General features: G+C 41.9%; 39 non-coding genes and 3 pseudogenes across 39 annotated transcripts; 17 read left to right on the top strand and 25 right to left on the bottom strand.

Annotated features, from left to right (window-relative positions):
* Nucleotides 1-43,665: 43,665 nt before the first annotated feature.
* LOC135010872 (U1 spliceosomal RNA) lies at nt 43,666-43,844 on the bottom strand (annotated as a pseudogene).
* A 3,497-nt stretch (nt 43,845-47,341) lies between these two features.
* On the top strand, nt 47,342-47,505 carry LOC135010681 (U1 spliceosomal RNA). Its single transcript, XR_010209976.1, has one exon. It is a non-coding gene; the product is annotated as a U1 spliceosomal RNA (small nuclear RNA).
* Nucleotides 47,506-47,657: 152 nt separating this feature from the next.
* LOC135010739 (U1 spliceosomal RNA) lies at nt 47,658-47,820 on the top strand. Its single transcript, XR_010210032.1, has one exon. It is a non-coding gene; the product is annotated as a U1 spliceosomal RNA (small nuclear RNA).
* An 824-nt stretch (nt 47,821-48,644) lies between these two features.
* Nucleotides 48,645-48,807, bottom strand: LOC135010794 (U1 spliceosomal RNA). The gene has a single exon (XR_010210081.1). It is a non-coding gene; the product is annotated as a U1 spliceosomal RNA (small nuclear RNA).
* Nucleotides 48,808-48,959: 152 nt separating this feature from the next.
* On the bottom strand, nt 48,960-49,123 carry LOC135010676 (U1 spliceosomal RNA). The gene has a single exon (XR_010209971.1). It is a non-coding gene; the product is annotated as a U1 spliceosomal RNA (small nuclear RNA).
* Nucleotides 49,124-49,797: 674 nt separating this feature from the next.
* LOC135010853 (U1 spliceosomal RNA) lies at nt 49,798-49,958 on the bottom strand. The gene has a single exon (XR_010210134.1). It is a non-coding gene; the product is annotated as a U1 spliceosomal RNA (small nuclear RNA).
* Nucleotides 49,959-50,110: 152 nt separating this feature from the next.
* Nucleotides 50,111-50,274, bottom strand: LOC135010969 (U1 spliceosomal RNA). Its single transcript, XR_010210235.1, has one exon. It is a non-coding gene; the product is annotated as a U1 spliceosomal RNA (small nuclear RNA).
* A 674-nt stretch (nt 50,275-50,948) lies between these two features.
* On the bottom strand, nt 50,949-51,111 carry LOC135010773 (U1 spliceosomal RNA). Its single transcript, XR_010210065.1, has one exon. It is a non-coding gene; the product is annotated as a U1 spliceosomal RNA (small nuclear RNA).
* A 152-nt stretch (nt 51,112-51,263) lies between these two features.
* LOC135010652 (U1 spliceosomal RNA) lies at nt 51,264-51,427 on the bottom strand. Its single transcript, XR_010209947.1, has one exon. It is a non-coding gene; the product is annotated as a U1 spliceosomal RNA (small nuclear RNA).
* A 674-nt stretch (nt 51,428-52,101) lies between these two features.
* Nucleotides 52,102-52,264, bottom strand: LOC135010755 (U1 spliceosomal RNA). The gene has a single exon (XR_010210048.1). It is a non-coding gene; the product is annotated as a U1 spliceosomal RNA (small nuclear RNA).
* A 152-nt stretch (nt 52,265-52,416) lies between these two features.
* Nucleotides 52,417-52,580, bottom strand: LOC135010691 (U1 spliceosomal RNA). Its single transcript, XR_010209986.1, has one exon. It is a non-coding gene; the product is annotated as a U1 spliceosomal RNA (small nuclear RNA).
* A 667-nt stretch (nt 52,581-53,247) lies between these two features.
* LOC135010793 (U1 spliceosomal RNA) lies at nt 53,248-53,410 on the bottom strand. Its single transcript, XR_010210080.1, has one exon. It is a non-coding gene; the product is annotated as a U1 spliceosomal RNA (small nuclear RNA).
* Nucleotides 53,411-53,562: 152 nt separating this feature from the next.
* On the bottom strand, nt 53,563-53,726 carry LOC135010668 (U1 spliceosomal RNA). Its single transcript, XR_010209963.1, has one exon. It is a non-coding gene; the product is annotated as a U1 spliceosomal RNA (small nuclear RNA).
* A 674-nt stretch (nt 53,727-54,400) lies between these two features.
* LOC135010768 (U1 spliceosomal RNA) lies at nt 54,401-54,563 on the bottom strand. Its single transcript, XR_010210061.1, has one exon. It is a non-coding gene; the product is annotated as a U1 spliceosomal RNA (small nuclear RNA).
* A 152-nt stretch (nt 54,564-54,715) lies between these two features.
* On the bottom strand, nt 54,716-54,879 carry LOC135010667 (U1 spliceosomal RNA). Its single transcript, XR_010209962.1, has one exon. It is a non-coding gene; the product is annotated as a U1 spliceosomal RNA (small nuclear RNA).
* A 674-nt stretch (nt 54,880-55,553) lies between these two features.
* On the bottom strand, nt 55,554-55,716 carry LOC135010792 (U1 spliceosomal RNA). The gene has a single exon (XR_010210079.1). It is a non-coding gene; the product is annotated as a U1 spliceosomal RNA (small nuclear RNA).
* Nucleotides 55,717-55,868: 152 nt separating this feature from the next.
* Nucleotides 55,869-56,022, bottom strand: LOC135010884 (U1 spliceosomal RNA; annotated as a pseudogene).
* Nucleotides 56,023-79,709: 23,687 nt separating this feature from the next.
* On the top strand, nt 79,710-79,873 carry LOC135010961 (U1 spliceosomal RNA). Its single transcript, XR_010210228.1, has one exon. It is a non-coding gene; the product is annotated as a U1 spliceosomal RNA (small nuclear RNA).
* A 972-nt stretch (nt 79,874-80,845) lies between these two features.
* On the top strand, nt 80,846-81,010 carry LOC135010921 (U1 spliceosomal RNA). The gene has a single exon (XR_010210187.1). It is a non-coding gene; the product is annotated as a U1 spliceosomal RNA (small nuclear RNA).
* Nucleotides 81,011-81,162: 152 nt separating this feature from the next.
* On the top strand, nt 81,163-81,325 carry LOC135010833 (U1 spliceosomal RNA). Its single transcript, XR_010210119.1, has one exon. It is a non-coding gene; the product is annotated as a U1 spliceosomal RNA (small nuclear RNA).
* Nucleotides 81,326-81,996: 671 nt separating this feature from the next.
* Nucleotides 81,997-82,161, top strand: LOC135010802 (U1 spliceosomal RNA). Its single transcript, XR_010210089.1, has one exon. It is a non-coding gene; the product is annotated as a U1 spliceosomal RNA (small nuclear RNA).
* Nucleotides 82,162-82,313: 152 nt separating this feature from the next.
* Nucleotides 82,314-82,476, top strand: LOC135010747 (U1 spliceosomal RNA). The gene has a single exon (XR_010210040.1). It is a non-coding gene; the product is annotated as a U1 spliceosomal RNA (small nuclear RNA).
* Nucleotides 82,477-83,150: 674 nt separating this feature from the next.
* LOC135010640 (U1 spliceosomal RNA) lies at nt 83,151-83,314 on the top strand. Its single transcript, XR_010209935.1, has one exon. It is a non-coding gene; the product is annotated as a U1 spliceosomal RNA (small nuclear RNA).
* A 152-nt stretch (nt 83,315-83,466) lies between these two features.
* On the top strand, nt 83,467-83,629 carry LOC135010756 (U1 spliceosomal RNA). Its single transcript, XR_010210049.1, has one exon. It is a non-coding gene; the product is annotated as a U1 spliceosomal RNA (small nuclear RNA).
* Nucleotides 83,630-84,303: 674 nt separating this feature from the next.
* On the top strand, nt 84,304-84,467 carry LOC135010666 (U1 spliceosomal RNA). Its single transcript, XR_010209961.1, has one exon. It is a non-coding gene; the product is annotated as a U1 spliceosomal RNA (small nuclear RNA).
* A 152-nt stretch (nt 84,468-84,619) lies between these two features.
* LOC135010791 (U1 spliceosomal RNA) lies at nt 84,620-84,782 on the top strand. Its single transcript, XR_010210078.1, has one exon. It is a non-coding gene; the product is annotated as a U1 spliceosomal RNA (small nuclear RNA).
* A 674-nt stretch (nt 84,783-85,456) lies between these two features.
* On the top strand, nt 85,457-85,620 carry LOC135010665 (U1 spliceosomal RNA). The gene has a single exon (XR_010209960.1). It is a non-coding gene; the product is annotated as a U1 spliceosomal RNA (small nuclear RNA).
* A 152-nt stretch (nt 85,621-85,772) lies between these two features.
* LOC135010790 (U1 spliceosomal RNA) lies at nt 85,773-85,935 on the top strand. The gene has a single exon (XR_010210077.1). It is a non-coding gene; the product is annotated as a U1 spliceosomal RNA (small nuclear RNA).
* Nucleotides 85,936-86,609: 674 nt separating this feature from the next.
* Nucleotides 86,610-86,773, top strand: LOC135010689 (U1 spliceosomal RNA). The gene has a single exon (XR_010209984.1). It is a non-coding gene; the product is annotated as a U1 spliceosomal RNA (small nuclear RNA).
* Nucleotides 86,774-86,925: 152 nt separating this feature from the next.
* Nucleotides 86,926-87,088, top strand: LOC135010772 (U1 spliceosomal RNA). The gene has a single exon (XR_010210064.1). It is a non-coding gene; the product is annotated as a U1 spliceosomal RNA (small nuclear RNA).
* Nucleotides 87,089-87,762: 674 nt separating this feature from the next.
* Nucleotides 87,763-87,926, top strand: LOC135010675 (U1 spliceosomal RNA). Its single transcript, XR_010209970.1, has one exon. It is a non-coding gene; the product is annotated as a U1 spliceosomal RNA (small nuclear RNA).
* Nucleotides 87,927-88,078: 152 nt separating this feature from the next.
* LOC135010789 (U1 spliceosomal RNA) lies at nt 88,079-88,241 on the top strand. The gene has a single exon (XR_010210076.1). It is a non-coding gene; the product is annotated as a U1 spliceosomal RNA (small nuclear RNA).
* Nucleotides 88,242-89,066: 825 nt separating this feature from the next.
* LOC135010738 (U1 spliceosomal RNA) lies at nt 89,067-89,229 on the bottom strand. Its single transcript, XR_010210031.1, has one exon. It is a non-coding gene; the product is annotated as a U1 spliceosomal RNA (small nuclear RNA).
* A 152-nt stretch (nt 89,230-89,381) lies between these two features.
* On the bottom strand, nt 89,382-89,545 carry LOC135010680 (U1 spliceosomal RNA). The gene has a single exon (XR_010209975.1). It is a non-coding gene; the product is annotated as a U1 spliceosomal RNA (small nuclear RNA).
* A 674-nt stretch (nt 89,546-90,219) lies between these two features.
* Nucleotides 90,220-90,382, bottom strand: LOC135010750 (U1 spliceosomal RNA). The gene has a single exon (XR_010210043.1). It is a non-coding gene; the product is annotated as a U1 spliceosomal RNA (small nuclear RNA).
* A 152-nt stretch (nt 90,383-90,534) lies between these two features.
* On the bottom strand, nt 90,535-90,698 carry LOC135010626 (U1 spliceosomal RNA). Its single transcript, XR_010209921.1, has one exon. It is a non-coding gene; the product is annotated as a U1 spliceosomal RNA (small nuclear RNA).
* A 685-nt stretch (nt 90,699-91,383) lies between these two features.
* On the bottom strand, nt 91,384-91,535 carry LOC135010863 (U1 spliceosomal RNA; annotated as a pseudogene).
* A 152-nt stretch (nt 91,536-91,687) lies between these two features.
* LOC135010701 (U1 spliceosomal RNA) lies at nt 91,688-91,851 on the bottom strand. The gene has a single exon (XR_010209996.1). It is a non-coding gene; the product is annotated as a U1 spliceosomal RNA (small nuclear RNA).
* Nucleotides 91,852-92,525: 674 nt separating this feature from the next.
* Nucleotides 92,526-92,688, bottom strand: LOC135010737 (U1 spliceosomal RNA). Its single transcript, XR_010210030.1, has one exon. It is a non-coding gene; the product is annotated as a U1 spliceosomal RNA (small nuclear RNA).
* Nucleotides 92,689-92,840: 152 nt separating this feature from the next.
* Nucleotides 92,841-93,004, bottom strand: LOC135010830 (U1 spliceosomal RNA). Its single transcript, XR_010210115.1, has one exon. It is a non-coding gene; the product is annotated as a U1 spliceosomal RNA (small nuclear RNA).
* A 674-nt stretch (nt 93,005-93,678) lies between these two features.
* LOC135010762 (U1 spliceosomal RNA) lies at nt 93,679-93,841 on the bottom strand. Its single transcript, XR_010210055.1, has one exon. It is a non-coding gene; the product is annotated as a U1 spliceosomal RNA (small nuclear RNA).
* A 152-nt stretch (nt 93,842-93,993) lies between these two features.
* On the bottom strand, nt 93,994-94,157 carry LOC135010967 (U1 spliceosomal RNA). The gene has a single exon (XR_010210233.1). It is a non-coding gene; the product is annotated as a U1 spliceosomal RNA (small nuclear RNA).
* Between the last annotated feature and the right edge of the window lie 19,821 nt (nt 94,158-113,978).

The following is a 113,978-nucleotide window of genomic DNA, read 5'->3' as shown; positions in this document are numbered from 1 at the left end:
AGCCTCCTGTTAGGCCATCATCTACACGACATAGCCCTGAATTTTCCAATGCGCAGCTCTTTGCAAAAGAGAGATATTGGCAAGGAAAAGCTGTCTTGTACCATTGCATTTTTCTCCCAAACGAAGGACACTAGAAAGAACATTTTAAAGCCTCCTGTTAGGCCATCATCTACACGACATAGCCCTGAATTTTCCAATGCGCAGCTCTTTGCAAAAGAGAGATATCGGCAAGGAAAAACTGTATTGTACCTTTGCATTTTTCTCCCAAACGAAAGACACTAGAATGAAAATTTTAAAGCCTCCTGTTAGTGCTTCATCTATACGTTATAGCCCTGAATTTTCCAATGCCTAGCTCTTTGCAAAAGAGAGATATCGGCAAGGAAAAGCTGTATTGAACCTTTGCATTTTTCTCCCAAACGAAGGACACTAGAATGAAAATTTTAAAGCCTCCTATTAGTGCTTCATCTACACGTTATAGCCCTGAATTTTCCAATGCCTATCTCTTTGCAAAAGAGAGATATCGGCAAGGAAAAGCTGTATTGTACCTTTGCATTTTTCTCCCAAACGAAGGACACTAGAATGAAAATTTTAAAGCCTCCTGTTAGTGCTTCATCTACACATTATAGCCCTGAATTTTCCAATGCCTAGCTCTTTGCAAAAGAGAGATATTGGCAAGGAAAAGCTGTCTTGTACCTTTGCATTTTTCTCCCAAACGAAGGGCACTAGAAAGAAAATTTTAAAGCCTCCTGTTAGGCCATCATCTACACGACATAGCCCTGAATTTTCCAATGAGTAGCTCTTTGCAAAAGAGAGATATTGGCAAGGAAAAGCTGTCTTGTACCTTTGCATTTTTCTCCCAAACGAAGGACACTAGAAAGAAAATTTTAAAGCCTCCTGTTAGGCCATTATCTACACGACATAGCCCTGAATTTTCCAATGCGCAGCTCTTTGCAAAAGAGAGATATTGGCAAGGAAAAGCTGTCTTGTACCATTGCATTTTTCTCCCAAACGAAGGACACTAGAAAGAAAATTTTAAAGCCTCCTGTTAGGCCATCATCTACACGACATAGCCCTGAATTTTCCAATGCGCAGCTCTTTGCAAAAGAGAGATATTGGCAAGGAAAAGCTGTCTTGTACCATTGCATTTTTCTCCCAAACGAAGGACACTAGAAAGAACATTTTAAAGCCTCCTGTTAGGCCATCATCTACACGACATAGCCCTGAATTTTCCAATGCGCAGCTCTTTGCAAAAGAGAGATATTGGCAAGGAAAAGCTGTCTTGTACCTTTGCATTTTTCTCCCAAACGAAGGTCACTAGAAAGAAAATTTTAAAGCCTCCTGTTAGGCCATCATCTACACGACATAGCCCTGAATTTTCCAATGCGCAGCTCTTGGCAAGGAAAAGCTGTCTTGTACCATTGCATTTTTCTCCCAAACGAAGGACACTAGAAAGAAAATTTTAAAGCCTCCTGTTAGGCCATCATCTACACGACATAGCCCTGAATTTTCCAATGCGCAGCTCTTGGCAAGGAAAAGCTGTCTTGTACCATTGCATTTTTCTCCCAAACGAAGGACACTAGAAAGAAAATTTTAAAGCCTCCTGTTAGGCCATCATCTACACGACATAGCCCTGAATTTTCCAATGCGTAGCTCTTTGCAAAAGAGAGATATTGGCAAGGAAAAGCTGTCTTGTACCTTTGCATTTTTCTCCCAAACGAAGGACACTAGAAAGAAAATTTTAAAGCCTCCTGTTAGGCCATCATCTACACGACATAGCCCTGAATTTTCCAATGCGCAGCTATTTGCAAAAGAGAGATATTGGCAAGGAAAAGCTGTCTTGTACCATTGCATTTTTCTCCCAAACGAAGGACACTAGAAAGAACATTTTAAAGCCTCCTGTTAGGCCATCATCTACACGACATAGCCCTGAATTTTCCAATGCGCAGCTCTTTGCAAAAGAGAGATATTGGCAAGGAAAAGCTGTCTTGTACCTTTGCATTTTTCTCCCAAACGAAGGTCACTAGAAAGAAAAATTTAAAGCTTCCTGTTAGGCCATCATCTACACGACATAGCCCTGAATTTTCCAATGCGTAGCTCTTTGCATAAGAGAGATATTGGCAAGGAAAAGCTGTCTTGTACCTTTGCATTTTTCTCCCAAACGAAGGACACTAGAAAGAAAATTTTAAAGCCTCCTGTTAGGCCATCATCTACACGACATAGCCCTGAATTTTCCAATGCGCAGCTCTTTGCAAAAGAGAGATATTGGCAAGGAAAAGCTGTCTTGTACCTTTGCATTTTTCTCCCAAACGAAGGACACTAGAAAGAAAATTTTAAAGCCTCCTGTTAGGCCATCATCTACACGACATAGCCCTGAATTTTCCAATGCGCAGCTCTTTGCAAAAATAAGAATTTACTTACCGATAATTCTATTTCTCGGAGTCCGTAGTGGATGCTGGGGTTCCTGAAAGGACCATGGGGAATAGCGGCTCCGCAGGAGACAGGGCACAAAAAAGTAAAGCTTTACTAGGTCAGGTGGTGTGCACTGGCTCCTCCCCCTATGACCCTCCTCCAGACTCCAGTTAGGTACTGTGCCCGGACGAGCATACACAATAAGGGAGGCATTTTGAATCCCGGGTAAGACTCATACCAGCCACACCAATCACACCGTACAACTTGTGATCTAAACCCAGTTAACAGTATGACAACAGAAAGGGCCTCTTAAAGATGGCTCCTTAACAATAACCCTAATTAGTTAACAATAACTATGTACAAGTATTGCAGATAATCCGCACTTGGGATGGGCGCCCAGCATCCACTACGGACTCCGAGAAATAGAATTATCGGTAAGTAAATTCTTATTTTCTCTATCGTCCTAAGTGGATGCTGGGGTTCCTGAAAGGACCATGGGGATTATACCAAAGCTCCCAAACGGGCGGGAGAGTGCGGATGACTCTGCAGCACCGAATGAGAGAACTCCAGGTCCTCCTTTGCCAGGGTATCAAATTTGTAAAATTTTACAAACGTGTTCTCCCCCGACCACGTAGCTGCTCGGCAGAGTTGTAATGCCGAGACCCCTCGGGCAGCCGCCCAAGATGAGCCCACCTTCCTTGTGGAGTGGGCTTTTACAGTTTTAGGCTGTGGCAGGCCTGCCACAGAATGTGCAAGTTGAATTGTGTTACAAATCCAACGAGCAATCGACTGCTTAGAAGCAGGTGCGCCCAACTTGTTGGGTGCATACAATATAAACAGCGAGTCAGATTTTCTGACTCCAGCCGTCCTTGCAATGTATATTTTTAAGGCTCTGACAACGTCCAACAACTTGGAGTCCTCCAAGTCGCTAGTGGCCGCAGGCACCACAATAGGTTGGTTCAGATGAAATGCTGATACCACTTTAGGGAGAAAATGCGGACGAGTCCGCAGTTCTGCCCTATCCGAATGGAAGATTAGATAAGGACTTTTATAAGATAAAGCCGCCAATTCAGATACTCTCCTGGCAGAGGCCAGGGCTAGTAACATAGTCACTTTCAATGTGAGATATTTCAAATCCACCTTTTTCAATGGTTCAAACCAATGGGATTTGAGGAAATCTAAAACTACATTTAGATCCCACGGTGCCACCGGAGGCACCACAGGAGGCTGTATATGCAGTACTCCCTTGACAAAAGTCTGGACCTCAGGGACAGAGGCCAATTCTTTTTGGAAGAATATTGACAGGGCCGAAATTTGAACCTTAATGGATCCCAATTTGAGACCCATAGATAATCCTGATTGCAGGAAATGTAGGAAACGACCCAGTTGGAATTCCTCCGTCGGAACCCTCCGATCCTCGCACCACGCTACATATTTTCGCCAAATGCGGTGATAATGTTTCACGGTGACTTCCTTCCGTGCCTTAATCAAGGTAGGAATGACTTCTTCTGGAATGCCTTTCCCTTTTAGGATCTGGCGTTCAACCGCCATGCCGTCAAACGCAGCCGCGGTAAGTCTTGAAAAAGACAGGGACCCTGCTGTAGCAGGTCCCTTCTCAGAGGTAGAGGCCACGGTTCGTCCGTGAGCATCTCTTGAAGTTCCGGATACCAAGTCCTTCTCGGCCAATCCGGAACCACTAGTATTGTTCTTACTCTTCTTTGCCGTATGATCTTCAATACCTTTGGTATGAGCGGCAGAGGAGGAAACACATACACTGACTGGTACACCCAAGGAGTTACCAGTGCGTCCACAGCTATTGCCTGTGGATCTCTTGACCTGGCGCAATATTTGTCCAGTTTCTTGTTGAGGCGAGACGCCATCATGTCTACAATTGGTCTTTCCCAACGGTCTATTAACATGTTGAAGACTTCTGGATGTAGACCCCACTCTCCCGGATGAAGATCGTGTCTGCTGAGGAAGTCTGCTTCCCAGTTGTCCACGCCCGGGATGAACACTGCTGACAGTGCTATCACGTGATTCTCCGCCCAGCGAAGAATCTTGGCAGCTTCTGCCATTGCACTCCTGCTTCTTGTGCCGCCCTTCCTGTTTACATGGGCGACCGCCGTGATGTTGTCCGACTGAATCAACACCGGCTTTCCTTGCAGGAGAAGTTCCGCCTGGCTTAGAGCATTGTAGATTGCTCTTAGTTCCAGAATGTTTATGTGAAGAGACTTTTCCAGACTCGTCCATACTCCCTGGAAGTTTCTTCCTTGTGTGACTGCTCCCCAGCCTCTCAGGCTGGCGTCCGTGGTCACCAGGATCCAATCCTGAATGCCGAATCTGCGGCCTTCTAATAGGTGAGCCTTCTGCAACCACCACAGAAGTGACACCCTTGTCTTTGGTGACAGGGTTATTCGCAGGTGCATCTGCAGATGCGACCCTGACCATTTGTCCAACAGATCCCTTTGGAATATTCTTGCATGGAATCTGCCGAATGGAATTGCTTCGTAAGAAGCCACCATTTTTCCCAGGACTCTTGTGCATTGATGTACTGACACTTTTCCTGGTTTTAGGAGGTTCCTGACCAGATCGGATAACTCCTTGGCTTTTTCCTCTGGAAGGAAAACCTTTTTCTGAACCGTGTCCAGAATCATTCCTAGGAACAGCAGACGAGTTGTCGGGAGTAAATGGGATTTTGGAATATTCAGAATCCACCCGTGTTGTCTTAGCACCTCTTGAGATAGTGCTAAAGCTGTCTCCAGCTGTTCTCTGGACCTTGCCCTTATTAGGAGATCGTCCAAGTATGGGATAACTAATACGCCTTTTCTTCGAAGAAGAATCATCATCTCGGCCATTACCTTGGTAAAGACCCGAGGCGCCGTGGACAATCCGAACGGCAGCGTCTGAAACTGATAGTGACAGTTTTGAACAATGAACCTGAGGTACCCCTGGTGTGCGGGGTAAATCGGAACGTGTAGATACGCATCCTTGATGGCCAAGGATACCATAAAGTCCCCTTCTTCCAGGTTCGCTATCACTGCTCTGAGTGACTCCATCTTGAACTTGAACTTTTTTATGTAGAGGTTCAAGGACTTCAGATTTAGAATAGGCCTTACCGAGCCATCCGGCTTCGGTACCACAAATAGAGTGGAATAATACCCCTTTCCTTGTTGTAATAGGGGTACTTTGACTATCACCTGCTGAGCGTACAGCTTGTGAATGGCTTCCAACACCCTCTCCCTTTCGGAAGAGACGGTTGGTAAGGCAGACTTCAGGAAACGATGAGGAGGATCCGTCTCTAATTCCAACCTGTACCCCTGAGATATTATCTGCAGGATCCAGGGGTCTACCTGCGAGTGAGCCCACTGCGCGCTGTAATTTTTGAGACGGCCCCCCACTGTCCCCGAGTCCGCTTGAGAGGCCCCAGCGTCATGCTGAGGTTTTTGCAGGAGCCGGGGAGGGCTTCTGTTCCTGGGAAGGAGCTGCCTGTTGGTGTCTTTTCCCTCTTCCTCTGCCTCGTGGCAGGTACGACGAGCCCTTTGCTCTCTTATTTTTGTAGGAGCGAAAAGGCTGCGGTTGAAAGGTCGGTGCCTTTCTCTGTTGGGGAGTGACTTGAGGTAAAAAAGTGGATTTCCCGGCAGTAGCCGTGGCCACCAAGTCTGATAGACCAACTCCAAATAACTCCTCCCCTTTATACGGCAAAACCTCCATGTGACGTTTTGAATCCGCATCGCCTGTCCACTGTCGTGTCCATAAGGCTCTTCTGGCTGAAATGGACATAGCACTCACCCGAGATGCCAGTGTGCAAATATCTCTCTGTGCATCACGCATATAGATAAATGCATCCTTTATTTGTTCTAACGACAGTAAAACATTGTCCCTATCTAGGGTATCAATATTTTCAATCAGGGATTCTGACCAAACTACTCCAGCACTGCACATCCAGGCAGTTGCTATAGCTGGTCGTAGTATAACACCTGCATGTGTGTATATATTCTTTTGAATAACTTCCATCTTTCTATCTGATGGATCCTTAAGTGCGGCCGTCTCAGGAGAGGGTAACGCCACTTGTTTGGATAAGCGTGTGAGCGCCTTGTCCACCTTAGGGGGTGTTTCCCAGCGCGCCCTAACCTCTGGCGGGAAAGGGTATAATGCCAATAACTTTTTTGAAATTATCAACTTTTTATCAGGAGCAACCCACGCTTCATCACACACGTCATTTAATTCTTCTGATTCAGGAAAAACTGTTTGTAGTTTTTTCACACCATACATAATACCCTGTTTTACGGTATCTGTAGTATCAGCTAAATGTAACGTCTCCTTCATTGCCAAAATCATATAACGTGTGGCCCTACTGGAAAATACGTTTGAATTTCTACCGTCGTCACTGGAATCAGTGCCCGTGTCTGGGTCTGTGTCGACCGACTGAGGCAAAGGGCGTTTTACAGCCCCTGACGGTGTTTGAGGCGCCTGGACAGGCATTAATTGATTGTCCGGCCGCCTCATGTCCTCAACTGACTGTTTAAGGGAAGATAAACCATCACGTAATTCCACAAATAAAGGCATCCATTCTGGTGTCGACCCCCTGGGGGGTGACATCTGCATATTTGGCAATTGCTCCGCCTCCACACCAATATCGTCCTCATACATGTCGACACCACGTACCGACACACACCGCAAACTCACAGGGAATGCTCTAATGAAGACAGGACCCACTAGCCCTTTTGGGGAGACAGAGGGAGAGTCTGCCAGCACACACCACAAAGCGCTATATATACAAGGGATATCCTTATATTAAGTGCTCCCTTATAGCTGCTTTAATATATATATATATAGCCATTAATGTGCCCCCCCTCTCTGTTTTACCCTGTTTCTGTAGTGCAGTGCAGGGGAGAGACCTGGGAGCCGTTCTGACCAGCGGAGCTGTGACAGAAAATGGTGCCGTGTGCTGAGGAGATAGGCCCCGCCCCTTTTTCGGCGGGTTCTTCTCCCGCTATTTTTCCAGTCAGGCAGGAGTTAAATATCTCCATATAGCCCCTATGGGCTATATGTGAGGTATTTTTAGCCTTGTATAAGGTTTATATTTGCCTCTCAGAGCGCCCCCCCCCAGCGCTCTGCACCCTCAGTGACTGCCCAGTGAAGTGTGCTGAGAGGAAAATGGCGCACAGCTGCAGTGCTGTGCGCTACCTTATGAAGACTGAGGAGTCTTCAGCCGCCGGTTTCCGGACCTCTTCACGCTTCAGCATCTGCAAGGGGGTCGGCGGCGCGGCTCCGGGACCGGACTCCACGGCTGGGCCTGTGTTCGATCCCTCTGGAGCTAATGGTGTCCAGTAGCCAAGCAGCAAATCCACTCTGCATGCAGGTGAGTTTACTACTTTCCCCCTAAGTCCCACGTTGCAGTGATCCTGTTGCCAGCAGGACTCACTGTAAAGAAAAAAACCTAAACTAAACTTTCTCTAAGCAGCTCTTTAGGAGAGCCACCTAGATTGCACCCTTCTCGTTCGGGCACAAAATCTAACTGGAGTCTGGAGGAGGGTCATAGGGGGAGGAGCCAGTGCACACCACCTGACCTAGTAAAGCTTTACTTTTTTGTGCCCTGTCTCCTGCGGAGCCGCTATTCCCCATGGTCCTTTCAGGAACCCCAGCATCCACTTAGGACGATAGAGAAAGAGAGATATTGGCAAGGAAAAGCTGTCTTGTACCATTGCATTTTTCTCCCAAACGAAGGACACTAGAAAGAAAATTTTAAAGCCTCCTGTTAGGCCATCATCTACACGACATAGCCCTGAATTTTCCAATGCGTAGCTCTTTGCAAAAGAGAGATATTGGCAAGGAAAAGCTGTCTTGTACCTTTGCATTTTTCTCCCAAACGAAAGACACTAGAATGAAAATTTTAAAGCCTCCTGTTAGTGCTTCATCTACACGGTATAGCCCTGAATTTTCCAATGCCTAGCTCTTTGCAAAAGAGAGATATCGGCAAGGAAAAGCAGCATTGTACCTTTGCATTTTTCTCCCAAACGAAAGACACTAGAATGAAAATTGTAAAGCCTCCTGTTAGTGCTACATCTACACGTTATAGCCCTGCATTTTCCAATGCCTAGCTCTTTGCAAAAGAGAGATATTGGCAAGGAAAAGCTGTATTGTACCTTTGCATTTTTCTCCCAAACGAAAGACACTAGAATGAAAATTTTAAAGCCTCCTGTTAGTGCTTCATCTACACATTATAGCCCTGAATTTTCCAATGCCTAGCTCTTTGCAAAAGAGAGATATTGGCAAGGAAAAGCTGTATTGTACCTTTGCATTTTTCTCCCAAACGAAGGACACTAGAATGAAAATTTTAAAGCCTACTGTTAGTGCTTCATCTACACGTTATAGCCCTGAATTTTCCAATGCCTAGCTCTTTGCAAAAGAGAGATATCGGCAAGGAAAAGCTGTATTGTACCTTTGCATTTTTCTCCAAAACGAAAGACACTAGAATGAAAATTTTAAAGCCTCCTGTTAGTGCTTCATCTACACGTTATAGCCCTGAATTTTCCAATGCCTATCTCTTTGCAAAAGAGAGATATCGGCAAGGAAAAGCTGTATTGAACCTTTGCATTTTTCTCCCAAACGAAGGACACTAGAATGAAAATTTTAAAGCCTCCTATTAGTGCTTCATCTACACGTTATAGCCCTGAATTTTCCAATGCCTATCTCTTTGCAAAAGAGAGATATCGGCAAGGAAAAGCTGTATTGTACCTTTGCATTTTTCTCCCAAACGAAGGACACTAGAATGAAAATTTTAAAGCCTCCTGTTAGTGCTTCATCTACACGTTATAGCCCTGAATTTTCCAATGCCTATCTCTTTGCAAAAGAGAGATATCGGCAAGGAAAAGCTGTATTGTACCTTTGCATTTTTCTCCCAAACGAAAGACACTAGAATGAACATTTTAAAGCCTCCTGTTAGTGCTTCATCTACACGTTATAGCCCTGAATTTTCCAATGCCTATCTCTTTGCAAAAGAGAGATATCGGCAAGGAAATGCTGTATTGTACCTTTGCATTTTTCTCCCAAACGAAAGACACTAGAATGAAAATTTTAAAGCCTCCTGTTAGTGCTTCATCTACACGGTATAGCCCTGAATTTTCCAATGCCTAGCTCTTTGCAAAAGAGAGATATTGGCAAGGAAAAGCTGTATTGTACCTTTGCATTTTTCTCCCAAACGAAGGACACTAGATTGAAAATTTTAAAGCCTCCTATTAGTGCTTCATCTACACGTTATAGCCCTGAATTTTCCAATGCCTATCTCTTTGCAAAAGAGAGATATCGGCAAGGAAAAGCTGTATTGTACCTTTGCATTTTTCTCCCAAACGAAGGACACTAGAATTAAAATTTTAAAGCCTCCTGTTAGTGCTTCATCTACACGTTATAGCCCTGAATTTTCCAATGCCTATCTCTTTGCAAAAGAGAGATATCGGCAAGGAAAAGCTGTATTGTACCTTTGCATTTTTCTCCCAAACGAAGGACACTAGAATGAAAATTTAAAAGCCTCCTGTTAGTGCTTCATCTACACGTTATAGCCCTGAATTTTCCAATGCCTATCTCTTTGCAAAAGAGAGATATCGGCAAGGAAAAGCTGTATTGTACCTTTGCATTTTTCTCCCAAACGAAGGACACTAGAATGAAAATTTAAAAGCCTCCTGTTAGTGCTTCATCTACACGTTATAGCCCTGAATTTTCCAATGCCTATCTCTTTGCAAAAGAGAGATATCGGCAAGGAAAAACTGTATTGTACCTTTGCATTTTTCTCCCAAACGAAAGACACTAGAATGAAAATTTTAAAGCCTCCTGTTAGTGCTTCATCTACACGTTATAGCCCTGAATTTTCCAATGCCTAGCTCTTTGCAAAAGAGAGATATTGGCAAGGAAATGCTGTATTGTACCTTTGCATTTTTCTCTCAAACGAAGGACACTAGAATGAAAATTTTAAAGCCTACTGTTAGTGCTTCATCTACACGTTATAGCCCTGAATTTTCCAATGCCTAGCTCTTTGCAAAAGAGAGATATCGGCAAGGAAAAGCTGTATTGTACCTTTGCATTTTTCTCCAAAACGAAAGACACTAGAATGAAAATTTTAAAGCCTCCTGTTAGTGCTTCATCTACACGTTATAGCCCTGAATTTTCCAATGCCTATCTCTTTGCAAAAGAGAGATATCGGCAAGGAAAAGCTGTATTGAACCTTTGCATTTTTCTCCCAAACGAAGGACACTAGAATGAAAATTTTAAAGCCTCCTATTAGTGCTTCATCTACACGTTATAGCCCTGAATTTTCCAATGCCTATCTCTTTGCAAAAGAGAGATATCGGCAAGGAAAAGCTGTATTGTACCTTTGCATTTTTCTCCCAAACGAAGGACACTAGAATGAAAATTTTAAAGCCTCCTGTTAGTGCTTCATCTACACGTTATAGCCCTGAATTTTCCAATGCCTATCTCTTTGCAAAAGAGAGATATCGGCAAGGAAAAGCTGTATTGTACCTTTGCATTTTTCTCCCAAACGAAAGACACTAGAATGAACATTTTAAAGCCTCCTGTTAGTGCTTCATCTACACGTTATAGCCCTGAATTTTCCAATGCCTATCTCTTTGCAAAAGAGAGATATCGGCAAGGAAATGCTGTATTGTACCTTTGCATTTTTCTCCCAAACGAAAGACACTAGAATGAAAATTTTAAAGCCTACTGTTAGTGCTTCATCTACACGGTATAGCCCTGAATTTTCCAATGCCTAGCTCTTTGCAAAAGAGAGATATTGGCAAGGAAAAGCTGTATTGTACCTTTGCATTTTTCTCCCAAACGAAGGACACTAGATTGAAAATTTTAAAGCCTCCTATTAGTGCTTCATCTACACGTTATAGCCCTGAATTTTCCAATGCCTATCTCTTTGCAAAAGAGAGATATCGGCAAGGAAAAGCTGTATTGTACCTTTGCATTTTTCTCCCAAACGAAGGACACTAGAATTAAAATTTTAAAGCCTCCTGTTAGTGCTTCATCTACACGTTATAGCCCTGAATTTTCCAATGCCTATCTCTTTGCAAAAGAGAGATATCGGCAAGGAAAAGCTGTATTGTACCTTTGCATTTTTCTCCCAAACGAAGGACACTAGAATGAAAATTTAAAAGCCTCCTGTTAGTGCTTCATCTACACGTTATAGCCCTGAATTTTCCAATGCCTATCTCTTTGCAAAAGAGAGATATCGGCAAGGAAAAACTGTATTGTACCTTTGCATTTTTCTCCCAAACGAAAGACACTAGAATGAAAATTTTAAAGCCTCCTGTTAGTGCTTCATCTACACGTTATAGCCCTGAATTTTCCAATGCCTAGCTCTTTGCAAAAGAGAGATATTGGCAAGGAAATGCTGTATTGTACCTTTGCATTTTTCTCTCAAACGAAGGACACTAGAATGAAAATTTTAAAGCCTACTGTTAGTGCTTCATCTACACGTTATAGCCCTGAATTTTCCAATGCCTAGCTCTTTGCAAAAGAGAGATATCGGCAAGGAAAAGCTGTATTGTACCTTTGCATTTTTCTCCCAAACGAAAGACACTAGAATGAAAATTTTAAAGCCTCCTGTTAGTGCTTCATCTACACGGTATAGCCCTGAATTTTCCAATGCCTAGCTCTTTGCAAAAGAGAGATATCGGCAAGGAAAAGCAGCATTGTACCTTTGCATTTTTCTCCCAAACGAAAGACACTAGAATGAAAATTGTAAAGCCTCCTGTTAGTGCTTCATCTACACGTTATAGCCCTGCATTTTCCAATGCCTAGCTCTTTGCAAAAGAGAGATATTGGCAAGGAAAAGCTGTATTGTACCTTTGCATTTTTCTCCCAAACGAAAGACACTAGAATGAAAATTTTAAAGCCTCCTGTTAGTGCTTCATCTACACATTATAGCCCTGAATTTTCCAATGCCTAGCTCTTTGCAAAAGAGAGATATTGGCAAGGAAAAGCTGTATTGTACCTTTGCATTTTTCTCCCAAACGAAGGACACTAGAATGAAAATTTTAAAGCCTACTGTTAGTGCTTCATCTACACGTTATAGCCCTGAATTTTCCAATGCCTATCTCTTTGCAAAAGAGAGATATCGGCAAGGAAATGCTGTATTGTACCTTTGCATTTTTCTCCCAAACGAAAGACACTAGAATGAAAATTTTAAAGCCTCCTGTTAGTGCTTCATCTACACGGTATAGCCCTGAATTTTCCAATGCCTAGCTCTTTGCAAAAGAGAGATATCGGCAAGGAAAAGCAGCATTGTACCTTTGCATTTTTCTCCCAAACGAAAGACACTAGAATGAAAATTGTAAAGCCTCCTGTTAGTGCTTCATCTACACGTTATAGCCCTGCATTTTCCAATGCCTAGCTCTTTGCAAAAGAGAGATATTGGCAAGGAAAAGCTGTATTGTACCTTTGCATTTTTCTCCCAAACGAAAGACACTAGAATGAAAATTTTAAAGCCTCCTGTTAGTGCTTCATCTACACGTTATAGCCCTGAATTTTCCAATGCCTAGCTCTTTGCAAAAGAGAGATATTGGCAAGGAAAAGCTGTATTGTACCTTTGCATTTTTCTCCCAAACGAAGGACACTAGAATGAAAATTTTAAAGCCTACTGTTAGTGCTTCATCTACACGTTATAGCCCTGAATTTTCCAATGCCTAGCTCTTTGCAAAAGAGAGATATCGGCAAGGAAAAGCTGTATTGTACCTTTGCATTTTTCTCCCAAACGAAAGACACTAGAATGAAAATTTTAAAGCCTCCTGTTAGTGCTTCATCTACACGTTATAGCCCTGCATTTTCAAATGCCTATCTCTTTGCAAAAGAGAGATATCGGCAAGGAAAAGCAGCATTGTACTTTTGCATTTTTCTCCCAAACGAAGGACACTAGAATGAAAATTTAAAAGCCTCCTGTTAGTGCTTCATCTACACGGTATAGCCCTGAATTTTCCAATGCCTAGCTCTTTGCAAAAGAGAGATATTGGCAAGGAAAAGCTGTATTGTACCTTTGCATTTTTCTCCCAAACGAAGGACACTAGAATGAAAATTTTAAAGCCTCCTGTTAGTGCTTCATCTGCACGTTATAGCCCTGAATTTTCCAATGCCTATCTCTTTGCAAAAGAGATATATTGGCAAGGAAAAGCTGTATTGTACCTTTGCATTTTTTCTCTCAAGCGAAAGACACTAGAATGAAAATTTTAAAGCCTCCTGTTAGTGCTTCATCTACACGTTATAGCCCTGAATTTTCCAATGCCTATCTCTTTGCAAAAGAGAGATATCGGCAAGGAAAAGCTGTATTGTACCTTTGCATTTTTCTCCCAAACGAAGGACACTAGAATGAAAATTTAAAAGCCTCCTGTTAGTGCTTCATCTACACGGTATAGCCCTGAATTTTCCAATGCCTAGCTCTTTGCAAAAGAGAGATATTGGCAAGGAAAAGCTGTATTGTACCTTTGCATTTTTCTCCCAAACGAAGGACACTAGAATGAAAATTTTAAAGCCTCCTGTTAGTGCTTCATCTACACGTTATAGCCCTGAATTTTCCAATGCCTATCTCTTTGCAAAAGAGATATATTGGCAAGGAAAAACTGTATTGTACCTTTGCATTTTTCTCCTAAACGAAAGACACTAGAATGAAAATTTTAAAGCCTCCTGTTAGTGCTTCATCTACACGTTATAGCCCTGAATTTTCCAATGCCTAGCTCTTTGCAAAAGAGAGATATTGGCAAGGAAAAGCTGTATTGTACCTTTGCATTTTTCTCCCAAACGAAAGACACTAGAATGAAAATTTTAAAGCCTACTGTTAATGCTTCATCTACACGTTATAGCCCTGAATTTTCCAATGCCTAGCTCTTTGCAAAAGAGAGATATCGGCAAGGAAAAGCTGTATTGTACCTTTGCATTTTTCTCCCAAACGAAAGACACTAGAATGAAAATTTTAAAGCCTCCTGTTAGTGCTTCATCTACACGTTATAGCCCTGAATTTTCCAATGCCTATCTCTTTGCAAAAGAGAGATATCGGCAAGGAAAAGCTGTATTGTACCTTTGCATTTTTCTCCCAAACGAAGGACACTAGAATGAAAATTTTAAAGCCTCCTATTAGTGCTTCATCTACACGTTATAGCCCTGAATTTTCCAATTCCTATCTCTTTGCAAAAGAGAGATATCGGCAAGGAAAAGCTGTATTGTACCTTTGCATTTTTCTCCCAAACGAAGGACACTAGAATAAAAATTTTAAAGCCTCCTGTTAGTGCTTCATCTACACGTTATAGCCCTGAATTTTCCAATGCCTATCTCTTTGCAAAAGAGAGATATCGGCAAGGAAAAGCTGTATTGTACCTTTGCATTTTTCTCCCAAACGAAAGACACTAGAATGAAAATTTTAAAGCCTCCTGTTAGTGCTTCATCTACACGTTATAGCCCTGAATTTTCCAAAGCCTATCTCTTTGCAAAAGAGAGATATCGGCAAGGAAATGCTGTATTGTACCTTTGCATTTTTCTCCCAAACGAAAGACACTAGAATGAAAATTTTAAAGCCTCCTGTTAGTGCTTCATCTACACGTTATAGCCCTGCATTTTCCAATGCCTATCTCTTTGCAAAAGAGAGATATCGGCAAGGAAAAGCTGCATTGTACTTTTGCATTTTTCTCCCAAACGAAAGACACTAGAATGAAAATTTTAAAGCCTCCTGTTAGTGCTTCATCTACACGTTATAGCCCTGCATTTTCCAATGGCTAGCTCTTTGCAAAAGAGAGATATTGGCAAGGAAAAGCTGTATTGTACCTTTGCATTTTTCTCCCAAACGAAAGACACTAGAATGAAAATTTTAAAGCCTCCTGTTAGTGCTTCATCTACACGTTATAGCCCTGAATTTTCCAATGCCTATCTCTTTGCCAAAGAGAGATATCGGCAAGGAAAAACTGTATTGTACCTTTGCATTTTTCTCCCAAACGAAAGACACTAGAATGAAAATTTTAAAGCCTCCTGTTAGTGCTTCATCTACACGTAATAGCCCTGAATTTTCCAATGCCTATCTCTTTACAAAAGAGAGATATCGGCAAGGAAATGCTGTATTGTACCTTTGCATTTTTCTCCCAAACGAAAGACACTAGAATGAAAATTTTAAAGCCTCCTGTTAGTGCTTCATCTACACGTTATAGCCCTGCATTTTCCAATGCCTAGCTCTTTGCAAAAGAGAGATATTGGCAAGGAAAAGCTGTATTGTACCTTTGCATTTTTCTCCCAAACGAAAGACACTAGAATGAAAATTTTAAAGCCTCCTGTTAGTGCTTCATCTACACGTTATAGCCCTGAATTTTCCAATGCCTATCTCTTTGCCAAAGAGAGATATCGGCAAGGAAAAACTGTATTGTACCTTTGCATTTTTCTCCCAAACGAAAGACACTAGAATTAAAATTTTAAAGCCTCCTGTTAGTGCTTCATCTACACGTTATAGCCCTGAATTTTCCAATGCCTATCTCTTTGCAAAAGAAAGATATCGGCAAGGAAAAGCTGTATTGTACCTTTGCATTTTTCTCCCAAACGAAGGACACTAGAATGAAAATTTAAAAGCCTCCTGTTAGTGCTTCATCTACACGGTATAGCCCTGAATTTTCCAATGCCTAGCTCTTTGCAAAAGAGAGATATTGGCAAGGAAAAGCTGTATTGTACCTTTGCATTTTTCTCCCAAACGAAAGACACTAGAATTAAAATTTTAAAGCCCACTGTTAGTGCTTCATCTACACGTTATAGCCCTGAATTTTCCAATGCCTAGCTCTTTGCAAAAGAGAGATATCGGCAAGGAAAAGCTGTATTGTACCTTTGCATTTTTCTCCCAAACGAAAGACACTAGAATGAAAATTTTAAAGCCTCCTGTTAGTGCTTCATCTACACGTTATAGCCCTGAATTTTCCAATGCCTATCTCTTTGCAAAAGAGAGATATCGGCAAGGAAAAGCTGTATTGTACCTTTGCATGTTTCTCCCAAACGAAGGACACTAGAATGAAAATTTAAAAGCCTCCTGTTAGTGCTTCATCTACACGGTATAGCCCTGAATTTTCCAATGCCTAGCTCTTTGCAAAAGAGAGATATTGGCAAGGAAAAGCTGTATTGTACCTTTGCATTTTTCTCCCAAACGAAGGACACTAGAATGAAAATTTTAAAGCCTCCTGTTAGTGCTTCATCTACACGTTATAGCCCTGAATTTTCCAATGCCTAGCTCTTTGCAAAAGAGAGATATCGGCAAGGAAAATCTGTATTGTACCTTTGCATTTTTCTCCCAAACGAAAGACACTAGAATGAAAATTTTAAAGCCTCCTGTTAGTGCTTCATCTACACGTTATAGCCCTGCATTTTCCAATTGCTATCTCTTTGCAAAAGAGAGATATCGGCAAGGAAAAGCTGCATTGTACTTTTGCATTTTTCTCCCAAACGAAAGACACTAGAATGAAAATTTTAAAGCCTCCTGTTAGTGCTTCATCTACACGTAATAGCCCTGAATTTTCCAATGCCTATCTCTTTACAAAAGAGAGATATCGGCAAGGAAATGCTGTATTGTACCTTTGCATTTTTCTCCCAAACGAAAGACACTAGAATGAAAATTTTAAAGCCTCCTGTTAGTGCTTCATCTACACGTTATAGCCCTGCATTTTCCAATGCCTAGCTCTTTGCAAAAGAGAGATATTGGCAAGGAAAAGCTGTATTGTACCTTTGCATTTTTCTCCCAAACGAAAGACACTAGAATGAAAATTTTAAAGCCTCCTGTTAGTGCTTCATCTACGCGTTATAGCCCTGAATTTTCCAATGCCTATCTCTTTGCCAAAGAGAGATATCGGCAAGGAAAAACTGTATTGTACCTTTGCATTTTTCTCCCAAACGAAAGACACTAGAATGAAAATTTTAAAGCCTCCTGTTAGTGCTTCATCTACACGTTATAGCCCTGAATTTTCCAATGCCTATCTCTTTGCCAAAGAGAGATATCGGCAAGGAAAAACTGTATTGTACCTTTGCATTTTTCTCCCAAACGAAGGACACTAGAATGAAAATTTAAAAGCCTCCTGTTAGTGCTTCATCTACACGGTATAGCCCTGAATTTTCCAATGCCTAGCTCTTTGCAAAAGAGAGATATTGGCAAGGAAAAGCTGTATTGTACCTTTGCATTTTTTCTCTCAAACGAAAGACACTAGAATGAAAATTTTAAAGCCTCCTGTTAGTGCTTCATCTACACGTTATAGCCCTGCATTTTCAAATGCCTATCTCTTTGCAAAAGAGAGATATCGGCAAGGAAAAGCAGCATTGTACTTTTGCATTTTTCTCCCAAACGAAAGACACTAGAATTAAAATTTTAAAGCCTCCTGTTAGTGCTTCATCTACACGTTATAGCCCTGAATTTTCCAATGCCTAGCTCTTTGCAAAAGAGAGATATCGGCAAGGAAAAGCTGTATTGTACCTTTGCATTTTTCTCCCAAACGAAGGACACTAGATTGAAAATTTTAAAGCCTCCTATTAGTGATTCATCTACACGTTATAGCCCTGAATTTTCCAATGCCTATCTCTTTGCAAAAGAGAGATATCGGCAAGGAAAAGCTGTATTGTACCTTTGCATTTTTCTCCCAAACGAAGGACACTAGAATGAAAATTTTAAAGCCTCCTGTTAGTGCTTCATCTACACGTTATAGCCCTGAATTTTCCAATGCCTATCTCTTTGCAAAAGAGAGATATCGGCAAGGAAAAGCTGTATTGTACCTTTGCATTTTTCTCCCAAACGAAAGACACTAGAATGAAAATTTTAAAGCCTCCTGTTAGTGCTTCATCTACACGTTATAGCCCTGAATTTTCCAATGCCTATCTCTTTGCAAAAGAGAGATATCGGCAAGGAAAAGCTGTATTGTACCTTTGCATTTTTCTCCCAAACGAAAGACACTAGAATGAAAATTTTAAAGCCTCCTGTTAGGGCTTCATCTACACGTTATAGCCCTGAATTTTCCAATGCCTATCTCTTTGCAAAAGAGAGATATCGGCAAGGAAAAGCTGTATTGTACCTTTGCATTTTTCTCCCAAACGAAGGACACTAGAATGAAAATTTTAAAGCCTCCTGTTAGTGCTTCATCTGCACGTTATAGCCCTGAATTTTCCAATGCCTATCTCTTTGCAAAAGAGATATATTGGCAAGGAAAAACTGTATTGTACCTTTGCATTTTTCTCCTAAACGAAAGACACTAGAATGAAAATTTTAAAGCCTCCTGTTATTGCTTCATCTACACGTTATAGCCCTGAATTTTCCAATGCCTATCTCTTTGCAAAAGAGATATATTGGCAAGGAAAAACTGTATTGTACCTTTGCATTTTTCTCCTAAACGAAAGACACTAGAATGAAAATTTTAAAGCCTCCTGTTAGTGCTTCATCTACACGTTATAGCCCTGAATTTTCCAATGCCTAGCTCTTTGCAAAAGAGAGATATTGGCAAGGAAAAGCTGTATTGTACCTTTGCATTTTTCTCCCAAACGAAAGACACTAGAATGAAAATTTTAAAGCCTACTGTTAATGCTTCATCTACACGTTATAGCCCTGAATTTTCCAATGCCTAGCTCTTTGCAAAAGAGAGATATCGGCAAGGAAAAGCTGTATTGTACCTTTGCATTTTTCTCCCAAACGAAAGACACTAGAATGAAAATTTTAAAGCCTCCTGTTAGTGCTTCATCTACACGTTATAGCCCTGAATTTTCCAATGCCTATCTCTTTGCAAAAGAGAGATATCGGCAAGGAAAAGCTGTATTGTACCTTTGCATTTTTCTCCCAAACGAAGGACACTAGAATGAAAATTTTAAAGCCTCCTATTAGTGCTTCATCTACACGTTATAGCCCTGAATTTTCCAATTCCTATCTCTTTGCAAAAGAGAGATATCGGCAAGGAAAAGCTGTATTGTACCTTTGCATTTTTCTCCCAAACGAAGGACACTAGAATAAAAATTTTAAAGCCTCCTGTTAGTGCTTCATCTACACGTTATAGCCCTGAATTTTCCAATGCCTATCTCTTTGCAAAAGAGAGATATCGGCAAGGAAAAGCTGTATTGTACCTTTGCATTTTTCTCCCAAACGAAAGACACTAGAATGAAAATTTTAAAGCCTCCTGTTAGTGCTTCATCTACACGTTATAGCCCTGAATTTTCCAAAGCCTATCTCTTTGCAAAAGAGAGATATCGGCAAGGAAATGCTGTATTGTACCTTTGCATTTTTCTCCCAAACGAAAGACACTAGAATGAAAATTTTAAAGCCTCCTGTTAGTGCTTCATCTACACGTTATAGCCCTGCATTTTCCAATGCCTATCTCTTTGCAAAAGAGAGATATCGGCAAGGAAAAGCTGCATTGTACTTTTGCATTTTTCTCCCAAACGAAAGACACTAGAATGAAAATTTTAAAGCCTCCTGTTAGTGCTTCATCTACACGTTATAGCCCTGCATTTTCCAATGGCTAGCTCTTTGCAAAAGAGAGATATTGGCAAGGAAAAGCTGTATTGTACCTTTGCATTTTTCTCCCAAACGAAAGACACTAGAATGAAAATTTTAAAGCCTCCTGTTAGTGCTTCATCTACACGTTATAGCCCTGAATTTTCCAATGCCTATCTCTTTGCCAAAGACAGATATCGGCAAGGAAAAACTGTATTGTACCTTTGCATTTTTCTCCCAAACGAAAGACACTAGAATGAAAATTTTAAAGCCTCCTGTTAGTGCTTCATCTACACGTAATAGCCCTGAATTTTCCAATGCCTATCTCTTTACAAAAGAGAGATATCGGCAAGGAAATGCTGTATTGTACCTTTGCATTTTTCTCCCAAACGAAAGACACTAGAATGAAAATTTTAAAGCCTCCTGTTAGTGCTTCATCTACACGTTATAGCCCTGCATTTTCCAATGCCTAGCTCTTTGCAAAAGAGAGATATTGGCAAGGAAAAGCTGTATTGTACCTTTGCATTTTTCTCCCAAACGAAAGACACTAGAATGAAAATTTTAAAGCCTCCTGTTAGTGCTTCATCTACACGTTATAGCCCTGAATTTTCCAATGCCTATCTCTTTGCCAAAGAGAGATATCGGCAAGGAAAAACTGTATTGTACCTTTGCATTTTTCTCCCAAACGAAAGACACTAGAATTAAAATTTTAAAGCCTCCTGTTAGTGCTTCATCTACACGTTATAGCCCTGAATTTTCCAATGCCTATCTCTTTGCAAAAGAAAGATATCGGCAAGGAAAAGCTGTATTGTACCTTTGCATTTTTCTCCCAAACGAAGGACACTAGAATGAAAATTTAAAAGCCTCCTGTTAGTGCTTCATCTACACGGTATAGCCCTGAATTTTCCAATGCCTAGCTCTTTGCAAAAGAGAGATATTGGCAAGGAAAAGCTGTATTGTACCTTTGCATTTTTCTCCCAAACGAAAGACACTAGAATTAAAATTTTAAAGCCCACTGTTAGTGCTTCATCTACACGTTATAGCCCTGAATTTTCCAATGCCTATCTCTTTGCAAAAGAAAGATATCGGCAAGGAAAAGCTGTATTGTACCTTTGCATGTTTCTCCCAAACGAAGGACACTAGAATGAAAATTTAAAAGCCTCCTGTTAGTGCTTCATCTACACGGTATAGCCCTGAATTTTCCAATGCCTAGCTCTTTGCAAAAGAGAGATATTGGCAAGGAAAAGCTGTATTGTACCTTTGCATTTTTCTCCCAAACGAAGGACACTAGAATGAAAATTTTAAAGCCTCCTGTTAGTGCTTCATCTACACGTTATAGCCCTGAATTTTCCAATGCCTAGCTCTTTGCAAAAGAGAGATATCGGCAAGGAAAATCTGTATTGTACCTTTGCATTTTTCTCCCAAACGAAAGACACTAGAATGAAAATTTTAAAGCCTCCTGTTAGTGCTTCATCTACACGTTATAGCCCTGCATTTTCCAATTGCTATCTCTTTGCAAAAGAGAGATATCGGCAAGGAAAAGCTGCATTGTACTTTTGCATTTTTCTCCCAAACGAAAGACACTAGAATGAAAATTTTAAAGCCTCCTGTTAGTGCTTCATCTACACGTAATAGCCCTGAATTTTCCAATGCCTATCTCTTTACAAAAGAGAGATATCGGCAAGGAAATGCTGTATTGTACCTTTGCATTTTTCTCCCAAACGAAAGACACTAGAATGAAAATTTTAAAGCCTCCTGTTAGTGCTTCATCTACACGTTATAGCCCTGCATTTTCCAATGCCTAGCTCTTTGCAAAAGAGAGATATTGGCAAGGAAAAGCTGTATTGTACCTTTGCATTTTTCTCCCAAACGAAAGACACTAGAATGAAAATTTTAAAGCCTCCTGTTAGTGCTTCATCTACGCGTTATAGCCCTGAATTTTCCAATGCCTATCTCTTTGCCAAAGAGAGATATCGGCAAGGAAAAACTGTATTGTACCTTTGCATTTTTCTCCCAAACGAAAGACACTAGAATGAAAATTTTAAAGCCTCCTGTTAGTGCTTCATCTACACGTTATAGCCCTGAATTTTCCAATGCCTATCTCTTTGCCAAAGAGAGATATCGGCAAGGAAAAACTGTATTGTACCTTTGCATTTTTCTCCCAAACGAAGGACACTAGAATGAAAATTTAAAAGCCTCCTGTTAGTGCTTCATCTACACGGTATAGCCCTGAATTTTCCAATGCCTAGCTCTTTGCAAAAGAGAGATATTGGCAAGGAAAAGCTGTATTGTACCTTTGCATTTTTTCTCTCAAACGAAAGACACTAGAATGAAAATTTTAAAGCCTCCTGTTAGTGCTTCATCTACACGTTATAGCCCTGCATTTTCAAATGCCTATCTCTTTGCAAAAGAGAGATATCGGCAAGGAAAAGCAGCATTGTACTTTTGCATTTTTCTCCCAAACGAAAGACACTAGAATTAAAATTTTAAAGCCTCCTGTTAGTGCTTCATCTACACGTTATAGCCCTGAATTTTCCAATGCCTAGCTCTTTGCAAAAGAGAGATATCGGCAAGGAAAAGCTGTATTGTACCTTTGCATTTTTCTCCCAAACGAAGGACACTAGATTGAAAATTTTAAAGCCTCCTATTAGTGATTCATCTACACGTTATAGCCCTGAATTTTCCAATGCCTATCTCTTTGCAAAAGAGAGATATCGGCAAGGAAAAGCTGTATTGTACCTTTGCATTTTTCTCCCAAACGAAGGACACTAGAATGAAAATTTTAAAGCCTCCTGTTAGTGCTTCATCTACACGTTATAGCCCTGAATTTTCCAATGCCTATCTCTTTGCAAAAGAGAGATATCGGCAAGGAAAAGCTGTATTGTACCTTTGCATTTTTCTCCCAAACGAAAGACACTAGAATGAAAATTTTAAAGCCTCCTGTTAGTGCTTCATCTACACGTTATAGCCCTGAATTTTCCAATGCCTATCTCTTTGCAAAAGAGAGATATCGGCAAGGAAAAGCTGTATTGTACCTTTGCATTTTTCTCCCAAACGAAAGACACTAGAATGAAAATTTTAAAGCCTCCTGTTAGGGCTTCATCTACACGTTATAGCCCTGAATTTTCCAATGCCTATCTCTTTGCAAAAGAGAGATATCGGCAAGGAAAAGCTGTATTGTACCTTTGCATTTTTCTCCCAAACGAAGGACACTAGAATGAAAATTTAAAAGCCTCCTGTTAGTGCTTCATCTACACGGTATAGCCCTGAATTTTCCAATGCCTAGCTCTTTGCAAAAGAGAGATATTGGCAAGGAAAAGCTGTATTGTACCTTTGCATTTTTCTCCCAAACGAAAGACACTAGAATGAAAATTTTAAAGCCTACTGTTAATGCTTCATCTACACGTTATAGCCCTGAATTTTCCAATGCCTATCTCTTTGCAAAAGAGAGATATCGGCAAGGAAAAGCTGTATTGTACCTTTGCATTTTTCTCCCAAACGAAGGACACTAGAATGAAAATTTTAAAGCCTCCTATTAGTGCTTCATCTACACGTTATAGCCCTGAATTTTCCAATTCCTATCTCTTTGCAAAAGAGAGATATCGGCAAGGAAAAGCTGTATTGTACCTTTGCATTTTTCTCCCAAACGAAGGACACTAGAATAAAAATTTTAAAGCCTCCTGTTAGTGCTTCATCTACACGTTATAGCCCTGAATTTTCCAATGCCTATCTCTTTGCAAAAGAGAGATATCGGCAAGGAAAAGCTGTATTGTACCTTTGCATTTTTCTCCCAAACGAAAGACACTAGAATGAAAATTTTAAAGCCTCCTGTTAGTGCTTCATCTACACGTTATAGCCCTGAATTTTCCAATGCCTATCTCTTTGCAAAAGAGAGATATCGGCAAGGAAATGCTGTATTATACCTTTGCATTTTTCTCCCAAACGAAAGACACTAGAATGAAAATTTTAAAGCCTCCTGTTAGTGCTTCATCTACACGTTATAGCCCTGCATTTTCCAATGCCTATCTCTTTGCAAAAGAGAGATATCGGCAAGGAAAAGCTGCATTGTACTTTTGCATTTTTCTCCCAAACGAAAGACACTAGAATGAAAATTGTAAAGCCTCCTGTTAGTGCTTCATCTACACGTAATAGCCCTGAATTTTCCAATGCCTATCTCTTTACAAAAGAGAGATATCGGCAAGGAAATGCTGTATTGTACCTTTGCATTTTTCTCCCAAACGAAAGACACTAGAATGAAAATTTTAAAGCCTCCTGTTAGTGCTTCATCTACACGTTATAGCCCTGCATTTTCCAATGCCTATCTCTTTGCAAAAGAGAGATATCGGCAAGGAAAAGCTGCATTGTACTTTTGCATTTTTCTCCCAAACGAAAGACACTAGAATGAAAATTTTAAAGCCTCCTGTTAGTGCTTCATCTACACGTTATAGCCCTGAATTTCCCAATGCCTATCTCTTTGCCAAAGAGAGATATCGGCAAGGAAAAACTGTATTGTACCTTTGCATTTTTCTCCCAAACGAAAGACACTAGAATTAAAATTTTAAAGCCTCCTGTTAGTGCTTCATCTACACGTTATAGCCCTGAATTTTCCAATGCCTATCTCTTTGCAAAAGAGAGATATCGGCAAGGAAAAGCTGTATTGTACCTTTGCATTTTTCTCCCAAACGAAGGACACTAGAATGAAAATTTAAAAGCCTCCTGTTAGTGCTTCATCTACACGGTATAGCCCTGAATTTTCCAATGCCTAGCTCTTTGCAAAAGAGAGATATTGGCAAGGAAAAGCTGTATTGTACCTTTGCATTTTTCTCCCAAACGAAAGACACTAGAATGAAAATTTTAAAGCCTACTGTTAGTGCTTCATCTACACGTTATATCCCTGAATTTTCCAATGCCTAGCTCTTTGCAAAAGAGAGATATCGGCAAGGCAAAGCTCTATTGTACCTTTGCATTTTTCTCCCAAACGAAGGACACTAGAATGAAAATTTAAAAGCCTCCTGTTAGTGCTTCAACTACACGGTATAGCCCTGAATTTTCCAATGCCTAGCTCTTTGCAAAAGAGAGATATTGGCAAGGAAAAGCTGTATTGTACCTTTGCATTTTTCTCCCAAACGAAGGACACTAGAATGAAAATTTTAAAGCCTCCTGTTAGTGCTTCATCTACACGTTATAGCCCTGAATTTTCCAATGCCTAGCTCTTTGCAAAAGAGAGATATCGGCAAGGAAAATCTGTATTGTACCATTGCATTTTTCTCCCAAACGAAAGACACTAGAATGAAAATTTTAAAGCCTCCTGTTAGTGCTTCATCTACACGTTATAGCCCTGCATTTTCCAATGCCTATCTCTTTGCAAAAGAGAGATATTGGCAAGGAAAAGCTGTATTGTACCTTTGCATTTTTCTCCCAAACGAAAGACACTAGAATGAAAATTTTAAAGCCTACTGTTAGTGCTTCATCTACACGTTATAGCTCTGAATTTTAGAATGCCTAGCTCTTTGCAAAAGAGAGATATCGGCAAGGAAAAGCTGTATTGTACCTTTGCATTTTTCTCCCAAACGAAAGACACTAGAATGAAAATTTTAAAGCCTCCTGTTAGTGCTTCGTCTACACGTTATAGCCCTGAATTTTCCAATGCCTATCTCTTTGCAAAAGAGAGATATCGGCAAGGAAAAGCTGTATTGTACCTTTGCATTTTTCTCCCAAACGAAGGACACTAGAATGAAAATTTTAAAGCCTCCTATTAGTGCTTCATCTACACGTTATAGCCCTGAATTTTCCAATGCCTATCTCTTTGCAAAAGAGAGATATCGGCAAGGAAAAGCTGTATTGTACCTTTGCATTTTTCTCCCAAACGAAAGACACTAGAATGAAAATTTTAAAGCCTCCTGTTAGTGCTTCATCTACACGTTATAGCGCTGCATTTTCCAATGCCTATCTCTTTGCAAAAGAGAGATATCGGCAAGGAAAAGCTGCATTGTACTTTTGCATTTTTCTCCCAAACGAAATACACTAGAATGAAAAATTTAAAGCCTCCTGTTAGTGCTTCATCTACACGTAATAGCCCTGAATTTTCCAATGCCTATCTCTTTGCAAAAGAGAGATATCGGCAAGGAAATGCTGTATTGTACCTTTGCATTTTTCTCCCAAACGAAAGACACTAGAATGAAAATTTTAAAGCCTCCTGTTAGTGCTTCATCTACACGTTATAGCCCTGCATTTTCCAATGCCTATCTCTTTGCAAAAGAGAGATATCGGCAAGGAAAAGCTGCATTGTACTTTTGCATTTTTCTCCCAAACGAAAGACACTAGAATGAAAATTTTAAAGCCTCCTGTTAGTGCTTCATCTACACGTTATAGCCCTGAATTTTCCAATTCCTATCTCTTTGCAAAAGAGAGATATCGGCAAGGAAAAGCTGTATTGTACCTTTGCATTTTTCTCCCAAACGAAGGACACTAGAATGAAAATTTTAAAGCCTCCTATTAGTGCTTCATCTACACGTTATAGCCCTGAATTTTCCAATGCCTATCTCTTTGCAAAAGAGAGATATCGGCAAGGAAAAGCTGTATTGTACCTTTGCATTTTTCTCCCAAACGAAGGACACTAGAATGAAAATTTTAAAGCCTCCTATTAGTGCTTCATCTACACGTTATAGCCCTGAATTTTCCAATGCCTATCTCTTTGCAAAAGAGAGATATCGGCAAGGAAAAGCTGTATTGCACCTTTGCATTTTTCTCCCAAACGAAGGACACTAGAATGAAAATTTTAAAGCCTCCTGTTAGTGCTTAATCTACACGTTATAGCCCTGAATTTTCCAATGCCTATCTCTTTGCAAAAGAGAGATATCGGCAAGGAAATGCTGTATTGTACCTTTGCATTTTTCTCCCAAACGAAAGACACTAGAATGAAAATTTTAAAGCCTCCTGTTAGTGCTTCATCTACACGTTATAGCCCTGCATTTTCCAATGCCTATCTCTTTGCAAAAGAGAGATATCGGCAAGGAAAAGCTGCATTGTACTTTTGCATTTTTGTCCCAAACGAAAGACACTAGAATGAAAATTTTAAAGCCTCCTGTTAGTGCTTCATCTACACGTAATAGCCCTGAATTTTCCAATGCCTATCTCTTTGCAAAAGAGAGATATCGGCAAGGAAATGCTGTATTGTACCTTTGCATTTTTCTCCAAAACGAAAGACACTAGAATGAAAATTTTAAAGCCTCCTGTTAGTGCTTCATCTACACGTTATAGCCCTGCATTTTCCAATGCCTATCTCTTTGCAAAAGAGAGATATCGGCAAGGAAAAGCTGCATTGTACTTTTGCATTTTTCTCCCAAACGAAAGACACTAGAATGAAAATTTTAAAGCCTCCTGTTAGTGCTTCATCTACACGTTATAGCCCTGAATTTTCCAATGCCTATCTCTTTGCAAAAGAGAGATATCGGCAAGGAAAAGCTGTATTGTACCTTTGCATTTTTCTCCCAAACGAAGGACACTAGAATAAAAATTTTAAAGCCTCCTGTTAGTGCTTCATCTACACGTTATAGCCCTGAATTTTCCAATGCCTATCTCTTTGCAAAAGAGAGATATCGGCAAGGAAAAGCTGTATTGTACCTTTGCATTTTTCTCCCAAACGAAGGACACTAGAATGAAAATTTTAAAGCCTCCTATTAGTGCTTCATCTACACGTTATAGCCCTGAATTTTCCAATGCCTATCTCTTTGCAAAAGAGAGATATCGGCAAGGAAAAGCTGTATTGCACCTTTGCATTTTTCTTCCAAACGAAGGACACTAGAATGAAAATTTTAAAGCCTCCTGTTAGTGCTTAATCTACACGTTATAGCCCTGAATTTTCCAATGCCTATCTCTTTGCAAAAGAGAGATATCGGCAAGGAAATGCTGTATTGTACCTTTGCATTTTTCTCCCAAACGAAAGACACTAGAATGAAAATTTTAAAGCCTCCTGTTAGTGCTTCATCTACACGTTATAGCCCTGCATTTTCCAATGCCTATCTCTTTGCAAAAGAGAGATATCGGCAAGGAAAAGCTGCATTGTACTTTTGCATTTTTGTCCCAAACGAAAGACACTAGAATGAAAATTTTAAAGCCTCCTGTTAGTGCTTCATCTACACGTAATAGCCCTGAATTTTCCAATGCCTATCTCTTTGCAAAAGAGAGATATCGGCAAGGAAATGCTGTATTGTACCTTTGCATTTTTCTCCCAAACGAAAGACACTAGAATGAAAATTTTAAAGCCTCCTGTTAGTGCTTCATCTACACGTTATAGCCCTGCATTTTCCAATGCCTATCTCTTTGCAAAAGAGAGATATCGGCAAGGAAAAGCTGCATTGTACTTTTGCATTTTTCTCCCAAACGAAAGACACTAGAATGAAAATTTTAAAGCCTCCTGTTAGTGCTTCATCTACACGTTATAGCCCTGAATTTTCCAATGCCTATCTCTTTGCAAAAGAGAGATATCGGCAAGGAAATGCTGTATTGTACCTTTGCATTTTTCTCCCAAACGAAAGACACTAGAATGAAAATTTTAAAGCCTCCTGTTAGTGCTTCATCTACACGTTATAGCCCTGCATTTTCCAATGCCTATCTCTTTGCAAAAGAGAGATATCGGCAAGGAAAAGCTGTATTGCACCTTTGCATTTTTCTCCCAAACGAAGGACACTAGAATGAAAATTTTAAAGCCTCCTGTTAGTGCTTAATCTACACGTTATAGCCCTGAATTTTCCAATGCCTATCTCTTTGCAAAAGAGAGATATCGGCAAGGAAATGCTGTATTGTACCTTTGCATTTTTCTCCCAAACGAAAGACACTAGAATGAAAATTTTAAAGCCTCCTGTTAGTGCTTCATCTACACGTTATAGCCCTGCATTTTCCAATGCCTATCTCTTTGCAAAAGAGAGATATCGGCAAGGAAAAGCTGCATTGTACTTTTGCATTTTTGTCCCAAACGAAAGACACTAGAATGAAAATTTTAAAGCCTCCTGTTAGTGCTTCATCTACACGTAATAGCCCTGAATTTTCCAATGCCTATCTCTTTGCAAAAGAGAGATATCGGCAAGGAAATGCTGTATTGTACCTTTGCATTTTTCTCCCAAACGAAAGACACTAGAATGAAAATTTTAAAGCCTCCTGTTAGTGCTTCATCTACACGTTATAGCCCTGCATTTTCCAATGCCTATCTCTTTGCAAAAGAGAGATATCGGCAAGGAAAAGCTGCATTGTACTTTTGCATTTTTCTCCCAAACGAAAGACACTAGAATGAAAATTTTAAAGCCTCCTGTTAGTGCTTCATCTACACGTTATAGCCCTGAATTTTCCAATGCCTATCTCTTTGCAAAAGAGAGATATCGGCAAGGAAAAGCTGTATTGTACCTTTGCATTTTTCTCCCAAACGAAGGACACTAGAATAAAAATTTTAAAGCCTCCTGTTAGTGCTTCATCTACACGTTATAGCCCTGAATTTTCCAATGCCTATCTCTTTGCAAAAGAGAGATATCGGCAAGGAAAAGCTGTATTGTACCTTTGCATTTTTCTCCCAAACGAAGGACACTAGAATGAAAATTTTAAAGCCTCCTATTAGTGCTTCATCTACACGTTATAGCCCTGAATTTTCCAATGCCTATCTCTTTGCAAAAGAGAGATATCGGCAAGGAAAAGCTGTATTGCACCTTTGCATTTTTCTCCCAAACGAAGGACACTAGAATGAAAATTTTAAAGCCTCCTGTTAGTGCTTAATCTACACGTTATAGCCCTGAATTTTCCAATGCCTATCTCTTTGCAAAAGAGAGATATCGGCAAGGAAATGCTGTATTGTACCTTTGCATTTTTCTCCCAAACGAAAGACACTAGAATGAAAATTTTAAAGCCTCCTGTTAGTGCTTCATCTACACGTTATAGCCCTGCATTTTCCAATGCCTATCTCTTTGCAAAAGAGAGATATCGGCAAGGAAAAGCTGCATTGTACTTTTGCATTTTTGTCCCAAACGAAAGACACTAGAATGAAAATTTTAAAGCCTCCTGTTAGTGCTTCATCTACACGTAATAGCCCTGAATTTTCCAATGCCTATCTCTTTGCAAAAGAGAGATATCGGCAAGGAAATGCTGTATTGTACCTTTGCATTTTTCTCCCAAACGAAAGACACTAGAATGAAAATTTTAAAGCCTCCTGTTAGTGCTTCATCTACACGTTATAGCCCTGCATTTTCCAATGCCTATCTCTTTGCAAAAGAGAGATATCGGCAAGGAAAAGCTGCATTGTACTTTTGCATTTTTCTCCCAAACGAAAGACACTAGAATGAAAATTTTAAAGCCTCCTGTTAGTGCTTCATCTACACGTTATAGCCCTGAATTTTTCAATGCCTATCTCTTTGCAAAAGAGAGATATCGGCAAGGAAAAGCTGTATTGTACCTTTGCATTTTTCTCCCAAACGAAGGACACTAGAATAAAAATTTTAAAGCCTCCTGTTAGTGCTTCATCTACACGTTATAGCCCTGAATTTTCCAATGCCTATCTCTTTGCAAAAGAGAGATATCGGCAAGGAAAAGCTGTATTGTACCTTTGCATTTTTCTCCCAAACGAAGGACACTAGAATGAAAATTTTAAAGCCTCCTGTTAATGCTTCATCTACACGTTATAGCCCTGAATTTTCCAATGCCTATCTCTTTGCAAAAGAGAGATATCGGCAAGGAAAAGCTGTATTGTACCTTTGCATTTTTCTCCCAAACGAAAGACACTAGAATGAAAATTTTAAAGCCTCCTGTTAGTGCTTCATCTACTTGTTATAGCCCTGAATTTTCCAATGCCTATCTCTTTGTTATCATGCTGTTAACTGGGTTCAGATCACAAGTTGTACGGTGTGATTGGTGTGGCTGGTATGAGTCTTACCCGGGATTCAAAATCCTTCCTTATTGTGTACGCTCGTCCGGGCACAGTATCCTAACTGAGGCTTGGAGGAGGGTCATAGGGGGAGGAGCCAGTGCACACCAGCTAGTCCTAAAGCTTTTACTTTGTGCCCAGTCTCCTGCGGAGCCGCTATTCCCCATGGTCCTTTCGGAGTCCCCAGCATCCACTACGGACTATGAGAAATAGAATTATCGGTAAGTAAATTCTTATTTTCTGGACTGTGTCCAGGATCATCCTTAGGAATAGAAGACGTGTCGTCGGGATCAGCTGCGATTTTGGAATATTAAGAATCCAACCGTGCTGCCGCAACACTACCTGAGATAGTGCTACCCCGACTACCAACTGTTCCCTGGATCTTGCCCTTATCCGGAGATCGTCCAAGTAAGGGATAATTAAAACTCCCTTCCTTCGAAGGAGTATCATCATTTCGGCCATTACTTTGGTAAAGACCCGGGGTGCCGTGGACAAACCAAACGGCAGCGTCTGAAACTGATAGTGACAGTTCTGTACCACAAACCTGAGGTACCCTTGGTGAGAAGGGTAATTTGGGACATGGAGATAAGCATCCTTGATGTCCAGAGACACCATATAATCCCCTTCTTCCCGGTTTGCCATCACCGCTCTGAGTGACTCCATCTTGAATTTGAACCTTTGTATGTAAGTGTTCAAGGATTTCAGATTTAAATTAGGTCTCACCGAGCCGTCCGGCTTCGGTACCACAAACAGCGTGGAATAATACCCCTTTCCCTGTTGTAGGAGGGGTACCTTGATTATCACCTGCTGGGAATACAGCTTGTGAATGGCTTCCCATACCGCCTCCCTGTCGGAGGGAGACGTCGGTAAAGCAGACTTTAGGAAAACGGCGAAGGGGAGACGTCTCGAATTCCAATTTGTACCCCTGAGATACCACCTGAAGGATCCAGGGGTCCACCTGTGAGTGAGCCCACTGCACGCTGAAATTTATGAGACGGGCCCACACCGTTTCTGTTCCTGGGAACTGGCTGTTTGCTGCAGCCTTTTTCCTCTCCCTCTGCCACGGGGCAGAAATGAGGAGCCTTTTGCCCGCTTGCCCTTATGGGGCCCAAAGGACTGCGCCTGATAATACGGCGTCTTCTTATGTTGAGAGGCTACCTGGGGTAAAAATGTGGATTTCCCAGCCGTTGCCGTGGCCACCAGGTCTGTTAGACCTACCCCAAATAACTCCTCCCTTTTATAAGGCGATACTTCCATATGCCTTTTGGAATCAGCATCACCTGACCACTGTCTTGTCCATAACCCTCTTCTGGCAGAAATGGACAGCGCACTTACTCTTGATGCCAGTCGGCAAATATCCCTCTGTGCATCACGCATATATAGAAAGCATATTTTAAATGCTCTATAGTCAGTAATATACTGTCCCTATCTAGGGTATCAATATTGTCAGTCAGGGAATCCGACCAAGCCACCCCAGCACTGCACATCCAGGCTGAGGCGATTGCTGGTCGCAGTATCACACCCGTGTGAGTGTATATACATTTTAGGATATTTTACTGCTTTCTGTCAGCAGGTTCCTTAAGGGCGGCCGTATCCGGGGACGGTAGTGCCACCTGTTTAGACAAGCGTGTGAGCGCTTTATTCACCCTAGGGGGTGTTTCCCAATGTGCCCTATCCTCTGGCGGGAAGGGGTATGATGCTAATAACTTTTTAGGAATTAACAGTTTTTATCGGGGGAAACCCACGCATCATCACACACTTCATTTAATTCCTCAGATGCAGGAAAAACTACAGGCAGTTTTTTCTCACCCAACATAATACCCTTTTTAGTGGTACTGGTATTATCAGAAATGTGTAAAAACATTTTCCATAGCCTCAATCATGTAACGTGTGGCCCTACTGGAAGTCACATTCGTCTCTTAATCGTCGACACTGGAATCAGTATCCGTGTCGGCGTCTGTATCTGCCATCTGCGGTAACGGGCGTTTTAGAGCCCCTGATGGCTTTTGAGACACCTGGACAGGCACAGGCTGAGTAGCCGGCTGTCTCATGTCATCAATCTTTTGTAAAGAGCTGACACTGTCACGTAATTCCTTCCATAAGCTCAGCCACTCAGGTGTTGACTCCCTAGGGGGTGACAACTCCATTACAGGCAATTGCTCCGCCTCCACACCATTTTCCTCCTCATACATGTCGACACAATCGTACCGACACACAGCACACACACAGGGAATGCTCTGATAGAGGAAAGGACCCCACTAGCCCTTTGGGGAGACAGAGGGAGAGTATGCCAGCACACACCAGAGCGCTAATAATATATATACAGGGATAACCTTATATAAGTGTTTTTCCCCTTATAGCTGCTGTATTGTTATACTACGCCTAATTAGTGCCCCCCTCTCTTTTTTAACCCCTTTCTGTAGTGTAGTAACTGCAGGGGAGAGCCAGGGAGCTTCCCTCCAACGGAGCTGTGAGAGAAAATGGCGCCAGTGTGCTGAGGAGATAGGCTCCGCCCCCTTCTCGGCGGCCTTTTCTCCCGTTTTTCTGTGGAATCTGGCAGGGGTTAAAATTCATCCATATAGCCCTGGGGGCTATATGTGATGTATTTTCGCCAGCCAAGGTGTTTCTATTGCTGCTCAGGGCGCCCCCCCCTAGCGCCCTGCACCCTCAGTGACCGAAGTGTGAAGTGTGCTGAGGAGCAATGGCGCACAGCTGCAGTGCTGTGCGCTACCTTGGTGAAGACAGGATGTCTTCTGCCGCCGATTTTCCGGACCTCTTCTTGCTTCTGGCTCTGTAAGGGGGCCGGCGGCGCGGCTCTGGGACCGAGCTCCGAGGCTGGGCCTGTGTTCGGTCCCTCTGGAGCTAATGGTGTCCAGTAGCCTAAGAAGCCCAATCCACTCTGCACGCAGGTGAGTTCGCTTCTTCTCCCCTTAGTCCCTCGATGCAGTGAGCCTGTTGCCAGCAGGTCTCACTGAAAATAAAAAACCTAAAACTAAACTTTCACTAAGAAGCTCAGGAGAGCCCCTAGTGTGCACCCTTCTCGGCCGGGCACAAAAATCTAACTGAGGCTTGGAGGATTGTCATAGGGGGAGGAGCCAGTGCACACCAGGTAGTCCTAAAGCTTTACTTTTGTGCCCAGTCTCCAGCGGAGCCGCTAATCCCCATGGTCCTTATGGAGTTCCCAGCATCCACTAGGACGTCAGAGAAACACTGATAGAGTACATTATATTTATGAATTAATTGCTTCCAGATTCTGCAGCAGCATCATCAGCACCACCAGTGTTACTCACAGTCACTTCACACTGACTGCTGCACAACACATCACTTAATTTCCGGGCCGCCCGCCACCTGGTGAAGAGACATGGGAGATGAAGGACCAGCAGTGCCACGTTGAGCGGAAGTATTGTGAATTAGTTACCCACACACTCCTTGTGACACCTGCTCCCCGTCTGCCCTCCCACCCGCCGCCTGCCGTCCGGAACCCGCACTGACAAGTAAGTCTCAGCAGAATGTGTCTGCCAGCAGCTCCCAGTCCCTCCTAGAGGAACACTGCCAGTGGTGTGGCGGCCGCGGCACACTAGGACTGAGAGACCGCAGCAGGAGGAAAGCACAGGTGGGCGGGAGGAGAGCATGGGCGGACATCACCATGTCACATTGCAAGGTGACGCCAGTCCCCCCAGTGAGGCCGCCGACGAATGCACTCAGCATAGTATTAGCAGCAGGCAGAGGGGGGTCGGGTGCAGCGGTGGTGGGAGGTACGGAAATGAGCTGCAGGCTAGGCTCCACCGATCACACACTCAGCGATCACTGTGCTACAGCAAGCGTGGCGTGCAGCGGTGCTGGACATTAGGGAGTGCCTGTGCGCACCAGGCACCCCCTGTACGCACGCCTATGCGCTACCACCACCCATATGCCACACTACATCACTATGCTACAGCCCTCCCATATGCTGCACTTCATAATTACACTATACCCCCCATACAACATACTACATCACCACACTACACTACTCACAATAAAATTAAAACATCCCAGTTCCTCATTCTTAATGAGCTCACGTGAGTTCTCTCCCCAACGGAGCTCCAGACCAAGTAACAATGAAGACACCAGCAGCGTGTAGGGGGCAGGCCTGGTCCACTTGTCAGGAGAGAGCAGTCACAGGAGGGTAAGAAGGGGGCGGGGCCTAGTCCTACAGACGGGAGAGAGCACAGACAGGAGAGAGCAAGGTACAGGGGTAGAAGGGGACGGAGCCTATTCTTACACGCTTTCAAAATTCGACTTTAAAATTCGACATTTGACAAATTCGACTTTTCTGCAATGGTACAAATGCGGCAATTCGACAAAAGTATATTCAATTGAAGTTTGTAAATTCGACAACAGTGCTTAAAAACAGTAAATTCGTCATTTTCAATCCGCCACACTTTGCTGGCGGAATCTAATAAAAAAATTTAAAAACATGTTTTTTTTTTTGCAGTTTTTTTTTTTTGGTAATAGCATATCTATTTATATTAGAAGGGATTAGGTACTTGGTTTGTCTTTTTTGGAGGCACAAGTATTATTTATATATTTTTTAAAATATTATTTATTTTTTAAATGGAATGTGAAAAACCCGAAAAAAAATTGCGTGGGTCCCCCCTCCAAAGCATAACCAGCCTCGGGCTCTTCGAGCCGGTCCTGGTTCTAAAAATCTGGGGGAAAAACGGACAGGGGATCCCCCGTATTTTTAAAACCAGCACCGGGCTCTGCGCCTGGTGCTGGTGCAAAAAATACGGGGAACAAAAAGAGTAGGGGTCCCCCGTATTTTTTACACCAGCATCGGGCTCCACTAGCTGGACAGATAATGCCACAGCCGGGGGTCACTTTTATACAGTGCCCTGCGGCCGTGGCATTAAATATCCAACTAGTCACCCCTGGCCGGGGTACCCTTGGGGAGTGGGGACCCCTTCAATCAAGGGGTCCCCCCCAGCCACTCAAGGGCCAGGGGTGAAGCCCGAGGCTGTCCCCCCCATCCAAGGGCTGCGGATGGGAGGCTGATAGCCTTGAGAAAATTTAAATAATATTGTTTTTTCTAGTAGTACTACAAGTCCCAGCAAGCCTCCCCCGCAAGCTGGTACTTGGAGAACCACAAGTACCAGCATGCAGGAGAAAAACGGGCCCGCTGGTACCTGTAGTTCTACTGGGGAAAAAATACCCAAATAAAAACAGGACACAGACACCGTAAAAATTTAACTTTATTTCCCACCTGCCGACACACCCATACTTACCTATGTTGACATGAAGCAGTCGGTCCTCTTCTCCAAGTAGAATCCACGGGTACCTGAAAATAAAAGATAATTATACTCACCTGATCCAGGTTCCAGATTAAATCCACGTACTTGGCAAAACAACAAACCGAACACCCGGACCAGACGGACTGAAAGGGGTCCCATGTTTACACATGGGATCCCTTTCCACGAATGCAGACATCCGAATCTCGTGAGAATCCGACAGCGGGATGATGACGTTCGTGCGCGCTCGGGCTAGCCGAGCAAGGCGGGAAGGTTCGAACCTGCCTCGGACCCGTGTAAAATGGGTGAAGTTCGGGGGGTTCGGATTCCGACGAACCGAACCCACTCATCACTAGTATGTACGTGAGTGTCAGGTGCCGTGCGCGTACATACGTGTCAGTGCCATGCGTGTACGTACGTGTGTGTCAAGTGTCGTGCGTGTACGTGTGTGTGTGTGTGTCAGGTGGCGCGTACCTACATGTGTGTATGTCAGGTGCTGTGCATGTGTGTACGTACAGGCGTGTGTCAGGTGCCGCGCGTGTACGTACGTGTGTGTGTGTGCCAGGAGCCGCGCGTGTACATGCGTGTGGGTGTCAGGAGCCGTGCGTATACGTACATACGTGTAGGTGTCAGGTGCCGTGCGTATACGTATATACGTGTGTGTGTCAGGAGCCGCGCGTGTTCGTACATGTGTGTGTGTGTCAGGAGCCACGCGTGTGTGTGTGTGTGTCAGGAGCCGCGCGTGTTCGTACATGTGTGTCAGGTGCCGCACGTGTATGTGTGTGTGTGTGTTAAATTCCGCGTGTGTACGTACGTATGTGTGTGCCTGGAGCCGCGCGTGTACATACATGTGTGTGTGTGAGGTGCTGCGAGTGTATGTGTGTGTTAGGTGCTCTGAGTGTATATGATTGTGTGTCAGGTGCTGTGCGTGTGTGCGTTAAATGCCACATGTATGTATGTATGTGTGTCAGGTGCTGCGTGTGTGTGTGGGTGTGTCAGGTGCTGCATGTGTGTGTGTGTGTGTCTGTCAGGTGCTGCATGTGTGTGTCAGGTGCTGCATGTCTGCGTGTGTGTCAGGCGCTGCATGTCTGTGTCAGGTGCTGCGTGTGTGTGTGTGTGTGTCAGGTGCTGTGTGTGTGTGTGTGTGTGTGTCAGGTGCTGCGTGTCTGCGTGTGTGTGTCAGGTGCTGCGTGTCTGCGTGTGTGTGTCAGGTGCTGCGTGTGTGTGTGTGTGTGTGTGTGTCAGGTGCTGTGTGTCTGCGTGTGTGTGTCAGGTGCTGCATGTCTGCGTGTGTGTGTCAGGCGCTGCATGTCTGTGTGTCAGGTGCTGCGTGTGTGTGTGTCAGGTGCTGTGTGTGTGTGTCAGGTGCTGCGTGCCGTGTGCGTGTGTCAGGTGCGTGAGTGTGCGTGTGTCAGGTGCGTGAGTGTGTGTGTGTCAGGTGCGTGAGTGTGTGTGTGTGTGTCAGGTGCGTGAGTGTGTGTGTCAGGTGCGTGAGTGTGTGTGTGTCAGGCGCTGCGTGTCTGTGTGTGTCAGGCGCTGCGTGTCTGTGTGTGTAAGGCGCTGCGTGTGAGTGTGTGCGTGTGTGTCAGGTCCGTGTGAGTGTCAGGTGCTGCGTCTGTGTGTGTGTGTCAGGTGCTGCGTGTGTGCGTGTGTGTCAGGCGCTGCGTGTGCGTGTGTCAGGCGCTGCAGAGAGGGCGGGGGGGACGGACAGCAGGGAGGGCGGGGGGGGGACGGACACACAGCAGGGAGGGCGGGGGAAGAACGGACACACAGCAGAGAGGAGGAGGGGGGGTGGCCGGACACAGCGGGAGGAGGGGGGGTGGCCGGACACAGCGGGAGGAGGGGGGTGGCCGGACACAGCGGGAGGAGGGGGGGTGGCCGGACACAGCGGGAGGAGAGGGGGTGGCCGGACACAGCGGGAGGGGGGGGTGGCCGGACACAGCGGGAGGGGGGGGTGGCCGGACACAGCGGGAGGGGGGGGTGGACGGACACAGCGGGAGGGGGGGGTGGCCGGACACAGCGGGAGGGGGGGGTGGCCGGACACAGCGGGAGGGGGGGGTGGCCGGACACAGCGGGAGGGGGGGGGTGGCCGGACACAGCGGGAGGAGGGGAGGGTGGCCGGACACAGCGGGAGGGGGGGGTGGCCAGACACAGCGGGAGGGGGGGGTGGCCGGACACAGCGGGAGGGGGGGGTGGCCGGACACAGCGGGAGGGGGGGTGGACGGACACAGCGAGAGGGGGGGGTGGCCGGACACAGCGGGAGGGGGGGTGGCCGGACACAGCGGGAGGAGGGGAGGGTGGCCGGACACAGCAGGAGGAGGGGAGGGTGGCCGGACACACAGCAGGGAGGGCGCGGGGGGGAACACACTGCAGGGAGGAGGGGGGGGGACACACAGCAGGGAGGGCAAGGGGGGGCGACGGACACACAGCAGGGGGGGGGGAGGGAGACGGACACACAGCAGGGAGGGCGAGAGGGGGAGGGGGGGGGGTGACTGGTGACCATAGAGACCTTGATAAATACCGCATACTGCACGGAGGGAGGGCCGGACACAGCGGGAGGAGGAGGAGGGAGGAGTGGCCGGACACAGCTGCCCGAGGCGCCTCCTACTGCCAGCCGCACTACAGACGCGGGGAGGAGACGCAGGCAGCCACCAGGGAAGGTCCGGCGGGCGGCCGGGCACACAGCGGGCGAGCGGGCGGGCGAGCGGGCGGGCGGGCGGGCGGGAGGGGAGGGTGGCCGGGCGGGCGGGAGGGGAGGGTGGCCGGACACGCGGGGGAGAAGTGGAAGCTGGGTACACAGCGGTGGGCTGCCTGACAGAACTCACCCAGTGCTACGCAGCTCCGGCGATCTCCTCCCGCTTCATGGACCTCAATGAACTCACACGCCGGGAACCGCTGGCTGTCCTCCTGCAGCTCCACGTGACTCCTTCCCGCTCTGTCTCCTCGTGCCCAACTGCCAGAGCTACTCTCTGTACACCCCCTGTTGGCGGTCACTGCGCAGGCGCAACAAATTGAAATGCCCTATCTCTATAATGGGGCATATTTCTCTTAATTAAAAAAACCCTATAACTTTCTGAAAAACCACAACCCCAAAAGGCACTACACTGGGGCATACTCTATCTAGTAAAACAAACCCCAAGTCTTAATTCGTCCTCTATCCTGACTTATGCCTTCCCAAAAAAATCTTCATTCACTCTATGGGAAAACGTTGTCAAAAAGCCACAGAGGGAGTGGCAGAAAAAAACTGACAGTTGGAAATTTAGCTTACTCCCAATTCCTCATTTTTTATTATTTTGCCCTGAAATTTGTCCTGCAGCAGCGGGTGACGATTCTACGCGTCCATACCAAATTTCAGCTCAGTACGTCCAATCAGTTTTGAGGTGTAGCCCCTCAAACACCATGCCCCCATCTCAGAAGTTCCCTATGGGAGAATTCCGTTTGTTCGATTCAGCCTTAATATAAGGGCACGACCGTGCCCTTATAATTGACTGTATTGTTTTCTTTCAAAAATCCACTTAATTTTCTTTACCCGATTATTAAAATGGTAATTGACAAAAACAAACTACATTGTCACCAGAAGAGCAATACAAAATGTACAAGTGATATATTAAAATCATCTTTCCAGCTTGAATTTCAATGATGCATTGGGGCAACGATTTTGTGAGAAACATCTTCACCCTTAAATAAAGATTTTCTTAATTCCTTACCTGTGTGCTAATTAGATATCACCTTGTTTTCACATTAAACAGACTTCCACATGAGAAAACAGCAAAGATGCAGTGGCGTTAATGTTTCCTGGTGTCAACCTGTATTATTTCCGTAGATATTGAAATGAGGATGCATCTTGCTGCCTTTCCAATGAAGCAAGTTTAATTTAGTAATAGGTGAAAAACCATCCCTACAAAGATGTTAATCAGATACTTGGCTTTGTGGACACTTTTCAGAGAACAAATTTGTTATCATAAAAATAAAGCCAGAAAATGAAGAGCTGTTTAATCACTCAATTGGATTTTTCTGCCAGCATTTTTCTTTTTCTCTGCAACCCACTGCTAAATTGTGCTTCCTAGCTGTTTTTTTATAAAATCACTTAATCAAATCTAACTCTGATTACATCAGAGAAGGCCAGGTACCCTACACCATAAGAGGGGGTTTGCAATTTTGACTTGTCTACTTAAATATCACCAAAATCTGATCACAAGGTCAATTACGTCCCTGGGTGGGATTGAACCACCAACCTTTTGATTAATAGCTGAACACACTAACCGATTGCGCCACAGAGACACTTTGCAAAAACTATATACTGACAAAGACTAATAAGCATTCATCTAGAACGTTTCCTAGAAAAACTTTAAAAAGTCAATAATCTGGAGAGTTTTTGTAAGATGTTTCTTCCAGCAACCAATGAAGAAACACATTGGTACTTTCGCATGATGAGTGAGTGCTTCAGGATCTCTTGCACTTACATGTGCAGCAGAGTACTGCAATGGAAGCATGCTGGGCCCATAACCCAGAGGTAGGCAGATTGAAACTATCCTTTGCTATATGCATTTTTTTTTGTTCATTAAAGTAATCCAAAACTGGGATTGATATTTTAGCTTTTATTTTTACTTAAAGTACAATAACTTTTACCATTTTAATTTGTTTTAATAGTATATTGACAGTATTGTTTTCTTTCAAAAATCCACTTAATTTTCTTTACCCTATTATTAAAATGGTAATTGACAAAAACAAACTACATTGTCACCAGAAGAGCAATACAAAATGTACAAGTGATATATTAAAATCATCTTTCCAGCTTGAATTTCAATGATGCATTGGGGCAACGATTTTGTGAGAAACATCTTCACCCTTAAATAAAGATTTTCTTAATTCCTTACCTGTGTGCTAATTAGATATCACCTTGTTTTCACATTAAACAGACTTCCACATGAGAAAGCAGCAAGGATGCAGTGGCGTTAATGTTTCCTGGTGTCAACCTGTATTATTTCAGTAGATATTGAAATGAGGATGCATCTTGCTGCCTTTCCAATGAAGCAAGTTTAATTTAGTAATAGGTGAAAAACCATCCCTACAAATATGTTAATCAGATACTTGGCTTTGTGGACACTTTTCAGAGAACAAATTAGTTAGCATAAAAATAAAGCCAGAAAATGAAGAGCTGTTTAATCACTCAATTGGATTTTTCTGCCAGCATATTTCTTTTTCTCTGCAACCCACTGCTAAATTGTGCTTCCTAGCTGTTTTTATAAAATCACTGAATCAAATCTAACTCTGATTACATCAGAGAAGGCCAGGTACCCTACACCATAACAGGGGGTTTGAAATTTTGACTTGTCTACTTAAAGATCACCAAAATCTGATAACAAGGTCAATTAAGTCCCTGGGTGGAATTGAACCACCAACCTTTTGGTTAATAGCCTTACACACTAACTGATTGCGCCACAGCAACACTTTGCAAAAGTAGATACTGACAAAGGCTAATAAGCATTCATCTAGAACGATTCCTAGAAACATTTTAAAAAGTCAATAATGTGGAGAGTTTTTGTAAGATGTTTCTTCCATCAACCAATGAAGAAACACATTGGTACTTTCCCATGATGAGTGAGTGCTTCAGGATCTCTTGCACTTACATGTGCAGCAGAGTACTGTAATGGAAGCATGCTGGGTCCATAACCCAGAGGTAGGCAGATTGAAACTATCCTCTGCTATATGCATTTTTTTTTGTTAATTAAAGTAATCCAAAACTGGGATTGATATTTTTGCTCTTTTATTTTTACTTAAAGTACAATAACTTTTACCATTTTAATTTGTTTTAATAGTATATTGACAGTATTGTTTTCTTTCAAAAATCCAATTAATTTTCTTTACCCGATTATTAAAATGGTAATTGACAAAAGCAAACTACATTGTCACCAGAAGAGCAATACAAAATGTACAAGTGATATATTAAAATCATCTTTCCAGCTTGAATTTCAATGATGCATTGGGGCAACGATTTTGTGAGAAACATCTTCACCCTTAAATAAAGATTTTCTTAATTCCTTACCTGTGTGCTAATTAGATATCTCCTTGTTTTCACATTAAACAGACTTCCACATGAGAAAGCAGCAAGGATGCAGTGGCGTTGATGTTTCCTGGTGTCAACCTGTATTATTTCAGTAGATATTGAAATGAGGATGCATCTTGCTGCCTTTCCAATGAAGCAAGTTTAATTTAGTAATAGGTGAAAAACCATCCCTACAAAGATGTTAATCAGATACTTGGCTTTGTGGACACTTTTCAGAGAACAAATTTGTTAGCATAAAAATAAAGCCAGAAAATGAAGAGCTGTTTAATCACTCATTTCAATATCTATCTGTTTAATCACTCATTTTAATCACTGCATCCTCATTTCAATATCTACGGAAATAATACAGGTTGACACCAGGAAACATTAACGCCACTGCATCTTTGCTGTTTTCTCATGTGGAAGTCTGTTTAATATGAAAACAAGGTGATATCTAATTAGCACACAGGTAAGGAATTAAGAAAATCTTTATTTAAGGGTGAAGATGTTTCTCACAAAATCGTTGCCCCAATGCATCATTGAAATTCAAGCTGGAAAGATGATTTTAATATATCACTTGTACATTTTGTATTGCTCTTCTGGTGACAATGTAGTTTGTTTTTGTCAATTACCATTTTAATAATCGGGTAAAGAAAATTAATTGGATTTTTGAAAGAAAACAATACTGTCAATATACTATTAAAACAAATTAAAATGGTAAAAGTTATTGTACTTTAAGTAAAAATAAAAGAGCAAAAATATCAATCCCAGTTTTGGATTACTTTAATTAACAAAAAAAAATGCATATAGCAGAGGATAGTTTCAATCTGCCTACCTCTGGGTTATGGACCCAGCACTTCCATTACAGTAATCTGCTGCACATGTAAGTGCAAAAGATCCTGAAGCACTCACTCATCATGGGAAAGTACCAATGTGTTTCTTCATTGGTTGATGGAAGAAACATCTTACAAAAACTCTCCACATTATTGACTTTTTAAAATGTTTCTAGGAATCGTTCTAGATGAATGCTTATTAGCCTTTGTCAGTATGGACTTTTGCAAAGTGTTGCTGTGGCGCAATCAGTTAGTGTGTAAGGCTATTAACCAAAAGGTTGGTGGTTCAATCCCACCCAGAGACTTAATTGACCTTGTTATCAGATTTTGGTGATCTTTAAGTAGACAAGTCAAAATTTCAAACCCCCTGTTATGGTGTAGGGTACCTGGCCTTCTCTGATGTAATCAGAGTTAGATTTGATTCAGTGATTTTATAAAAACAGCTAGGAAGCACAATTTAGCAGTGGGTTGCAGAGAAAAAGAAATATGCTGGCAGAAAAATCCAATTGAGTGATTAAACAGCTCTTCATTTTCTGGCTTTATTTTATGCTAACAAATTTGTGCTCTGAAAAGTGTCCACAAAGCCAAGTATCTGATTAACACCTTTGTAGGGATGGTTTTTCACCTATTATTAAATTAAACTTGCTTCATTGGAAAGGCAGCAAGTGATGTCATCCAAGCAGTGGGTCAAAGTTGGCTTCAAACCTCGTCTGCTTATGAAAAGAGAAAAGGGGTATGCAGGGCATGGCGGCCTTTTGCGGTGCTTGGATGACCCCTAGTTCGCATTAAATAATGCAGTCGAGTTTCCCACATTTGGGGAAATCACAGGGGTCAGCATACCCAGAATGCAATGAATGAACCGCTCCCTGGGAGAACAGTCTTCATGACCATGGTATCTCCTATGCAAAATAAGTATGATTTGGGATAGGGCTGGGGAGGGCCGCTGCTCAGGCACATCTCTGTCAAGTAAAGGAGATTCAACTGAGGCAGCACAAGGGAACTCTCATCTGGGGACAACAACTGCAGGGAGAACACATATTTTCAGATGAACATGGGAGGGCAGAAGGCTGCCTAATACTGAAGCACCCCCAAACAACAAACCAAATGCAACAACTAGTGCAAGCATTCCTGGGGGAAGGCCTGCAGCAGAATGATTTGCATATGGCGATGTCATCCAAGCAGTGGGTCAAAGTTGGCTTCAACCCTCGTCTGCATATGAAAAGAGAAAAGGGGCGTGCAGGGCATGGCGGCCTTTTGCGGCACTTGGATGACCCCTAGTTCACATTTCTTGCAGCAGCTGGGCACTGTAACAGCTCCAGAGCTGCTCTGTAAGGCAAGTAAAAGGGTGTGGGCCCTGCAGCACTACCTGTAGTTCGCATTGTGCGAGACCCCTAGTTCGCATTAAACACCCCCACCCTCCTTCGGTGTGGGGCTCATGTTGGCCATGCCCCAGCCCCTGAAGCATTCACGCTGATTTCTTGCAGCAGCTGGGCACTGTAACAGCTCAAGAGCTGCTCTGTAAGGCAAGTAAAAGGGTGTGGGCCCTGCAGCACTACCTGTAGTTTGCATTGTGCTTTGGAAGGCACAAAGTAAGCAGACGGGAAGAGAAGTCAGGATAGTGCACAAGGGTATAGACGGGAGGGGCTCAAGAAAAAAGAAGTGGAAACAGACAGCAAACTAGGCTTCCAATGCACAATGCAAACTACAGGTAGTGCTGCAGGGCCCACACCCTTTTACTTGCCTTACAGAGCAGCTCTGGAGCTGTTTAATCACTCAATTGGATTTTTCTGCCAGCATAATTTTTCTCTTACGTCCTAGAGGATGCTGGGGACTCCGTAAGGACCATGGGGGATAGACGGGCTCCGCAGGAGACATGGGCACTTTAAGAAAGACTTTAGATCTGGGTGTGCACTGGCTCCTCCCTCTATGCCCCTCCTCCAGACCTCAGTTTACTACTGTGCCCAGAGGAGACTGGGTGCTTTTCAGGGAGCTCTCCTGAGTTTCCTGACAGAAAGTATATTTGTTAGATTTTTTTATTTTCAGGGAGCCTGCTGGCAACAGACTCCCTGCATCGAGGGGCGGAGGGGAGAGATGCACACCTACTTCTGTGAGTTGATAGGCTCTGCTTCTTAGGCTACTGTACAGCATTAGCTCCAGAGGGATCGGTACGCAGGTCTCACCCTCGCCGTCCGTCCCAGCGCCGCGCCGCCGTCCCCCTCGCAGAGCCGGAAGATAGAAGCCGGGTGAGTATGAGAAGAAAAGAAGACTTCAGAGGCGGCGGAAGACTTCATGATCTTCACTGAGGTAACGCACAGCAGTAAAGCTGTGCTCCATTGCTCCCATACACCTCTCACACGGCAGTCAGTGTAAGGGTGAAGGGCGCAGGGGGGACGCCCTGGGCAGCAATATAGACCTCTCTTTGGCAAAATAAATATATATGCAGCTAGGCACTGTATATATATATAAGAGCCCCCGCCTTTTTTTTACTATATTTGAGCGGGACAGAAGCCCGTCGCTGAGGGGGTGGGGCTTCTCCCTCAGCACTCACCAGCGCCATTTTCTCCACAGCACCGCTGAGGGGAAGCTCCACGGACTCTCCCCTGCTTATACCACGGTAGAAAGAGGGTCTTAAAGAAGAGGGGGGCACATAATTAGGCGCATATATATATGGAAATACAGCGCTACTGGGTAAACATAAAATTATTGTGTTTTTTTCCTGGGTCATATAGCGCTGGGGTGTGTGCTGGCATACTCTCTCTCTCTGTCTCTCCAAAGGGCCTTGTTGGGGAACTGTCCTCAGATAAGAGGATTCCCTGAGTGTATGGTGTGTCGGTACACGTGTGTCGACATGTCTGAGGTAGAAGGCTCTCCTAGAGAGGAGCAGGAGCAAATTAATGTGGTGTCTCCATCGACAACGCCGACACCTGACTGGATGGATATGTGGAATGTTTTAAGTGCTAATGTAAACTTATTACACAAGAGATTAGACAAAGCTGAAGCTAGGGAACAGTCAGGGAGTCAACCCATGCCTGTCCCTATGTCGCAGGGACCTTCGGGGTCTCAAAAGCGCCCACTATCCCAAATAGTTGACACAGATACCGACACGGATTCTGACTCCAGTGTCGACTACGATGATGCAAAGTTACAGCCAAAATTGGCTAAATGTATTCGATATATGATTATTGCACTAAAAGATGTTTTGCACATCACAGAGTCCCCTGTCCCTGACACGAGGGTACACATGTATAAGGGAAAGAAACCTGAGATAACCTTTCCCCCCTCACATGAGTTGAACGAATTATGTGAAAAAGCTTGGGAATCTCCAGACAAAAAGCTGCAGATTCCCAAAAGGATTCTTATGGCGTATCCTTTCCCGCCAATGGACAGGATACGGTGGGAATCCTCCCCTAGGGTGGATAAAGCATTGACACGCTTATCCAAAAAGGTAGCGCTGCCATCCCAGGATACGGCTACCATCAGGGACCCTGCTGACCGCAAGCAGGAGGTTACCCTAAAGTCCATTTACACACATTCTGGTACCTTACTCAGACCGGCAATTGCGTCGGCCGGGGTTGTAGCGCGGTGGCAGCGGAATTGCAGACCCGTCCTCAATTCCTGCTAAAAGTGGAATCATCCTTTCATATGAACCAACCTATTGTGATGCCTGTGGCTACGCGTGACTTGGAGGATTCCGAGTCCCTTGATGTGGTCAGGGCTTTGAAAATTTACGTGGCCAGAACGGCTAGAGTCAGAAAAACAGAAGCACTGTTTGTCCTGTATGCAGCCAACAAGATTGGCACCCCTGCTTCAAAGCAGACTATTGCTCTCTGGATCTGTAACACGATTCAGCAGGCGCATTCTATGGCGGCAAATCCATCTGCGAACTACAGGTAGTGCTGCAGGGCCCACACCCTTTTACTTGCCTTACAGAGCAGCTCTGGAGCTGTTACAGTGCCCAGCTGCTGCAAGAATTCAGCTTGAATGCTTCAGGGGCTGGGGCATAGCCAACATGAGCCCCACACCAAAGGAGGGTGGAGGTGTTTAATGCAAACTAGGGGTCAGCCAAGCGCCGCAAAAGGCCACCATGCCCTGCACGCACCTTTTCTCTTTTCATATGCAGACGAGGGTTGAAGCCAACTTTGACCAACTGCTTGGATGACATCACCATATGCAAATCCATCTGCGGCAGGCCTTCCCCCAGGAATGCTTGCACTAGTTGTTGCATTTGGTTTGTTGTTTGGGGGTGCTTCAGTATTAGGCAGCCTTCTGCCCTCCCATGTTCATCTGAAAATATATGTTCTCCCTGCAGTTGTTGTCCCAAGATGAGAGTTCCCTTGTGCTGCCTCAGTTGAATCTCCTTTACTTGACAGAGATGTGCATGAGCAGCGGCCCTCCCCAGCCCTATTCCAAATCATACTTATTTTGCATAGGAGATACCATGGTCATGAAGATTTTTCTCCCAGGGTGAGGTTCATTCATTGCATTTTGGGTATGCTGACCCCTGTGATTTCCCCAAATGTGGGAAACTCGACTGCATTATTTGTGGTAGTGGGAGGCTGTGTTTGTGATTTCTTCTGGTCAGCTCTGGTAAAAGTCAGATTTCTTTGTTTCAGATTTTCCTTTAGCCTTGTTCTTCTTTCGAGAGTTCCCTTGTGCTGCCTCAGTTGGATCTCCTTCACTTAACAGGGGGGTGCCCGAGCAGCGACCCTCCCCAGCTCTAGCCCAACTCCTACTTACCTGCCAGGTGAGATACTATGATCATGAAGGTGCTTCTCCCAGGGCAAGGCTCACCCATTGCACTCTGGGTGTGCTGCCCCTGCGATTTCCCCAAATGTGGGAAACTTGACTGCATAATTTGTGTTTCCCCTGGTCGGCTCTCGTATAATTCAGATCTCTTTGTCTCAGATCTCTCTCCAGCCTAGTTTGCTGTCTGTTTCCACTTCTCTTTTCTTCAGCCGCTCCCTTCTATACCCTTGTGCACTATCCTGACTTCTCCTCCCGTCTGCTTACTTTGTGCCTTCCAATGCACAATGCAAACTACAGGTAGTGCTGCAGGGCCCACACCCTTTTACTTGCCTTACAGAGCGTCTCTGGAGCTGTTACAGTGCCCAGCTGCTGCAAGAAATCTGCTTGAATGCTTCAGGGGATGGGACATGGCCAACATGAGCCCCACACCAAAGGAGGGTGGAGCAGAAGGCTGCCTAATACTGAAGCACCCCCAAACAACAAACCAAATGCAACAACTAGTGCAAGCATTCCTGGGGGAAGGCCTGCCGCAGATGGATTTGTGGTGATGTCATCCAAGCAGTTGGTCAAAGGTGGCTTCAACCCTCGTCTGCATATGAAAACAGAAAAGGGGCGTGCAGGGCATGGTGGCCTTTTGCGGCGCTTGACTGACCCCTAGTTTGCATTAAACACCTCCACCCTCCTTCGGTGTGGGGCTCATGTTGGCTATGCCCCAGCCCCTGAAGCATTCAAGCTGATTTCTTGCAGCAGCTGGCCACTGTAACAGCTCCAGAGCTGCTCTGTAAGGCAAGTAAAAGGGTGTGGGCCCTGCAGCACTACCTGTAGTTTGCATTGTGCATTGGAAGGCACAAAGTAAGCAGACGGGAGGAGAAGTCAGGATAGTGCACAAGGGTATAGAAGGGAGCGGCTGAAGAAAAGAGAAGTGGAAACAGACAGCAAACTAGGCTGGAGAGAGACCTGAGACAAAGAGATCTGAATTATACGAGAGCCGACCAGGGGAAACACAAATTATGCAGTCAAGTTTCCCACATTTGGGGAAATCGCAGGAGCAGCACACCCAGAGTACAATGGGTGAGCCTTGCCCTGGGAGAAGCACCTTCATGATCATAGTATCTCACCTGGCAGGTAAGTAGGAGTTGGGCTAGAGCTGGGGAGGGTCGCTGCTCGGGTACCCCCCTGTAAAGTGAAGGAGATCCAACTGAGGCAGCACAAGGGAACTCTCGAAAGAAGAACAAGGCTAAAGGAAAATCTGAGACAAAGAAATCTGACTTTTACCAGAGCTGACCAGAAGAAATCACAAACACAGCCTCCCACTACCACAAATAATGCAGTCAAGTTTCCCACATTTGGGGAAATCACAGGGGTCAGCATACCCAAAATGCAATGAATAAACCTCACCCTGGGAGAAAAATCTTCATGACCATGGTATCTCCTATGCAAAATAAGTATGATTTGGAATAGGGCTGGGGAGGGCCGCTGCTCATGCACATCTCTGTCAAGTAAAGGAGATTTAACTGAGGCAACACAAGGGAACTCTCATCTGGGGACAACAACTGCAGGGAGAACATATATTTTCAGATGAACATGGGAGGGCAGAAGGCTGCCTAATACTGAAGCACCCCCAAACAACAAACCAAATGCAACAACTAGTGCAAGCATTCCTGGGGGAAGGCCTGCCGCAGATGGATTTGCATATGGTGATGTCATCCAAGCAGTGGGTCAAAGTTGGCTTCAACCCTCGTCTGCATATGAAAAGAGAAAAGGGGCGTGCAGGGCATGGTGGCCTTTTGCGGCGCTTGGCTGACCCCTAGTTTGCATTAAACACCTCCACCCTCCTTTGGTGTGGGGCTCATGTTGGCTATGCCCCAGCCCCTGAAGCATTCAAGCTGATTTCTTGCAGCAGCTGGGCACTGTAACAGCTCCAGAGCTGCTCTGTAAGGCAAGTAAAAGGGTGTGGGCCCTGCAGCACTACCTGTAGTTCGCATTGTGCGTTGGAAGGCACAAAGTAAGCAGACAGGAGGAGAAGTCAGGATAGTGCGCAAGGGCATAGAAGGGAGCGGCTCAAGAAAAGAGAAGTGGAAACAGACAGCAAACTAGGCTGGAGAGAGACCTGAGACAAAGAGATCTGAATTATACGAGAGCCGACCAGGGGAAACACAAATTATGCAGTCAAGTTTCCCACATTTGGGGAAATCGCAGGAGCAGCACACCCAGAGCAATGGGTGAGCCTTGCCCTGGGAGAAGCACCTTCATGATCATAGTATCTCACCTGGCAGGTAAGTAGGAGTTGGGCTAGAGCTGGGGAGGGTCGCTGCTCGGGTACCCCCCTGTAAAGTGAAGGAGATCCAACTGAGGCAGCACAAGGGAACTCTCGAAAGAAGAACAAGGCTAGAGGAAAATCTGAGACAAAGAAATCTGACTTTTACCAGAGCTGACCAGAGGAAAGCACAAACACAGTCCCCCACTACCACAAATAATGCAGTCAAGTTTCCCACATTTGGGGAAATCACAGGGGTCAGCATACCCAAAATGCAATGAATGAACCTCACCCTGGGAGAACAATCTTCATGACCATGGTATCTCCTATGCAAAATAAGTATGATTTGGAATAGGGCTGGGGAGGGCCGCTGCTCATGCACATCTCTGTCAAGTAAAGGAGATTCAACTGAGGCAGCACAAGGGAACTCTCATCTGGGGACAACAACTGCAGGGAGAACACATATTTTCAGATGAACATGGGAGGGCAGAAGGCTGCCTAATACTGAAGCACCCCCAAACAACAAACCAAATGCAACAACTAGTGCAAGCATTCCTGGGGGAAGTTCTGCAGAAGACGGATTTGCATACGGTGATGTCATCCAAGCAGTGGGTCAAAGTTGGCTTCAACCCTCATCTGCATATGAAAAGAGAAAAGGGGCGTGCAGGGCATGGCGGCCTTTTGCGGTGCTTGGATGACCCCTAGTTCGCATTAAACACCTCCACCCTCCTTTGGTGTGGGGCTCATGTTGGCCATGCCCCATCCCCTGAAGCATTCAAGCAGATTTCTTGCAGCAGCTGGGCACTGTAACAGCTCCAGAGCTGCTCTGTAAGGCAAGTAAAAGGGTGTGGGCCCTGCAGCACTACCTGTAGTTTGCATTGTGCATTGGAAGGCACAAAGTAAGCAGACGGGAGGAGAAGTCAGGATAGTGCACAAGGGTATAGAAGGGAGCGGCTGAAGAAAAGAGAAGTGGAAACAGACAGCAAACTAGGCTGGAGAGAGACCTGAGACAAAGAGATCTGAATTATACGAGAGCCGACCAGGGGAAACACAAATTATGCAGTCAAGTTTCCCACATTTGGGGAAATCGCAGGGGCAGCACACCCAGAGTGCAATGGGTGAGCCTTGCCCTGGGAGAAGCACCATCATGATCATAGTATCTCACCTGGCAGGTAAGTAGGAGTTGGGCTAGAGCTGGGGAGGGTCTCTGCTCGGGCACCCCCCTGTCAAGTGAAGGAGATCCAACTGAGGCAGCACAAGGGAACTCTCAAAAGAAGAACAAGGCTAGAGGAAGATCTGAAACAAAGAAATCTGACTTTTACCAGAGCTGACCAGAGGATAACACAAACACAGTCCCCCACTACCACAAATAAAGCAGTCGAGTTTCCCACATTTGGGGAAATCACAGGGGTCAGCATACCCAGAATGCAATGAATGAACCTCACCCTGGGAGAATAATCTTCATGACCATGGTATCTCCTATGCAAAATAAGTATGATTTGGGATAGAGCTGGGGTGGGCCGCTGCTCAGGCACATCTCTGTCAAGTTAAGGAGATTCAACTGAGGCAGCACAAGGGAACTCTCATCTGGGGACAACAACTGCAGGGAGAACACATATTTTCAGATGAACATGGGAGGGCAGAAGGCTGCCTAATACTGAAGCACCCCCAAACAACAAACCAAATGCAACAACTAGTGCAAGCATTCCTGGGGGAAGGCCTGCCGCAGATGGATTTGCATATGGTGATGTCATCCAAGCAGTGGGTCAAAGTTGGCTTCAACCCTCGTCTGCATATGAAAACAGAAAAGGGGCGTGCAGGGCATGGTGGCCTTTTGCGGCGCTTGTCTGACCCCTAGTTTGCATTAAACACCTCCACCCTCCTTCGGTGTGGGGCTCATGTTGGCTATGCCCCAGCCCCTGAAGCATTCAAGCTGATTTCTTGCAGCAGCTGGGCACTGTAACAGCTCCAGAGCTGCTCTGTAAGGCAAGTAAAAGGGTGTGGGCCCTGCAGCACTACCTGTAGTTTGCATTGTGCATTGGAAGGCACAAAGTAAGCAGACGGGAGGAGAAGTCAGGATAGTGCACAAGGGTATAGAAGGGAGCGGCTGAAGAAAAGAGAAGTGGAAACAGACAGCAAACTAGGCTGGAGAGAGACCTGAGACAGAGAGATCTGAATTATACGAGAGCCGACCAGGGGAAACACAAATTATGCAGTCAAGTTTCCCACATTTGGGGAAATTGCAGGAGCAGCACACCCAGAGTACAATGGGTGAGCCTTGCCCAGGGAGAAGCACCTTCATGATCATAGTATCTCACCTGGCAGGTAAGTAGGAGTTGGGCTAGAGCTGGGGAGGGTCGCTGCTCGGGTACCCCCCTGTAAAGTGAAGGAGATCCAACTGAGGCAGCACAAGGGAACTCTCGAAAGAAGAACAAGGCTAAAGGAAAATGTGAGACAAAGAAATCTGACTTTTACCAGAGCTGACCAGAGGAAAGCACAAACACAGTCTCCCACTACCACAAATAATGCAGTCAAGTTTCCCACATTTGGGGAAATCACAGGGGTCAGCATACCCAAAATGCAATGAATGAACCTCACCCTGGGAGAAAAATCTTCATGACCATGGTATCTCCTATGCAAAATAAGCATGATTTGGAATAGGGCTGGGGAGGGCCGCTGCTCATGCACATCTCTGTCAAGTAAAGGAGATTCAACTGAGGCAGCACAAGGGAACTCTCATCTTGGGTCAACAACTGCAGGGAGAACACATATTTTCAGATGAACATGGGAGGGCAGAAGGCTGCCTAATACTGAAGCACCCCCAAACAACAAACCAAATGCAACAACTAGTGCAAGCATTCCTGGGGGAAGTTCTGCAGAAGACGGATTTGCATACGGTGATGTCATCCAAGCAGTGGGTCAAAGTTGGCTTCAACCCTCATCTGCATATGAAAAGGGGCGTGCAGGGCATGGCGGCCTTTTGCGGTGCTTGGATGACCCGTAGTTCGCATTAAACACCTCCACCAACCTTTGGTGTGGGGCTCATGTTGGCCATGCCCCATCCCCTGAAGCATTCAAGCTGATTTCTTGCAGCAGCTGGGCACTGTAACAGCTCCAGAGCTGCTCTGTAAGGCAAGTAAAAGGGTGTGGGCCCTGCAGCACTACCTGTAGTTTGCATTGTGCATTGGAAGGCACAAAGTAAGCAGACGGGAGGAGAAGTCAGGATAGTGCACAAGGGTATAGAAGGGAGCGGCTGAAGAAAAGAGAAGTGGAAACAGACAGCAAACTAGGCTGGAAAGAGACCTGAGACAAAGAGATCTGAATTATACGAGAGCCGACCAGGGGAAACACAAATTATGCAGTCAAGTTTCCCACATTTGGGGAAATCGCAGGAGCAGCACACCCAGAGTACAATGGGTGAGCCTTGCCCTGGGAGAAGCACCTTCATGATCATAGTATCTCACCTGGCAGGTAAGTAGGAGTTGGGCTAGAGCTGGGGAGGGTCGCTGCTCGGGTACCCCCCTGTAAAGTGAAGGAGATCCAACTGAGGCAGCACAAGGGAACTCTCGAAAGAAGAACAAGGCTAAAGGAAAATCTGAGACAAAGAAATCTGACTTTTACCAGAGCTGACCAGAGGAAAGCACAAACACAGTCTCCCACTACCACAAATAATGCAGTCAAGTTTCCCACATTTGGGGAAATCACAGGGGTCAGCATACCCAAAATGCAATGAATGAACCTCACCCTGGGAGAAAAATCTTCATGACCATGGTATCTCCTATGCAAAATAAGTATGATTTGGAATAGGGCTGGGGAGGGCTGCTGCTCATGCACATCTCTGTCAAGTAAAGGAGATTCAACTGAGGCAGCAAAAGGGAACTCTCATCTTGGGACAACAACTGCAGGGAGAACACATATTTTCAGATGAACATGGGAGGGCAGAAGGCTGCCTAATACTGAAGCACCCCCAAACAACAAACCAAATGCAACAACTAGTGCAAGCATTCCTGGGGGAAGGCCTGCCGCAGATGGATTTGCATATGGTGATGTCATCCAAGCAGTGGGTCAAAGTTGGCTTCAACCCTCGTCTGCATATGAAAACAGAAAAGGGGCGTGCAGGGCATGGTGGCCTTTTGCGGCGCTTGTCTGACCCCTAGTTTGCATTAAACACCTCCACCCTCCTTCGGTGTGGGGCTCATGTTGGCTATGCCCCAGCCCCTGAAGCATTCAAGCTGATTTCTTGCAGCAGCTGGGCACTGTAACAGCTCCAGAGCTGCTCTGTAAGGCAAGTAAAAGGGTGTGGGCCCTGCAGCACTACCTGTAGTTTGCATTGTGCATTGGAAGGCACAAAGTAAGCAGACGGGAGGAGAAGTCAGGATAGTGCACAAGGGTATAGAAGGGAGCGGCTGAAGAAAAGAGAAGTGGAAACAGACAGCAAACTAGGCTGGAGAGAGACCTGAGACAAAGAGATCTGAATTATACGAGAGCCGACCAGGGGAAACACAAATTATGCAGTCAAGTTTCCCACATTTGGGGAAATTGCAGGAGCAGCACACCCAGAGTACAATGGGTGAGCCTTGCCCTGGGAGAAGCACCTTCATGATCATAGTATCTCACCTGGCAGGTAAGTAGGAGTTGGGCTAGAGCTGGGGAGGGTCGCAGCTCGGGTACCCCCCTGTAAAGTGAAGGAGATCCAACTGAGGCAGCACAAGGGAACTCTCGAAAGAAGAACAAGGCTAAAGGAAAATCTGAGACAAAGAAATCTGACTTTTACCAGAGCTGACCAGAGGAAAGCACAAACACAGTCTCCCACTACCACAAATAATGCAGTCAAGTTTCCCACATTTGGGGAAATCACAGGGGTCAGCATACCCAAAATGCAATGAATGAACCTCACCCTGGGAGAAAAATCTTCATGACCATGGTATCTCCTATGCAAAATAAGTATGATTTGGAATAGGGCTGGGGAGGGCCGCTGCTCATGCACATCTCTGTCAAGTAAAGGAGATTTAACTGAGGCAGCACAAGGGAACTCTCATCTTGGGACAACAACTGCAGGGAGAACACATATTTTCAGATGAACATGGGAGGGCAGAAGGCTGCCTAATACTGAAGCACCACCAAACAACAAATCAAATGCAACAACTAGTGCAAGCATTCCTGGGGGAAGTTCTGCAGAAGACGGATTTGCATACGGTGATGTCATCCAAGCAGTGGGTCAAAGTTGGCTTCAACCCTCATCTGCATATGAAAAGAGAAAAGGGGCGTGCAGGGCATGGCGGCCTTTTGCGGTGCTTGGATGACCCCTAGTTCGCATTAAACACCTCCACCCTCCTTTGGTGTGGGGCTCATGTTGGCCATGCCCCATCCCCTGAAGCATTCAAGCTGATTTCTTGCAGCAGCTGGGCACTGTAACAGCTCCAGAGCTGCTCTGTAAGGCAAGTAAAAGGGTGTGGGCCCTGCAGCACTACCTGTAGTTTGCATTGTGCATTGGAAGGCACAAAGTAAGCAGACGGGAGGAGAAGTCAGGATAGTGCACAAGGGTATAGAAGGGAGCGGCTGAAGAAAAGAGAAGTGGAAACAGACAGCAAACTAGGCTGGAGAGAGACCTGTGACAAAGAGATCTGAATTATACGAGAGCCGACCAGGGGAAACACAAATTATGCAGTCAAGTTTCCCACATTTGGGGAAATCGCAGGAGCAGCACACCCAGAGTACAATGGGTGAGCCTTGCCCTGGGAGAAGCACCTTCATGATCATAGTATCTCACCTGGCAGGTAAGTAGGAGTTGGGCTAGAGCTGGGGAGGGTCGCTGCTCGGGTACCCCCCTGTAAAGTGAAGGAGATCCAACTGAGGCAGCACAAGGGAACTCTCGAAAGAAGAACAAGGCTAAAGGAAAATCTGAGACAAAGAAATCTGACTTTTACCAGAGCTGACCAGAGGAAAGCACAAACACAGTCTCCCACTACCACAAATAATGCAGTCAAGTTTCCCACATTTGGGGAAATCACAGGGGTCAGCATACCCAAAATGCAATGAATGAACCTCACCCTGGGAGAAAAATCTTCATGACTTAGAATTGAATTAGTATATTGACAGTATTGTTTTCTTTCAAAAATCCACTTAATTTTCTTTACCCGATTATTAAAATGGTAATTGACAAAAACAAACTACATTGTCACCAGAAGAGCAATACAAAATGTACAAGTGATATATTAAAATCATCTTTCCAGCTTGAATTTCAATGATGCATTGGGGCAACGATTTTGTGAGAAACATCTTCACCCTTAAATAAAGATTTTCTTAATTCCTTACCTGTGTGCTAATTAGATATCACCTTGTTTTCACATTAAACAGACTTCCACATGAGAAAGCAGCAAGGATGCAGTGGCGTTAATGTTTCCTGGTGTCAACCTGTATTATTTCAGTAGATATTGAAATGAGGATGCATCTTGCTGCCTTTCCAATGAAGCAAGTTTAATTTAGTAATAGGTGAAAAACCATCCCTACAAAGATGTTAATCAGATACTTGGCTTTGTGGACACTTTTCAGAGAACAAATTTGTTAGCATAAAAATAAAGCCAGAAAATGAAGAGCTGTTTAATCAGTCAATTGGATTTTTTTGCCAGCATATTTCTTTTTCTCTGCAACCCACTGCTAAATTGTGCTTCCTAGCTGTTTTTATAAAATCACTGAATCAAATCTAACTCTGATTACATCAGAGAAGGCCAGGTACCCTACACCATAACAGGGGTTTTCGAAATTTTGACTTGTCTACTTAAATATCACCAAAATCTGATCACAAGGTCAATTACATCCCTGGGTGGGATTGAACCACCAACCTTTTGATTAATAGCTGAACACACTAACCGATTGCGCCACAGAGACACTTTGCAAAAAGTACATACTGACAAAGACTAATAAGCATTCATCTAGAACGTTTCCTAGAAAAACTTTAAAAAGTCAATAATCTGGAGAGTTTTTGTAAGATGTTTCTTCCAGCAACCAATGAAGAAACACATTGGTACTTTCGCATGATGAGTGAGTGCTTCAGGATCTCTTGCACTTACATGTGCAGCAGAGTACTGCACTGGAAGCATGCTGGGCCCATAACCCAGAGGTAGGCAGATTGAAACTATCCTTTGCTATATGCATTTTTTTTTTGTTCATTAAAGTAATCCAAAACTGGGATTGATATTTTAGCTTTTATTTTTACTTAAAGTACAATAACTTTTACCATTTTAATTTGTTTTAATAGTATATTGACAGTATTGTTTTCTTTCAAAAATCCAATTAATTTTCTTTACCCGATTATTAAAATGGTATTAAAATCCAATTGAGTGATTAAACAGCTCTTCATTTTCTGGCTTTATTTTTATGCTAACAAATTTGTTCTCTGAAAAGTGTCCACAAAGCCAAGTCTCTGATTAACACCTTTGTAGGGATGGTTTTTCACCTATTACTAACTTAAACTTGCTTCATTGGAAAGGCAGCAAGATGCATCCTCATTTCAATATCTACAGAAATAATACAGGTTGACACCAGGAAACATTAACGCCACTGCATCCTTGCTGCTTTCTCATGTGGAAGTCTGTTTAATGTGAAAACAAGGTGATATCTAATTAGCACACAGGTAAGGAATTAAGAAAATCTTTATTTAAGGGTGAAGATGTTTCTCACAAAATCGTTGCCCCAATGCATCATTGAAATTCAAGCTGGAAAGATGATTTTAATATATCACTTGTACATTTTGTATTGCTCTTCTGGTGACAATGTAGTTTGTTTTTGTCAATTACCATTTTAATAATCGGGTAAAGAAAATTAATTGGATTTTTGAAAGAAAATACTGTCAATATACTATTAAAGCAAATTAAAATGGTAAAAGTTATTGTACTTTAAGTAAAAATAAAAGAGCAAAAATATCAATCCCAGTTTTGGATTACTTTAATTAACAAAAAAAAATGCATATAGCAGAGGATAGTTTCAATCTGCCTACCTCTGGGTTATGGACCCAGCATGCTTCCATTACAGTACTCTGCTGCACATGTAAGTGCAAGAGGTCCTGAAGCACTCACTTATCATGGGAAAGTACCAATGTGTTTCTTCATTGGTTGATGGAAGAAACATCTTACAAAAACTCTCCAGATTATTGACTATTTAAAGTTTTTATAGGAAACGTTCTAGATGAATGCTTATTAGCCTTTGTCAGTATGTACTTTTGCAAAGTGTCACTGTGGCGCAATCAGTTAGTGTGTACGGCTATTAACCAAAAGGTTGGTGGTTCAATCCCACCCAGGGACGTAATTGACCTTGTTATCAGATTTTGTTGATCTTTAAGTAGACAAGTCAAAATTTCGAAAACCCCTGTTATGGTGTAGGGTACCTGGCCTTCTCTGATGTAATCAGAGTTAGATTTGATTCAGTGATTTTATAAAAACAGCTAGGAAGCACAATTTAGCAGTGGGTTGCAGAGAAAAAGAAATATGCTGGCAAAAAAATCCAATTGAGTGATTAAACAGCTCTTCATTTTCTGGCTTTATTTTTATGCTAACAAATTTGTTCTCTGAAAAGTGTCCACAAAGCCAAGTATCTGATTAACATCTTTGTAGGGATGGTTTTTCACCTATTACTAAATTAAACTTGCTTCATTGGAAAGGCAGCAAGATGCATCCTCATTTCAATATCTACTGAAATAATACAGGTTGACACCAGGAAACATTAACGCCACTGCATCCTTGCTGCTTTCTCATGTAGAAGTCTGTTTAATGTGAAAACAAGGTGATATCTAATTAGCACACAGGTAAGGAATTAAGAAAATCTTTATTTAAGGGTGAAGATGTTTCTCACAAAATCGTTGCCCCAATGCATCATTGAAATTCAAGCTGGAAAGATGATTTTAATATATCACTTGTACATTTTGTATTGCTCTTCTGGTGACAATGTAGTTTGCTTTTGTCAATTACCATTTTAATAATCGGGTAAAGAAAATTAATTGGATTTTTGAAAGAAAACAATACTGTCAATATACTATTAAAACAAATTAAAATGGTAAAAGTTATTGTACTTTAAGTAAAAATAAAAGAGCAAAAATATCAATCCCAGTTTTGGATTACTTTAATTAACAAAAAAAAATGCATATAGCAGAGGATAGTTTCAATCTGCCTACCTCTGGGTTATGGACCCAGCATGCTTCCATTACAGTACTCTGCTGCACATGTAAGTGCAAGAGATCCTGAAGCACTCACTCATCATGGGAAAGTACCAATGTGTTTCTTCATTGGTTGATGGAAGAAACATCTTACAAAAACTCTCCACATTATTGACTTTTTAAAATGTTTCTAGGAATCGTTCTAGATGAATGCTTATTAGCCTTTGTCAGTAAGTACTTTTGCAAAGTGTCGCTGTGGCGCAATCAGTTAGTGTGTAAGGCTATTAACCAAAAGGTTGGTGGTTCAATCCCACCCAGGGAGTTAATGGACCTTGTTATCAGATTTTGGTGATCTTTAAGTAGACAAGTCAAAATTTCAAACCCCCTGTTATGGTGTAGGGTACCTGGCCTTCTCTGATGTAATCAGAGTTAGATTTGATTAAGTGATTTTATAAAAACAGCTAGGAAGCACAATTTAGCAGTGGGTTGCAGAGAAAAAGAAATATGCTGGCAAAAAAATCCAATTGAGTGATTAAACAGCTCTTCATTTTCTGGCTTTATTTTTATGCTAACAAATTTGTTCTCTGAAAAGTGTCCACAAAGCCAAGTCTCTGATTAACACCTTTGTAGGGATGGTTTTTCACCTATTACTAAATTAAACTTGCTTCATTGGAAAGGCAGCAAGATGCATCTTCATTTCAATGTCTACTGTAATAATACAGGTTGACACCAGGAAACATTAACGCCACTGCATCCTTGCTGCTTTCGCATGTAATAGTCTGTTTAATGTGAAAACAAGGTGATATCTAATTAGCACACAGGTAAGGAATTAAGAAAATCTTTATTTAAGGGTGAAGATGTTTCTCACAAAATCGTTGCCCCAATGCATCATTGAAATTCAAGCTGGAAAGATTATTTTAATATATCACTTGTACATTTTGTATTGCTCTTCTGGTGACAATGTAGTTTGTTTTTGTCAATTACCATTTTAATAATCGGGTAAAGAAAATTAATTGGATTTTTGAAAGAAAACAATACTGTCAATATACTATTAAAACAAATTAAAATGGTAAAAGTTATTGTACTTTAAGTAAAAATAAAAGAGCAAAAATATCAATCCCAGTTTTGGATTACTTTAATTAACAAAAAAAAATGCATATAGCAGAGGATAGTTTCAATCTGCCTACCTTTGGGTTATGGACCCAGCATGCTTCCATTACAGTACTCTGCTGCACATGTAAGTGCAAGAGATCCTGAAGCACTCACTCATCATGGGAAAGTACCAATGTGTTTCTTCATTGGTTGATGGAAGAAACATCTTACAAAAACTCTCCACAGTATTGACTTTTTAAAATGTTTCTAGGAATCGTTCTAGATGAATGCTTATTAGCCTTTGTCAGTAAGTACTTCTGCAAAGTGTCGCTGTGGCGCAATCAGTTAGTGTGTAAGGCTATTAACCAAAAGGTTGGTGGTTCAATCCCACCCAGGGACTTAATTGACCTTGTTATCAGATTTTGGTGATCTTTAAGTAGACAAGTCAAAATTTCAAACCCCCTGTTATGGTGTAGGGTACCTGGCCTTCTCTGATGTAATCAGAGTTAGATTTGATTCAGTGATTTTATAAAAACAGCTAGGAAGCACAATTTAGCAGTGGGTTGCAGAGAAAAAGAAATATGCTGGCAAAAAAATCCAATTGAGTGATTAAACAGCTCTTCATTTTCTGGCTTTATTTTTATGCTAACAAATTTGTTCTCTGAAAAGTGTCCACAAAGCCAAGTCTCTGATTAACACCTTTGTAGGGATGGTTTTTCACCTATTACTATATTAAACTTGCTTCATTGGAAAGGCAGCAAGATGCATCTTCATTTCAATGTCTACTGTAATAATACAGGTTGACACCAGGAAACATTAACGCCACTGCATCCTTGCTGCTTTTGCATGTAATAGTCTGTTTAATGTGAAAACAAGGTGATATCTAATTAGCACACAGGTAAGGAATTAAGAAAATCTTTATTTAAGGGTGAAGATGTTTCTCACAAAATCGTTGCCCCAATGCATCATTGAAATTCAAGCTGGAAAGATGATTTTAATATATCACTTGTACATTTTGTATTGCTCTTCTGGTGACAATGTAGTTTGTTTTTGTCAATTACCATTTTAATAATCGGGTAAAGAAAATTAATTGGATTTTTGAAAGAAAACAATACTGTCAATATACTATTAAAACAAATTAAAATGGTAAAAGTTATTGTACTTTAAGTAAAAATAAAAGAGCAAAAATATCAATCCCAGTTTTGGATTACTTTAATTAACAAAAAAAAATGCATATAGCAGAGGATAGTTTCAATCTGCCTACCTTTGGGTTATGGACCCAGCATGCTTCCATTACAGTACTCTGCTGCACATGTAAGTGCAAGAGATCCTGAAGCACTCACTCATCATGGGAAAGTACCAATGTGTTTCTTCATTGGTTGATGGAACAACAAAGGTACATCTAGTGTCTTTCGTTTGGGAGAAAAATGCAAAGGTACAATACAGCATTTCCTTGCCGATATCTCTCTTTTGCACAGAGATAGGCATTGGAAAATTCAGGGCTATAACGTGTAGATGAAGCACTAACAGGAGGCTTTAAAATTTTCATTCTAGTGTCTTTCGTTTGGGAGAAAAATGCAAAGGTACAATACAGCTTTTCCTTGCCGATATCTCTCTTTTGCAAAGAGATAGGCATTGGAAAATTCAGGGCTATAACGTGTACATGAAGCACTAACAGGAGGCTTTAAAATTTTCATTCTAGTGTCCTTCGTTTGGGAGAAAAATGCAAAGGTACAATACAGCTTTTCCTTGCCGATATCTCTCTTTTGCAAAGAGATAGGCATTGGAAAATTCAGGGCTATAACGTGTAGATGAAGCACTAATAGGAGGCTTTAAAATTTTCAATCTAGTGTCCTTCGTTTGGGAGAAAAATGCAAAGGTACAATGCAGCTTTTCCTTGCCAATATCTCTCTTTTGCAAAGAGCTAGGCATTGGAAAATGCAGGGCTATAACGTGTAGATGAAGCACTAACAGGAGGCTTTACAATTTTCATTCTAGTGTCTTTCGTTTGGGAGAAAAATGCAAAGGTACAATACAGTTTTTCCTTGCCGATATCTCTCTTTTGCAAAGAGATAGGCATTGGAAAATTCAGGGCTATAACGTGTAGATGAAGCACTAATAGGAGGCTTTAAAATTTTCAATCTAGTGTCCTTCGTTTGGGAGAAAAATGCAAAGGTACAATACAGCTTTTCCTTGCCAATATCTCTCTTTTGCAAAGAGCTAGGCATTGGAAAATTCAGGCCTATAACGTGTAGATGAAGCACTAACAGGAGGCTTTAAAATTTTCATTCTAGTGTCTTTCGTTTGGGAGAAAAATGCAAAGGTACAATACAGTTTTTCCTTGCCGATATCTCTCTTTTGCAAAGAGATAGGCATTGGAAAATTCAGGGCTATAACGTGTAGATGAAGCACTAACAGGAGGCTTTACAATTTTCATTCTAGTGTCTTTCGTTTGGGAGAAAAATGCAAAGGTACAATACAGCATTTCCTTGCCGATATCTCTCTTTTGCAAAGAGATAGGCATTGGAAAATTCAGGACTATTACGTGTAGATGAAGCACTAAAAGGAGGCTTTAAAATTTTCATTCTAGTGTCTTTCGTTTGGGAGAAAAATGCAAAAGTACAATGCAGCTTTTCCTTGCCGATATCTCTCTTTTGCAAAGAGATAGGCATTGGAAAATTCAGGGCTATAACGTGTAGATGAAGCACTAATAGGAGGCTTTAAAATTTTCAATCTAGTGTCCTTCGTTTGGGAGAAAAATGCAAAGGTACAATACAGCTTTTCCTTGCCAATATCTCTCTTTTGCAAAGAGCTAGGCATTGGAAAATGCAGGGCTATAACGTGTAGATGAAGCACTAACAGGAGGCTTTACAATTTTCATTCTAGTGTCTTTCGTTTGGGAGAAAAATGCAAAGGTACAATGCAGCTTTTCCTTGCCGATATCTCTCTTTTGCAAAGAGATAGGCATTGGAAAATGCAGGGCTATAACGTGTAGATGAAGCACTAACAGGAGGCTTTAAAATTTTCATTCTAGTGTCTTTCGTTTGGGAGAAAAATGCAAAGGTACAATACAGCATTTCCTTGCCGATATCTCTCTTTTGCACAGAGATAGGCATTGGAAAATTCAGGGCTATAACGTGTAGATGAAGCACTAACAGGAGGCTTTAAAATTTTCATTCTAGTGTCTTTCGTTTGGGAGAAAAATGCAAAGGTACAATACAGCTTTTCCTTGCCGATATCTCTCTTTTGCAAAGAGATAGGCATTGGAAAATTCAGGGCTATAACGTGTACATGAAGCACTAACAGGAGGCTTTAAAATTTTCATTCTAGTGTCCTTCGTTTGGGAGAAAAATGCAAAGGTACAATACAGCTTTTCCTTGCCGATATCTCTCTTTTGCAAAGAGATAGGCATTGGAAAATTCAGGGCTATAACGTGTAGATGAAGCACTAATAGGAGGCTTTAAAATTTTCAATCTAGTGTCCTTCGTTTGGGAGAAAAATGCAAAGGTACAATGCAGCTTTTCCTTGCCAATATCTCTCTTTTGCAAAGAGCTAGGCATTGGAAAATGCAGGGCTATAACGTGTAGATGAAGCACTAACAGGAGGCTTTACAATTTTCATTCTAGTGTCTTTCGTTTGGGAGAAAAATGCAAAGGTACAATACAGTTTTTCCTTGCCGATATCTCTCTTTTGCAAAGAGATAGGCATTGGAAAATTCAGGGCTATAACGTGTAGATGAAGCACTAATAGGAGGCTTTAAAATTTTCAATCTAGTGTCCTTCGTTTGGGAGAAAAATGCAAAGGTACAATACAGCTTTTCCTTGCCAATATCTCTCTTTTGCAAAGAGCTAGGCATTGGAAAATTCAGGCCTATAACGTGTAGATGAAGCACTAACAGGAGGCTTTAAAATTTTCATTCTAGTGTCTTTCGTTTGGGAGAAAAATGCAAAGGTACAATACAGTTTTTACTTGCCGATATCTCTCTTTTGCAAAGAGATAGGCATTGGAAAATTCAGGGCTATAACGTGTAGATGAAGCACTAACAGGAGGCTTTACAATTTTCATTCTAGTGTCTTTCGTTTGGGAGAAAAATGCAAAGGTACAATACAGCTTTTCCTTGCCGATATCTCTCTTTTGCAAAGAGATAGGCATTGGAAAATGCAGGGCTATAACGTGTAGATGAAGCACTAACAGGAGGCTTTAAAATTTTCATTCTAGTGTCTTTCGTTTGGGAGAAAAATGCAAAGGTACAATACAGCATTTCCTTGCCGATATCTCTCTTTTGCACAGAGATAGGCATTGGAAAATTCAGGGCTATAACGTGTAGATGAAGCACTAAAAGGAGGCTTTAAAATTTTCATTCTAGTGTCTTTCGTTTGGGAGAAAAATGCAAAAGTACAATGCAGCTTTTCCTTGCCGATATCTCTCTTTTGCAAAGAGATAGGCATTGGAAAATTCAGGGCTATAACGTGTAGATGAAGCACTAATAGGAGGCTTTAAAATTTTCAATCTAGTGTCCTTCGTTTGGGAGAAAAATGCAAAGGTACAATACAGCTTTTCCTTGCCAATATCTCTCTTTTGCAAAGAGCTAGGCATTGGAAAATGCAGGGCTATAACGTGTAGATGAAGCACTAACAGGAGGCTTTACAATTTTCATTCTAGTGTCTTTCGTTTGGGAGAAAAATGCAAAGGTACAATGCAGCTTTTCCTTGCCGATATCTCTCTTTTGCAAAGAGATAGGCATTGGAAAATTCAGGGCTATAACGTGTAGATGAAGCACTAATAGGAGGCTTTAAAATTTTCAATCTAGTGTCCTTCGTTTGGGAGAAAAATGCAAAGGTACAATACAGCTTTTCCTTGCCAATATCTCTCTTTTGCAAAGAGCTAGGCATTGGAAAATGCAGGGCTATAACGTGTAGATGAAGCACTAACAGGAGGCTTTACAATTTTCATTCTAGTGTCTTTCGTTTGGGAGAAAAATGCAAAGGTACAATGCAGCTTTTCCTTGCCGATATCTCTCTTTTGCAAAGAGATAGGCATTGGAAAATGCAGGGCTATAACGTGTAGATGAAGCACTAACAGGAGGCTTTAAAATTTTCATTCTAGTGTCTTTCGTTTGGGAGAAAAATGCAAAGGTACAATACAGCATTTCCTTGCCGATATCTCTCTTTTGCACAGAGATAGGCATTGGAAAATTCAGGGCTATAACGTGTAGATGAAGCACTAACAGGAGGCTTTAAAATTTTCATTCTAGTGTCTTTCGTTTGGGAGAAAAATGCAAAGGTACAATACAGCTTTTCCTTGCCGATATCTCTCTTTTGCAAAGAGATAGGCATTGGAAAATTCAAGGCTATAACGTGTAGATGAAGCACTAACAGGAGGCTTTAAAATTTTCATTCTAGTGTCCTTCGTTTGGGAGAAAAATGCAAAGGTACAATACAGCTAATCCTTGCCGATATCTCTCTTTTGCAAAGAGATAGGCATTGGAAAATTCAGGACTATTACGTGTAGATGAAGCACTAAAAGGAGGCTTTAAAATTTTCATTCTAGTGTCTTTCGTTTGGGAGAAAAATGCAAAGGAACAATACAGCATTTCCTTGCCGATATCTCTCTTTTGCAAAGAGATAGGCATTGGAAAATTCAGGACTATTACGTGTAGATGAAGCACTAAAAGGAGGCTTTAAAATTTTCATTCTAGTGTCTTTCGTTTGGGAGAAAAATGCAAAAGTACAATGCAGCTTTTCCTTGCCGATATCTCTCTTTTGCAAAGAGATAGGCATTGGAAAATTCAGGGCTATAACGTGTAGATGAAGCACTAATAGGAGGCTTTAAAATTTTCAATCTAGTGTCCTTCGTTTGGGAGAAAAATGCAAAGGTACAATACAGCTTTTCCTTGCCAATATCTCTCTTTTGCAAAGAGCTAGGCATTGGAAAATGCAGGGCTATAACGTGTAGATGAAGCACTAACAGGAGGCTTTACAATTTTCATTCTAGTGTCTTTCGTTTGGGAGAAAAATGCAAAGGTACAATGCAGCTTTTCCTTGCCGATATCTCTCTTTTGCAAAGAGATAGGCATTGGAAAATGCAGGGCTATAACGTGTAGATGAAGCACTAACAGGAGGCTTTAAAATTTTCATTCTAGTGTCTTTCGTTTGGGAGAAAAATGCAAAGGTACAATACAGCATTTCCTTGCCGATATCTCTCTTTTGCACAGAGATAGGCATTGGAAAATTCAGGGCTATAACGTGTAGATGAAGCACTAACAGGAGGCTTTAAAATTTTCATTCTAGTGTCTTTCGTTTGGGAGAAAAATGCAAAGGTACAATACAGCTTTTCCTTGCCGATATCTCTCTTTTGCAAAGAGATAGGCATTGGAAAATTCAGGGCTATAACGTGTACATGAAGCACTAACAGGAGGCTTTAAAATTTTCATTCTAGTGTCCTTCGTTTGGGAGAAAAATGCAAAGGTACAATACAGCTTTTCCTTGCCGATATCTCTCTTTTGCAAAGAGATAGGCATTGGAAAATTCAGGGCTATAACGTGTAGATGAAGCACTAATAGGAGGCTTTAAAATTTTCAATCTAGTGTCCTTCGTTTGGGAGAAAAATGCAAAGGTACAATGCAGCTTTTCCTTGCCAATATCTCTCTTTTGCAAAGAGCTAGGCATTGGAAAATGCAGGGCTATAACGTGTAGATTAAGCACTAACAGGAGGCTTTACAATTTTCATTCTAGTGTCTTTCGTTTGGGAGAAAAATGCAAAGGTACAATACAGTTTTTCCTTGCCGATATCTCTCTTTTGCAAAGAGATAGGCATTGGAAAATTCAGGGCTATAACGTGTAGATGAAGCACTAATAGGAGGCTTTAAAATTTTCAATCTAGTGTCCTTCGTTTGGGAGAAAAATGCAAAGGTACAATACAGCTTTTCCTTGCCAATATCTCTCTTTTGCAAAGAGCTAGGCATTGGAAAATTCAGGCCTATAACGTGTAGATGAAGCACTAACAGGAGGCTTTAAAATTTTCATTCTAGTGTCTTTCGTTTGGGAGAAAAATGCAAAGGTACAATACAGTTTTTCCTTGCCGATATCTCTCTTTTGCAAAGAGATAGGCATTGGAAAATTCAGGGCTATAACGTGTAGATGAAGCACTAACAGGAGGCTTTACAATTTTCATTCTAGTGTCTTTCGTTTGGGAGAAAAATGCAAAGGTACAATACAGCTTTTCCTTGCCGATATCTCTCTTTTGCAAAGAGATAGGCATTGGAAAATGCAGGGCTATAACGTGTAGATGAAGCACTAACAGGAGGCTTTAAAATTTTCATTCTAGTGTCTTTCGTTTGGGAGAAAAATGCAAAGGTACAATACAGCATTTCCTTGCCGATATCTCTCTTTTGCACAGAGATAGGCATTGGAAAATTCAGGGCTATAACGTGTAGATGAAGCACTAACATGAGGCTTTAAAATTTTCATTCTAGTGTCTTTCGTTTGGGAGAAAAATGCAAAGGTACAATACAGCTTTTCCTTGCCGATATCTCTCTTTTGCAAAGAGATAGGCATTGGAAAATTCAGGGCTATAACGTGTAGATGAAGCACTAATAGGAGGCTTTAAAATTTTCAATCTAGTGTCCTTCGTTTGGGAGAAAAATGCAAAGGTACAATACAGCTTTTCCTTGCCAATATCTCTCTTTTGCAAAGAGCTAGGCATTGGAAAATGCAGGGCTATAACGTGTAGATGAAGCACTAACAGGAGGCTTTACAATTTTCATTCTAGTGTCTTTCGTTTGGGAGAAAAATGCAAAGGTACAATGCAGCTTTTCCTTGCCGATATCTCTCTTTTGCAAAGAGATAGGCATTGGAAAATGCAGGGCTATAACGTGTAGATGAAGCACTAACAGGAGGCTTTAAAATTTTCATTCTAGTGTCTTTCGTTTGGGAGAAAAATGCAAAGGTACAATACAGCATTTCCTTGCCGATATCTCTCTTTTGCACAGAGATAGGCATTGGAAAATTCAGGGCTATAACGTGTAGATGAAGCACTAACAGGAGGCTTTAAAATTTTCATTCTAGTGTCTTTCGTTTGGGAGAAAAATGCAAAGGTACAATACAGCTTTTCCTTGCCGATATCTCTCTTTTGCAAAGAGATAGGCATTGGAAAATTCAGGGCTATAACGTGTAGATGAAGCACTAACAGGAGGCTTTAAAATTTTCATTCTAGTGTCCTTCGTTTGGGAGAAAAATGCAAAGGTACAATACAGCTTTTCCTTGCCGATATCTCTCTTTTGCAAAGAGATAGGCATTGGAAAATTCAGGGCTATAACGTGTAGATGAAGCACTAATAGGAGGCTTTAAAATTTTCAATCTAGTGTCCTTCGTTTGGGAGAAAAATGCAAAGGTACAATACAGCTTTTCCTTGCCAATATCTCTCTTTTGCAAAGAGCTAGGCATTGGAAAATTCAGGGCTATAACGTGTAGATGAAGCACTAACAGGAGGCTTTAAAATTTTCATTCTAGTGTCTTTCGTTTGGGAGAAAAATGCAAAGGTACAATACAGTTTTTCCTTGCCGATATCTCTCTTTTGCAAAGAGATAGGCATTGGAAAATTCAGGGCTATAACGTGTAGATGAAGCACTAACAGGAGGCTTTACAATTTTCATTCTAGTGTCTTTCGTTTGGGAGAAAAATGCAAAGGTACAATACAGCTTTTCCTTGCCGATATCTCTCTTATGCAAAGAGATAGGCATTGGAAAATGCAGGGCTATAACGTGTAGATGAAGCACTAACAGGAGGCTTTAAAATTTTCATTCTAGTGTCTTTCGTTTGGGAGAAAAATGCAAAGGTACAATACAGCATTTCCTTGCCGATATCTCTCTTTTGCAAAGAGATAGGCATTGGAAAATTCAGGACTATTACGTGTAGATGAAGCACTAAAAGGAGGCTTTAAAATTTTCATTCTAGTGTCTTTCGTTTGGGAGAAAAATGCAAAAGTACAATGCAGCTTTTCCTTGCCGATATCTCTCTTTTGCAAAGAGATAGGCATTGGAAAATTCAGGGCTATAACGTGTAGATGAAGCACTAATAGGAGGCTTTAAAATTTTCAATCTAGTGTCCTTCGTTTGGGAGAAAAATGCAAAGGTACAATACAGCTTTTCCTTGCCAATATCTCTCTTTTGCAAAGAGCTAGGCATTGGAAAATTCAGGGCTATAACGTGTAGATGAAGCACTAATAGGAGGCTTTAAAATTTTCAATCTAGTGTCCTTCGTTTGGGAGAAAAATGCAAAGGTACAATACAGCTTTTCCTTGCCAATATCTCTCTTTTGCAAAGAGCTAGGCATTGGAAAATGCAGGGCTATAACGTGTAGATGAAGCACTAACAGGAGGCTTTACAATTTTCATTCTAGTGTCTTTCGTTTGGGAGAAAAATGCAAAGGTACAATGCAGCTTTTCCTTGCCGATATCTCTCTTTTGCAAAGAGATAGGCATTGGAAAATGCAGGGCTATAACGTGTAGATGAAGCACTAACAGGAGGCTTTAAAATTTTCATTCTAGTGTCTTTCGTTTGGGAGAAAAATGCAAAGGTACAATACAGCTTTTCCTTGCCGATATCTCTCTTTTGCAAAGAGATAGGCATTGGAAAATTCAGGGCTATAACGTGTAGATGAAGCACTAACAGGAGGCTTTAAAATTTTCATTCTAGTGTCCTTCGTTTGGGAGAAAAATGCAAAGGTACAATACAGCTTTTCCTTGCCGATATCTCTCTTTTGCAAAGAGATAGGCATTGGAAAATTCAGGGCTATAACGTGTAGATGAAGCACTAATAGGAGGCTTTAAAATTTTCAATCTAGTGTCCTTCGTTTGGGAGAAAAATGCAAAGGTACAATACAGCTTTTCCTTGCCAATATCTCTCTTTTGCAAAGAGCTAGGCATTGGAAAATTCAGGGCTATAACGTGTAGATGAAGCACTAACAGGAGGCTTTAAAATTTTCATTCTAGTGTCTTTCGTTTGGGAGAAAAATGCAAAGGTACAATACAGTTTTTCCTTGCCGATATCTCTCTTTTGCAAAGAGATAGGCATTGGAAAATTCAGGGCTATAACGTGTAGATGAAGCACTAACAGGAGGCTTTACAATTTTCATTCTAGTGTCTTTCGTTTGGGAGAAAAATGCAAAGGTACAATACAGCTTTTCCTTGCCGATATCTCTCTTTTGCAAAGAGATAGGCATTGGAAAATGCAGGGATATAACGTGTAGATGAAGCACTAACAGGAGGCTTTAAAATTTTCATTCTAGTGTCTTTCGTTTGGGAGAAAAATGCAAAGGTACAATACAGCATTTCCTTGCCGATATCTCTCTTTTGCAAAGAGATAGGCATTGGAAAATTCAGGACTATTACGTGTAGATGAAGCACTAAAAGGAGGCTTTAAAATTTTCATTCTAGTGTCTTTCGTTTGGGAGAAAAATGCAAAAGTACATTGCAGCTTTTCCTTGCCGATATCTCTCTTTTGCAAAGAGATAGGCATTGGAAAATTCAGGGCTATAACGTGTAGATGAAGCACTAATAGGAGGCTTTAAAATTTTCAATCTAGTGTCCTTCGTTTGGGAGAAAAATGCAAAGGTACAATACAGCTTTTCCTTGCCAATATCTCTCTTTTGCAAAGAGCTAGGCATTGGAAAATGCAGGGCTATAACGTGTAGATGAAGCACTAACAGGAGGCTTTACAATTTTCATTCTAGTGTCTTTCGTTTGGAGAAAAATGCAAAGGTACAATACAGTTTTTCCTTGCCGATATCTCTCTTTTGCAAAGAGATAGGCATTGGAAAATTCAGGGCTATAACGTGTAGATGAAGCACTAATAGGAGGCTTTAACATTTTCAATCTAGTGTCCTTCGTTTGGGAGAAAAATGCAAAGGTACAATACAGCTTTTCCTTGCCAATATCTCTCTTTTGCAAAGAGCTAGGCATTGGAAAATTCAGGGCTATAACGTGTAGATGAAGCACTAACAGGAGGCTTTAAAATTTTCATTCTAGTGTCTTTCGTTTGGGAGAAAAATGCAAAGGTACAATACAGTTTTTCCTTGCCGATATCTCTCTTTTGCAAAGAGATAGGCATTGGAAAATTCAGGGCTATAACGTGTAGATGAAGCACTAACAGGAGGCTTTACAATTTTCATTCTAGTGTCTTTCGTTTGGGAGAAAAATGCAAAGGTACAATACAGCTTTTCCTTGCCGATATCTCTCTTTTGCAAAGAGATAGGCATTGGAAAATGCAGGGCTATAACGTGTAGATGAAGCACTAACAGGAGGCTTTAAAATTTTCATTCTAGTGTCTTTCGTTTGGGAGAAAAATGCAAAGGTACAATACAGCATTTCCTTGCCGATATCTCTCTTTTGCAAAGAGATAGGCATTGGAAAATTCAGGACTATTACGTGTAGATGAAGCACTAAAAGGAGGCTTTAAAATTTTCATTCTAGTGTCTTTCGTTTGGGAGAAAAATGCAAAAGTACAATGCAGCTTTTCCTTGCCGATATCTCTCTTTTGCAAAGAGATAGGCATTGGAAAATTCAGGGCTATAACGTGTAGATGAAGCACTAATAGGAGGCTTTAAAATTTTCAATCTAGTGTCCTTCGTTTGGGAGAAAAATGCAAAGGTACAATACAGCTTTTCCTTGCCAATATCTCTCTTTTGCAAAGAGCTAGGCATTGGAAAATTCAGGGCTATAACGTGTAGATGAAGCACTAATAGGAGGCTTTAAAATTTTCAATCTAGTGTCCTTCGTTTGGGAGAAAAATGCAAAGGTACAATACAGCTTTTCCTTGCCAATATCTCTCTTTTGCAAAGAGCTAGGCATTGGAAAATGCAGGGCTATAACGTGTAGATGAAGCACTAACAGGAGGCTTTACAATTTTCATTCTAGTGTCTTTCGTTTGGAGAAAAATGCAAAGGTACAATACAGTTTTTCCTTGCCGATATCTCTCTTTTGCAAAGAGATAGGCATTGGAAAATTCAGGGCTATAACGTGTAGATGAAGCACTAATAGGAGGCTTTAAAATTTTCAATCTAGTGTCCTTCGTTTGGGAGAAAAATGCAAAGGTACAATACAGCTTTTCCTTGCCAATATCTCTCTTTTGCAAAGAGCTAGGCATTGGAAAATTCAGGGCTATAACGTGTAGATGAAGCACTAACAGGAGGCTTTCAAATTTTCATTCTAGTGTCTTTCGTTTGGGAGAAAAATGCAAAGGTACAATACAGTTTTTCCTTGCCGATATCTCTCTTTTGCAAAGAGATAGGCATTGGAAAATTCAGGGCTATAACGTGTAGATGAAGCACTAACAGGAGGCTTTACAATTTTCATTCTAGTGTCTTTCGTTTGGGAGAAAAATGCAAAGGTACAATACAGCTTTTCCTTGCCGATATCTCTCTTTTGCAAAGAGATAGGCATTGGAAAATGCAGGGCTATAACGTGTAGATGAAGCACTAACAGGAGGCTTTAAAATTTTCATTCTAGTGTCTTTCGTTTGGGAGAAAAATGCAAAGGTACAATACAGCATTTCCTTGCCGATATCTCTCTTTTGCAAAGAGATAGGTATTGGAAAATTCAGGACTATTACGTGTAGATGAAGCACTAAAAGGAGGCTTTAAAATTTTCATTCTAGTGTCTTTCGTTTGGGAGAAAAATGCAAAGGTACAATACAGCTTTTCCTTGCCGATATCTCTCTTTTGCAAAGAGATAGGCATTGGAAAATTCAGGGCTATAACGTGTAGATGAAGCACTAATAGGAGGCTTTAAAATTTTCAATCTAGTGTCCTTCGTTTGGGAGAAAAATGCAAAGGTACAATACAGCTTTTCCTTGCCAATATCTCTCTTTTGCAAAGAGCTAGGCATTGGAAAATTCAGGGCTATAACGTGTAGATGAAGCACTAATAGGAGGCTTTAAAATTTTCAATCTAGTGTCCTTCGTTTGGGAGAAAAATGCAAAGGTACAATACAGCTTTTCCTTGCCAATATCTCTCTTTTGCAAAGAGCTAGGCATTGGAAAATGCAGGGCTATAACGTGTAGATGAAGCACTAACAGGAGGCTTTACAATTTTCATTCTAGTGTCTTTCGTTTGGGAGAAAAATGCAAAGGTACAATGCAGCTTTTCCTTGCCGATATCTCTCTTTTGTAAAGAGATAGGCATTGGAAAATGCAGGGCTATAACGTGTAGATGAAGCACTAACAGGAGGCTTTAAAATTTTCATTCTAGTGTCTTTCGTTTGGGAGAAAAATGCAAAGGTACAATACAGCATTTCCTTGCCGATATCTCTCTTTTGCAAAGAGATAGGCATTGGAAAATTCAGGACTATTACGTGTAGATGAAGCACTAAAAGGAGGCTTTAAAATTTTCATTCTAGTGTCTTTCGTTTGGGAGAAAAATGCAAAAGTACATTGCAGCTTTTCCTTGCCGATATCTCTCTTTTGCAAAGAGATAGGCATTGGAAAATTCAGGGCTATAACGTGTAGATGAAGCACTAATAGGAGGCTTTAAAATTTTCAATCTAGTGTCCTTCGTTTGGGAGAAAAATGCAAAGGTACAATACAGCTTTTCCTTGCCAATATCTCTCTTTTGCAAAGAGCTAATCATTGGAAAATTCAGGGCTATAACGTGTAGATGAAGCACTAATAGGAGGCTTTAAAATTTTCAATCTAGTGTCCTTCGTTTGGGAGAAAAATGCAAAGGTACAATACAGCTTTTCCTTGCCAATATCTCTCTTTTGCAAAGAGCTAGGCATTGGAAAATGCAGGGCTATAACGTGTAGATGAAGCACTAACAGGAGGCTTTACAATTTTCATTCTAGTGTCTTTCGTTTGGGAGAAAAATGCAAAGGTACAATGCAGCTTTTCCTTGCCGATATCTCTCTTTTGTAAAGAGATAGGCATTGGAAAATGCAGGGCTATAACGTGTAGATGAAGCACTAACAGGAGGCTTTAAAATTTTCATTCTAGTGTCTTTCGTTTGGGAGAAAAATGCAAAGGTACAATACAGCTTTTCCTTGCCGATATCTCTCTTTTGCAAAGAGATAGGCATTGGAAAATTCAGGGCTATAACGTGTAGATGAAGCACTAACAGGAGGCTTTAAAATTTTCATTCTAGTGTCCTTCGTTTGGGAGAAAAATGCAAAGGTACAATACAGCTTTTCCTTGCCGATATCTCTCTTTTGCAAAGAGATAGGCATTGGAAAATTCAGGGCTATAACGTGTAGATGAAGCACTAATAGGAAGCTTTAAAATTTTCAATCTAGTGTCCTTCGTTTGGGAGAAAAATGCAAAGGTACAATACAGCTTTTCCTTGCCAATATCTCTCTTTTGCAAAGAGCTAGGCATTGGAAAATTCAGGGCTATAACGTGTAGATGAAGCACTAATAGGAGGCTTTAAAATTTTCATTCTAGTGTCTTTCGTTTGGGAGAAAAATGCAAAGGTACAATACAGTTTTTCCTTGCCGATATCTCTCTTTTGCAAAGAGATAGGCATTGGAAAATTCAGGGCTATAACGTGTAGATGAAGCACTAACAGGAGGCTTTACAATTTTCATTCTAGTGTCTTTCGTTTGGGAGAAAAATGCAAAAGTACATTGCAGCTTTTCCTTGCCGATATCTCTCTTTTGCAAAGAGCTAGGCATTGGAAAATTCAGGGCTATAACGTGTAGATGAAGCACTAATAGGAGGCTTTAAAATTTTCATTCTAGTGTCTTTCGTTTGGGAGAAAAATGCAAAGGTACAATACAGCATTTCCTTGACGATATCTCTCTTTTGCAAAGAGATAGGCATTGGAAAATTCAGGACTATTACGTGTAGATGAAGCACTAAAAGGAGGCTTTAAAATTTTCATTCTAGTGTCTTTCGTTTGGGAGAAAAATGCAAAAGTACATTGCAGCTTTTCCTTGCCGATATCTCTCTTTTGCAAAGAGATAGGCATTGGAAAATGCAGGGCTATAACGTGTAGATGAAGCACTAATAGGAGGCTTTAAAATTTTCAATCTAGTGTCCTTCGTTTGGGAGAAAAATGCAAAGGTACAATACAGCTTTTCCTTGCCAATATCTCTCTTTTGCAAAGAGCTAGGCATTGGAAAATGCAGGGCTATAACGTGTAGATGAAGCACTAACAGGAGGCTTTACAATTTTCATTCTAGTGTCTTTCGTTTGGGAGAAAAATGCAAAGGTACAATACAGTTTTTCCTTGCCGATATCTCTCTTTTGCAAAGAGATAGGCATTGGAAAATTCAGGGCTATAACGTGTAGATGAAGCACTAACAGGAGGCTTTACAATTTTCATTCTAGTGTCTTTCGTTTGGGAGAAAAATGCAAAGGTACAATACAGCTTTTCCTTGCCGATATCTCTCTTTTGCAAAGAGATAGGCATTGGAAAATGCAGGGCTATAACGTGTAGATGAAGCACTAACAGGAGGCTTTAAAATTTTCATTCTAGTGTCTTTCGTTTGGGAGAAAAATGCAAAGGTACAATACAGCATTTCCTTGCCGATATCTCTCTTTTGCAAAGAGATAGGCATTGGAAAATTCAGGACTATTACGTGTAGATGAAGCACTAAAAGGAGGCTTTAAAATTTTCATTCTAGTGTCTTTCGTTTGGGAGAAAAATGCAAAAGTACAATGCAGCTTTTCCTTGCCGATATCTCTCTTTTGCAAAGAGCTAGGCATTGGAAAATTCAGGGCTATAACGTGTAGATGAAGCACTAACAGGAGGCTTTAAAATTTTCATTCTAGTGTCTTTCGTTTGGTAGAAAAATGCAAAGGTACAATACAGTTTTTCCTTGCCGATATCTCTCTTTTGCAAAGAGATAGGCATTGGAAAATTCAGGGCTATAACGTGTAGATGAAGCACTAACAGGAGGCTTTACAATTTTCATTCTAGTGTCTTTCGTTTGGGAGAAAAATGCAAAGGTACAATACAGCTTTTCCTTGCCGATATCTCTCTTTTGCAAAGAGATAGGCATTGGAAAATGCAGGGCTATAACGTGTAGATGAAGCACTAAAAGGAGGCTTTAAAATTTTCATTCTAGTGTCTTTCGTTTGGGAGAAAAATGCAAAAGTACAATGCAGCTTTTCCTTGCCGATATCTCTCTTTTGCAAAGAGATAGGCATTGGAAAATTCAGGGCTATAACGTGTAGATGAAGCACTAATAGGAGGCTTTAAAATTTTCAATCTAGTGTCCTTCGTTTGGGAGAAAAATGCAAAGGTACAATACAGCTTTTCCTTGCCAATATCTCTCTTTTGCAAAGAGCTAGGCATTGGAAAATGCAGGGCTATAACGTGTAGATGAAGCACTAACAGGAGGCTTTACAATTTTCATTCTAGTGTCTTTCGTTTGGGAGAAAAATGCAAAGGTACAATACAGTTTTTCCTTGCCGATATCTCTCTTTTGCAAAGAGATAGGCATTGGAAAATTCAGGGCTATAACGTGTAGATGAAGCACTAACAGGAGGCTTTACAATTTTCATTCTAGTGTCTTTCGTTTGGGAGAAAAATGCAAAGGTACAATACAGCTTTTCCTTGCCGATATCTCTCTTTTGCAAAGAGATAGGCATTGGAAAATGCAGGGCTATAACGTGTAGATGAAGCACTAACAGGAGGCTTTAAAATTTTCATTCTAGTGTCTTTCGTTTGGGAGAAAAATGCAAAGGTACAATACAGCATTTCCTTGCCGATATCTCTCTTTTGCAAAGAGATAGGCATTGGAAAATTCAGGACTATTACGTGTAGATGAAGCACTAAAAGGAGGCTTTAAAATTTTCATTCTAGTGTCTTTCGTTTGGGAGAAAAATGCAAAAGTACAATGCAGCTTTTCCTTGCCGATATCTCTCTTTTGCAAAGAGATAGGCATTGGAAAATTCAGGGCTATAACGTGTAGATGAAGCACTAATAGGAGGCTTTAAAATTTTCAATCTAGTGTCCTTCGTTTGGGAGAAAAATGCAAAGGTACAATACAGCTTTTCCTTGCCAATATCTCTCTTTTGCAAAGAGCTAGGCATTGGAAAATGCAGGGCTATAACGTGTAGATGAAGCACTAACAGGAGGCTTTACAATTTTCATTCTAGTGTCTTTCGTTTGGGAGAAAAATGCAAAGGTACAATGCAGCATTTCCTTGCCGATATCTCTCTTTTGCAAAGAGATAGGCATTGGAAAATGCAGGGCTATAACGTGTAGATGAAGCACTAACAGGAGGCTTTAAAATTTTCATTCTAGTGTCTTTCGTTTGGGAGAAAAATGCAAAGGTACAATACAGCATTTCCTTGCCGATATCTCTCTTTTGCACAGAGATAGGCATTGGAAAATTCAGGGCTATAACGTGTAGATGAAGCACTAACAGGAGGCTTTAAAATTTTCATTCTAGTGTCTTTCGTTTGGGAGAAAAATGCAAAGGTACAATACAGCTTTTCCTTGCCGATATCTCTCTTTTGCAAAGAGATAGGCATTGGAAAATTCAGGGCTATAACGTGTAGATGAAGCACTAACAGGAGGCTTTAAAATTTTCATTCTAGTGTCCTTCGTTTGGGAGAAAAGTGCAAAGGTACAATACAGCTTTTCCTTGCCGATATCTCTCTTTTGCAAAGAGCTAGGCATTGGAAAATTCAGGGCTATAACGTGTAGATGAAGCACTAACAGGAGGCTTTAAAATTTTCATTCTAGTGTCTTTCGTTTGGGAGAAAAATGCAAAGGTACAATACAGTTTTTCCTTGCCGATATCTCTCTTTTGCAAAGAGATAGGCATTGGAAAATTCAGGGCTATAACGTGTAGATGAAGCACTAACAGGAGGCTTTACAATTTTCATTCTAGTGTCTTTCGTTTGGGAGAAAAATGCAAAGGTACAATACAGCTTTTCCTTGCCGATATCTCTCTTTTGCAAAGAGATAGGCATTGGAAAATGCAGGGCTATAACGTGTAGATGAAGCACTAAAAGGAGGCTTTAAAATTTTCATTCTAGTGTCTTTCGTTTGGGAGAAAAATGCAAAAGTACAATGCAGCTTTTCCTTGCCGATATCTCTCTTTTGCAAAGAGATAGGCATTGGAAAATTCAGGGCTATAACGTGTAGATGAAGCACTAATAGGAGGCTTTAAAATTTTCAATCTAGTGTCCTTCGTTTGGGAGAAAAATGCAAAGGTACAATACAGCTTTTCCTTGCCAATATCTCTCTTTTGCAAAGAGCTAGGCATTGGAAAATTCAGGGCTATAACGTGTAGATGAAGCACTAACAGGAGGCTTTACAATTTTCATTCTAGTGTCTTTCGTTTGGGAGAAAAATGCAAAGGTACAATACAGCTTTTCCTTGCCGATATCTCTCTTTTGCAAAGAGATAGGCATAGGAAAATGCAGGGCTATAACGTGTAGATGAAGCACTAACAGGAGGCTTTAAAATTTTAATTCTAGTGTCTTTCGTTTGGGAGAAAAATGCAAAGGTACAATACAGCATTTCCTTGCCGATATCTCTCTTTTGCAAAGAGATAGGCATTGGAAAATTCAGGACTATTACGTGTAGATGAAGCACTAAAAGGAGGCTTTAAAATTTTCATTCTAGTGTCTTTCGTTTGGGAGAAAAATGCAAAAGTACAATGCAGCTTTTCCTTGCCGATATCTCTCTTTTGCAAAGAGATAGGCATTGGAAAATTCAGGGCTATAACGTGTAGATGAAGCACTAATAGGAGGCTTTAAAATTTTCAACCTAGTGTCCTTCGTTTGGGAGAAAAATGCAAAGGTACAATACAGCTTTTCCTTGCCAATATCTCTCTTTTGCAAAGAGCTAGGCATTGGAAAATGCAGGGCTATAACGTGTAGATGAAGCACTAACAGGAGGCTTTACAATTTTCATTCTAGTGTCTTTCGTTTGGGAGAAAAATGCAAAGGTACAATGCAGCTTTTCCTTGCCGATATCTCTCTTTTGCAAAGAGATAGGCATTGGAAAATGCAGGGCTATAACGTGTAGATGAAGCACTAACAGGAGGCTTTAAAATTTTCATTCTAGTGTCTTTCGTTTGGGAGAAAAATGCAAAGGTACAATACAGCATTTCCTTGCCGATATCTCTCTTTTGCACAGAGATAGGCATTGGAAAATTCAGGGCTATAACGTGTAGATGAAGCACTAACAGGAGGCTTTAAAATTTTCATTCTAGTGTCTTTCGTTTGGGAGAAAAATGCAAAGGTACAATACAGCTATTCCTTGCCGATATCTCTCTTTTGCAAAGAGATAGGCATTGGAAAATTCAGGGCTATAACGTGTAGATGAAGCACTAACAGGAGGCTTTAAAATTCATCTGCTGCAGGCCTTCCCCCAGGAATGCTTGCACTAGTTGTTGCATTTGGTTTGTTGTTTGGGGGTGCTTCAGTATTAGGCAGCCTTCTGCCCTCCCATGTTCATCTGAAAATATGTGTTCTCCCTGCAGTTGTTGTCCCCAGATGAGAGTTCCCTTGTGCTGCCTCAGTTGAATCTCCTTTACTTGACAGAGATGTGCCTGAGCAGCGGCCCTCCCCAGCCCTATCCCAAATCATACTTATTTTGCATAGGAGATACCATGGTCATGAAGATTGTTCTCCCAGGGTGAGGTTCATTCATTGTATTCTGGGTATGCTGACCCCTGTGATTTCCCCAAATGTGGGAAACTCGACTGCATTATTTGTGGTAGTGGGGGACTGTGTTTGTGCTTTCCTCTGGTCAGCTCTGGTAAAAGTCAGATTTATTTGTCTCAGATCTTCCTCTAGCCTTGTTCTTCTTTCGAGAGTTCCCTTGTGCTGCCTCAGTTGGATCTCTTTCACTTGACAGGGGGGTGCCCGAGCAGCGACCCTCCCCAGCTCTAGCCCAACTCCTACTTACCTGCCAGGTGAGATACTATGATCATAAAGGTGCTTCTCCCAGGGCAAGGCTCACCCATTGCACTCTGATTTCCCCAAATGTGGGAAGCTTGACTGCATAATTTGTGTTTCCCCTGGTCGGCTCTCGTATAATTCAGATCTCTTTGTCTCAGGTCTCTCTCCAGCCTAGTTTGCTGTCTGTTTCCACTTCTTTTTTCATGAGCCCCTTCCTTTTATACCCTTGTGCACTATCCTGACTTCTCCTCCTGTCTGCTTACTTTGTGCCTTCCAATGCACAATGCAAACTACAGGTAGTGCTGCAGGGCCCACACCCTTTTACTTGCCGTACAGAGCAGCTCTGGAGCTGTTACAGTGCCCAGCTGCTGCAAGAAATCAGCTTGAATGCTTCAGGGGCTGGGGCATAGCCAACATGAGCCCCACACCGAAGGAGGGTGGAGGTGTTTAATGCGAACTAGGGGTCATCCAAGCGCCGCAAAAGGCCGCCATGCCCTGCACGCCCCTTTTCTCTTTTCATATGCAGACGAGGGTTGAAGCCAACTTTGACCCACTGCTTGGATGACATCACCGTATGCAAATCCATCTGCTGCAGGCCTTCCCCCAGGAATGCTTGCACTAGTTGTTGCATTTGGTTTGTTGTTTGGGGGTGCTTCAGTATTAGGCAGCCTTCTGCCCTCCCATGTTAATCTGAAAATATGTGTTCTCCCTGCAGTTGTTGTCCCCAGATGAGAGTTCCCTTGTGCTGCCTCAGTTGAATCTCCTTTACTTGACAGAGATGTGCCTGAGCAGCGGCCCTCCCCAGCCCTATCCTAAATCATACTTATTTTGCATAGGAGATACCATGGTCATGAAGATTGTTCTCCCAGGGTGAGGTTCATTCATTGCATTCTGGGTATGCTGACCCCTGTGATTTTCCCAAATTTGGGGAAACTCGACTGCATTATTTGTGGTAGTGGGGGACTGTGTTTGTGCTTTCCTCTGGTCAGCTCTGGTAAAAGTCAGATTTCTTTGTCTCAGATCTTCCTCTAGCCTTGTTCTTCTTTCGAGAGTTTCCTAGTGCTGCCTCAGTTGGATCTCCTTCACTTGACAGGGGGGTGCCCGAGCAGCGACCCTCCCAAGCTCTAGCCCAACTCCTACTCACCTGCCAGGTGAGATACTATAATCAGGAAGGTGCTTCTCCCAGGGCAAGGCTCACCCATTGCACTCTGGGTGTGCTGCTCCTGCGATTTCCCCAAATGTGGGAAACTTGACTGCATAATTTGTGTTTCCCCTGGTCGGCTCTCGTATAATTCAGATCTCTTTTTCTCAGGTCTCTCTCCAGCCTAGTTTGCTGTCTGTTTCAACTTCTCTTTTCTTGAGCCGCTCCCTTCTATGCCCTTGCGCACTATCCTGACTTCTCCCGTCTGCTTACTTTGTGCCTTCCAATGCACAATGCAAACTACAGGTAGTGCTGCAGGGCCCACACCCTTTTACTTGCCGTTCAGAGCAGCTCTGGAGCTGTTACAGTGCCCAGCTGCTGCAATAAATCAGCTTGAATGCTTCAGGGGATGGGGCATGGCAAACATGAGCCCCACACCAAAGGAGGGTGGGGGTGTTTAATGCGAACTAGGGGTCATCCAAGCACCGCAAAAGGCCGCCATGCCCTGCACGCCCCTTTTCTCTTTTCATATGCAGATGAGGGTTGAAGCCAACTTTGACCCACTGCTTGGATGACATCACCGTATGCAAATCCGTCTTCTGCAGAACTTCCCCCAGGAATGCTTGCACTAGTTGTTGCATTTGGTTTGTTGTTTGGGGGTGCTTCAGTATTAGGCAGCCTTCTGCCCTCCCATGTTCATCTGAAAATATGTGTTCTCCCTGCAGTTGTTGTCCCCAGATGAGAGTTCCCTTGTGCTGCCTCAGTTGAATCTCCTTTACTTGACAGAGATGTGCATGAGCAGCGGCCCTCCCCAGCCCTATCCCAAATCATACTTATTTTGCATAGGAGATACCATGGTCATGAAGATTACTCTCCCAGGGTGAGGTTCATTCATTGCATTCTGGGTATGCTGACCTCTGTGATTTCCCCAAATGTGGGAAACGCGACTGCTTTATTTGTTGGTAGTGGGGGACTGTGTTTGTGTTTTCCTCTGGTCAGCTCTGGTAAAAGTCAAATTTCTTTGTTTCAGATCTTCCTCTAGCCTTGTTCTTCTTTCGAGAGTTTCCTTGTGCTGCCTCAGTTGGATCTCCTTCACTTGACAGGGGGGTGCCCGAGCAGCGACCCTCCCCAGCTCTAGCCCAACTCCTACTTACCTGCCAGGTGAGATACTATGATCATGAAGGTGCTTCTCCCAGGGCAAGGCTCACCCATTGCACTCTGGGTGTGCTGCCCCTGCGATTTCCCCAAATGTGGGAAACTTGACTGCATAATTTGTGTTTCCCCTGGTCAGGTCTCGTATAATTCAGATCTCTTTGTCTCAGGTCTCTCTCCAGCCTAGTTTGCTGTCTGTTTCAACTTCTCTTTTCTTGAGCCGCTCCCTTTTATACCCTTGTGCACTATCCTGACTTCTCCTCCTGTCTGCTTACTTTGTGCCTTCCAATGCGCAATGCAAACTACAGGTAGTGCTGCAGGGCCCACACCCTTTTACTTGCCTTACTGAACAGCTCTGGAGCTGTTACAGTGCCAAGCTGCTGCAAGAAATCAGCTTGAATGCTTCAGGGGATGGGGCATGGCCAACATGAGCCCCACACCGAAGGAGGGTGGAGGTGTTTAATGCGAACTAAGGGTCATCCAAGCGCCGCAAAAGGCCGCCATGCCCTGCATACCCCTTTTCTCTTTTCATATGCAGATGAGGGTTCCAGCCAACTTTGGCCCACTGCTTGGATGACATCACCGTATGCAATTCCGTCTTCTGCAGAACTTCCCCCAGGAATGCTTGTACTAGTTGTTGCATTTGGTTTGTTGTTTGGGGGTGCTTCAGTATTAGGCAGCCTTCTGCCCTCCCATGTTCATCTGAAAATATGTGTTCTCCCTGCAGTTGTTGTCCCCAGATGAGAGTTTCCTTGTGCTGCCTCAGTTGAATCTCCTTTACTTGACAGAGATGTGCATGAGCAGCGGCCCTCCCCAGCCCTATCCCAAATCATACTTATTTTGCATAGGAGATACCATGGTCATGAAGATTGTTCTCCCAGGGTGAGGTTCATTCATTGCATTTTGGGTATGCTGACCCCTGTGATTTCCCCAAATGTGGGAAACTCGACTGCATTATTTGTGGTAGTGGGGGACTGTGTTTGTGCTTTCCTCTGGTCAGCTCTGGAAAAAGTCAGATTTCTTTGTCTCAGATCTTCCTCTAGCCTTGTTCTTCTTTCGAGAGTTCCCTTGTGCTGCCTCAGTTGGATCTCTTTCACTTGACAGGGGGGTGCCCGAACAGCGACTTTCCCCAGCTCTAGCCCAACTCCTACTTACCTGCCAGGTGAGATACTATGATCATGAAGGTGCTTCTCCCAGGGCATGGCTCACCCATTGCACTCTGGGTGTGCTGCCCCTGCGATTTCCCCAAATGTGGGAAACTTGACTGCATAATTTGTGTTTCCCCTGGTCGGCTCTCGTATAATTCAGATCTCTTTGTCTCAGGTCTCTCTCCAGCCTAGTTTGCTGTCTGTTTCCACTTCTCTTTTCTTCAGCCGCTCCCTTCTATACCCTTGTGCACTATCCTGACTTCTCCTCCCGTCTGCTTACTTTGTGCCTTCCAATGCACAATGCACACTACATGTAGTGCTGCAGGGCCCACACCCTTTTACTTGCCTTACAGAGCAGCTCTGGAGCTGTTACAGTGCCCAGCTGCTGCAAGAAATCAGCTTGAATGCTTCAGGGGATGGGGCATGGCCAACATGAGCCCCACACCAAAGGAGGGTGGAGGTGTTTAATGCGAACTAGGGGTCATCCAAGCACCGCAAAAGGCCGCCATGCCCTGCACGCCCCTTTTCTCTTTTCATATGCAGATGAGGGTTGAAGCCAACTTTGACCCACTGCTTGGATGACATCACCGTATGCAAATCCGTCTTCTGCAGAACTTCCCCCAGGAATGCTTGCACTAGTTGTTGCATTTGGTTTGTTGTTTGGGGGTGCTTCAGTATTAGGCAGCCTTTTGCCCTCCCATGTTCATCTGAAAATATGTGTTCTCCCTGCAGTTGTTGTCCCAAGATGAGAGTTCCCTTGTGCTGCCTCAGTTGAATCTCCTTTACTTGACAGAGATGTGCATGAGCAGCGGCCCTCCCCAGCCCTATTCCAAATCATACTTATTTTGCATAGGAGATACCATGGTCATGAAGATTTTTCTCCCAGGGTGAGGTTCATTCATTGCATTTTGGGTATGCTGACCCCTGTGATTTCCCCAAATGTGGGAAACTTGACTGCATTATTTGTGGTAGTGGGAGACTGTGTTTGTGCTTTCCTCTGGTCAGCTCTGGTAAAAGTCAGATTTCTTTGTCTCAGATTTTCCTTTAGCCTTGTTCTTCTTTCGAGAGTTCCCTTGTGCTGCCTCAGTTGGATCTCCTTCACTTTACAGGGGGGTACCCGAGCAGCGACCCTCCCCAGCTCTAGCCCAACTCCTACTTACCTGCCAGGTGAGATACTATGATCATGAAGGTGCTTCTCCCAGGGCAAGGCTCACCCATTGTACTCTGGGTGTGCTGCTCCTGCGATTTCCCCAAATGTGGGAAACTTGACTGCATAATTTGTGTTTCCCCTGGTCGGCTCTCGTATAATTCAGATCTCTTTGTCTCAGGTCTCTCTCCAGCCTAGTTTGCTGTCTGTTTCCACTTCTCTTTTCTTCAGCCGCTCCCTTCTATACCCTTGTGCACTATCCTGACTTCTCCTCCCGTCTGCTTACTTTGTGCCTTCCAATGCACAATGCAAACTACAGGTAGTGCTGCAGGGCCCACACCCTTTTACTTGCCTTACAGAGCAGCTCTGGAGCTGTTACAGTGCCCAGCTGCTGCAAGAAATCAGCTTGAATGCTTCAGGGGCTGGGGCATAGCCAACATGAGCCCCACACCGAAGGAGGGTGGAGGTGTTTAATGCAAACTAGGGGTCAGACAAGCGCCGCAAAAGGCCACCATGCCCTGCACGCCCCTTTTCTGTTTTCATATGCAGACGAGGGTTGAAGCCAACTTTGACCCACTGCTTGGATGACATCACCATATGCAAATCCATCTGCGGCAGGCCTTCCCCCAGGAATGCTTGCACTAGTTGTTGCATTTGGTTTGTTGTTTGGAGGTGCTTCAGTATTAGGCAGCCTTCTGCCCTCCCATGTTCATCTGAAAATATGTGTTCTCCCTGCAGTTGTTGTCCCAAGATGAGAGTTCCCTTGTGCTGCCTCAGTTGAATCTCCTTTACTTGACAGAGATGTGCATGAGCAGCGGCCCTCCCCAGCCCTATTCCAAATCATACTTATTTTGCATAGGAGATACCATGGTCATGAAGATTTTTCTCCCAGGGTGAGGTTCATTCATTGCATTTTGGGTATGCTGACCCCTGTGATTTCCCCAAATGTGGGAAACTTGACTGCATTATTTGTGGTAGTGGGAGACTGTGTTTGTGCTTTCCTCTGGTCAGCTCTGGTAAAAGTCAGATTTCTTTGTCTCAGATTTTCCTTTAGCCTTGTTCTTCTTTCGAGAGTTCCCTTGTGCTGCCTCAGTTGGATCTCCTTCACTTTACAGGGGGGTACCCGAGCAGCGACCCTCCCCAGCTCTAGCCCAACTCCTACTTACCTGCCAGGTGAGATACTATGATCATGAAGGTGCTTCTCCCAGGGCAAGGCTCACCCATTGTACTCTGGGTGTGCTGCTCCTGCGATTTCCCCAAATGTGGGAAACTTGACTGCATAATTTGTGTTTCCCCTGGTCGGCTCTCGTATAATTCAGATCTCTTTGTCTCAGGTCTCTCTCCAGCCTAGTTTGCTGTCTGTTTCCACTTCTCTTTTCTTCAGCCGCTCCCTTCTATACCCTTGTGCACTATCCTGACTTCTCCTCCCGTCTGCTTACTTTGTGCCTTCCAATGCACAATGCAAACTACAGGTAGTGCTGCAGGGCCCACACCCTTTTACTTGCCTTACAGAGCAGCTCTGGAGCTGTTACAGTGCCCAGCTGCTGCAAGAAATCAGCTTGAATGCTTCAGGGGATGGGGCATGGCCAACATGAGCCCCACACCAAAGGAAGGTGGAGGTGTTTAATGCGAACTAGGGGTCATCCAAGCACCGCAAAAAGCCGCCATGCCCTGCACGCCCCTTTTCTCTTTTCATATGCAGATGAGGGTTGAAGCCAACTTTGACCCACTGCTTGGATGACATCACCGTATGCAAATCCGTCTTCTGCAGAACTTCCCCCAGGAATGCTTGCACTAGTTGTTGCATTTGGTTTGTTGTTTGGGGGTGCTTCAGTATTAGGCAGCCTTCTGCCCTCCCATGTTCATCTGAAAAGATGTGGTCTCCCTGCAGTTGTTGTCCCCAGATGAGAGTTCCCTTGTGCTGCCTCAGTTGAAACTCCTTAACTTGACAGAGATGTGCCTGAGCAGCGGCCCACCCCAGCTCTATCCCAAATCATACTTATTTTGCATAGGACATACCATGGTCATGAAGATTATTCTCCCAGGGTGAGGTTCATTCATTGCATTCTGGGTATGCTGACCCCTGTGATTTCCCCAAATGTGGGAAACTCGACTGCTTTATTTGTGGTAGTGGGGGACTGTGTTTGTGTTTTCCTCTGGTCAGCTCTGGTAAAAGTCAGATTTCTTTGTTTCAGATCTTCCTCTAGCCCTGTTCTTCTTTTGAGAGTTCCCTTGTGCTGCCTCAGTTGGATCTCCTTCACTTGACAGGGGGGTGCCCGAGCAGAGACCCTCCCCAGCTCTAGCCCAACTCCTACTTACCTGCCAGGTGAGATACTATGATCATGATGGTGCTTCTCCCAGGGCAAGGCTCACCCATTGCACTCTGGGTGTGCTGCCCCTGCGATTTCCCCAAATGTGGGAAACTTGACTGCATAATTTGTGTTTCCCCTGGTCGGCTCTCGTATAATTCAGATCTCTTTGTCTCAGGTCTCTCTCCAGCCTAGTTTGCTGTCTGTTTCCACTTCTCTTTTCTTCAGCCGCTCCCTTCTATAACCTTGTGCACTATCCTGACTTCTCCTCCCGTCTGCTTACTTTGTGCCTTCCAATGCACAATGCAAACTACAGGTAGTGCTGCAGGGCCCACACCCTTTTACTTGCCTTACAGAGCAGCTCTGGAGCTGTTACAGTGCCCAGCTGCTGCAAGAAATCTGCTTGAATGCTTCAGGGGATGGGGCATGGCCAACATGAGCCCCACACCAAAAGAGGGTGGAGGTGTTTAATGCGAACTAGGGGTCATCCAAGCACCGCAAAAGGCCGCCATGCCCTGCACGCCCCTTTTCTCTTTTCATATGCAGACGAGGGTTGAAGCCAACTTTGACCCACTGCTTGGATGACATCACCATATGCAAATCCATCTGCGGCAGGCCTTCCCCCAGGAATGCTTGCACTAGTTGTTGCATTTGGTTTGTTGTTTGGGGGTGCTTCAGTATTAGGCAGCCTTCTGCCCTCCCATGTTCATCTGAAAATATATGTTCTCCCTGCAGTTGTTGTCCCCAGATGAGAGTTCCCTTGTGTTGCCTCAGTTAAATCTCCTTTACTTGACAGAGATGTGCATGAGCAGCGGCCCTCCCCAGCCCTATTCCAAATCATACTTATTTTGCATAGGAGATACCATGGTCATGAAGATTTTTCTCCCAGGGTGAGGTTTATTCATTGCATTTTGGGTATGCTGACCCCTGTGATTTCCCCAAATGTGGGAAACTTGACTGCATTATTTGTGGTAGTGGGAGGCTGTGTTTGTGATTTCTTCTGGTCAGCTCTGGTAAAAGTCAGATTTCTTTGTCTCAGATTTTCCTTTAGCCTTGTTCTTCTTTCGAGAGTTCCCTTGTGCTGCCTCAGTTGGATCTCCTTCACTTTACAGGGGGGTACCCGAGCAGCGACCCTCCCCAGCTCTAGCCCAACTCCTACTTACCTGCCAGGTGAGATACTATGATCATGAAGGTGCTTCTCCCAGGGCAAGGCTCACCCATTGTACTCTGGGTGTGCTGCTCCTGCGATTTCCCCAAATGTGGGAAACTTGACTGCATAATTTGTGTTTCCCCTGGTCGGCTCTCGTATAATTCAGATCTCTTTGTCTCAGGTCTCTCTCCAGCCTAGTTTGCTGTCTGTTTCCACTTCTCTTTTCTTCAGCCGCTCCCTTCTATACCCTTGTGCACTATCCTGACTTCTCCCGTCTGCTTACTTTGTGCCTTCCAATGCACAATGCAAACTACAGGTAGTGCTGCAGGGCCCACACCCTTTTACTTGCCTTACAGAGCAGCTCTGGAGCTGTTACAGTGGCCAGCTGCTGCAAGAAATCAGCTTGAATGCTTCAGGGGCTGGGGCATAGCCAACATGAGCCCCACACCGAAGGAGGGTGGAGGTGTTTAATGCAAACTAGGGGTCAGTCAAGCGCCGCAAAAGGCCACCATGCCCTGCACGCCCCTTTTCTGTTTTTATATGCAGACGAGGGTTGAAGCCACCTTTGACCCACTGCTTGGATGACATCACCGTATGCAAATCCATCTGCGGCAGGCCTTCCCCCAGGAATGCTTGCACTAGTTGTTGCATTTGGTTTGTTGTTTGGGGGTGCTTCAGTATTAGGCAGCCTTCTGCTCCACCCTCCTTTGGTGTGGGGCTCATGTTGGCCATGTCCCATCCCCTGAAGCATTCAAGCAGATTTCTTGCAGCAGCTGGGCACTGTAACAGCTCCAGAGACGCTCTGTAAGGCAAGTAAAAGGGTGTGGGCCCTGCAGCACTACCTGTAGTTTGCATTGTGCATTGGAAGGCACAAAGTAAGCAGACGGGAGGAGAAGTCAGGATAGTGCACAAGGGTATAGAAGGGAGCGGCTGAAGAAAAGAGAAGTGGAAACAGACAGCAAACTAGGCTGGAGAGAGATCTGAGACAAAGAGATCTGAATTATACGAGAGCCGACCAGGGGAAACACAAATTATGCAGTCAAGTTTCCCACATTTGGGGAAATCGCAGGGGCAGCACACCCAGAGTGCAATGGGTGAGCCTTGCCCTGGGAGAAGCACCTTCATGATCATAGTATCTCACCTGGCAGGTAAGTAGGAGTTGGGCTAGAGCTAGGGAGGGTCGCTGCTCGGGCACCCCCCTGTTAAGTGAAGGAGATCCAACTGAGGCAGCACAAGGGAACTCTCGAAAGAAGAACAAGGCTAAAGGAAAATCTGAAACAAAGAAATCTGACTTTTACCAGAGCTGACCAGAAGAAATCACAAACACAGCCTCCCACTACCACAAATAATGCAGTCGAGTTTCCCACATTTGGGGAAATCACAGGGGTCAGCATACCCAAAATGCAATGAATGAACCTCACCCTGGGAGAAAAATCTTCATGACCATGGTATCTCCTATGCAAAATAAGTATGATTTGGAAGAGGGCTGGGGAGGGCCGCTGCTCATGCACATCTCTGTCAAGTAAAGGAGATTCAACTGAGGCAGCACAAGGGAACTCTCATCTTGGGACAACAACTGCAGGGAGAACATATATTTTCAGATGAACATGGGAGGGCAGAAGGCTGCCTAATACTGAAGCACCCCCAAACAACAAACCAAATGCAACAACTAGTGCAAGCATTCCTGGGGGAAGGCCTGCCGCAGATGGATTTGCATATGGTGATGTCATCCAAGCAGTTGGTCAAAGTTGGCTTCAACCCTCGTCTGCATATGAAAAGAGAAAAGGGGCGTGCAGGGCATGGTGGCCTTTTGCGGCGCTTGGCTGACCCCTAGTTTGCATTAAACACCTCCACCCTCCTTTGGTGTGGGGCTCATGTTGGCTATGCCCCAGCCCCTGAAGCATTCAAGCTGAATTCTTGCAGCAGCTGGGCACTGTAACAGCTCCAGAGCTGCTCTGTAAGGCAAGTAAAAGGGTGTGGGCCCTGCAGCACTACCTGTAGTTCGCATTGTGCGTTGGAAGGCACAAAGTAAGCAGACAGGAGGAGAAGTCAGGATAGTGCGCAAGGGCATAGAAGGGAGCGGCTCAAGAAAAGAGAAGTGGAAACAGACAGCAAACTAGGCTGGAGAGAGACCTGAGACAAAGAGATCTGAATTATACGAGAGCCGACCAGGGGAAACACAAATTATGCAGTCAAGTTTCCCACATTTGGGGAAATCGCAGGAGCAGCACACCCAGAGTGCAATGGGTGAGCCTTGCCCTGGGAGAAGCACCTTCATGATCATAGTATCTCACCTGGCAGGTAAGTAGGAGTTGGGCTAGAGCTGGGGAGGGTCGCTGCTCGGGTACCCCCCTGTAAAGTGAAGGAGATCCAACTGAGGCAGCACAAGGGAACTCTGGAAAGAAGAACAAGGCTAGAGGAAAATCTGAGACAAAGAAATCTGACTTTTACCAGAGCTGACCAGAGGAAAGCACAAACACAGTCCCCCACTACCACAAATAATGCAGTCAAGTTTCCCACATTTGGGGAAATCACAGAGGTCAGCATACCCAAAATGCAATGAATGAACCTCACCCTGGGAGAACAATCTTCATGACCATGGTATCTCCTATGCAAAATAAGTATGATTTGGAATAGGGCTGGGAAGGGCCGCTGCTCATGCACATCTCTGTCAAGTAAAGGAGATTCAACTGAGGCAGCACAAGGAAACTCTCATCTGGGGACAACAACTGCAGGGAGAACACATATTTTCAGATGAACATGGGAGGGCAGAAGGCTGCCTAATACTGAAGCACCCCCAAACAACAAACCAAATGCAACAACTAGTGCAAGCATTCCTGGGGGAAGTTCTGCAGAAGATGGATTTGCATACGGTGATGTCATCCAAGCAGTGGGTCAAAGTTGGCTTCAACCCTCATCTGCATATGAAAAGAGAAAAGGGGCGTGCAGGGCATGGCAGCCTTTTGCGGTGCTTGGATGACCCCTAGTTCGCATTAAACACCTCCACCCTCCTTCGGTGTGGGGCTCATGTTGGCTATGCCCCAGCCCCTGAAGCATTCAAGCTGATTTCTTGCAGCAGCTGGGCACTGTAACAGCTCCAGAGCTGCTCTGTAAGGCAAGTAAAAGGGTGTGGGCCCTGCAGCACTACCTGTAGTTTGCATTGTGCATTGGAAGGCACAAAGTAAGCAGATGGGAGGAGAAGTCAGGATAGTGCACAAGGGTATAGAAGGGAGCGGCTGAAGAAAAGAGAAGTGGAAACAGACAGCAAACTAGGCTGGAGAGAGACCTGAGACAAAGAGATCTGAATTATACGTGAGCCGACCAGGGGAAACACAAATTATGCAGTCAAGATTCCCACATTTGGGGAAATCGCAGGAGCATCACACCCAGAGTACAATGGGTGAGCCTTGCCCTGGGAGAAGCACCTTCATGATCATAGTATCTCACCTGGCAGGTAAGTAGGAGTTGGGCTAGAGCTGGGGAGGGTCGCTGCTCGGGTACCCCCCTGTAAAGTGAAGGAGATCCAACTGAGGCAGCACAAGGGAACTCTCGAAAGAAGAACAAGGCTAAAGGAAAATCTGAGACAAAGAAATCTGACTTTTACCAGAGCTGACCAGAGGAAAGCACAAACACAGTCTCCCACTACCACAAATAATGCAGTCAAGTTTCCGACATTTGGGGAAATCACAGGGGTCAGCATACCCAAAATGCAATGAATGAACCTCACCCTGGGAGAAAAATCTTCATGACCATGGTATCTCCTATGCAAAATAAGTATGATTTGGAATAGGGCTGGGGAGGGCCGCTGCTCATGCACATCTCTGTCAAGTAAAGGAGATTCAACTGAGGCAGCACAAGGGAACTCTCATCTTGGGACAACAACTGCAGGGAGAACATATATTTTCAGATGAACATGGGAGGGCAGAAGGCTGCCTAATACTGAAGCACCCCCAAACAACAAACCAAATGCAACAACTAGTGCAAGCATTCCTGGGGGAAGGCCTGCCGCAGATGGATTTGCATATGGTGATGTCATCCAAGCAGTGGGTCAAAGTTGGCTTCAACCCTCGTCTGCATATGAAAAGAGAAAAGGGGAGTGCAGGGCATGGTGGCCTTTTGCGGCGCTTGGCTGACCCCTAGTTTGCATTAAACACCTCCACCCTCCTTTGGTGTGGGGCTCATGTTGGCTATGCCCCAGCCCCTGAAGCATTCAAGCTGATTTCTTGCAGCAGCTGGGCACTGTAACAGCTCCAGAGCTGCTCTGTAAGGCAAGTAAAAGGGTGTGGGCCCTGCAGCACTACCTGTAGTTCGCATTGTGCATTGGAAGGCACAAAGTAAGCAGACGGGAGGAGAAGTCAGGATAGTGCACAAGGGTATAGAAGGGAGCGGCTGAAGAAAAGAGAAGTGGAAACAGACAGCAAACTAGGCTGGAGAGAGACCTGAGACAAAGAGATCTGAATTATACGAGAGCCGACCAGGGGAAACACAAATTATGCAGTCAAGTTTCCCACATTTGGGGAAATCGCAGGGGCAGCACACCCAGAGTGCAATGGGTGAGCCTTGCCCTGGGAGAAGCACCTTCATGATCATAGTATCTCACCTGGCAGGTAAGTAGGAGTTGGGCTAGAGCTGGGGAGGGTCGCTGCTCGGGTTCCCCCCTGTGAAGTGAAGGAGATCCAACTGAGGCAGCACCAGGGAACTCTCGAAAGAAGAACAAGGCTAGAGGAAGATCTGAGACAAAGAAATCTGACTTTTACCAGAGCTGACCAGAGGAAAGCACAAACACAGTCCCCCACTACCACAAATAATGCAGTCGAGTTTCCCACATTTGGGAAAATCACAGGGGTCAGCATACCCAGAATGCAATGAATGAACCTCACCCTGGGAGAACAATCTTCATGACCATGGTATCTCCTATGCAAAATAAGTATGATTTGGAATAGGGCTGGTGAGGGCCGCTGCTCAGGCACATCTCTGTCAAGCAAAGGAGATTCAACTGAGGCAGCACAAGGGAACTCTCATCTGGGGACAACAACTGCAGGGAGACCACATCTTTTCAGATGAACATGGGAGGGCGGAAGGCTGCCTAATACTGAAGCACCATCAAATATCAAACCATATGCAACAACTAGTACAAGCACTCCTGGGGGAAGGTCTGCAGCAGACGGATTTGCATATGGTGATGTTATCCAAGCAGTGGGCCAAAGTTGACTGGAACCCTCATCTGCATATGAAAAGAGAAAAGGGGCATGCAGGGCATGGCGGCCTTTTGCAGTGCTTGGATGACCCCTAGTTCGCATTAAACACCCCCACCCTCCTTTGGTGTGGGGCTCATGTTGGCCATGCCCCATCCCCTGAAGCATTCAAGCTGATTTCTTGCAGCAGCTGGGCACTGTAACAGCTCCAGAGCTGCTCTGTAAGGCAAGTAAAAGGGTGTGGGCCCTGAAGCACTACCTGTAGTTTGCATTGTGCATTGGAAGGCACAAAGTAAGCAGACGGGAGGAGAAGTCAGGATAGTGCACAAGGGTATAGAAGGGAGCGGCTGAAGAAAAGAGAAGTGGAAACAGACAGCAAACTAGGCTGGAGAGAGACCTGAGACAAAGAGATCTGAATTATACGAGAGCCGACCAAGGGAAACACAAATTATGCAGTCAAGTTTCCCACATTTGGGGAAATCGCAGGGGCAGCACACCCAGAGTGCAATGGGTGAGCCTTGCCCTGGGAGAAGCACCTTCATGATCATAGTATCTCACCTGGCAGGTAAGTAGGAGTTGGGCTAGAGCTGGGGAGGGTCGCTGCTCGGGTACCCCCCTGTAAAGTGAAGGAGATCCAACTGAGGCAGCACAAGGGAACTCTCGAAAGAAGAACAAGGCTAGAGGAAAATCTGAGACAAAGAAATCTGACTTTTACCAGAGCTGACCAGAGGAAAGCACAAACACAGTCCCCCACTACCACAAATAATGCAGTCAAGTTTCCCACATTTGGGGAAATCACAGGGGTCAGCATACCCAAAATGCAATGAATGAACCTCACCCTGGGAGAACAATCTTCATGACCATGGTATCTCCTATGCAAAATAAGTATGATTTGGAATAGGGCTGGGGAGGGCCGCTGCTCATGCACATCTTTGTCAAGTAAAGGAGATTCAACTGAGGCAGCACAAGGGAACTCTCATCTGGGGACAACAACTGCAGGGAGAACACATATTTTCAGATGAACATGGGAGGGCAGAAGGCTGCCTAATACTGAAGCACCCCCAAACAACAAACCAAATGCAACAACTAGTGCAAGCATTCCTGGGGGAAGTTCTGCAGAAGACGGATTTGCATACGGTGATGTCATCCAAGCAGTGGGTCAAAGTTGGCTTCAACCCTCATCTGCATATGAAAAGAGAAAATGGGCGTGCAGGGCATGGCGGCCTTTTGCGGTGCTTGGATGACCCCTAGTTCGCATTAAACACCTCCACCCTCCTTTGGTGTGGGGCTCATGTTGGCCATGCCCCATCCCCTGAAGCATTCAAGCTGATTTCTTGCAGCAGCTGGGCACTGTAACAGCTCCAGAGCTGCTCTGTAAGGCAAGTAAAAGGGTGTGGGCCCTGCAGCACTTCCTGTAGTTTGCATTGTGCATTGGAAGGCACAAAGTAAGCAGACTGGAGGAGAAGTCAGGATAGTGCACAAGGGTATAGAAGGGAGCGGCTGAAGAAAAGAGAAGTGGAAACAGACAGCAAACTAGGCTGGAGAGAGACCTGAGACAAAGAGATCTGAATTATACGAGAGCCGACCAGGGGAAACACAAATTATGCAGTCAAGTTTCCCACATTTGGGGAAATCGCAGGGGCAGCACACCCAGAGTGCAATGGGTGAGCCTTGCCCTGGGAGAAGCACCTTCATGTTAGCATAAAAATAAAGCCAGAAAATGAAGAGCTGTTTAATCAGTCAATTGGATTTTTTTGCCAGCATATTTCTTTTTTCTCTGCAACCCACTGCTAAATTGTGCTTCCTAGCTGTTTTTATAAAATCACTGAATCAAATCTAACTCTGATTACATCAGAGAAGGCCAGGTACCCTACACCATAACAGGGGTTTTCGAAATTTTGACTTGTCTACTTAAATATCACCAAAATCTGATCACAAGGTCAATTACGTCCCTGGGTGGGATTGAACCACCAACCTTTTGATTAATAGCTGAACACACTAACCGATTGCGCCACAGAGACACTTTGCAAAAAGTACATACTGACAAAGACTAATAAGCATTCATCTAGAACGTTTCCTAGAAAAACTTTAAAAAGTCAATAATCTGGAGAGTTTTTGTAAGATGTTTCTTCCAGCAACCAATGAAGAAACACATTGGTACTTTCGCATGATGAGTGAGTGCTTCAGGATCTCTTGCACTTACATGTGCAGCAGAGTACTGCACTGGAAGCATGCTGGGCCCATAACCCAGAGGTAGGCAGATTGAAACTATCCTTTGCTATATGCATTTTTTTTTTGTTCATTAAAGTAATCCAAAACTGGGATTGATATTTTAGCTTTTATTTTTACTTAAAGTACAATAACTTTTACCATTTTAATTTTTTTTAATAGTATATTGACAGTATTGTTTTCTTTCAAAAATCCAATTAATTTTCTTTACCCGATTATTAAAATGGTAATTGACAAAAACAAACTACATTGTCACCAGAAGAGCAATACAAAATGTACAAGTGATATATTAAAATCATCTTTTCAGCTTGAATTTCAATGATGCATTGGGGCAACGATTTTGTGAGAAACATCTTCACCCTTAAATAAAGATTTTCTTAATTCCTTACCTGTGTGCTAATTAGATATCACCTTGTTTTCACATTAAACAGACTTCCACATGAGAAAGCAGCAAGGATGCAGTGGCGTTAATGTTTCCTGGTGTCAACCTGTATTATTTCAGTAGATATTGAAATGAGGATGCATCTTGCTGCCTTTCCAATGAAGCAAGTTTAATTTAGTAATAGGTGAAAAACCATCACTACAAATATGTTAATCAGATACTTGGCTTTGTGGACACTTTTCAGAGAACAAATTAGTTAGCATAAAAATAAAGCCAGAAAATGAAGAGCTGTTTAATCATTCAATTGGATTTTTCTGCCAGCATATTTCTTTTTCTCTGCAACCCACTGCTAAATTGTGCTTCCTAGCTGTTTTTATAACATCACTGAATCAAATCTAACTCTGATTACATCAGAGAAGGCCAGGTACCCTACACCATAACAGGGGGTTTGAAATTTTGACTTGTCTACTTAAAGATCACCAAAATCTGATAACAAGGTCAATTAAGTCCCTGGGTGGGATTGAACCACCAACCTTTTGGTTAATAGCCTTACACACTAACTGATTGCGCCACCACGACACTTTGCAAAAGTACATACTGACAAAGGCTAATAAGCATTCATCTAGAACGATTCCTAGAAACATTTTAAAAAGTCAATAATGTGGAGAGTTTTTGTATGATGTTTCTTCCATCAACCAATGAAGAAACACATTGGTACTTTCCCATGATGAGTGAGTGCTTCAGGATCTCTTGCACTTACATGTGCAGCAGAGTACTGTAATGGAAGCATGCTGGGTCCATAACCCAGAGGTAGGCAGATTGAAACTATCCTCTGCTATATGCATTTTTTTTTGTTAATTAAAGTAATCCAAAACTGGGATTGATATTTTTGCTCTTTTATTTTTACTTAAAGTACAATAACTTTTACCATTTTAATTTGTTTTAATAGTATATTGACAGTATTGTTTTCTTTCAAAAATCCAATTAATTTTCTTTACCCGATTATTAAAATGGTTATTGACAAAAGCAAACTACATTGTCACCAGAAGAGCAATACAAAATGTACAAGTGATATATTAAAATCATCTTTCCAGCTTGAATTTCAATGATGCATTGGGGCAACGATTTTGTGAGAAACATCTTCACCCTTAAATAAAGATTTTCTTAATTCCTTACCTGTGTGCTAATTAGATATCACCTTGTTTTCACATTAAACAGACTTCCACATGAGAAAGCAGCAAGGATGCAGTGGCGTTAATGTTTCCTGGTGTCAACCTGTATTATTTCAGTAGATATTGAAATGAGGATGCATCTTGCTGCCTTTCCAATGAAGCAAGTTTAATTTAGTAATAGGTGAAAAACCATCCCTACAAAGATGTTAATCAGATACTTGGCTTTGTGGACACTTTTCAGAGAACAAATTTGTTAGCATAAAAATAAAGCCAGAAAATGAAGAGCTGTTTAATCAGTCAATTGGATTTTTTTGCCAGCATATTTCTTTTTCTCTGCAACCCACTGCTAAATTGTGCTTCCTAGCTGTTTTTATAAAATCACTGAATCAAATCTAACTCTGATTACATCAGAGAAGGCCAGGTACCCTACACCATAACAGGGGTTTTCGAAATTTTGACTTGTCTACTTAAATATCACCAAAATCTGATCACAAGGTCAATTACATCCCTGGGTGGGATTGAACCACCAACCTTTTGATTAATAGCTGAACACACTAACCGATTGCGCCACAGAGACACTTCGCAAAAAGTACATACTGACAAAGACTAATAAGCATTCATCTAGAACGTTTCCTAGAAAAACTTTAAAAAGTCAATAATCTGGAGAGTTTTTGTAAGATGTTTCTTCCAGCAACCAATGAAGAAACACATTGGTACTTTCGCATGATGAGTGAGTGCTTCAGGATCTCTTGCACTTACATGTGCAGCAGAGTACTGCACTGGAAGCATGCTGGGCCCATAACCCAGAGGTAGGCAGATTGAAACTATCCTTTGCTATATGCATTTTTTTTTTGTTCATTAAAGTAATCCAAAACTGGGATTGATATTTTAGCTTTTATTTTTACTTAAAGTACAATAACTTTTACCATTTTAATTTGTTTTAATAGTATATTGACAGTATTGTTTTCTTTCAAAAATCCAATTAATTTTCTTTACCCGATTATTAAAATGGTAATTGACAAAAACAAACTACATTGTCACCAGAAGAGCAATACAAAATGTACAAGTGATATATTAAAATCATCTTTCCAGCTTGAATTTCAATGATGCATTGGGGCAACGATTTTGTGAGAAACATCTTCACCCTTAAATAAAGATTTTCTTAATTCCTTACCTGTGTGCTAATTAGATATCACCTTGTTTTCACATTAAACAGACTTCCACATGAGAAAGCAGCAAGGATGCAGTGGCGTTAATGTTTCCTGGTGTCAACCTGTATTATTTCAGTAGATATTGAAATGAGGATGCATCTTGCTGCCTTTCCAATGAAGCAAGTTTAATTTAGTAATAGGTGAAAAACCATCCCTACAAAGATGTTAATCAGATACTTGGCTTTGTGGACACTTTTCAGAGAACAAATTTGTTAGCATAAAAATAAAGCCAGAAAATGAAGAGCTGTTTAATCAGTCAATTGGATTTTTTTGCCAGCATATTTCTTTTTCTCTGCAACCCACTGCTAAATTGTGCTTCCTAGCTGTTTTTATAAAATCACTGAATCAAATCTAACTCTGATTACATCAGAGAAGGCCAGGTACCCTACACCATAACAGGGGTTTTCGAAATTTTGACTTGTCTACTTAAATATCACCAAAATCTGATCACAAGGTCAATTACGTCCCTGGGTGGGATTGAACCACCAACCTTTTGATTAATAGCTGAACACACTAACCGATTGCGCCACAGAGACACTTTGCAAAAAGTACATACTGACAAAGACTAATAAGCATTCATCTAGAGCGTTTCCTAGAAAAACTTTAAAAAGTCAATAATCTGGAGAGTTTTTGTAAAATGTTTCTTCCAGCAACCAATGAAGAAACACATTGGTACTTTCGCATGATGAGTGAGTGCTTCAGGATCTCTTGCACTTACATGTGCAGCAGAGTACTGCACTGGAAGCATGCTGGGCCCATAACCCAGAGGTAGGCAGATTGAAACTATCCTTTGCTATATGCATTTTTTTTTTGTTCATTAAAGTAATCCAAAACTGGGATTGATATTTTAGCTTTTATTTTTACTTAAAGTACAATAACTTTTACCATTTTAATTTGTTTTAATAGTATATTGACAGTATTGTTTTCTTTCAAAAATCCAATTAATTTTCTTTACCCGATTATTAAAATGGTAATTGACAAAAACAAACTACATTGTCACCAGAAGAGCAATACAAAATGTACAAGTGATATATTAAAATCATCTTTCCAGCTTGAATTTCAATGATGCATTGGGGCAACGATTTTGTGAGAAACATCTTCACCCTTAAATAAAGATTTTCTTAATTCCTTACCTGTGTGCTAATTAGATATCACCTTGTTTTCACATTAAACAGACTTCCACATGAGAAAGCAGCAAGGATGCAGTGGCGTTAATGTTTCCTGGTGTCAACCTGTATTATTTCAGTAGATATTGAAATGAGGATGCATCTTGCTGCCTTTCCAATGAAGCAAGTTTAATTTAGTAATAGGTGAAAAACCATCACTACAAATATGTTAATCAGATACTTGGCTTTGTGGACACTTTTCAGAGAACAAATTAGTTAGCATAAAAATAAAGCCAGAAAATGAAGAGCTGTTTAATCACTCAATTGGATTTTTCTGCCAGCATATTTCTTTTTCTCTGCAACCCACTGCTAAATTGTGCTTCCTAGCTGTTTTTATAAAATCACTGAATCAAATCTAACTCTGATTACATCAGAGAAGGCCAGGTACCCTACACCATAACAGGGGGTTTGAAATTTTGACTTGTCTACTTAAAGATCACCAAAATCTGATAACAAGGTCAATTAAGTCCCTGGGTGGGATTGAACCACCAACCTTTTGGTTAATAGCCTTACACACTAACTGATTGCGCCACAGCGACACTTTGCAAAACTATATACTGACAAAGGCTAATAAGCATTCATCTAGAACGATTCCTAGAAACATTTTAAAAAGTCAATAATGTGGAGAGTTTTTGTAAGATGTTTCTTCCATCAACCAATGAAGAAACACATTGGTACTTTCCCATGATGAGTGAGTGCTTCAGGATCTCTTGCACTTACATGTGCAGCAGAGTACTGTAATGGAAGCATGCTGGGTCCATAACCCAGAGGTAGGCAGATTGAAACTATCCTCTGCTATATGCATTTTTTTTGTTAATTAAAGTAATCCAAAACTGGGATTGATATTTTTGCTCTTTTATTTTTACTTAAAGTACAATAACTTTTACCATTTTAATTTGTTTTAATAGTATATTGACAGTATTGTTTTCTTTCAAAAATCCAATTAATTTTCTTTACCCGATTATTAAAATGGTAATTGACAAAAACAAACTACATTGTCACCAGAAGAGCAATACAAAATGTACAAGTGATATATTAAAATCATCTTTCCAGCTTGAATTTCAATGATGCATTGGGGCAACGATTTTGTGAGAAACATCTTCACCCTTAAATAAAGATTTTCTTAATTCCTTACCTGTGTGCTAATTAGATATCACCTTGTTTTCACATTAAACAGACTTCCACATGAGAAAACAGCAAAGATGCAGTGGCGTTAATGTTTCCTGGTGTCAACCTGTATTATTTCCGTAGATATTGAAATGAGGATGCATCTTGCTGCCTTTCCAATGAAGCAAGTTTAATTTAGTAATAGGTGAAAAACCATCCCTACAAAGATGTTAATCAGATACTTGGCTTTGTGGACACTTTTCAGAGAACAAATTTGTTATCATAAAAATAAAGCCAGAAAATGAAGAGCTGTTTAATCACTCAATTGGATTTTTCTGCCAGCATTTTTCTTTTTCTCTGCAACCCACTGCTAAATTGTGCTTCCTAGCTGATTTTTTATAAAATCACTTAATCAAATCTAACTCTGATTACATCAGAGAAGGCCAGGTACCCTACACCATAAGAGGGGGTTTGCAATTTTGACTTGTCTACTTAAATATCACCAAAATCTGATCACAAGGTCAATTACGTCCCTAGGTGGGATTGAACCACCAACCTTTTGACTAATAGCTGAACACACTAACCGATTGCGCCACAGAGACACTTTGCAAAAAGTCCATACTGACAAAGACTAATAAGCATTCATCTAGAACGTTTCCTAGAAAAACTTTAAAAAGTCATTAATCTGGAGAGTTTTTGTAAGATGTTTCTTCCAGCAACCAATGAAGAAACACATTGGTACTTTCCCATGATGAGTGAGTGCTTCAGGATCTCTTGCACTTACATGTGCAGCAGAGTACTGTAATGGAAGCATGCTGGGTCCATAACCCAGAGGTAGGCAGATTGAAACTATCCTCTGCTATATGCATTTTTTTTTTGTTAATTAAAGTAATCCAAAACTGGGATTGATATTTTTGCTCTTTTATTTTTACTTAAAGTACAATAACTTTGACCATTTTAATTTGTTTTAATAGTATATTGACAGTATTGTTTTCTTTCAAAAATCCAATTAATTTTCTTTACCCGATTATTAAAATGGTAATTGACAAAAGCAAACTACATTGTCACCAGAAGAGCAATACAAAATGTACAAGTGATATATTAAAATCATCTTTCCAGCTTGAATTTCAATGATGCATTGGGGCAACGATTTTGTGAGAAACATCTTCACCCTTAAATAAAGATTTTCTTAATTCCTTACCTGTGTGCTAATTAGATATCACCTTGTTTTCACATTAAACAGACTTCCACATGAGAAAGCAACAAGGATGCAGTGGCGTTAATGTTTCCTGGTGTCAACCTGTATTATTTCAGTAGATATTGAAATGAGGATGCATCTTGCTGCCTTTCCAATGAAGCAAGTTTAATTTAGTAATAGGTGAAAAACCATCCCTACAAAGATGTTAATCAGATACTTGGCTTTGTGGACACTTTTCAGAGAACAAATTTGTTAGCATAAAAATAAAGCCAGAAAATGAAGAGCTGTTTAATCAGTCAATTGGATTTTTTTGCCAGCATATTTCTTTTTCTCTGCAACCCACTGCTAAATTGTGCTTCCTAGCTGTTTCTATAAAATCACTGAATCAAATCTAACTCTGATTACATCAGAGAAGGCCAGGTACCCTACACCATAACAGGGGTTTTCGAAATTTTGACTTGTCTACTTAAATATCACCAAAATCTGATCACAAGGTCAATTACGTCCCTGGGTGGGATTGAACCACCAACCTTTTGATTAATAGCTGAACACACTAACCGATTGCGCCACAGAGACACTTTGCAAAAAGTACATACTGACAAAGACTAATAAGCATTCATCTAGAACGTTTCCTAGAAAAACTTTAAAAAGTCAATAATCTGGAGAGTTTTTGTAAGATGTTTCTTCCAGCAACCAATGAAGAAACACATTGGTACTTTCGCATGATGAGTGAGTGCTTCAGGATCTCTTGCACTTACATGTGCAGCAGAGTACTGCACTGGAAGCATGCTGGGCCCATAACCCAGAGGTAGGCAGATTGAAACTATCCTTTGCTATATGCATTTTTTTTGTTCATTAAAGTAATCCAAAACTGGGATTGATATTTTAGCTTTTATTTTTACTTAAAGTACAATAACTTTTACCATTTTAATTTTTTTTAATAGTATATTGACAGTATTGTTTTCTTTCAAAAATCCAATTAATTTTCTTTACCCGATTATTAAAATGGTAATTGACAAAAACAAACTACATTGTCACCAGAAGAGCAATACAAAATGTACAAGTGATATATTAAAATCATCTTTCCAGCTTGAATTTCAATGATGCATTGGGGCAACGATTTTGTGAGAAACATCTTCACCCTTAAATAAAGATTTTCTTAATTCCTTACCTGTGTGCTAATTAGATATCACCTTGTTTTCACATTAAACAGACTTCCACATGAGAAAGCAACAAGGATGCAGTGGCGTTAATGTTTCCTGGTGTCAACCTGTATTATTTCAGTAGATATTGAAATGAGGATGCATCTTGCTGCCTTTCCAATGAAGCAAGTTTAATTTAGTAATAGGTGAAAAACCATCACTACAAATATGTTAATCAGATACTTGGCTTTGTGGACACTTTTCAGAGAACAAATTAGTTAGCATAAAAATAAAGCCAGAAAATGAAGAGCTGTTTAATCACTCAATTGGATTTTTCTGCCAGCATATTTCTTTTTCTCTGCAACCCACTGCTAAATTGTGCTTCCTAGCTGTTTTTATAAAATCACTGAATCAAATCTAACTCTGATTACATCAGAGAAGGCCAGGTACCCTACACCATAAGAGGGGGTTTGCAATTTTGACTTGTCTACTTAAATATCACCAAAATCTGATCACAAGGTCAATTACGTCCCTGGGTGGGATTGAACCACCAACCTTTTGATTAATAGCTGAACACACTAACCGATTGCGCCACAGAGACACTTTGCAAAAAGTATATACTGACAAAGACTAATAAGCATTCATCTAGAACGTTTCCTAGAAAAACTTTAAAAAGTCAATAATCTGGAGAGTGTTTGTAAGATGTTTCTTCCAGCAACCAATGAAGAAACACATTGGTACTTTCGCATGATGAGTGAGTGCTTCAGGATCTCTTGCACTTACATGTGCAGCAGAGTACTGCAATGGAAGCATGCTGGGTCCATAACCCAGAGGTAGGCAGATTGAAACTATCCTTTGCTATATGCATTTTTTTTTGTTCATTAAAGTAATCCAAAACTGGGATTGATATTTTAGCTTTTATTTTTACTTAAAGTACAATAACTTTTACCATTTTAATTTGTTTTAATAGTATATTGACAGTATTGTTTTCTTTCAAAAATCCACTTAATTTTCTTTACCCTATTATTAAAATGGTAATTGACAAAAACAAACTACATTGTCACCAGAAGAGCAATACAAAATGTACAAGTGATATATTAAAATCATCTTTCCAGCTTGAATTTCAATGATGCATTGGGGCAACGATTTTGTGAGAAACATCTTCACCCTTAAATAAAGATTTTCTTAATTCCTTACCTGTGTGCTAATTAGATATCACCTTGTTTTCACATTAAACAGACTTCCACATGAGAAAGCAGCAAGGATGCAGTGGCGTTAATGTTTCCTGGTGTCAACCTGTATTATTTCAGTAGATATTGAAATGAGGATGCATCTTGCTGCCTTTCCAATGAAGCAAGTTTAATTTAGTAATAGGTGAAAAACCATCCCTACAAATATGTTAATCAGATACTTGGCTTTGTGGACACTTTTCAGAGAACAAATTAGTTAGCATAAAAATAAAGCCAGAAAATGAAGAGCTGTTTAATCACTCAATTGGATTTTTCTGCCAGCATTTTTCTTTTTCTCTGCAACCCACTGCTAAATTGTGCTTCCTAGCTGTTTTTATAAAATCACTGAATCAAATCTAACTCTGATTACATCAGAGAAGGCCAGGTACCCTACACCATAACAGGGGGTTTGAAATTTTGACTTGTCTACTTAAAGATCACCAAAATCTGATAACAAGGTCATTTAAGTCCCTGGGTGGGATTGAACCACCAACCTTTTGGTTAATAGCCTTACACACTAACTGATTGCGCCACCGCGACACTTTGCAAAAGTACATACTGACAAAGGCTAATAAGCATTCATCTAGAACGATTCCTAGAAACATTTTAAAAAGTCAATAATGTGGAGAGTTTTTGTATGATGTTTCTTCCATCAACCAATGAAGAAACACATTGGTACTTTCCCATGATGAGTGAGTGCTTCAGGATCTCTTGCACTTACATGTGCAGCAGAGTACTGTAATGGAAGCATGCTGGGTCCATAACCCAGAGGTAGGCAGATTGAAACTATCCTCTGCTATATGCATTTTTTTTTTGTTAATTAAAGTAATCCAAAACTGGGATTGATATTTTTGCTCTTTTATTTTTACTTAAAGTACAATAACTTTTACCATTTTAATTTGTTTTAATAGTATATTGACAGTATTGTTTTCTTTCAAAAATCCAATTAATTTTCTTTACCCGATTATTAAAATGGTAATTGACAAAAACAAACTACATTGTCACCAGAAGAGCAATACAAAATGTACAAGTGATATATTAAAATCATCTTTCCAGCTTGAATTTCAATGATGCATTGGGGCAACGATTTTGTGAGAAACATCTTCACCCTTAAATAAAGATTTTCTTAATTCCTTACCTGTGTGCTAATTAGATATCACCTTGTTTTCACATTAAACAGACTTCCACATGAGAAAGCAGCAAGGATGCAGTGGCGTTAATGTTTCCTGGTGTCAACCTGTATTATTTCAGTAGATATTGAAATGAGGATGCATCTTGCTGCCTTTCCAATGAAGCAAGTTTAATTTAGTAATAGGTGAAAAACCATCCCTACAAAGATGTTAATCAGATACTTGGCTTTGTGGACACTTTTCAGAGAACAAATTTGTTAGCATAAAAATAAAGCCAGAAAATGAAGAGCTGTTTAATCAGTCAATTGGATTTTTTTGCCAGCATATTTCTTTTTCTCTGCAACCCACTGCTAAATTGTGCTTCCTAGCTGTTTTTATAAAATCACTGAATCAAATCTAACTCTGATTACATCAGAGAAGGCCAGGTACCCTACACCATAACAGGGGTTTTCGAAATTTTGACTTGTCTACTTAAATATCACCAAAATCTGATCACAAGGTCAATTACGTCCCTGGGTGGGATTGAACCACCAACCTTTTGATTAATAGCTGAACACACTAACCGATTGCGCCACAGAGACACTTTGCAAAAAGTACATACTGACAAAGACTAATAAGCATTCATCTAGAACGTTTCCTAGAAAAACTTTAAAAAGTCAATAATCTGGAGAGTTTTTGTAAGATGTTTCTTCCAGCAACCAATGAAGAAACACATTGGTACTTTCGCATGATGAGTGAGTGCTTCAGGATCTCTTGCACTTACATGTGCAGCAGAGTACTGCACTGGTAGCATGCTGGGCCCATAACCCAGAGGTAGGCAGATTGAAACTATCCTTTGCTCTATGCATTTTTTTTTTGTTCATTAAAGTAATCCAAAACTGGGATTGATATTTTAGCTTTTATTTTTACTTAAAGTACAATAACTTTTACCATTTTAATTTGTTTTAATAGTATATTGACAGTATTGTTTTCTTTCAAAAATCCAATTAATTTTCTTTACCCGATTATTAAAATGGTAATTGACAAAAACAAACTACATTGTCACCAGAAGAGCAATACAAAATGTACAAGTGATATATTAAAATCATCTTTCCAGCTTGAATTTCAATGATGCATTGGGGCAACGATTTTGTGAGAAACATCTTCACCCTTAAATAAAGATTTTCTTAATTCCTTACCTGTGTGCTAATTAGATATCACCTTGTTTTCACATTAAACAGACTTCCACATGAGAAAGCAGCAAGGATGCAGTGGCGTTAATGTTTCCTGGTGTCAACCTGTATTATTTCAGTAGATATTGAAATGAGGATGCATCTTGCTGCCTTTCCAATGAAGCAAGTTTAATTTAGTAATAGGTGAAAAACCATCACTACAAATATGTTAATCAGATACTTGGCTTTGTGGACACTTTTCAGAGAACAAATTAGTTAGCATAAAAATAAAGCCAGAAAATGAAGAGCTGTTTAATTACTCAATTGGATTTTTCTGCCAGCATATTTCTTTTTCTCTGCAACCCACTGCTAAATTGTGCTTCCTAGCTGTTTTTATAAAATCACTGAATCAAATCTAACTCTGATTACATCAGAGAAGGCCAGGTACCCTACACCATAACAGGGGGTTTGAAATTTTGACTTGTCTACTTAAAGATCACCAAAATCTGATAACAAGGTCAATTAAGTCCCTGGGTGGGATTGAACCACCAACCTTTTGGTTAATAGCCTTACACACTAACTGATTGCGCCACAGCGACACTTTGCAAAACTATATACTGACAAAGGCTAATAAGCATTCATCTAGAACGATTCCTAGAAACATTTTAAAAAGTCAATAATGTGGAGAGTTTTTGTAAGATGTTTCTTCCATCAACCAATGAAGAAACACATTGGTACTTTCCCATGATGAGTGAGTGCTTCAGGATCTCTTGCACTTACATGTGCAGCAGAGTACTGTAATGGAAGCATGCTGGGTCCATAACCCAGAGGTAGGCAGATTGAAACTATCCTCTGCTATATGCATTTTTTTTGTTAATTAAAGTAATCCAAAACTGGGATTGATATTTTTGCTCTTTTATTTTTACTTAAAGTACAATAACTTTTACCATTTTAATTTGTTTTAATAGTATATTGACAGTATTGTTTTCTTTCAAAAATCCAATTAATTTTCTTTACCCGATTATTAAAATGGTAATTGACAAAAACAAACTACATTGTCACCAGAAGAGCAATACAAAATGTACAAGTGATATATTAAAATCATCTTTCCAGCTTGAATTTCAATGATGCATTGGGGCAACGATTTTGTGAGAAACATCTTCACCCTTAAATAAAGATTTTCTTAATTCCTTACCTGTGTGCTAATTAGATATCACCTTGTTTTCACATTAAACAGACTTCCACATGAGAAAACAGCAAAGATGCAGTGGCGTTAATGTTTCCTGGTGTCAACCTGTATTATTTCAGTAGATATTGAAATGAGGATGCATCTTGCTGCCTTTCCAATGAAGCAAGTTTAATTTAGTAATAGGTGAAAAACCATCACTACAAATATGTTAATCAGATACTTGGCTTTGTGGACACTTTTCAGAGAACAAATTAGTTAGCATAAAAATAAAGCCAGAAAATGAAGAGCTGTTTAATCACTCAATTGGATTTTTCTGCCAGCATATTTCTTTTTCTCTGCAACCCACTGCTAAATTGTGCTTCCTAGCTGTTTTTATAAAATCACTGAATCAAATCTAACTCTGATTACATCAGAGAAGGCCAGGTACCCTACACCATAAGAGGGGGTTTGCAATTTTGACTTGTCTACTTAAACATCACCAAAATCTGATCACAAGGTCAATTACGTCCCTGGGTGGGATTGAACCACCAACCTTTTGATTAATAGCTGAACACACTAACCGATTGCGCCACAGAGACACTTTGCAAAAAGTATATACTGACAAAGACTAATAAGCATTCATCTAGAACGTTTCCTAGAAAAACTTTAAAAAGTCAATAATCTGGAGAGTGTTTGTAAGATGTTTCTTCCAGCAACCAATGAAGAAACACATTGGTACTTTCCCATGATGAGTGAGTGCTTCAGGATCTCTTGCACTTACATGTGCAGCAGAGTACTGCAATGGAAGCATGCTGGGTCCATAACCCAGAGGTAGGCAGATTGAAACTATCCTTTGCTATATGCATTTTTTTTTGTTCATTAAAGTAATCCAAAACTGGGATTGATATTTTAGCTTTTATTTTTACTTAAAGTACAATAACTTTTACCATTTTAATTTGTTTTAATAGTATATTGACAGTATTGTTTTCTTTCAAAAATCCACTTAATTTTCTTTACCCTATTATTAAAATGGTAATTGACAAAAACAAACTACATTGTCACCAGAAGAGCAATACAAAATGTACAAGTGATATATTAAAATCATCTTTCCAGCTTGAATTTCAATGATGCATTGGGGCAACGATTTTGTGAGAAACATCTTCACCCTTAAATAAAGATTTTCTTAATTCCTTACCTGTGTGCTAATTAGATATCACCTTGTTTTCACATTAAACAGACTTCCACATGAGAAAGCAGCAAGGATGCAGTGGCGTTAATGTTTCCTGGTGTCAACCTGTATTATTTCAGTAGATATTGAAATGAGGATGCATCTTGCTGCCTTTCCAATGAAGCAAGTTTAATTTAGTAATAGGTGAAAAACCATCCCTACAAATATGTTAATCAGATACTTGGCTTTGTGGACACTTTTCAGAGAACAAATTAGTTAGCATAAAAATAAAGCCAGAAAATGAAGAGCTGTTTAATCACTCAATTGGATTTTTCTGCCAGCATTTTTCTTTTTCTCTGCAACCCACTGCTAAATTGTGCTTCCTAGCTGTTTTTATAAAATCACTGAATCAAATCTAACTCTGATTACATCAGAGAAGGCCAGGTACCCTACACCATAACAGGGGGTTTGAAATTTTGACTTGTCTACTTAAAGATCACCAAAATCTGATAACAAGGTCAATTAAGTCCCTGGGTGGGATTGAACCACCAACCTTTTGGTTAATAGCCTTACACACTAACTGATTGCGCCACCGCAACACTTTGCAAAAGTACATACTGACAAAGGCTAATAAGCATTCATCTAGAACGATTCCTAGAAACATTTTAAAAAGTCAATAATGTGGAGAGTTTTTGTATGATGTTTCTTCCATCAACCAATGAAGAAACACATTGGTACTTTCCCATGATGAGTGAGTGCTTCAGGATCTCTTGCACTTACATGTGCAGCAGAGTACTGTAATGGAAGCATGCTGGGTCCATAACCCAGAGGTAGGCAGATTGAAACTATCCTCTGCTATATGCATTTTTTTTTTGTTAATTAAAGTAATCCAAAACTGGGATTGATATTTTTGCTCTTTTATTTTTACTTAAAGTACAATAACTTTTACCATTTTAATTTGTTTTAATAGTATATTGACAGTATTGTTTTCTTTCAAAAATCCAATTAATTTTCTTTACCCGATTATTAAAATGGTAATTGACAAAACAAACTACATTGTCACCAGAAGAGCAATACAAAATGTACAAGTGATATATTAAAATCATCTTTCCAGCTTGAATTTCAATGATGCATTGGGGCAACGATTTTGTGAGAAACATCTTCACCCTTAAATAAAGATTTTCTTAATTCCTTACCTGTGTGCTAATTAGATATCACCTTGTTTTCACATTAAACAGACTTCCACATGAGAAAGCAGCAAGGATGCAGTGGCGTTAATGTTTCCTGGTGTCAACCTGTATTATTTCAGTAGATATTGAAATGAGGATGCATCTTGCTGCCTTTCCAATGAAGCAAGTTTAATTTAGTAATAGCTGAAAAACCATCCCTACAAAGATGTTAATCAGATACTTGGCTTTGTGGACACTTTTCAGAGAACAAATTTGTTAGCATAAAAATAAAGCCAGAAAATGAAGAGCTGTTTAATCACTCAATTGGATTTTTTTGCCAGCATATTTCTTTTTCTCTGCAACCCACTGCTAAATTGTGCTTCCTAGCTGTTTTTATAAAATCACTGAATCAAATCTAACTCTGATTACATCAAAGAAGGCCAGGTACCCTACACCATAACAGGGGTTTTCGAAATTTTGACTTGTCTACTTAAATATCACCAAAAACTGATCACAAGGTCAATTACGTCCCTGGGTGGGATTGAACCACCAACCTTTTGATTAATAGCTGAACACACTAACCGATTGCGCCACAGAGACACTTTGCAAAAAGTACATACTGACAAAGACTAATAAGCATTCATCTAGAACGTTTCCTAGAAAAACTTTAAAAAGTCAATAATCTGGAGAGTTTTTGTAAGATGTTTCTTCCAGCAACCAATGAAGAAACACATTGGTACTTTCGCATGATGAGTGAGTGCTTCAGGATCTCTTGCACTTACATGTGCAGCAGAGTACTGCACTGGAAGCATGCTGGGCCCATAACCCAGAGGTAGGCAGATTGAAACTATCCTTTGCTATATGCATTTTTTTTTTGTTCATTAAAGTAATCCAAAACTGGGATTGATATTTTAGCTTTTATTTTTACTTAAAGTACAATAACTTTTACCATTTTAATTTGTTTTAATAGTATATTGACAGTATTGTTTTCTTTCAAAAATCCAATTAATTTTCTTTACCCGATTATTAAAATGGTAATTGACAAAAACAAACTACATTGTCACCAGAAGAGCAATACAAAATGTACAAGTGATATATTAAAATCATCTTTCCAGCTTGAATTTCAATGATGCATTGGGGCAACGATTTTGTGAGAAACATCTTCACCCTTAAATAAAGATTTTCTTAATTCCTTACCTGTGTGCTAATTAGATATCACCTTGTTTTCACATTAAACAGACTTCCACATGAGAAAGCAGCAAGGATGCAGTGGCGTTAATGTTTCCTGGTGTCAACCTGTATTATTTCAGTAGATATTGAAATGAGGATGCATCTTGCTGCCTTTCCAATGAAGCAAGTTTAATTTAGTAATAGGTGAAAAACCATCACTACAAATATGTTAATCAGATACTTGGCTTTGTGGACACTTTTCAGAGAACAAATTAGTTAGCATAAAAATAAAGCCAGAAAATGAAGAGCTGTTTAATCACTCAATTGGATTTTTCTGCCAGCATATTTCTTTTTCTCTGCAACCCACTGCTAAATTGTGCTTCCTAGCTGTTTTTATAAAATCACTGAATCAAATCTAACTCTGATTACATCAGAGAAGGCCAGGTACCCTACACCATAACAGGGGGTTTGAAATTTTGACTTGTCTACTTAAAGATCACCAAAATCTGATAACAAGGTCAATTAAGTCCCTGGGTGGGATTGAACCACCAACCTTTTGGTTAATAGCCTTACACACTAACTGATTGCGCCACAGCGACACTTTGCAAAACTATATACTGACAAAGGCTAATAAGCATTCATCTAGAACGATTCCTAGAAACATTTTAAAAAGTCAATAATGTGGAGAGTTTTTGTAAGATGTTTCTTCCATCAACCAATGAAGAAACACATTGGTACTTTCCCATGATGAGTGAGTGCTTCAGGATCTCTTGCACTTACATGTGCAGCAGAGTACTGTAATGGAAGCATGCTGGGTCCATAACCCAGAGGTAGGCAGATTGAAACTATCCTCTGCTATATGCATTTTTTTTGTTAATTAAAGTAATCCAAAACTGGGATTGATATTTTTGCTCTTTTATTTTTACTTAAAGTACAATAACTTTTACCATTTTAATTTGTTTTAATAGTATATTGACAGTATTGTTTTCTTTCAAAAATCCAATTAATTTTCTTTACCCGATTATTAAAATGGTAATTGACAAAAACAAACTACATTGTCACCAGAAGAGCAATACAAAATGTACAAGTGATATATTAAAATCATCTTTCCAGCTTGAATTTCAATGATGCATTGGGGCAACGATTTTGTGAGAAACATCTTCACCCTTAAATAAAGATTTTCTTAATTCCTTACCTGTGTGCTAATTAGATATCACCTTGTTTTCACATTAAACAGACTTCCACATGAGAAAACAGCAAAGATGCAGTGGCGTTAATGTTTCCTGGTGTCAACCTGTATTATTTCCGTAGATATTGAAATGAGGATGCATCTTGCTGCCTTTCCAATGAAGCAAGTTTAATTTAGTAATAGGTGAAAAACCATCCCTACAAAGATGTTAATCAGATACTTGGCTTTGTGGACACTTTTCAGAGAACAAATTTGTTATCATAAAAATAAAGCCAGAAAATGAAGAGCTGTTTAATCACTCAATTGGATTTTTCTGCCAGCATTTTTCTTTTTCTCTGCAACCCACTGCTAAATTGTGCTTCCTAGCTGATTTTTTATAAAATCACTTAATCAAATCTAACTCTGATTACATCAGAGAAGGCCAGGTACCCTACACCATAAGAGGGGGTTTGCAATTTTGACTTGTCTACTTAAATATCACCAAAATCTGATCACAAGGTCAATTACGTCCCTGGGTGGGATTGAACCACCAACCTTTTGACTAATAGCTGAACACACTAACCGATTGCGCCACAGAGACACTTTGCAAAAAGTCTATACTGACAAAGACTAATAAGCATTCATCTAGAACGTTTCCTAGAAAAACTTTAAAAAGTCAATAATCTGGAGAGTTTTTGTAAGATGTTTCTTCCAGCAACCAATGAAGAAACACATTGGTACTTTCCCATGATGAGTGAGTGCTTCAGGATCTCTTGCACTTACATGTGCAGCAGAGTACTGTAATGGAAGCATGCTGGGTCCATAACCCAGAGGTAGGCAGATTGAAACTATCCTCTGCTATATGCATTTTTTTTTTGTTAATTAAAGTAATCCAAAACTGGGATTGATATTTTTGCTCTTTTATTTTTACTTAAAGTACAATAACTTTTACCATTTTAATTTGTTTTAATAGTATATTGACAGTATTGTTTTCTTTCAAAAATCCAATTAATTTTCTTTACCCGATTATTAAAATGGTAATTGACAAAAGCAAACTACATTGTCACCAGAAGAGCAATACAAAATGTACAAGTGATATATTAAAATCATCTTTCCAGCTTGAATTTCAATGATGCATTGGGGCAACGATTTTGTGAGAAACATCTTCACCCTTAAATAAAGATTTTCTTAATTCCTTACCTGTGTGCTAATTAGATATCACCTTGTTTTCACATTAAACAGACTTCCACATGAGAAAGCAGCAAGGATGCAGTGGCGTTAATGTTTCCTGGTGTCAACCTGTATTATTTCAGTAGATATTGAAATGAGGATGCATCTTGCTGCCTTTCCAATGAAGCAAGTTTAATTTAGTAATAGGTGAAAAACCATCCCTACAAAGATGTTAATCAGATACTTGGCTTTGTGGACACTTTTCAGAGAACAAATTTGTTAGCATAAAAATAAAGCCAGAAAATGAAGAGCTGTTTAATCAGTCAATTGGATTTTTTTGCCAGCATATTTCTTTTTCTCTGCAACCCACTGCTAAATTGTGCTTCCTAGCTGTTTTTATAAAATCACTGAATCAAATCTAACTCTGATTACATCAGAGAAGGCCAGGTACCCTACACCATAACAGGGGTTTTCGAAATTTTGACTTGTCTACTTAAATATCACCAAAATCTGATCACAAGGTCAATTACGTCCCTGGGTGGGATTGAACCACCAACCTTTTGATTAATAGCTGAACACA

Source organism: Pseudophryne corroboree, unplaced genomic scaffold (assembly GCF_028390025.1).
Source record: "Pseudophryne corroboree isolate aPseCor3 unplaced genomic scaffold, aPseCor3.hap2 scaffold_237, whole genome shotgun sequence".
NCBI lineage: Eukaryota > Metazoa > Chordata > Amphibia > Anura > Myobatrachidae > Pseudophryne > Pseudophryne corroboree.
The sequence above is the reverse complement of the archived record's forward strand: the minus strand, read 5'-3'. Positions and strand labels throughout refer to the sequence as shown.